Source organism: Protomyctophum bolini, assembly GCF_963924005.1.
Source record: "Protomyctophum bolini genome assembly, chromosome: 18".
Classification (NCBI taxonomy): Eukaryota; Metazoa; Chordata; class Actinopteri; order Myctophiformes; family Myctophidae; genus Protomyctophum; species Protomyctophum bolini.
In genome coordinates, this window is record NC_137879.1 from 29,257,654 (window position 1) to 29,373,666 (window position 116,013).

Here is a 116,013-nt window from a genome sequence, read left to right on the forward strand (position 1 = left end):
ACCTCATTAAGGTAGATTAAGCTGCATTTCCCGCAAAACTTCACACACACACACACACACACACACACACACACACACACACACACACACACACACACACACACACACACACACACACACACACACACACACACACACACACACGAACACGAACACGCACACGCACACGCACACGCACACTATACTTGTGAGGACCTCACTGCAGCATGACACGTTATGAGCTTGTAGATCGGATCTATTGGTTGCAAACAGAATTGCACAGTGTAAATCAAGCCTATAGCCGATCTAACATTTTTATAATCAGCATGGAATAACTTATTTTTTTCTTGTGATGACCAGTGTGGACAGACAGACACTGATTGATTGATTGATTGATTGATTGATTCTTGATTATTTGTGTTGCCATTTTACAACCCGGAAAGGTTGTTATCTAAAATACAGCACAGATAGGTAATCTCTTATTTCCTTTGTCAATCAGTCTGATCGTAAAGTCTGTGGCCTTACTGAGGTTAATTTTTGACCCTTTCAAAAATAATGGATTCCGTTTTAGCTTCAGATTTACCTATAGGTGTAATGATAGTTTCAGCGAGCCATGTGCAGATTTTACCATGCTTGCCTCAGTAATTTAAAGGGCAATTTCAACCTGCAATTAGTTATTGTCAGAGACTGTACACTACCTATTGTGGAGACACTTGGCCCTCACAAGTATAGTGACAAGCACGCACGCACGCACACACACAGCGTGAAGGATCACATTGGTTCCAGAATGGAGAAAAGGGGGGCTCTGCTGTGAGACAGACCACCAGCTGACTGTCTTGGCCAATCAGAATGCAGCATGGAGCCATGGACACTGAGCCCCCATCCATGTACCGCTGGTTTATAGGGCCCTGCTTCACAGAAGTCACATGACTTCCCAGAGAGAGAGAGAGAGAGAGAGAGAGAGAGAGAGAGAGAGAGAGAGAGAGAGAGAGAGAAAGAAGGGGGGCTGAGTGATTGAATAAGTGAGAGAGAGACAGAGAAAGGCAGACAGACAGACAGACAGACAGACAGACAGACAGAAACAGAGAGAGAGAGACAGCATGCACAGAGGGGAGAGAGAGCGAGGTGAAAGGGTGAAAGGAGGATGGCAGTGAGAGGTGAACTGGGGGTGTGGTTAAGTTGGTAAATGGATGGAGGTGTGCCTGCGTGCGTGCGTGCGTGCGTGGGTGCGTGCAAGCGGTAGAACAGAGAAAGGCAGAGACAGACAGAAAGTGATGTCGTGCTGCTGCAGGCTTCTTCTGGGAAAGTGACACAGCTGACTGAAGCCACAGTGGAGTGTGATGAATGGCTGGCATTCTGATGTCACGCACATCAATCCAAGGACCTGCATTTCATATCGTTGTGCGCACACACACACACACACACACACACACACACGCACGCATGGACGCACGCGTGTAGCAGAGTAGCACACTGTGTAGCAGAATAATTCCACTATAGGAACTACAAAGTGCATTTTAAAACTGTTTTTAATATTTAATATCATATTGTTTATGTCCCTCAATAATGTTTTCTAATGGTTTGAGCCTAAATCACCACTCTGATATAACCAGTCCTGTGCATTTATGTTTGGCTACTAAAGTAGTTTTAGCTGCAGTACCACAATGTCCTGAGGTGGTGGGAGCGCTGATATGCAAATTATTTCATATTTGAGTCATTATAATACTGATGCTAGATAAACCCAGGCTTGTTTCCATTCCATGGAAAATCAACAATGGCGGACATTGTAAACAAAGTGGAAATGCAAATTTGCAACTGAAGACTGAAGAGGGGGAGGAAATTATACAAAGTAGGGTGATACAGATGACATCACGCATATGACCAAATCAGTTGAGCTGTCGAATGTCGAAATCGATTGTTACGGTCTAAAGAATATGAAGCACAGGTGCATATTTGGCCACTTGAACTATCTATGAATCATAGATATTTTTTTTCAATTTGTTAGTTTGTGCCTGAGCAAACAGGAGACCATCTTAACCATCAGTAAAGGGTTCCTCTGTATAGGCCTACTGAGGTATACCCACAATGCAACGAAACAACTTCAAAAGAAAATGCATCACATACAAAACGAAATGAAATATAAATAAATATAACCACCATAGCTGTGTCCCAAGCTTACCATAATGGAACTGTAAAGAAAGCATGTGTTACACATAGCTTATATGGAAAATCTGGCAATCTGCCAATTATCACACTGAACAGAATTCTGCCAATGCCTTAGCTCTTGGCTTGGGCATTCCTGCAATCTACAGGCCTCGCACGACTTATTTATGGACATACAATGCTTCGAACTTCCTAAACACGCAGCCCGCCAGAACAGTAGAAAACGGTGTTAAATTAATCATCTAGCCTGCCAGAAACGTAGCTACGTTATCCATGGGTTTATGTTCTTTAATCCATGTTTTGATCCGATCGTAACAAATCTCTTATTCGGCCAAATAATATGGGGGTCCTTGACGTGAAAATGTTTGAGAAGCACTGGTGAAAACTCACAGCGCAGTGGGAGCACTGGTAGCTGCAGCTCTGCCGCGCGCTGCCAACCTAGTAGGCTACCTACGCATACTGTTACTCACAGAGGGTATAGCCCCTCTTCTCTGTGTGTGTGTGTGTGTGTGTGTGCGACTGTGCGTGCGTGTGTGTATGTGAGAGAGAGAGAGAGAGAGAGAGAGAGACATACACACACATTACATAGGGGGTGGGCTGCTGTGAAATCTGAAACAGATGTTGTTGAACCTTCTTCATTTTAGAGGTAGTGATGTCGACACCTTTCCATTGAAGGGGAACGTGTGTGTGTGTGTGTGTGTGTACGTGTGTGTGTGTGTGTGTGTGTGTGTGTGTGTGTGTAGTCTATGTAGTATGAAGCAATGAGAACCAATAAGCGTATAATTGTATGTGTGTGTGTCAGTGCGTGGGGGGGGGGGGGTTAGGGGTGCGCACGCAAGCGATACAGTAGTATGCGACAATGAGTCAGTAAAGCTTATAATTGTGTGAGTGAAAGAGTGAGAAATGGTGAAACAGCGATGTGTGTGTAATTATGTGTATTAGTGTGCAGCACCACCCAGAAAGGTGTGTGCGCGTGCGTGCACTAGAAGCCGAGAGAGGCAAGGCTTCCCATAAACACCTGTTTTATTCCAGTTAATATCTGTTGTCATGGTGAACAAATGATAGTCTCTGAGAGAGAGAGAGAGAGAGAGAGAGAGAGAGGGACAGAGCAGCACAGTGCTTGAGAGTGAGAGAGAGAGAAAAATCAGGCTTGAGAGAGAAATAAGGGGGGGGGGGGGGGGGAGATCACCTCTGTCTGTAAATGCTCATAATTTATGCCCCGTCGTGCAATGGTGTCGCGCTGTCCCAAATAGCAGATCTACAAGCTCACAGGGCATATACATCCGCAATGTGCGTCGATCTTGCAGATCTGCTGTTTTGGCTGTGCGACACCGTCGTATGACAAAGTCTAAAGGGAGCTTAAAGAGAGAGAGAGGAGAGGAGATGAACACATTGGCCCATTCATCGGGGCCATCTATTTTCAGCCCAGTGGGTTTATGGTTATTGGAAAGGCGTTGCCGGAGCGCTCCTTCCCAGAAGAAGTCAATATTTCTCCCTCTCTCTCTCTCTCTCCTTCATTTCTCCCTCTCTTCTCGCTCTTTTGCTCTAATTCAATATTTTCTCCAAATCACTCTCCCCTCCCTCCCTCCGTCCGTTCGTCCACGGAGAGGCATGTAATGCTGGAAGGCATTTGAGAAACAAAACACGCACGCACGCAATCGCGCGTGTACGCACACACACACACACACACACACACACACACACACACACACACACACACAAAGTGTGAGGTTACAGAACGTAATGCCAGCAGTGATTCCGGAAATTCTCCTGTTCCAGATATCTTTCTTTATCTTATGCCAGTTATCTCTGTCTCTCTCTCTCTCTCTCTCTCTCTCTGGTCACAGTTATCAATGCGTTCGGTTCGGTTCTTATCTCTCTAATAATCCCACAGCTTCCCTGCCTGGCCTCATGCCATTTTTTGACTTGATCGTAGCCAAACTCTGCACATACACTTCCAGGATGCCACAGCTGAACCTCTGGCACAAAGTTTTCACATTGGCCTGTTATAGCGCCACCAGGAGGCCACATTTTGCAAAACAATTTTTTTGACAGTACACCTACAGATTTTGTCCAAACATCACGCAAATTGGTACACAGTCTCTCTATACCCATTCAACGAAACGGGTCTTTCAGATTTTTCAAACTCCATCCTGATTGGCTAAGATTGGCTTCCAAAGTTCGCAGGAGTGCTCCGTTTCAAACAAAATGCCGCAAATCATGAACACATTGTGTGGTTTCCGTGAAATTTTGCACACACATTCTCACTAGGCAGAGGAACAAATACCACTTGAAAATGTTCAACTCAGCCTCATGGTGGCGCTATAACTGTCCAATCCGTGTTTTTATCTATAACTGCACCGATCTGTGTAAAACCTTGTATGCACACTCCCTAGAAGCCAAGGAAAAACCTTTGCCCTACAGTCCCTGCTGACAGGTATGAATATAATATGAATATTAATGTTCATTTGTACTGTTACACCACACAATGCATTTGTTTGTGGCAGCTCTTTTATCGTAGTTGGTTTATGATTAGCCCAGAAAGATTGTTTTAAAATGCAGGTAAGTTGACTAATGCACTAACGTCACACTCCCCGCCCGGCTACCCTCGCCCAAACAGGGGCCAATTGTGTTCGCATTAACGCTCGCTAAATCCCAACCCACAACCTCACGGCGGTGGTGCGGGCATAGTCTCTTTTTCTTTTGTTGTTGTGTTTATTTGTAATACTGTGTATGAGGCACTTCGTAACAGTTTTATAAAGTCCTTTAAAAAGAAGTATGCTCATAATTTCAAGGTTCAAGATTCAAGGTTGTGCTTTACCGTTACATCTTGTGTGCAGGTACATGAGACTACAATTTAATTTAGTTTGGCTTGCTTCCCTCCTGTTAATAAGTCATTATACACAATATTACACATGAAGCACACATGCACAAACATATTACACAAACATATTACACAAGCACATGCACAAACGCGCATGCACGCTCGCGCACACACACACACACACACACACACACACACACACACACACACACACACACACACACACACACACACACACACACACACACACACACACACACACACACACACACACACACACAGGTGCGTATGTGAGACTGTGCCTGTGACGTGTTCATTCATACTGTAAGCACAACAATAGTATTAGTGGGTCAGTGTAGTGTGTGTCTTTCCTGCCGTTCCCTTTCACTCTAATGTCAGACTACAGTGGCTTCCATTCCCACACTGTGAGAGTCATGTGTGGATTATATAATCATAATCATAATAATAGTCTTCATTGTCCCCTCAGGGATATTCATCTTCACAGTGCAAAAGCAAACAACTATAGCAGCAAACAAAAACATATGGTTGCTGTCGGGCAGAAATCAACGCCCTACTACTTGATCATACTACAGGGGCACACAAATACACAAAAGCATCAAAAGTCTCTTTTTACTGTGTTTGAAATGTATGTTTTTGTATGCTGTCCTCTCATGTCTTATGTCCGTTTTGTTTAGTGTTCAATGACCGGGGACTACGGATAGAAAATAGCATCTCTGCTAAATCCGGTGTATTTTACGTCCCGTCCAAACAACCAATAAAGTAAAGTAGCAGATCCGCAAGTGAGCTTGTTGATCTGCTAGTTTTGCCGTTTTTGAATCCTGGAAAGTAAGAGTTTCCACCCTTACATTGGGAGCTGTCATGGCTGAACAACCTGTCTGTATGATGACATAATGTAATGGCATGGTGTATGGGTGTTAGTTACACCACTGGTTCTCAGACATGTTCATGTCAAGGACCCCCAAATTGATATGTATTTGGTAGGAATACCCCCAGAGGAGAAGATGTGTGCTATTTAAAACAAAAAGAAAAAAAACATGTTCAATATCTTTCAAAAATAGCAGATCTACAAGCTCACAGCGCTTCACAAAGTGAAACGCTGTGAGCTTGTGGAAGGGTTCCAGGGGGTTCCAGGGATTCCCCAGCCAAATGAGCACCAGCATCAAAACCAGCTTAACCACTTTAGACCTATACCTTTCGAAAATAGCAGATCCACAAAGCTCACAGCGTGTTGTGTGCGTGTTGTGTACGTGCATGCGTGCGTGCGTGCGTCACTGTCACCTGTCGCCTCATTCCTCATGTCTCTGGTAGGTTGATGTCACATTTCGTGTAGCGGTCGGAGGGTTAGAGCGACCTGCTTCCACCGCCATGGAATCCAGCTGGGGGAAGTGGTGAGGATGATGAGGGCCGTTCGCCACAACAACTAAAGAGTAAACATACAGTCAGTGGTGGAAAAAGTACTCACCATTTTTACTTAAGTAAAAGGGTCAATACTGCAATATAGAAAAAATACTCTGTTACAAGTAAAAGTCCGGAATCAAAAATGTACGGTAGGCCTACTTAAAAATGCGCAAAATGTCCTGGTTCAAATGTATAAAACACTTTTGGAAAATAGCAGAATTTGGAAATACTACAGTAAAGTAAAAGTACCTCAAAATGTACAGTAACTAAGCAGGCCTACAGTACTGTACTTAGTTACTTTCCACCACTGTATACAGTATAGGCAGCCTACACACGTACTCACACTAAAATAGACAGCGTGCACTCACTCACTCACACACACACACACACACACACACACACACACACACACACACACACACACACTATTCTGGGGTGAGAAAGCTCAGAGTTTGGAGACGGGCTATTTTCGACAAAGAGTTTGGTGTAGAGGGAAAAAAGGAGTGGATCAAGCAGACTATTAGATCATATAGAGCCCTACTGGCATATGGTTCCAATAAGTACACAGGATTTACCACGCCTGTTATAGCAGTGCGGGTCCGGGGACCTCCAAGGGTCCTTGGTGGGGTTTCAGAGGGTCCTAAGCTAAAAATGATTGATAGACCAAATGGACCCTAACAGTTCTGTACCTCTGAGAGTGTACACATGGAAGCAAATGGACCCACATAAGGATCCATTGGGTTCCATTTGTACACTCTCAGAGAGTAATGGGGATCCGTGCATCTATTGTATACCAGGACTGACTGGTGCACAGTACCGGTAGGCTATCAACCTTTTCAGGCTGTGACCCCCAAATAATATTTGAACTAGGAACCCCCCACACCCTGAAAAGCCCACGTAATTGTAAGAGTTGAGTGAGGCATTACATTTAGTTTGACTCACTTGAGCCGCTTCCACAGAAAAATTGTGATAGTACAAGCTACAAGCTCACAATGCCTCGCATTGTAGATCAGCTATTTTCAAAATATTTGCCTCTTTCTGATAATATCTGACAATTTGGACAATGTTTGACAATTGTTATATAGTTTGTTGATTTTCTACTTTTGATGGAGTAAGTTTGCACTGTTTGTGTGAATATGAATATTCTATGCTGCAACTCGCACTACTGGCGACACCTTGCGGTCGCCACCGTCTTGTGCACCTTTCCGATTGTCAAATCGACCATGTATTACACTGGCCTTGCAGCCAGGCAGGGACGGTCAGACCGGGTCAATGATTGTCGATGGCTAAGATCCAAAGTCCACATACAACGAAAAACAATCTCTCTGAATAAATATATGATTGGGTTTCGGAAAGCATAATGTCCTTGAAAACACTCACGGTTCCTGCCAGGGCTGCGTTCCAGTGCGCCAGACACCACCGCGCCGTGTCAAAACAAAGCCGCCATGTGCGACCTGCTGCTGTGCGCTCCGTCGTCCGCTTCTACTATGACACCGGCAGAGCCACCGCCACCGCCGGCGACACCGACCCGTCCCGTGTCCGGACAGTGGACCTCCGCAGCGACACGGTGACCAAACCCGGAGAGGCCATGCGCCGCGCCATGGCCACGGCCGAGGTGGGAGACGACGTGTTCGGGGAGGACCCTACAGTGAACGGTGTGTCCGTTAGTATAATAGTTTGTCATGTTGTTTACAACCACTGTGTAAAAAGTAACTAAGTACATTTACTCAGTACAATTTATTACCAGGGGGCTCGCGCCTCGCGGGCAAGAAGTGGACTATCAGTTTGCAAAAATAAAAAAGCACTATGGCCCGTTTCCATTGTATCATAACATTTAGACTTGAATAATTAACAGTTTGAGAATTACAGTACAAGTCAAGCTTAACCCAATACAAGACTGTTAACGACACGTGACGACACCATAAAGCATTACACTAGTTTACAATGGGGTCCACCATGTTCATCATAACATTTAGAGACATACAAATATACACTTGTATTAGTTGTATAGCCAAAAACAGGAAATGTCATCTTTTCATGTGATAATATTGTCACCCACTAACCAAGAAGCCTTGCTGAGATTACCATTTGATCCAAATAGAATGGATTCAGTTTTTCCCAGGTGTAAAGATAGTTTGTTATCAGCAAGCCAGGTGCAGATTCTACAGAGTAACAGAGCCTTTTCAACCTGCAGTTTGTTCCTGTCCGGGACCAGTGACCAACAATAATGTGCAAAAACATGAATTGAATTTTTATTTCACAGTATGTAGAATCAATGGAATGGCTACATGTCAATTGAGGATGAAACCATGAAAAGCACTTGTTTACATCAGGTCCTCCATTTTCAATTTATCAGAATCACGAGTAGTAATCAAAAATAAATTGGATTTTCACAGGGGCCAATTAGGAATTTCGTCTTTGCGGGCCATTCTGGCCATAGAGATCTTCTTGTTCTCTCTCCAGGGCATAGTCGACATCCATGAAGGTTACGGTCTCTCTGTTGGCGTGCATAGCGGAGGTTTCGGCATCACAGATCACCCTTTCCATGAAAGCCTTGATGAGGCCGAGGGTCGTCGCCTCCTCTTTGGTCTCCTGGTCGTAGATCAGGCCGGCGATACGCTTCACGCCGCCACGGCGAGCCAGGTGGCGGATGGCATCCTTTGTGGTTCTCTGGATCAGGACGTTACTGTCACGAGGCAGTTTGCGGTGACGCTTAGCGCCTCCTTTCCCTTGTCCTGACATCTCGTATAAGCTTTAAGACAGAAAAAATAATTAGTTTTAGCCTTATCATGTACCTGTGCACAATATGTAACAATAAAGAACCACCTAAACCGGATATGGACACGGCTGCCATCTTGCCAGCAAGGTGCTACCTAGGTGCAACTTCCCATAGACAGCCCATTCATCCAAACAGAAAAGTCCTTTTTAATTGTATTAAATAACATCAAACTCGCCAACATTGCAGCTGTACAAAAAGCTTGAATTATTGTCTTACTATCTGCAAAGTGTTTTTCATAAAAATCCACCGTAGACATGTTATGAGCTACTAGTCAACGAGCACTTCCAAAATCCTGCACTGCAAGGAATCTCTTGACAGGAAGTAGCTCATAACATATCTACAGTGGATTTTTATTAAACAAACACATTGCAGATAGAAAGAGGATAATTCAAGCTTTCCGTACAGCTGCAATGTTGGCGAGTTTGACGTTATTTAATACAATTAGATAGGACTGTTCCATTTGGATGAATGGGCTGTCTATGGGAAGTTGCACCTAGGTAGCACCTTGCTGGCAAGATGGCAGCCGTGTGCATATCAATCTGCATCCTGACCTGAAAATGCATTTTCTGTTTGCTAAAGGGCCATAGAGACAATGACAGAGAGACTTGAAAAATGAACACCATATAACAATGATCAGAATATAGCTAGAGCTACAGCTTTTGTTGTAACAACAACAAACCACTCTGTGATAACCGTGTCACGAAAAGGGACCAATACCAACGGAGTGTGCTGTACATGCAGACAAGAGTGCATGGACACTTGCTGGGTGGTGTATCTATGGACACACGGAAAACAGCAAGTTACAAACTTTAGGTTCTTTATTCAAGAAAACACTAGGAAGCAAATCACAATAATCTCTCTCACCGTAGCTCTGTTCTGGGTCCTTAAACAATCAAAATGGCCCTCTAGTCTTAAAATAGGTTTGCCACAATGAAACTCACCTGGCTGCAACCTGCCCTGATTGGGGCCAAATTAGGCCAAACCATCTCCTTGTCTGTGGACAAGGTTTTTGAAAACTTAAAAGATCTACAAGTCTAAAATAAATGTATTGATTATATCATGTGATGATTATTGTGTGCCAGTTTGTTGTTGGTCAACAGAAGTGACGGTATTATAAATCACCCTAATTATTTGGTCTGTATGGTGGGAGGGGCCATGGGGTCTGTGAGCTGTCATTCTCCTAGGAGATTATATCTGGTCTCCTTTGTTTTACTACTTATGTAGTAAAGAGAGAGTACTAAGCATTGGTGGAAGAAGTAATCACATGTTTTACTTTGGTAAATGTATCAATACTGCAATGTAGAAATACAAATAAAAATGTATAAAAGTACAATATTTGGATCCTGTGTGTGTGTGTGTGTGTGTGTGTGTGTGTGTGTGTGTGTGTGTGTGTGCGTGTGCGTGCGGGTGCAGACTTACAGAGGATGGCAGCGGATATGTTTGGGATGGAAGCTGCGCTGTATGTCCCCACTGGAACGATGAGTAATCTCATTGCAGGTCAGCTACACACAAACACACATAAAGTATTTCCAATCAAAATCCCCAGTTGAGATCAAAATCTTAGCGGATAAATAGGAACACAGCATAATCCAGTGTTTAACAGACTGTGTGTGTGTGTGTGTGTGTGTGTGTGTGTGTGTGTGTGTGTGTGTGTGTGTGTGTGTGTGTGTGTGTGCGCAGTGATGGTGCACTGCAGGGAGAGAGGAGATGAGATGATAGTAGGTGATCTGTCACATCTGCACATCTATGAACAGGGAGGCAGTGCTCAGGTGAGGACAATCCACAGTACGGCTCCCTCCAGTGGGGAGAATTGGTACATTGTGACCAGGTTGCCATGAAATCACTTTAGTGAACCTTTTTCAACTTTGTAAAAACAAAAAAGTCAAATCTAAAAACAAAACAATCAAAGCTAGCACAAATAGTGTATTGTCAGGCTGGCCGCTGGATAGGCCTACCATAGAACCACTAAATATTTCTCAAAATATAGACAAATTGGAATACTTTTTGGAAAATATGTCTGATATTTATAATACAAGATCAAGAATGTACATTTTCAACTGAATATAAGTGATATAATCTTTCACAGGTATATTGTTCGTGTGAGATGCAGTGGTGTAAAGTAACTAAGTACATTTACTTTAAGTACAGTAAAAAAAAAAAATTAGTCAGTAATTCTGTATATTGTCCATTTGAAAATAGGCGATCTACAAGCTCACAATGCGATTGTTATTTTAAAAAGATTGCTATAAACTTGTGAAATTGGACATTCTGCATAATGATTTACTTTTGGTACTGATGGCAAAGGCAAACACCTGTGTACTTTTAGTTACTCGAATTCCGGACCTTTACTTAGTATTTCTACATTGCAGTATTGATGCTTTTACTTAACCCATTCTGGGCGGGAACCCCCTTAAAACACCCCTTTGGTTTAGCTAGTTTTGAAAAATTGTGAAAATGTAGTGCAAATCTTTGAATATATATTCTTTCAGAGCCAACGTTTTTAACTCAAATCTTTGCTCCCCCTGGAACAACATATTTTCAGATGGGGCTCGACGGGCAATTACATATATTTTTGGGGGTCCTTGACATAAAAATGTTTGAGAACGACTGACATAGAAACATGGGGTTTTTCAGAAAACTGTCAAGATTTAGAAGGCATTTGTAGAATCGTCCTCAGGTCGTAAAAAAGTGTGGGTCCTTTTTTCACCACAGCTGGCCGGGGTGCACGCCACCACGGTGACCAACCTCCCTGACGGGACCTTTGACCTGGCCCAGCTGGAGACCAAGATTCGCCACGGTTACCCGGACCCCCACTACCCCCGCTCGCGGCTCGTCTGTCTGGAGAACACACACAACATACAGGGGGGCCGCGTTCTCCCCCTGTCCTTCATGCAAGAGGTGCTGTATAAAGCACCTGTGTGTGTGTGTGTGTAATGCTTAATTTCTTATTTTAACCCAATCGAAACCGGGAAAACATCTGGTTCAGTTTAGATTTGAGCTATACATCGTCTCTGTCAAGAATAGCAAAAGTAGCAGATTGACATTATGCTACTTTTGATGCTTTTGTGTGACACTGTCGTATGACCATGTAGGCCGTTCATTTATGGAAAAACTAAAAAAGGTTTCGACACGACATTGACGATATAAAGCAAAATAGGTTTTTCAGAAAACGGTTAGGATTTAGAAGACATTTTTTGAATCGGCATAAACACTATTGTACGACGTAGTGCATTCCTCTCATTTATGAAGTTTTTACAAGGTCTCTGTGTGTGTGTGTGTGTGTGTGTGTGTGTGTGCCCCCTACAGGTGCGTGCCATTGCAGACACATATGGTCTGGCGGTTCACATGGACGGAGCCAGGGTGATGAACGCTGCTGTGGCGCTGGGAGTGTCCCCGTCCACCATCCTGCAGCACACACACACCGTTAGTGTGTGTCTGTCCAAGGTAAGACTGGTACATGACCGTGTGCAGTGTACAAATGTAACCAAATGGACCCCACTTTCAGAACCACTGCCAGCCAAACGGCACATTAACCACTCTTAACTTGGCATCCATGTTTTTGCCATGTCATCTTAAAAGCAAGGATAAAAATATCATCTCCACCAGCCATAACAATGAATGACCAGACCTTTCACCCAGCAGTAATGAGTAACACATAATGTGCGTGACGACAGGGTTTGGGAGCCCCTGTGGGAACCATGCTGGGCGGTCCACGAGACTTCATATCCCGGGCGGTGCGCTGTCGCAAGGCCCTAGGTGGGGGTATGCGCCAAGCCGGGATACTGGCAGCAGCTGGCAAGCTGGCCCTGGGAGAGATGGTGGAGCGGATGGTGGAAGACCACCGGAGCGCAAAGACCTTCGCTCAAGGTGAGTAGAGTCAGTATATCTGTCTCAATTACAGATTTTTTTTTTTTTACCCATTAAGACCTGAGGCCGATTGGATTCTACCAATGCAAACCTTTTCAAAAAGTAAACTTTAAAAAATAGCAGATGTACAAGCTCACAGCATGGCATGAAGTGACACTGTCAGCTTGTATACTGTATCTGCTATTTTAGTGAATAGCCATTGCAAAAGCCAAAAATGACACAGAGGCTTTCCCGGTTTTAATGGGCTAAATAAGTAAAAGTAGCAATACCACAATGTGGAAATACACAGGTGGAAAAGTCCTGTATTCAGAATGGACTTGAGTAAAATTACTAAAGTATGGGCATCAAAATATACAGTAGGTGAGGAGGCCAGTCTGTGACGTCAGTCATCTATGACCTCAGTACTGTGATGTCAGGCGTATCCCCATTTGGGCAAAGTTTCTCAAGCAACTATTGTCTTCCAGTGTAATATTTGTTTATGTCCTACCATTTTGACAGCAATTGTTTTATTTAGTTTTAGTCAGTCTTTTGAATAAAATGTAATTGTTGACTAGTAAATACGTAAGATTCGGCTAACCAAAAATAGCAGATCTACAAGCTCACAACGCGTCACACTATGGCGTGTTGTGAGTTTGTAGATCGGCTATTTTCGGACACACAACTACTGGACAACCAATAGTCCCTCCTTAACCTTTTAGTCTAGTTTTTATTTGATAAAATTGTCAGTATATTTAGTCGTAGTTTTAGTCACCATAGCTTAGTTTTTATTGCGTTTTTGACAGTAAAAAAAGGTAGTTGATGAAAAAAAAATTCATCATAGTTTTAGTCGACAAAATGAACACTGTGTCCTTCTATATACTTCCCCCTGTCCCAGCCCTGTTGGACTGTGAGAGCGGGCTGTACACGGTAGACATGGCTACTGTGGAAACCAACATCCTGCGCTTCCGCCTCCGCGACCCCGATTTCAGCCCCTCGGACTTCTGTGCCCGGATGGCCGCGGTCGGCGAAGGAGAGGAGGCCGCACTGGGGCAGGGTGTGCGGGTTCTCATGTTCCCCCACGTCGGAGGCTCTGTCCGGGCCGTGTGGCACGTTGGGATATCCACGGAGGACACCCAGCTGGCCATTCAGAAACTGTACTTTGTGTCCAGACAGTATTCCAAGGAAAACCCCAGGGCGCACTGAGGCCCGGGGCCCACTGAGAGGGCCTCTCCCAGTAGATCAGTGGTTCTAGAATGTTTTTATTTCAGAGAACCCAGTTTGGTATGCAATTATTAGGCTATGGACCACCATAACTTGTGTACAAATGCACCCTCTAACAGTCCAATAAGGATCGATTTTAAAAAGAGGAGAGATACGAGCACTCACAAAATAATGTAGGTCCTACATTACTTGCCCTCTCCTACATTGTAGGAGAGGGCAAGTATGACTTTCCCTGATGAACATTTCGTCTTTTAAGGTTTTGTAGACATGATTAAAGTACCTTGATTCTACACTGTCTCCTCCGTTATTGTTTGAGTGCTCGCCTGGGATCTCTCCTATTTTTCAAGTTTTGGTTCCCGTTGATCCTAGATGCATCAATCTATGCTTTTAACTCTAACATTTATCTCCATTGAGTACCTGGTTGATCTCTCGCTCGCTCTCTACAAGGATCAATTTGACTCCTAACTGTCACTGATTTAGGTGGGGACCTCATGGGGGTCCCTGCCCAGACCCCACTTATGGAACCAATACTGTAGATTAGATTATCATGTAGCTATAATTCAACCTCAGATCCATAGAGGCTGAGTTTGCAGGTTCCAAAAATCCCTACAGAGTTATGAAGATCTGTGATCTGCTGCTGTGCCAAACATGTTTGTACCACACTTCAAAAACACTTGAAGCTACCCACATTAATGTTACTGAGTCAGTTGCACTGTTTAATTGCAAATTTCATTGATTTGCCTGCCTTTCGCTTTTTTATTGTGCTATATTGCTTCTATATTTTAATTGTTTTAATTTGATATATACATTTATTTTTGTGCTCTATGTCTTAATTGTGTCTGCATGTATTGCATTTTCAGAGGTTTTAAATAAAATGATGAAGCTAACACAGTACTTTGATCTAGAATTATTTTCATAGCTAGAGACGTTTTAAAACGATTAAATTGTATGACTGAGCTTTTTAATTTCATGTGTGGCTGCGTTGTTTCATTCATAGCCACTAGATGGCAGTATTGCATTAGTATTTCCAAACGTTTTTGTCAAGGCACCACTATGAAAACAAGTATTTCCGATGCACTGTCATGCACACCTTTGGCATTGGCTTTACATAATTAATGATTACTCAACTACATTAAAAGTAGACTAATTCAGGAACTATTCCAAGACAACTTCTCACTCAACGGCACAGTTTGAGAATTTAAATGAGTGGAGAATGATGCACTTCAGGTGCAGGCTTGAAGGAATATAGCCGAAGGAATATCTATTTATCCGTAAACATCTTGAAATTAACTATTATTCGGTATTCCTGTAACTGTTGCAAATGTATGGCCATCCTCAAACAAACGTTTTTTAAAAATAATGTGGCAGCGGTGGGATTCGAACCCACGCCATCGAAATGACTGGAGCCTAAATCCAGCGCCTTAGACCACTCGGCCACGCTACCATACAGACTAAATAGAAGCACAATAAAATAGAAAAAGTAAAGACCTACATCACAAAAGCTAATTGACGATCGAGGCTTACAACTTTAGCGACTTAATTTGCCAGTTATAAACATTATAAATTAGTGTTTATTTCAGAACAGCTTCGTGTTTCATGCCCAACGATACATTGTGCGCGGCTTCTTTGAAAAATACATAAGATATTTTAATATAAATGTTTATTTAAGTATGTTTCTGACCTGACCGTTTGGGATGTCTATCAAATAAATCCACTAAAGAAATGTAGTTGTAATTATGTATCAAATAAATCCACTACAGAAATGTAGTCGTAATTATTAATTCCACCTCTTGTATGAAACACTGACTGACATAGCCTTATGACCGACATGTCAGTCATATTAATATTAATTAATTATTACAACTAAGCCTAGTCTGTGTCAGTCTGACACAGACTAGGTTTAGTTGTAATAATTAATTCCATCTGTTAAATCCACTAAAGATTTGTAATTTATTCATAATTCATTCATTCAGTGAGGAAATCACTTACATTTCCACAAAAAAACACCGGCTGCGTGAGAGCACGTCCATACGCCGTCGTGTAGGCTATAGGCTAGGCTACTACGGGGTCGTTCTTAAACTCTTTTTGCTATGATAGTAGCCTATAGTAGGCTAGTATAGGCCTATACATCATGGAGAGACTGAATGAAGGACTAGTTGCACTGGAATGGCTGGCTTCCAGTGCAATGGATGGCAGGTGCAAGGAGAAGTCACCACGCTAAATATCATAACTGAAGTTGTGGACATTGAAGTGATGCACATCAGCGTCGGAGAGGAACAGGCACTGTAAGAATCGAATCCCTTGGAATCCACATGAAAAATGCATTCTGAGAAGGAAGACATGGCAGTGCATCCCAAGCCGTGCATTCACGGCTTCACAATCCGTGCATATCCACGTTGCCTATTCCATATAGGCTGAGGAAGAAAAGCCACTTGACAGTTTTCAAATCAGCCTCATGGTGGCGCTACAACAGGCCAAGTTGCGTCTCTCTCTCTCACACACACACACACACACACACACACACATGTTTAAATTACTCCTAAACATTCTGCCAAACATCACACTCTCATATCCTCCTGGTGGAGACCTGTGCCCAGAAGGGCACTTTTTCTAGTTAATTTCTGCATCTCTTAGGGCCCATTTAACCATATAATGCATTTGGATGGCAAAAATGGCAGATCTGCAGATCGATTTGTGATTGATTGTTTTATTTTCGTGTCCTGCACGTAGGCAGTGCCCAACCCTCATGGTTGTATTTACAAGACACCATTTTACATTTAATTATATTCACAAATAATAATTGAATTACAGCAAAGTGACTCTGGTGAGTGACCGTCTGTCGTATTGGCGAATTTGGCGTGTTGTGTTTTGATTGATTGATTGATTTATTAACAGAATTACAGTACATTTCAAGTACAACTCAATACAACAACTGTTAACTGTGAGTGGATGACACCATAAAGCATGACACTATAGGCCTACATCAAAACAATTAGAGACACGTACACAACTATAGTCAAAACAGGAAATCATCATAGGGGAGGTAAAAAGGGAAAATAAACATATACAGTGAGGGGAAAAGTGGTGGGTGGGGGATTCAGATTTTACGGGGGGCAGTTTCGAGAATTATACGACACAGGTGTAAGGATAGTTTGTTATCAGCGAGGCAAGGGGCAGATTCTACCGAGTTCAGAGCTGAGCCGTTCACCTCCACCATCTGTTTTCTCCCCTCCAGGTAGGATTTCATCCAGCTCACTTCGATGTGCTATCAAAATTAGTGTCAATTTGGGGGTCCTTGACATGAAAAAGTGTCTGAACCACTGTTCTAGTGCTTTTGTGAGTTGTTATTTTGTACTTTTTGAAACTGCATTTAATGAAATCTCGGTGCAGAGTCTGTTCATTAGACCACTACACCACCAAAACGACAGGGGTGTTTAAAAAACACACATATGCTGCATGGGAACGTCGCCGACCGCTGTTTGCTTAACGATTTTGACAGCTACGGCGATTGTGTCACAGACAAGAAAACAAATGAAATAAAGCGCGGGAGAGATATAAGATGTGTAGTGTACATAAAAGTGTAAATGTTTTGGCATCAATATAATCCTTAGAGTACCAAAATAAAAGTAGACATTATGAATCTCCCAGTAATCGATCTCTCTGAGATGTAGGCTAGTGGTGTATAAAAATGGAAATACTTAACTTAAGTAAGAATACCTCATGAGGCACGGTGGCGCCTGCTGTCGGTAGCGTTGTCGCCTCACAACTTGAAGGTTCTGGATTCGATTCCCGCTTGGGACACTGTGAGCGTGTTCTCTCCTCTGCATCATCGGCAAAGGGTCTTTTTGTGTGGAGTTTGCATGTTCTCTCTGTGTCCCCGGCCTAGGGTAGGTAACCCTACCCTCTAAAAAAAAATGCAGTAATCCTGGTCCTCTAAACTGCCTCCCCCTGGCCAGTCGAGGCACCTGATGGAGGGGAAAGGAACTGGTTGGAATAATGTATTCCTCCCGCGCGATACGTCCAACCAAGGAAGCATGAGGTCAGTCCGTTGCAATCTCTCCAGGTTGACAGCGGGAGCGTAGCGCCCAGGATTACATTTAGACAATTGACACTGGGGGTTTTCAATAAATTGATTATCAAAAAATACAGTATCTAAGTAAAATGTACTTAGTTATGCCCATACTCTCAGTCACTGGTCTCATATTTGGGAGGGTATAAGGCCAGCCAGTGTCAGTTCCAGTGTCGCTCACCAAAACTAGATGTCAAGTGTCGTGAGCTTGTACTGTACGTATAGTAGGTGCTAGTTTCTGTTCACCAAATGTAAGTATAAATCCAAGTAAAGTAACTAGTTTTAAAGTTTTCAAATAAATGTAATGGAGTAAAAGTACAATATTTGGATCCGTCAGATGTAGTGGAGAAAAAGTACAAGTATTGGAGATTAGATGTAGTACAAGTACCTCAAGATTTTACTTAAGTATAGTACTTACGTAAATGTACTTACCGGTAGTTACATAACACTGATGAGGGCCTTTTACACAACTCACTGGTTAGGTTGGCAAAACACAACAATGGCAACAAACTTGATCTACAACATAGTTGATGAGTCATGTCATGGTCTGCATTAATTCATGTTGCCAGGTCCACTTATAAGTGACTTTGGGACGTTTTGTTTTTAGAGTGCTGTCGCTGTATTTGCGCTTTGGTGGTTTTCAAACATTTTCATGTCAAGGAAACCTCTAATTACCCTATTGTGCTCAATATAAGACTATGTTTTTTTCCAGTGGAAATATCCTAAAAAACAAAATATTTGACATTCAAATGTTCTTTTTCCACAAATGAGTCTTGAAAAATGGGGATCATCTTATAATCAGAGTAGTCTTATATTCGGCACAATATGGTAATATTGTATTTGATGACGGACCCACCCACCATTTAGTGCCAGGGACCCCAAAAGACTTGTGTCTGTGAAAAATGTAAAAAAATATTCAAAATATTATAATATAAAATGTTTTTACCATGCAGACTTTTTTCAGGCTTCTTTCGGGCTTGCTGTCGTAACTGCTTGTTTATCTCGCAACTGGCAACGGCGGTCATCATCCCTGCTGCACAGTAAAAAGCAGAGCAAGGTGACAGAAGGACGTGGTGAGAAGTGGAAGAAGACACAAGAAGGAGACAGTTTAAAATAAACTGACCAGAGGGCAACTCCATCAATCGGACGCAGTGCGAGAGTGCGAGCTTAATTGTTCTCTCACTCAGGTGAGTCGACGGTCAACTGTGTGTGTGTATAGGCAAATATTTGCACTCTGTGTTAAACAGCAGTCAGGGCTATTTTGTCCATTCCTAGACTTTTTAGAATACCTCAAAAGGTTGGTTGGTGACAGGTGTGTAGGACAGTGCATACATCCAAAAGGGGATCTCTGAATGACAAAGAAGAGCACCCGCACACTGTCAGGAAGTTGCAAAGAATCGTTGCTCTTTATAAAGTGCAAGTGTGCAACATTTATTTTGCAAGTCGTCTTTGTCATTAGATCCCCTTTGAGTCCCTGCTTAGACTGAAACAAAGTTCTACTGTTTCGGGGCATTCTATAATAAATAAACAAGTTAGTCTATCTCTGTTTTAAAAAGACTTGGCACCTTTATCTATAATTGCAAGGAGAACAGATAGCCTGTGTGTGTGTGTGTGTGTGTGTGTGTGTGTGTGTGTGTGTGTGTGTGTGTGTGTGTGTGTGTCTTATCGCCAATTTCAGTGGAGGGAAATGCCCAAAACACTTTCCAGGAAGTCACGTTGGTTTTATGTCATGTTGTAGATATGGAGAGCTGCAGCAGCCTGCTGTCCGAGGAGCAGTTCCAGTGCTCCATCTGCCTGGACGTGTTCACGGAGCCCGTGTCCATCGCCTGCGGACACAACTTCTGCAAGGCCTGCCTCGGTGGATACTGGGACAACTCTGACAGCTGCCAGTGCCCGCTCTGCAAGCAGGTGTTCGTTCACCCAGTGTTCATTTCGTCGACCGTCCAAAACTGTGACGAAAAGTGTTCGTCGACTACAGTATAACTTTTTTCACAGACGAAAACAAAATGATAACTAAATAAAAACTAGACTAAAATGTCAGGGAGGGACTATAGTGGAGAAGAGATCCAGTAGAACTAAAAGACAAGTCATTTTATGTTTGGTTGTGATCGGGTCTACAAGCTTGTAGATCGGCTATCTCCAGCATGCAAGGCCCGCCACAAAACTGTAGATTTATTTAGCCCAGCTAAAACTAAAACCTTTTCCGGATGACAAAAACATAACTGAAACTAAAATGAAAATGTATTCAAAAGACTGTGACTAAAACTAAATCAAATTTTTACTGTCATAAATAACGCAGGTGTTCACCATGAGGCCTGAGCTGAAGACCAACACCACCATCAGGGAGCTCTCCGACCAGTTCAAAGGGATGAGGGACCAGAGCGACGGAAGGCGCGGCGGGGACCAGCCTTCCTGCGACATCTGCACCTGGAGGAGGCTCAGCGCCGCCAAGTTCTGCCTGCAGTGCCTGACGTACTTCTGCGACGTCCACCTGGAGCCGCACCGCAGGTATAGGGATTGGACAATAATCAATGTCATCGTTATTTATTGTTCACCATGGTAAAAAAAAAATGCTCACAATAATCATATCGCAGAGATTTAATCTATCATAAAATAGTCCTCCGTCATGATCAATCAGGCTGCATATCCGGTGCCACTTAAAACCCTCTAGAATTGGTAAAACGGACCTGAAAAGAATGTACTTGGATGTCTGGATGTCTTTTTTTCCCTCTATACCAAATCTCTTTGCCAAAAATAGGAGATCTACAAGCTCACAACACATTGCAACACGACTCATTGTGAGCTTGTAGATCTGCTATTTTTGGCAGTTCTTCCCCAGAATAGTTGCAGAATCCTGGGGTTCAAGTGGCTAACAAAAGTGACTGTTTTAATCATATTTTCATTATCGCAATCATTTGATTACAATAATCATGACATGAAAGGTTCATATGGTCCCATATCCCTCACCGCAGGGTGGCCGGCCTGAAGAGGCATGCGCTGATCGACCCCGCCGAGAAGCTGGAGGACCGGATGTGCCCGGAGCACCGCATCCTCCTGGACTGGTTCTGCAGGACCGACCAGAAGTGTGCCACCTGTGCCTCGAGAAGGACCACGACACGCACAACGCCATCCTGCTGGAGATGGAGTGCGGGGAGAGGCAGGCCCAGCTCCGAAGGATTCACTCCAAGGTGCAGCAGATGATGCAGGAGCACAAGCAGAAGATCCAGGACATCAAGTACTCGGTGGAGCTGTGCAGGAAGGACACGGAGAGAGACATCACGGACACCATACAGGTCTTCAACGCCCTCGTCGCCGCCGTGGAGAGGAGCCGCTCGGAGCTCCTGTGGGTGATCAAGAAGAAGCAGAAAGCGGTGGAGCGGAGAGCGGAGGGCTTCATCAAGGGGCTGCAGCTGGAGATCAAAGCGCTGCGGCAGAGAGGCGACGAACTGGCGGAGCTCTCGCAGAACGATGACCCTTTCCGCGTCCTGCGGAACTCGCGGTCCCTCTACGACCTCCCGCAGGTCGACGACTGGCCCGATGTCGGCGCCCGGAGCAACCTGTGCGAGGACGATGAGAACATCCGGAAGTCCCTGAGGAGCGCCGTGGGCGAGCTGGAGCTGACTGCGAGGAGGGAACTCTCCGATCTGGAAGACAGGCTCAACAAGGAGATGGAGAAATTCCCCGACCAGAAACTGAGGTCGGTGCAGCAGTTCGCCGTGGATGTGACCCTCGACCCCGACACGGCGCACCGCTCGCTCACCCTCTCCGACAACCGCAAGGAGGCGAGAGAGGGGAAGTGGCTGAAGAAGCCTTTCAACCAGAAACGGTTCACTGGCTTTCTGGGCGCGTCCGTCGTCGCGGCGGAGGGCTGCTCCTCTGGGAAGTTTTACTACGAGGTGCAGGTGGAGAAGAAGAAGAAATGGGCTCTAGGGGTGGTCAGGGAGTCCATAGACAGGAGAAAGTCGTTCCCCATATCGCCCGACAACGGCTACTGGACAATAGAGCTGGGTGACAGCTATAAGGCCAGCACGGACCCTCCCGTGCTGCTCTTCCCGCGTAAGCTCCGGAAGGTGGGCGTGTTTGTGGACTACGAGGGAGGACAGGTGTCATTCTATGACGTCGACTCCAAGTCCCACATCTACTCCTTCACTGGCTACAGCTTCACTGGAACCCTCTACCCATACTTCTACTGTGGGGTGGACGACAGTGCTCCGCTGGTCATAACCCCGGTCAGATACGGGGACTAAAGGCAGTGACCATAGGCGGCATGATTGTCTAGAGTGGACCAGTGGCTTTTAGCTCAAGACCCAAAAGAGAAATTAGACGTTTGCAATAGTATACAGTCTCTATGCTTGCACACTGACACACCCATGGTTTTGGGCACACCCATATCTCTACTACACCCATTATGAATATTATTAGCTGCCGCTGCAATGCAAGGCAAGTTTATTTGAACAGCTCATTTCAACACGGTAATTCAAAGTTAAACACGTCCTACAAAACACTATATGGACACCATCGGGCAGAAACATCATCTCCATGTTTTAAATTTTTGTGTTGTTTTGTATAAATGAATGCCCTACTACAGTACTTGATCATACCATCAATATCATACTACAGCGTCACACAGTACAGTAGTAGTAATCGAAAAAAGATTGTCGAGTAGGCCCACTTTTACTACGACTGCATATGTTTTTACTTGCAAGCTCATGAGGTTTCTTATAAAATTTCTTATCATTTTGTAAAGTTTTTAATATTAAAGAATTTGACAAGTTACTGTTGTGACTAGGTGTCACCAGACTCGTACTTCTAAATTATTTTATTCTGTGTGTTTCCAAGTAGAAAATGGTTTATAGTGTGCATGTCTTTCTCCACCAGAGGGCGCTGAAAACTCCAGAACAAACTGAAATACTACCAGATGCTGCAACATAAAGAGGATATTTCACTTTCAAACACTCATTCAGTGCTACCTGGTGAACACCAGTTTTGGCCGAAGATCGGAAAAGTCATTAAAATGCAGCCAGTGAGGAGCTCTTTTCTGTTATCCCGTGTTTATCAAAGTGGGGTCCAGTGACCCCGCAGGGGTCCTTGGGGGGGAGAGTTACCAGCTAAATTATTGATGGGAACCAAATGGACCTACAGTATGACGGTCATTTGGTTCCTATCAATAATTTAGCTGGGGATTTGTAGTGTGTACCAAAATGTTGGTACAGAAAGTACATCAGGGGGTACGTAAGGTATTTTGTTTGCACATTATTTGTGAATATTGACATCATATAACTGGAGTCACTGAAATATGAATAGCCACGGTTTAAAAATAAATCTGCCCTGGAGTCACTGATATAACCGAAACTCTTTCACTCAATTTCTTATTGCAACTGAAGGTCGCAGATAACTATGAAACCTTGCGTTTTTGCCTGATGTCATCAATATTAAGGGCAGTTCATACCGTCTCCGACCATCAAACTTTTCGTCGGAAAGCTCAGGTACAACTACAACATGACGTCACTCGCAACTTCTGAAACGCATTCCTCCGAATTTTTGTTCTGAAAGCTGCACTCCCATATGTTGTGACTCGCCGAACTCTACTTCGGAGAAAAAATTAAAGTCTGATCTTTCCGACGAAAAGTTTGGTGGTCGGAGACAGTATGGACTGCCCTTTAGTATATGGATATATGTCAGAACCTGTTCTGACAAATTATGTTGATACTTTCCCATGTCTCCCTTTTGATTGATACCTGTCCATTTAAACTCTAGGAGACAGGCCTGCCCCAAAGTTATTTGTGCAGCCGCGCCTGGCAGCTGGCGAAAACTAGAGTTCTCAACAGGCCCGAAAATTAAGGCCCAGCCCTACCTGGGCCCTCATCAAACCCTGTACACTCAAGACACTGCCTCCGCTGCCACCCTTAAATCTCCATATATGGAGCTGACCTGTTCTGACATTCCAGCACCCTGTACACTAGACACGCTCCATATATGACCTCGCCCTTTAGACCTCGCATCGTGGTCCGGGCGTTCCAGGTGGTTCTCAGCTAAATGAGTATTGGTAACCAAATGGACCCTAATAGATCTTTAACTCTTGAGTGTAAAATGGGTTTAGTGTTTTATTTTACGGTTTCAAGAGTTAAATTATTGTTAAATATCTGCATTACTTAATTTACAAGAAGTCTAAGAATTATTTTGATCAACGTTTGCCTGTTATCTCTCCTATGGTACCAAACATCAGTACAGCATGGAATTGTGGCTAAATCTCATCAAATGGTGGTCCGTACCGTAGCTCAAATCCTCCTTATAAATGATGATGAAATCAAAAAAAGATTGATATGAAAAGGGTTGAAAACCACTGCTAGCTCATGGTGTTCTTCTTGCAGTTTTCTAGGCAAATTGTTGCACTTGGAATCAGAAATCAGGGAAAAGGGGATACTGGCATCTAGGGTTGCGGTGTTGTAAAATAGCCAAGTACGTTTACTTACGAGTACTGTACAATTTTGAGGTACTTTTACTTTACTGAGTATTTCCATTTTTCAATACTTCTACTCCACAATACGTCTCGGTCATTATCACAGAACAGATTAACCACTTCAACCATATAATGCTTAGGCTATTTGATCTACAAACTCACAACGCCTTGCGAGGAATCGTGAGTTGGTAGATCAGCTACTTATTTATTTTACCTCAATATTATTTGACAATTTAGCCAATGTTTGACCAGTTTAATAGTATAGTTTGTTGATTACTTGAGGCAGTAGTGTTCTAGGGTCATCGTTCTCTCCGGGTGGCAGCCAGTGACAGAGGGACGTCCAGGGATTAGAGGAGGATAACGAGAGACCGTGACAGTTTCCAAGTCCTCGTGTCTTTGAGGGAAAAGAAGTGTGAGTTGGACGTTAACCTGCCGTTGGAAGTCTGCCTCATTAATCACACAGAGCAAAAAGGAACCTGAGGGACCTGTCCTACATCTCAGGGATGGACGTGCACGCACAGTGCACACAGTACACACACACACACACACACACACACCTTAAAATAAACCTATAAATCATGAATAAGCCCACGATACCTTTGTTAAATAAGGTTGGAGCATTATTCACCACTCCACTGTGCTTTAATGGGTCTTAACATGAGCGCTGACTGAGAGCAGCCGTGGGTGAAGTACTAAAAATGTTTGACTGGTCAGTAGGAGACCCTATACGCACACAGAATGATGCTGCATTCACATAACTCTTCCTAATTACGGGCCCCTTCCCTACTTCCTTCACAGGTGCTATACCGATGATACTAATTAAGGCTCCATTTAGTGTAGTGGTTCTCAAACCTTTTAATTCCAAGGACCCCTATAACTCTGACAGTGTACAAATGTTAATGTACATGCTATTTGTACATGCTCACTGGTGTAGCAGTGTTTCTATTGACCCAGCATGCACAATATCAGCACCCTGACTCTGTTTGACCAGAATGGAACAGGGCCTTCATTAGTGTCATCGGTAACACCTGTGAAGGAAGTAGGAAAGGGAGAGTTATTCTGTGTGCATAGAGCCCTATAGTGTCTCCTACCGGAGACTTGGAGGGTCATCAAATTATTGGCTAAGGAATGTGACAAAAAACAAAAACATCTCCATGAATTCAAGGGTACATGGGTTGTGTGATGGATAGAAAATAAGTAATTCTATAGGTGAACTACTCCTTTAAGTAAAAATAGCAATAGTACATAGACATGACTTGAGTAAAAGTACAAAGTATTGGCATGAAAATGTACTTAAAGTACCAAAAGTAAAAGTACCCCCTCCCCCAAAAGGTTTCAAAATGTGTCTGAATCTTTTGAAAATAGCCAACCTACAAGCTCACATAGAGACGTGTTAGGAGCTTGTAGAATGGCTAATATTTGAATTCGAATATCTTAAGTATGAAATAGGATTAAATTGGTTAATGTATGTTTTGTCATATAATAATCCACATAATGAAAAATAACTAGTAACAGTTTTCAATTATTTGTAGTGGAATAAAAAGCACAAATCTAGCCTCTGAGATGTAGTGGAGTAGAAAGTATTGAAAATGGACATAGGCCTACTCAAGCAAAGTAAAAGTACCCCAACATTGTACTCAAGTACAGTCCTTGAGTAAATTGGCAAGGCAAAAACAAGCTCAAAACATGTCGCTTGGCACCACATTTCGAACTAAGCTTGTAGATCTGCTACTTTTGATGCTCTTGTGTGACACAGTAGTATGCCGTTATAATTTAAACACACGCAGACAGAAAAAGCTAAAATACGAGGTTTACTGCCCGAAAGAAAACGAAAAGTACTCTGTTCCTTTCCAGCACTGTTTGAGAGAACAGGAGCCGTTGACTCCCATATGTATGTTTGCAGCCATGTAACTATGTAACCTAGGCTGTGTACATAATCAAGACTGAATCATGTGAATTATGTGATGGTGGGCAGCTCTGTTTAGGACCAACCAGCCTGTCGGAGCGTACAGTAGCGATGTGTGGCATTCAGCGTGCTAGCTTGGCAGCCGGGATATAAACAAGGTATAAGCTTTGTGTTAAACAGTCTTAATGGAGCGGGACGAACGATCCGCTCATCTTATTTACGACTTAAACCCTTTATACTTCGTTGATAGGGTCCCCCCGCCCCTAGGAGGTCACTAATGTCTCCATTCAGGGTCCCCCCGCCCCTAGGAGATCACTAATGTCTCCATTCTGATAGGGTCCCCCCGCCCCTAGGAGATCACTAATGTCTCCATTCAGGGTCCCCCCGCCCCTAGGAGATCACTAATGTCTCCATTCTGATAGGGTCCCCCCGCCCCTAGGAGATCACTAATGTCTCCATTCTACACCAGCTAAAAATTGTGAAGAATATTGTGAAAAAAGCAGATCTACAAGCACACAAGTTGCTGTGAGCCGTGTAGATCAGCTATTTTCAAAATATTTGTATATATATTTATATATTCTTGTATATTCTTTCGTATATCATTTGAAAGTCTGGACAATGTTTGACCAGTTTTTATAGTAGTTTGTTGATTACTTTTGATGCAGTAATGGTCATTTCTCTAATTCTTATTAAAAAAGGACTTAAAAGTTGTGAAATTGTCACTTTACCGACATCATGGTGACCCACAGGCCACAGGTGGAGAACCACTGCTGTACAGAGTCTCTTTGCTGAAAATAGCCGATCTACAAGTACGAGCTTTGCCGAACGTTCGCTTAATGTGACCTGCACAGAATAGGTTTGATGCAGTCGAGGTCAAAGCTTGGGTCGTATGACTGCCCAGCTGACGAGATGAAACAAGGCGTATCGTCGTATTAAACAAGTTGACAATCTGCTCAGATTTTGGGTCCGGTAGACGCTTCCTTCTCCAGAAAGAATTCAGGGAAAGTGAAATAAATGAAATTTGGCTTTGAAACAGATACTGGTGGCTTATCACATCAGTATAAGATTTGAGTGAACGAGGGACGTTGTGGCGGATGAATAGTCCTGCTAAGCCATAAATGGGGGAAAAAACTAGCTTGATTTATTAGTAAAGTTCTGGCAAACTGGTAGGTCCGCCGGGGGAGAGGACGCGGTACGGTAGGCCTTCCAAAATACTTAAGCTACCTTTCAAACAAGATCATTATCAGACAAAGAAACAAAACGGTTGCCTGACAACTGTTTTGTTTGAAACATGACTGGAATGATGACTATGAAGTAGGCCTCGTTTCACACAGAGAGGCACAGCGGACTGAGGCGGTGGAAAAAAGAAGTGTGTGATGTATAAAGGAAAAACACAATCAGCCTTGAGAGACAAAACAGTGCTGAAATAGTATTTTTATTAAATACTTTCAAGATCCAAGTTCGAAGAATAACAAAGCTATGATGAAGACCAACTAACACTCAGACAAACACTTGATAGTCGTCAATTCATGGTTTGTATTTCATTGTACATCATGATCATGCAAAAAACTCCAGCATCCTTGTGAAGGCTGGGGGAGAAAGCGCAGCCCAAATAGTATATCATTACTAGGGATGGGACGATGATCGTTATAGTTCATCGTGATAAGAAACCGCTCACAATAATTCTATCGCAGAGATTTAAATTCATAGTGAAATTGTCATACGTCATATAGGATGAATTAGCTTTTGTTGAGCTGCAAATTCAGCATACCACTTAAACCCTCTATGCTAGATAAAACGTCGCCATAAACAGCAGATCTACAAGCTCACAACGCGTTGCAATGCAACTTGTAGATCGGATATTTTTGGCAAATGCTTATTGCAGAACAGGGATGCTGGGTATTCAAGTGGTTAACAAACGTGTCATTTTAAGTTTTAAGCACATTTTGATCATTCGCGATAATATCGTGAAATCGCGCATTTTTTCCCCCAATAATCTTGACACGTAACTCTCACATCGTCCCATCCCTAATCATTACAACGCAGGGAAAATGCTAACATCGACGGCCTCAATGCCAAGCTACGGCTCCTGTATCCTTTTTTTTTTAAATTAAGGTTTTTTCTTTTCTTTTTTTTTGCGAGTTTCTTTTTTTTGTCTTTGCTTTTTAAATTGTTCATGTCACCTATTCAACATTCTGGATGGAGGAAGGTCTCATTTCAAAGATGCAAATATGGTTATATATTATATAAACACTATCCCCATCCTTATTTAGGTAGGTACATGGTAGAAATGCTTAACTGAAACATGCATATAACTAGGGTCTCCCGCTCTGGCTTCTGCGGTGTAAGGTCTCACAACGTGCCAACTGTCTCTCTCTCTCCCTCTCTCTCCGTCTTTTTTTTTTCTTTTTCTTTTGGAACTACTCTTTTTAACTGAGCAGGCCACGCATTTTAAAGAAACACTGAGGGTTTGATTATGTCAATAAATAATTATAGCCCTAATCAATCATCCGGATCATTCAGTCAGAATTATGCATTGTTCGTCTTTTATCTCCATCTTGTTTCCCCCCCGTTTTGAGTGTGCGTGCGTACGTGTGTGTGTGTGTGTTCGAGGGGGCAGGGGGGGGGAGGGGGGGGGAGAAGAGTGCAGAACTCTAGCTTGGCTGAGCAGTAAAAAATTACCAAACGGCAAACGACAGTTATAACAGCAAGAGCGACAACAAAACTCGAAAACCAAGTTAACACCGGAAGGAATAGAGCGCAAAACGAGAGAGTTACAAACAAACAAAGCCTTTTTTTTTTTGCTTAGCTTTTTTTTTCCAAGGATAAGGGCGGGGGAAGGCGATCATCATGGAACGTACGTACGTTAGGGAGATATACTGCAGGGCCAGGTAACATCTGGACGTACGTACGTTAGGGAGATATACTGCAGGGCCAGGTAACATCTGGACGTACGTACGTTAGGGAGATATACTGCAGGGCCAGGTAACATCTGGACGTACTGAACGTACGTACGTTAGGGAGATATACTGCAGGGCCAGGTAACATCTGGACGTACTGAACGTACGTACGTTAGGGAGATATACTGCAGGGCCAGGTAACATCTGGACGTACTGAACGTACGTACGTTAGGGAGATATACTGCAGGGCCAGGTAACATCTGGACGTACGTACGTTAGGGAGATATACTGCAGGGCCAGGTAACATCTGGACGTATGTACGTTAGGGAGATATACTGCAGGGCCAGGTAACATCTGGACGCACGTACGTTAGGGAGATATACTGCAGGGCCAGGTAACATCTGGACGTACTGAACGTACGTACGTTAGGGAGATATACTGCAGGGCCAGGTAACATCTGGACGGACGCACGAATGGAGACGGTCAAGTATCACAGTGGGAGGGGGGGGGGTAACGCCATGGTCACACAAAGGCAATGGTTGCAGATATGTCACAAAGCCCAACACAAACAACAGGCGTGATATGTTGTATCTACCGCAATGGAGGGAGGTGAGGTGACGACTCGCATGCGTTTTTGCGAGGTCAGGAGTGACTGAGGGATGTTTGTGTTCGGGGTGTGGTGGCGGACGACACAGGCGGCGATGATGAAAATCTCTCTCTCTTTTTTTCCCTTTCTTTTAATTCAAACCTGTCTTATTTTATTGTTTTTCTCCATTCACTTCTCAGGCTGAAAACAGTCATGTGTCTGTGACACTGGTACTGTGTGATGTGTGTGTGTGTGTGTGTGTGTGTGTGTGTAACAGGAAGAGCAGTAACAGTTTCTTAAATTATGCAGTGTTCAAAAATGTCCAAGATCTATAAAATATTATTTTTTTCTCTTTTCTTTTTTAACGCTCTTGGGCCCAAACCGAAATTTTAAGGTCATCATAAACAACAACAGGCTATCGTGGATGTGTGTGTGTGTGTGGTGGGAGGAGGGGGGGGGGGGTAAGGTCATAAGGTCATGGGGGTTTATGAGGTGGGGTTCCCACGACGGGTGCACAGGATGAGTCTCTTGATGCATGTACATATATTACACCTTTCTACATTACCCTGTACATACACTGTATGTACACAGGCATTATAAACAAACCGCCAGGCCTTTAAGAGCAGAAAGCGAGGGGAAGAGGTAAGGGTGGGGGGGGGGGGGGGGGGAGGGGGAGGGTTAAGAAGAAGGTGGGAGTAAAGAGAGAAAGAGCGGGGGAAAAGAAAGAAAGAGAGAGAGAGAGAAGGGCCAAAAAAGCAAAAGGAGAGATGGCGGGAAAACATGCAAAACGCAGACACCTTTCCCGGAAACTGTCTCTCTCTCTCCATACACTGCATACAGACATACCTAAAAACATTGTACGGCGCAGCAGCATCGCAGCTTTGTACTTATGCACAATAAAACTCAGTTCGCGATAAAAAGTAGCCTCAGACACAAGGTTTTTTTTTTTAGTCAAGACAGCAACGTCTCAGCTTATTCACAGGAACGCAATATGGGACAGGACCCTAAAAAAACAAACAAACAAAATTAATCGATCTGGAACGCGAAACCCTGCGACCTCCTTCGCTTCTCTCGGGAAAAACGAAAACGTTAACGAAAACGCGACACACACATGACCACATAAAAAGCCTAAAGTTCTACACTTTGGTGCTCCATGTTTTTTTCTTTTTTTTTTTTTCTCTCTTTATATCAAGTTTTTGCTCACGTGGTCAAGTTCTCTCATTCCCATTGAACTGACGTGATTTTTCCCTTTCCACCCTCCCCCTCCGATTCTAGACGTTCGCTTTTTTGCGGGGGAGGAGAGAGGTTTCCCTATTATCATTTATACATCAACTTTCCGGGATTATCCAGCGTCATGCTTTCTGCCCGGAGGACCCCCAGGATGCCAAAAACAAAAAACAAAAAACAGTCCAATACCTCAGCCGCTACTCCCTCCTCTGTTCATACTCCAACATACGTAGTAAATATAAATGCTTAGTTGGGTTCTGGTGGTGTTTTTTTCTTGTACATCTAGTCATAATTTACACAGGATATTCAGAAACTCATAAACCGTCACAAGTTCAACTGTTAAAGCCTCTCCCCACCCCCGGGGTCGTCTCACCTTGCGCGGGGCAGAAAAAAAAGATGGCTGCCAGGGGGGGAGGGTCAGAGGGCAAAGACGCAGCCCTCCTTTATTTTGGGGCGCCAGATGCATGCATCATCCCATTGGGGGCGGGTTGCCTTTGTGTCGGGGCCGTGTGGCGGCCCCCAGCAGGTCAAAGGAGGGACGGGATTGGTTGGTGTCGTGGAGAGGGATGCGATTCTCGCCCGGCCGGGCTCCTTATGGCATTTAGCCAATCCACGCAGAGGACGTGCCGTCGTGCCCCTTTAAACACGCTCGCCGAAAAAACTGCCCCCCAAAACACACGCTCCAGTGGACTGGAGGCTCAAGACCACTGTGGGATGGGGTGGAAGTGGGATGGGGCGGGTGAGGTGAAGAGGGGGAGATATTTGGTCATTATTAGCATCGATAGCAGCCGAGAAAACGTTTGTTCTGAAAAGCGGTGTAAGTGCTATTACTTGTTGTATAGTTAAATCTCTACAGGTTATTCCAAATAGTAATGATTGCTAGGGAGTGTTTGTTCGGTACAAGGGTCTCTCCAGCTCTTTAGGAAATGTTTCAAGGTCAGGATAGCGGTTTTATCCAGCGATGTTGAACCGTTTTTCAATGTAGTGGATCCTTGGACCTACATGTGGTCATTCAAATGGGATATGGGCTATATAGCCTATGGAGCATTGTGTTGATCTAATCAGTCCAATCAGGGAAAGAGACCACCACAAAGATAATACATCAGCTTCTATTTTATTGTGGTCCAGTTCCAGTTCTTTTTGTTTTGTTTCATCACTTCCAATTTCACTTGTTTCAAGTTGTTTAAGAATCCTGAATTTTATAAGTAACTCCCAATGATCACTATCAAAATGTAGAGCCATTTAAGACTTATTTCTTAAAGAAATATCCCTTACACCACCTTTATTACACGTATATATTGTCTAAAATAAAATGGATGCTCTGAAGTTCGTTTGGTTAGTGATAACTGGCAGACAAACTCAGCCACAGTGAAAAGGTACAAGCATTTTGAGTGGGTTTGTAAATCACATCCTCATTATTATTATTATCCCCATTAATTTGTATATAATACATATATAGTCCTTGTATGTCCAAAACCGTTCTTTTTTTATTATTGTACATAAAAAAAGAACATTAAATTGTGAAAATACGGTAGCTTTCAAAATCGCAGTGCGAGACGCTGTGAGCTTGTAGATCTGCTATTTTCACTATTTTTGTGCGACACTCTTGTATGATGAAGTAGGGCAGGGGTCTTCAACAGGAGGTCCGTGACCTAAAGGGGGTCCGTCAAATCTTTGTGCGATAGCCGATCTACAAGCTCACAACGCCTCGAAGGTTGTAGATACGAGGTGTCTGCCCCAACAGCAACGATGACGCGTGTAACCGCTATAGAAAGGTTCTCAGTGCGCGCGTGTGTACTGTGTACCTGGATCACTGTAGTGGTGCGGCGGGCGCCCCCGAGCAGTGGAAGTGAACGTTGAGCCACTTTCCGTCGCGGCGATGCCACACCCTGGTCTCCTCCGATTGGCTGGAGCGAGGGCGTCCCACGGAGTCCACAAATTGCGTCAGGCGGATGTAGGCGATGCAGGCGGCGTCCTCTCCGATCAGGTGCACGTGCGGGTTGAGCAGGGTGGTGTGTACCGGCTTGCTGTTCTTGCTGAGCACTGGATGACATAAAGCGAGGGAGGGGACAATTATTGATTTACACCTTGGATGACAATTGGATGACTTGGGGCATTTTGTTCCAGCAGTGTTGGTTTTTATAGTCAGACTTTTAAATACATTTCTATTTAGATTGACTAAATGTACACTTGATTTTGTCGTCAAAAGATTATTTTGGCGGGCCGTGACGGAGTCATAATGTCTGATTTTACACTTGGTTGAATGCTGAAAATAAGCCGGTCTATAAGCTTGTAGGTCTGCTATTTTAAGAGCTCAACACCCGATCGCGACCAAACATAAAATGACAAAAATGATGTCGCTCCCTAACATTTTAATCTAGTTTTTATTTGTTGACAAAATTGTTAATATATTTAGTCTTTAGTCATCATAGCTTAGCTTTTATTTGGTTTTCGTCAGTGCATTTTTTGTCATTGTTATAGTTGATGAAATCAACTGCAAATTGAGGGAGAAATTGTGGCAGAATTATTGGCTGTTCAGCGTTGCCTTATATGTTCTCTCATGGATTAAAGCGAAATAGGATAGTCAATTTGTATTTTAAAACAAAATGCCAGACGCCAGAGTGTTAACCTTTGCTTAATTAGGATTCATTCATTAGGGAAGCATGAGGTCAGTCCGTTGCTCTCCCCAGGTTGGCAGAGGGAGTGTAGCGCCCCCGGGTTATATTAGAGCAGGGGTTTTCAACTGATTATGAACCAGGGGGACCAACACCCTGACTAAGACTCAACCTAAGGAACACCGATGTGTTGGGTGGGAGGATATGGGCGTGGTGTGGGGGGGAAAGCTTGGAATGAAACATCGAGGGCTTCATTTAATTGGTTCATTTGACGTGAATTAAATCAAGCCCTCAACTCTTTTATTGCCCGCTAGGTGGTAGCATAAGCACGGCTAAGCTGTGCCAGCCATTGCGTCCCATTGTACGAGCCTCCGTTTTTATTTACGGGTTATCAGGGAAGAGGGGTCTGTTGTTGTGAGGCGTGGTCATTAGCATTAACTAACCTCTCGCCAGAAACGGTTACATGTCTGGAGCGATGCGAGACAAAGTCACAAATGAAATACGAACGGATGCGCGACGGATTACCATGGACATCGCTCAAAGCTTTAGAGATACGGGGCTTTGAAAATCCTGTTTTAATGCAGGCTCAATGGAAGAACCCATAGCAACCGGAGCAATTATAACAACAGCTAGCAACTCGATGCTAACGTGAGTAGCATTATGACTCGATCAATCGAAAGCGCTATAAAAGAGCAATTGCTACGGCAATGGCGTTGAGGGTAGCATTGATTAATTTGCTTTAATTGACGTACATTCATCTTTTTGTGATTATCCTTTTGATTATGATGGGCCAAGTTATGTAATGTTGAATACAGGTACATGTTTTTCATGATCAATAAAGATGTCAATCAATAGGCAGTTTGTTTTGGTGCCATGACAAGGTTATCATATTATGGTACCCAGTCCTACACAAACGTTAAGGATCTCCTGATCAGCTCTAAACTTGAAGAGTTATACTGTACTTGTTACCATATTCTAATGATATAACTGGACAGAGCATGGTTTGACTGCACGATCACTGTATTGTGTGTGTGTCTGTATGAGAACTGGCTGTACCAGCCACGGTTCTATTGTGTGTGGCCTGTAGGCACTAAGCATACGTGTGTGTGTGTGTGTGTGTGTGTGTGTGTGTGTGTGTGTGTGTGTGTGTGCAGCTGGCCAATAGGTGCATTGACTGTACCTGTCATTCCTGTGTGTTTGTTGTGGCTGGACTGAAACGTGCAGGCCAGACCGCAGGCCAGCCCCGTGCACAGTGCACACACAGTGTCACGTCATTTGTCACTCATATCAAAGGAAACTAAAGTGACTTTCATCGACCTCCTTTGATGGACTGAACAAAAGGCCCACGTTTTATTGTCCATGGAAATCCCCACCCTTCTCGTTCTTTAAGGTTAGCCATTTAAACCCTACAAATGCTGCTGCGTATTACATTTTATTCTGCGTTTACAGATGGCCAGAGACACCAAAGTGGGAAAGTGTGTGTGTGTGTGTATTTTGATTGAATATTGATTGATTGAATACTTGACACACTTATAAACATCACTAGGTACAGTAGTACAGTCAACGGTTATGCTTATGCTAAGAGCATTAAAAGCCCCAGGGGTTTGTTTCCATTGTGGTCCTTTGTACTCAATTCATCAGTAATACTACCGACAATACAACTGCATGGCGACAGCATTTGAAAAGTGTGCGTGAGCCAACAGCGTGTCTCCAGAGAGCGGCCATACTGTATGTACTGCTGAGTGGGTAGAGAGGCCATCTGCTAATCAGAAGGTCATCGCTGCCTTCCACCCTCGGCTTTGCCCGGCTACGTGTCCGAGTGTCCCTGAGCAGGACACTCAAACTCCTAACAGCCCTGCAGCATCCATGGGCCCCGGCCGGGCAGGCCGTGCGCAGAAACGTTAATTAACCCCGGCTTGGCACATTTTGGCAGGACAGTCGTTCTCAGTCGTCCCCCCCCCCCCCCCTCCCGGCAAAAATTGTTTATCACAACAGTTAAAAAACTTTAGCAATATAAGCCCACAGCATCCCATAGCTGGTGGGGACTCTGGAGGCTCTCCATACTAACCCGAGCAATGCTAAAAGGTAAATAGACGGTCGCTGCTTTCATATATGGAGTATACGGTTGTCTACGAACATACGCGTAGATAGCACCAGTAGGTACCGATAGCCTAGCTACGTTTATAAACGTAGATAGCAGCGAAAAAGTTAAATAAAAAAATAGCAGAAGACAAATCTTCTTGTATGGCGATCTCTTGCATTATCTTCTTTTTTTTCAGAACCACAGCGTTGTAGCATAACTCACGGTTCTCAAAGTAGAACTTGTGGAAGTCCATTCCTTCCACCAGGTTGCCCAGTGCCTCTGGCTCAAAGGACGTCAGGCCGGGATCGCAAATCCTCCTGGAAATAAAAACGACAGTAGGGCAATAGAGAGAGCAGAGAGGAAGTGAGAGGTCAGTAAGTAGCCTATTCAACATAAATCCAAGTGTTCAACCAAAGAATCTCAACCACTTAAAGGAGAATTCCATGCTAGAAGGCTTTCTTACCTTTATTTGTAGTTGTTACGTCCCCACTAAAGAGGTCCAGGTGTTATTTTGTGCAAAAGTGCATTATTGGCTATTTCCCCTAATATAAGCCCTCAATGGGGGTTGGGTTTTTGTGCTAATTCGCTTATTTCCATCGAAATAAGTAGTAAAGTGTGCCACTTGGGATACTATTTACATTATGAAGAGAGGATATATTAAAAAAAAAGATTTTTGAGCAATGGAAATAAGCAAATTAGCACCCCAATGCCCCATTCAATTCAATGCAATTCATTGAGGGCTTATGGCAGGGGAAATAGCCAATAATGTGCTTTTGCACAAAATAACAGCTGGACCTCTTTGGTGATGTAACAACTACAAATAAAAGGTAAGAAAGCCTTCTAGTATGGAATTCTCCTTTAAAATGTGTGTATCCATTTGTGGGGAAACCTTTTGCAAAAAATAGCAGACCGACGGTCGGCTATTTTCAACAAAGATCTTTAATGTAACATGACCCTAACCCTGTAAAACAGAAAAGATTTTTAATGTAACATGACCCTAACCCTGTAAAACAGAAAAGATTTTTAATGTAACATGACCCTAACCCTGTAAAACAGAAAAGATCTTTAATGTAACATGACCCTAACCCTGTAAAACAGAAAAGATCTTTAATGTAACATGACCCTAACCCTGTAAAACAGAAAAGATCTTTAATGTAACATGACCCTAACCCTGTGAAACAGAAAAGATCTTTAATGTAACATGACCCTAACCCTGTGAAACAGAAAAGATTTTTAATGTAACATGACCCTAACCCTGTAAAACAGAAAAGATCTTTAATGTAACATGACCCTAACCCTGTAAAACAGAAAAGATCTTTAATGTAACATGACCCTAACCCTGTAAAACAGAAAAGATCTTTAATGTAACATGACCCTAACCCTGTAAAACAGAAAAGATCTTTAATGTAACATGACCCTAACCCTGTAAAACAGAAAAGATCTTTAATGTAACATGACCCTAACCCTGTAAAACAGAAAAGATCTTTAATGTAACATGACCCTAACCCTGTAAAACAGAAAAGATCTTTAATGTAACATGACCCTAACCCTGTAAAACAGAAAAGATCTTTAATGTAACATGACCCTAACCCTGTAAAACAGAAAAGATCTTTAATGTAACATGACCCTAACCCTGTAAAACAGAAAAGATCTTTAATGTAACATGACCCTAACCCTGTAAAACAGAAAAGATCTTTAATGTAACATGACCCTAACCCTGTAAAACAGAAAAGATCTTTAATGTAACATGACCCTAACCCTGTAAAACAGAAAAGATCTTTAATGTAACATGACCCTAACCCTGTAAAACAGAAAAGATCTTTAATGTAACATGACCCTAACCCTGTAAAACAGAAAAGATCTTTAATGTAACATGACCCTAACCCTGTAAAACAGAAAAGTCACTAGTATAGAGCCCTGATGGACTTTGAGCCGATATTGTTTTGGTAAGTCGTTTTTAAGAAGGAGAACCGTGTGCAACGTTAGGGCAGATTTCCTCCGCAGTCATTTACATCTAGTCGACGTCTATCTGATTTGTTGATTGATAGTAGACAACTCGCACAACGCCATCGATAAGATAAGGTATCATCAATCAATCAATGTCATCTGTCTTCCGGTGATTTCTCTCTTTCTATGTGGCTAGAGTGTGTGTTGTTGCATGTTGTTTTTTGAGACAGGTCTCGAAAAACGAAGAGAATCTCCTCCTGATTTGTCTGTCTGAAGACGAATAATCAACAGCTGCAGGGCTGTTCAATTACATTGAATAATCAATGTGAGATCTGTTCAGAACGTTATGCGGTTTGTGGAGAATGGACCGTCCAATATTTACGATACATTTGTCCCTATTTGACTTTCTTTTGGTCAACATCAGTATCAGTAGTTAAGTTTGCAATCATTTCAAACTTTCTTTCCCCATACTTTGTTCATGTCATACAATTCTCTTTTATTAGGGCTTAAGTGTTTAAATTAAGTAAATGATACTTTTTCTAATTTATTAGAAAATGTTGCACTTTTTGACAAAATATTGGGTCTAGGACTATTCAATATCCGGATCAGACTCAAAATGCTGCCATCGGTCAGGCGCTCACATTTACAGTGAATGTCGGTCATAATCTGTGCTCATGGTCACTTTCTCCATTGTAATTAAAGAGCCTCACATCCTGCCTCAGGTCTTCCAGACCCCATGGGACACAGATAACGGTTCATCAAATCAAAGTTTCATCCTAGCCAGTGTTGCTAGCCCAAAAGAAGTGACTATAGGCCAGCATGAGTACATTAAACGTATATACACAGGCCATTTTGAAAATACCCGATGTACAAGTTTCTAATGATCTAATAATTTAACTAGGCTATTGCATCAGACAGACCGCTGACAATGTAGTCAGATGGGGGAGGGACGATGTCGGGAAAACTGTGTTGTTAGGCCCATTCAGCAACCAAATAAAACATGTTTCGATTATTGACACAACGGATTAGGGATTAGCGATAACGGATACCCGATAAAATCCGATAACAAGCTTATTGAGTACCCGTTATCAATAAGCTTTAGGCTTATCAAGCCTGTTATCGAGCATATAGCTGCCCATGACGTCATGTTCAAACAATCAAGACAAGAGGCGATCAAGAAATAAATGTAATCATCCATGCTGGCACAAACATGTCAGTCTAAAAGTGTATTTATACCTGCCAACCAGTGCTGCCAGGGTAAACAAAATAACACTTAAGTTTATCAGTTTCTTTAATATTATTTTATTGATAAAAAGGTCAATTGCCTGTTAGAAATCTACTGTACTTGAAGGCCCTAGTAAAAGATACTGGTTCTGTTCAGAATGTATTGTCTCCTGGCTTACCACAAAATAATAGAAAAAGCTCGATAGTGGGCTCGATAAGCCTGATCGATAAGGTGATCGTTATCAATGAAAATGAACGAGCTCCGTCCCTACAACTGAGGCACATTTCCCTCTTTATATAGCGGCAGTTGTGATGTGATGCCATAGCCTGAGAGGATGTTCGGGTGAACGTGTTGCACTGACTGCTTCATTCATCAGTCGGTGATGACGCTCTTGTGCCCGTTCAGAGTATGGGAAGACATTGCGGAGCCCCCATTGGCTTAAAGGACAGCAAATGAGGAAAAGGTCAGGACTAGCGCAGTGACTGAATATGGTCCAGCTGGTAAAAAACACACCCCGCAACCGCCAATATTTACAAGCGACTATACAGAAAAAGAAGCCCAACGTCGCAAAGGCAACACTGATCCTAAACATCTTTGGTTCAAACCACCAATAAAACACCCGAGTCCGGACGCGACGCGACTCCAGCGGCACGACAGGAAACGTATTGGAACTTGCTGTAAACTCACGTGTAAGCGTCAAAGTCTCCATTGTTGACAGCCTCGATAAGTTGCTCCGTTATCTTGATGATCTCTTGCTTACGACCTAGAGGGACGAGAGAGAGAAGGAGAGAGAGACACAGAGGTTGAGAGAGAGAGAGAGAGAGAGAGAGAGAGAGAGTGGGGGGGAAGGAGGGGACAGATACAGGGGCGGTAAACATGAGAGGATGATGAAGCAGGTGGCGTTTCTCTCAACAGACTCTTCTAGCCTTTCCTCCTGGCCATAAATAGCCGCGTTGCCTTCGCCTCATCCTCAGTGCTGACCTGCAGTGACTCAGCGTACCGTACAGTCACGTCCTGCCCTCTCTCACCTTCCATGCTTAAACGCCACTTACACACACTATTTATTGTGGCCGTCGGGGTGGGAACCTAAAAACAAACGTTCCTTTTTTTTATTATGATTTTATTATTTTACAAATGCCTTCAAAATCAGTGGTTCTCACACTTCCAAGATGTTTGTACAATGTTCAAAAATAGCAGATGTATTTTTGAATAGCCAACACAAAAACCTAAAATGACACAGATGCTGTGATACCGGTTTTAATGGGTTAAAATAGTGAAAATAGATGATTTACAAGCTCACAACGTGTCACAGAGCTCGTTAGCATGGCATGGCCGAACTAATATCACTGTGAACCAACCTGCATCTCCAAAGGGCGGATTTAAAAAAATGCCTCTGGTGATATATTGACATACAGTACATGGTTCCTGATTGCTCCCTCACTTCTTCAGAGGGAAATCTAATCAGAACTGAGCAGTGTCAGACCAAATCAGCAGAGGGCAGGTTTGTTTATTGCTATGGCAGATTCGTCTGATTTCCAGGCTAAGAGCTTGTAGATCTGCCATTTTCACTAGTTTTGTGCGACACTCTTGTACACCAAAAACATAAATTTGGGGGTCCTTGGCACAAAAAAACATAAGAACCACTGCATAAATGTGCAATAATGTCTCCTTCACGTTGAAGTGCATTGTTATAACACACGTAACACAGACGATTAGTATTGCAACAGAACATGCTGGTCCTACTAATGGCAAGGTGACCACTAGCCACTTCAACCTGCTGTCCCCAATGTGTGTAGATTATTTAGGGCTGAACCATATTGGAAGAAACTAACTGACATTGCGATGTTTCAGTGTTACAATATAAACAAGAATGCCACACGTATCATTAAACTGCCAGGTGAAACAAGCACTCTCTGTTGTGCATCTGTCCCAGTTTTATTCCTTTTTTCCCCCTATTATTATTATTTATTTACGTGTATGTTTCTCTGTGACAACCTCGCGGCCGTAGTTTGCTTTAGTTTCCGACGTGCATTTTTTGGTTCAATCACTGTTTTGTTCTGTAACACATCCACGTTGCGGCCTTTCAGGGCTTAGGAGGCACTCCCATTGGCTTAAGCGAGGTTTCAGAGTATGGGTTCAGAGTATTGGTTCGCAGCCAATCATAACTAGGTCCTCAAAGCCAACCCGAGCGAAAATAGGCCAGGCACAAGATAATTATTTCACGGTGCATTATATCTGAACTTTGGAAAAAGGAAATGAACATGGTGATTTTAGAGGGTTGTTGTTCAATACTCTCATAATGACAGCTCTGTCAATGCAGAAATGTGCAAGCAAAACCAGTTACCAAGAAATCATTAAATAATTATGTTGTTTCATAATTCAGATGAACTGTACTGTTTTTCTTCCAGATTAGTCATGAAAAAATGCTTCCAGTTTTAATATTCTATCAAGAAGTGAAAGCGTTTTTGTACAATAACGGACCCAGTTTGCCTTCGCTGCATTGCGTCCTTCGCGATGTGCAGTAGTGAAATTGCGACGTTGATGCTGAAAATGATACATTTTTCATTCTAGGAGAAAATATTCTAAAAATAAATAAATAATACTAAGACAAATCTACAAACTGGTCGATCATTATTTTAAAAAAATGCTCTTTTTTGCCACGCTAGGTGGCAGCAGAGTGTAGCTAAGCCTTGCCAGCCGATTCTCAGATTTTTCCTCATGTTCATTTCCTGTTCCTGTCATTGTTATATGTGTAGGCACATTATTATAGGTGAAATAAACCAAACATGCCATATCATTGCTGTCGGGCAACGATATGAAACATGGAAATGTTTGAAATGTTTAATCAACTGCGATGCGGTGCACGCGTCCACCACTAGGTGGCGCTCTTCAAACAGGTGTTGTTGTTGGGATCGGGTTTTTGCTTACTCTGCTGAGTGTTGCTTTTAGTGCGGACGCTGCTGCCCCCTAGTGGAGCGACGGGAGGAGGGACGTGCTCCGACTCCGGGGCGGAGCCATTGTCGCCCGTGCTGTTCCATGCCATGCGCTTTACGTCATGCGGCGGAACAGCTGGAACAGACATAGGCACGGTCAACACATGCACGCACACACACAGTGACACACAGTCACACACACACACAGTGACACACACACACACACACACACAGTGTCACACACACAGTGTCACACACAGTGTCACACACAGTGTCACACACAGTGTCACACACACACACACACACACACACACACACACACACACACGACAGATATACACACAACTAGGCCTGTCATGATTATTACATAATCACCAAATTATTTGAGATAATCGCGATTCTGTTTGCATAATCGTCACCATGACGTTGAATAATTTTCATATACAGTATTCTTTTTTAAACAATGAAATATCAGATCTACATGAGTTTTGTGCTTGTAGATCAGCCATTTTCTTTTGTTTAAAAAAGGCAAAAATAAACATTTTTTTCATTCAGAATGTTCCAATGTTCCAACAACAGAGGCGCAATTATATCATTAATTGCAAGTATTTGAGCGACAATTAATCGTCAACTGAAATGTCATAATGGTGACAGCCCCTGCACACGTCATGCCACAAACGTGCACACCACCAACACACTCTGCCTTGAGCTGGACCTAGTTGCGTGGCCGGTGTCATTCACCCAACATGGTCCATCTACAAGCTCATACAACGACGTGCCGCGTTGTATGAGCTTGTACTAGATCGCCTACGTTCGGTGCGCGACACAGACGACACACAACTTAGTACGGCAGGTCCCTGAGACACGCGAGTAACGCGTAACTAACTAACCGCATGTACGTGTATGTAACAAAATACACTCTCACAAGCGCGTACACTGGGGATGGCACGACGGGAAATATACACGGCGCGATTATTGTGGAAAAAATTATTGGGATAACGATAATCAAAATATGCTAAAAAAAAATAATTAAAATGCCACTTTAAGCCCCAGCATATTCTAGTCTACAAGCCCTCAGTGAAATAAGAACCAAATGTACCAAATGCGCTCTTTACAGGTCTGTTTTAACACCAAGCTAATTCATCCGAGAGTAATATGACGAGGACAATTAATTTCACGATAAATACCGATAACGATTGTCGTCCCATCCATACAGCGCAAAGCCTGCACAAACACAAAAGTCAGTCAGACTATCGCACGTGCACAGATGCGGACATACTGTAGTGCAAATACAGACACGTGCACGTGTACTGTACACAACCACTTCCACAAGTGTGGACAGACGTAAATACACGCTGTGCAGGCACTCTCTGTCGCAAACACACACATGCAAAAAGAACACACAGACGGATCGGCGACTCCACGGAACATGCTTACACCAAGACAAACAGCAGAAGTTAGAACACTGAACAAGAACAGACATGGCGGCCGCAGGGTTAGTACACAGAAATCTCAGTGAACAAGACAAGAGACACAAGCACGCACACACGCACGCACGCACGCGCGCGCACACACACACACACACACACACACACACGCACACAGACACACAGGCTGCAACCATTAATTGAACGTACCGATTTAAATAGATTATTTAAATAAAAAAAAAACTAAAAAAATAATGAATGGATTAATCACTAAGAGCTTAATTGATAGTTGCAGTCCCAAATCAAACAAAGGTTTTGGACTAGGGTTGGGATCCGGGAACCGGATGAACTGGATCCAACATCGAGGAACCAATCCCACTGACCATCAGAGCCGTTCTGGGGACTTCACGTCTGCTCTAGCAGTTGTTCTCAACCTTTTCAGGCCAAAAGGATTTTTTTGCTGGTTTAAATATTATTTAAACTGGGAAACCTTATGATATTTCGTTGACAAAAACTAGACAAAAACTAAAACATTCCAGGTGACTAAAATGTGACTAAAACTAAATAAAAAGAGACAGACTAAAACTAGAATCAAATTCCGCTGTCAAAACACTGCTGTAACGCCAGGGCTCCACCGGGCGCGTCCGCGTCGCGTCAGCGTCACAGAATGTTCCCTTTTTAATCAATGAAGGGTGGCTCCACTGCCCGCGTCTTCGTCACCATTAAAATTGAACCGGTTCGTTTTTTGACGCACGTGACGGAGACGCAACGTGCCCAAACGCGCCGGTGGAGCCCTGGCGTAAGGGGCCTTTTGGAACCCTCTCAGCTAACCCAGATGGTCCCATGACCCCAGTTTGAGAACCACTGTATGTATGATTGCATGTGTTTATAAAAAAATGATATTGATATAATTATGTTAAAAATAATTGAAGGAATCGGACCGTTAAAGAGGGAATGGTAAAAGGCAGCTGAATCGTTAACATCCTACAAGGATCCCAAGACTTGTGTTTTGACAGACATGCATGTGGACAACATGGGAGACAGCAGCACGTCCACACTATGAGGCTAGGGGCAAGGTGAGCATGATGTTTGATGGCGTCACGGCATGTGATGCATCCCTTGTGATGCATCTGTCATTTTTAATACACTCATCCGTGTCCCAGCGCTTTAGTTCCGCTCAGTTTTCCTCTGGTTCTAATGTTCTAATTAGAACTGAATAGCCCATTGTCAAAGATTTGTTTTGGTTGTGTTTTCTTTAGCTGAAGAAAATCCAAAGGATGCGTGCAAAAGAGGCTGGAGCCAAAGCTGTAGTGTTGTTATTTTTTGTTATTGGCTCACAGCAGGCCTGTGGGAAAGCAGTGTTGGGAAGGAGAGAGGGATTGAGAGAGAGAGAGCAAGAGAGAGAGAAAGAGATGGAGAGAGGACATACTGTAAGATGCGGGAGGGCATGAAAGAAGAGAAGACGAAGAGAGGATGAGAAGAAGACGAACAGCTGAAACCAGCTGTGAAGGGAGAAGAGGCAGGTGAGGTGAAACCATCCTTCTGTGCAGGTGTGTTAAGCACCATTTGTACTTGGTTGCGCGGCGGTGTTGCCCCCCCCCCCCCCGGCAAATCTACAAAGCTTGCGATGCATTTGTTTGCAGATCGGCTGTTTTCATCGCGTGACACCGGGCGTGCAGCAGAGTATAAAAAAGAGAGGGTTAGCCCAGTAAAGAGAGAGGAGAGGAGAAAACAAGGACAAGGAGAGAGAGAGAGAGAGAGAGAGAGAGACAAGATAGCGTGTGGAGAATAGATGAGCGACGAGAAAGGAAAACAGAACAGAGGAAGGACAAGAATAGAAGGAGGAGACGAAGAGTAGAGGAATGAACGAGAGAGGAGAATAATGAGGAGGCTAAGAATGAACAGAGGGGGAGAGGAGAGAAGAGAAGAGCTGACAGAGGAGCAGAGGAGAGGAGAACGCACAGGGGAGTAGCAGAGGAGGAGGAGGAGAGAGAGAGAAAGCACTAGAAAGTCCCGCAGCAGTCAGTGGGGCAGGCAGACAAGACGGTCAAAGGTTGATTTACACTTCGATGTGTGCCCGGATCAGCACCCGACCAACAAGCTCACAACCAACCCACTGCGGCTGCAGAGCTTGTAGATTGGCAGTTTTTTTTTGGGGGGGGGGGCTCGCGGCGCAGGCACGCAGCCGAGTATAAATCAGGCATCGGAGCAGAGATAGATAGAGGCCAGCGGAGGACAACGTCAGCAGTGGCATCTTCCAGCTCGGGTTGTCCTACTAGCAGGACAAATAGGGCGGTGGCAGGGGAACGGGGGTGGTGGGTGGGGCATAGTCCTACTGGTAGTGATCGCCATGGAGCACACACGCACACGCACACACATACACACACACAGACAGGTCAGAGCAACACAAAAGCTGGGCGGACCAAAGAAGTGAAGGAAGGGACACCGAAAGGTGGTGGTGTGTGTGGCGGGGGGGTGGGGGTGTTGCCCAGTGACTGCAACAACACAGTGAGGGTGGGGGGTGGGGGGATAGGGTGGGTGGGGGGGTTCCCTCGCGGGCCCACTGGAGGAGGACGGACGGGGAAGGGGGGACGGACGGGGAAGGGGGGACGGGGGGGGCGACTGTATAGCCCTTGGCTGCCGTGAGTAAACTTACTGGCAGGCGCGCTTTGAGGTGAGGGCAGAAGGGGGGGCATCTCCTCTGTGGCGCTGCTCTGACTCAGCGCCGAGCTGTCCGCTAGAACGCACGCACACACACACACACCAAACGCAACCAGACACAAAATACAAGCACGCAGTCACACACACACACACACACACACACGCACCCCGCAGGCACACAGTCAAGAGTATGTAAAAGAGACACACGCACACAGCATCTCGGCCACCCCCTTAGCAACGCGCGGGTCGCTACTAGCAAACCCACACACACCTCTCTAGAGGGAGGGAGGGATCGGGGGAGGGAGAAGGAGATGGGGAGGAAGAGGAGATCAAAAAGGACAGAGTACCTTTCTTACCTTTCATCTCCTCCTCGTCGTTGGTGGCGTTGCTCTCCGTTGATCCCTGCGGCGGACGGGCAAGCGGGCGCAAGGCGGGAAGCGACAGGTGAGGGAGAAAAAGAGAGAGAGAGAGAAGAGTGAGACACAGAAACTGAAGTTTCATTTCGGAGTCATGATAAAATGTTATAATTCCCCCCCCCCCCCCCCCATCTATTTATGCCTGTAGCTGCCTCAAGTTATTTTGCTGTACTGAGATGACAAGACCAAATGCCTGTCGGGTAGATGGCGAACCACTTCAAACTGCATCTTAACTGCAACTTTTAACCTCAAATGACGTCACATTGTAGGCTCTACAGAGCCGAACCGACTTTTATTCGGCTCTAAAAATAGGAGTATGAATCCACTCTTAGAAGATTATTCTTTCACAGTGAACGCTTCTTACTCAAATCTTTGCTTCTGGGGGGACCCTGGAACAACATATTTTCAGATGGGGGTCGGCGGCCAATTACATATAATTTTTGGGGTCCTTGACATAAAATATTGAGCACCACTGACATAGAAACAGGTTTTTCAGAAAACTGTCATGATTTAGAAGACTTTTCTTTTTAATTTCGACGTCAGGCCTACAGTGAATGGGTTAAAGGGTTTTACGTGGGTAACAACAGTCTCACCTTGATGCCATCAGGAGGGTTGTGGACCACAGTACTCTGGGATTCCTGTAAGGTAGAAACGGTGAACACCACGGGTTATTCCACACGACGTCCCCAAAAACATCAGCACGTCTGGTAACGTTTCCTTTACGAGGCATGGTTCATATTAAACCCTTTTAGACCGTGTCATTTGAGTTGTTATTACAGTCACTCACTGCTGTTGGGCAATAAACCTTGCATCTCCGTGTTTCAAATGTGTATGTTTTTTTTTCCGTTTGTAAATTAAAGCCCTACTTCATTATGCAAGTGTGTCGCACAGATTATAGCAGATCTACAAGCTACATTGAGCCTGAAGATCGGCTATTTTCACAATTTTAAGTCGTTTTTTAAATAAATAAATAACTATGTGTAAATTACAATACAAATTATAATAATTTAATATTTAAATAATAATAATAATTATATAATAATTTGAATAATTTGAATAAAAATAAAAATGTAAAATTTGCCTCAGGTTTAAACGGGTTAAACAAATACAAGGTTTTCATACAAACTAGACAATAACAAATATTTTGTTCCCAGCTGCTCAAAACAAGGCCAGATTTTGAGACCCCACTATAAAACAACACACACACACACACACACACACACACACACACACTCTAAACGAAAGCATGCCCGTGAAGTATTATCTGAGAGAGAGTAATGGCTTGTTTAGGAGATGAGGAAGATTTCATAGTACGGCGGAGGACTTCAGTGGCTGCGTGGGAAGACAGGTTAGCGCAGGCTAGCAGGCGGTTGGGTTTCTGAAGGAGGTTAGAAGGACCGAGGTGGGCTGTGATTGTGAAGAGCGCCGCTTTCCAACCTACTAGCAGACTGGAGGTTGGCGAGTCAGTAGGAAGTTCTAGTGAAGACGAGTCAAAAATAGCAGCAAAGGATGATGAACTGTGTAGGGGGCCTCAAGATGAGTGAGTAAGACAGGACTGACGATGAGGTTCTACAGAATTACAACTCGACAGTAAATGTATGTACATACTCTAACGCTTTCTAGAGTTGGCAAACTAAACGAGAAGCACGTGTAGCAGCTTGAGTTTCAAAGATGTAGCCAAGAGCGTTTGTAATGGACCATGGAACATAGAGTACCGCTTTCCCTACAGCAGCCAAGAAATGTTCTATTAGGAGCACAGGAAAAGAACAAAACCCACGCCTGCTGCCTGCTGGGTGGGAAAGTTACAACATCAACACCTCCTGAACGGTGGACAACCGGGGAGAGATAATGTTTCCACTATACGACACTGATGATTCTGTGTACCACATCGTCGACGAGTCCACAGCCCCATCGTTTTCATTGGTTACGCTGCCCATTTGGCTTGGTGGAAGGGACGTGCACTCGCAGTCGGTCTGTTTACATCATGTAGCTGGTGCTACCGTTAGCAGGCTACCGTACAGTTCATTCATCGTCAAGTATGAACTCAGAAGTGATTCCCCCCCCCCCCCCCGTGAATCTGTTATTAGTTGTCATTACATACACATTATGGTTTTGGGTCAATGAAATATAATTATTATTAATTCATATCAGACAAACCGCGGGTGAAATAAATTAATTACATCTATCTAAAATATCCGATCCATAAAATAAAATATCCGTGTGCTTGTGTTCGTGACTCGGTGTGTGTTTTATAAATTGTTTTTTTTAACGTAAAGTGATAAACAGTGAATGAGTTAAAAATAAAAAATAGGCCTGTTTACCTGTTAGGCCACTATCAGGCACCAGTTTGGGCAGCTATGCTGCTCTATAAGCTGCAAGGCAGCAGCGGGCAGTGCTGAGCACTTTATATGCCCATATGTTATTTTGTTAATGTTGGCTAGTGGCCACTGGACTTTATTTCTGTGCGGGAAGTTGCAGTCACAGGCAGGCAGGCACCAGTTTGCAGTTTTGGTTAGGCTGGTTGCTTTATAAGCTACAATGCTGAGTGCAGTTAGCACTTTATATGCCCAATTTTGTCCAGATTATTTTGTTAATGTTGGCCATAATGGCCACTAGATTTTGTTTATGCGCGCCGGGAAGTTGCAGTGACATTGCACATTTTAGGTTTAGTTTAATTACTTTGGTGAATAGAACTGCTCAGTACCGTAATTTTAATAAAACAAAAATAATAATCTGAAAGATGCCGATTGCGGTGGGTGCGGATTGGATAATGTAGTTAATGCGGTTGGATAACGGGTGGATAATTGATTTGCACACACGTGCATTAGGGCAAAGTGAGAGGCCATCTGCGCATCTCTAATACACAACCATGCCTAAAGTTGTCCCACACAAGCCACCAGTCTTGAATGTAAATCATGTTTTGGGGTGAACGCTTTTGGCACAACTGCCAATAAAAGTGAATGTACTGTACTGTACTGTACTGTACTGTACTGTACTGTACTGTACTGTACTGTACTGTACTGTACAGCGTGTCTTCTCCAGGACTTGCAGGGATAACAGCACTGTTTAGCAGACTGCACTCACTTGTGTGGCACAGCCAAGGCATGGATGTGTGTGAAATGACAACTGATAGGAGTTTCATGAAAATAATAATAATAATTGTACAGCAACAAATCGTTTCAGTAGCAATATGCTTATGAGTTCCACTGTACGCTATGAGGGCCACTGAGGTCTGCTGGGGAAACTGGACGACAGGGGCAATTCTGCAAAATAGACCCCTTGGCAAATCATCAGTAAGAAAATTAGCCCATCATGTAACTGTATTTAGTCCGGAGTTGTCAGTCTGTAACAAGGGAGGGGGACATTGGAATTGGGCCACAGACCTGATGGATGAGACAAGGAGTTACCATGACACTACTGGGTGTGTAGGGTGGTGTTGATGGGGGGGATGCGATGGGAAGGGAGGGGGTGGTTGATGATGATGATGATGATGGGGTGGCGAGAACTACTGTACCATCTGGGAGTTGGTCGCCATGCTGGAGTCTTTCAGGGCATTGATGGCGCTCACTATGCTGTTCTTACTGTTGTTGGTCGAAGGCTGGGGCGGAGACGCAAAGAGAAGGCATAGGGTCAATGACGAACGTGGGCACGCACACCACGCACACATCCACAAACTGTAAAAAGGACACAGTCGCACAAAGATGCTTGTATACATCGACATGTAAACAAGCATATAATGTACACACAGATGATCACACACACACACGCGCGCACACAAACACACACACACACACACACGCACAAACATCTGTGTACACAATGCAAGCACGCTGTACGATCACCCATCGTTCGGGGATGAGGGTGGGAGGGGAGGAGAGGTGGGTAATCTCGGTGGAGGCTCGCAGGCTGTTGAGCTAACAGGCTAAATGAGAGGGTTGAGTGCAGAAGAATAGCCCTTTAGATCATCCTTTTACTGCTTCACTAACTCTCTATGCCTCCGCCACTTAACTGCATGGAGTGACCCCTGGGGCAGGGGAGACGGGGATGGACACACAGAGAGAGAGAGAGAGAGAAAGGGGAGGAAGAGGAGAAGGCAGCCGCGCTTTTACACAGAGACAGAAAGACAGATTTCCCATAAAAGAGAGCAACGAAACCTTGTAGAGCTGAGACAGGGAGAGGATGTGAGGGAGAAAGAGGGTGTGAGAGAGAGAGAGAGATTGAGGGAAGGGATTGTCTCCGCGATACCATCAGGGATGTGATCGGCACCACCATTCTGAACCACTTGAAATAAAGTGGATAAATGGATTTCTGTAGTCGTCCAAATAACACAATCACATCCCGGACTACTTTGTAGCGAGGGGGTTATTAGCAGGTGTGGTAGATAAAGGAGAAAGAGAGAAAGGGGAGGATTTGGGGAGACAGACCAGAGACCATGGGGCTGAGCAGACATCCTTACCTTGGCTGAATCCGATTTCTTGTTGAGTAAACTTTTGCAAGCTGTAAGAGAGAGAGAGATAGAGAGAACGCGAGAGAGAGGAAGAGAAAGAAGAGGGTTTTAGTGTCCTCTCATCTCAGCATCAACTTTACTCCACTCAGTTCCATGCATCTCACCACCAGAGTATGGAGGAAGTTGCCATCGGACCATCGGAAGGGTAGGCTTCAGAATGGATTAGTTTAGCAGGACGATACCCAGAGTGCATTGTACGATGAGTGGAACCCGAGCGGAGCACAATCTCTGTAACTAACCTCTGTACGCAGATGACACTTAACCTAACCTCACCTAACCTAACTTCACCAAACCTCACGCATGTGTTGTAAACGTAGCCATAACCGTAACCAAGATTAATTATTTAAACCACAACAAAACCAGCGAATGTGGTCCAGGGGTAAAGCACCCGTCCACCACTGCAGAGTCTAGGGGTGCGAATACACCGCAACGTATCCGGCCTGGCCTTGCGTCTATGCAAACACCATTGGCCGTGTTTGGGAGAGGAAGTCTGGTGGGAACCGGGCAATTGTGTGTCGCCGCTACAGGCTGGGCCAGCGGGGGTGTTGAACAGATGAGTAGGTGAGCAGAATGGCACACGAGAGCAGTGGCAACACAGAAATGTGTGTGGGTAGGCTTCAGTGGCATAACGAATACAATTGGGAGAATAAATGGGCAAAACTAATTGACTACTAAATGAAACAAACACATGTTTCATGCCTCCATGCCTCAACATAATTGCCTGTCTCTAAACTCCACCGTCTCTTGCTGGTTATGCATCGTTGGTCATGGGTATTGTCCTGCAAACCAATCTATTTTAAGTGCTACCATTTCATTAGCGTAAAATATTAGGTTATGGGGAACTGCTGGAGATTTTTTCTTTGGCCCATGGCAAATTGAATATATTTGATTGAAAATGATTGTTGGACAACACAGGCGTGTTAGAATGGTGCATCTTCAGAAGTGCTCCAAAAATGAGAATTGAAGTGCTACGTGCTATGACCACATTACTCAAGTCCAAGAGTCTTGTAGGCAGAAAGTTGTCTCCTCCAAAATTTTAAAAACAAAGCAACAGAGGAAATAGCCGATCTACCAGCTCAGCGCGATATTCCTGCCATTTTCACAGATTCTCTTTTTAAGATATGGTTCATTCAAACGGCCCAGGTAACAGCCTACGTTTAATGCACCAATCCGGGGCGTTTTCCTGTTGGGCCGCGCAGGTTGCTACACTCTGCGGAATGCATCACCACGCCATCATAACGCATTCATGGCCATCTGGGGGATACAGAAAACCTGAGAGCAAAGTAAACTTTTGTTCTCTCTCCATCCATTTCCTGTCTGTCTGGCAGACCCCTGGCAGGTCTGAACCAGAGTGATGGTCAGTCCTAAACAGCCGCCAAGACTCTTTATGTGGACGAGTCAGGTTAATGTAAATCAATGCTTTCCTTTAAAGGTTCCAGTCATCACTGCCGTCTGGCTGTTGCTACCCCTTTCTCTCACACAGCAGACAGCACACACATTGTTTTTTTTATATAGATCATTTATATATATTATATAATTTCACTCTAAAAAATAATCGCATGTTTCTTACCTTACGATAACAAGTGGGAGAAGGAAATGGGGAAGAAAAAAAAGTGAATATAGAAATCGAGGCCTCAGAATTACAATACATGAGAAGGTCAAGAGGGGCATAGCGTATTTAAGATAGCACGCCTGTGGAATTATCATGCTCCGTGATCTTAGCGTACGTCTAGATGTTCTATTTTGGCTTGGCCATGCAGCATTCAAAAAGGAAAAACTACAAAAAAATAAAAAATAAACTACAAAAAAAAGAAAAGAAAAAAGAACTACAGACCCCAGGATGCATAGCTTTCATTCCACAATACAGGGGGAGAAGAGGGCCGATTGGCCTGTGCCCTTTTAAATAATCAGGACTAATCCCCCACGAGAGCAGCCGACAGGCAGGATGCTCTCGGACAGCATGGGGGGGTGCGTGTTCCAATAATAATCCCCCGTGCACTCCGCAGGGAGCATGATCACTGATCTGACAACGGCTGGATGGGTGTAAAACCAGCTGATCTACAAGTGGAGTGGGATGAGCTACTCCGTCCACGTGTCAGATAAGTGATTATTACCGGTGGAACGAACAAAGCATTGGGGCCTGATTTATACTTGGTTGCGTGCCACCTTTGTGCAACACATGAGGAGCTTGTAGATCGGCATTTTCTTCCGTGTGCGAGCCGGGCGCACGACCAAGCACAAATCAGGCTTCAGGAAAATAATCTAAAGGCACGCCTCAGAAGTATACACTATATATACTATATACTATAACGGGACATCCACATGCGAGAGGCAGCAAGGCAAAAACAAACATTATCCTCATTTAAGCCTAATAAAACAAATACTTCCACGTTTCCGTCATACTGTCTTAGGACATTGATTGGGTAAAGAGGGGGAGGTTCATAAGCAAACCGCAAAAGCCTCGTCTCAGCCATTCTAAGGAGGGAGTAAAGCTGGCAGTTGAGCGCAACGGAGAACAGCATTGGCGGTGGTCGAGTGTCACCCATCGGATGAATGAGCCAATCAATCAGAGCTGAGACCAACGAGGAAGTCGTGGGAAGGGTTTGGTCTGAGCTTCCGTCACGTTGGAGCGATGATGTCATATACGTCACTGGGTGGCACTTACGAGCAGGGCGATCAGTCCGGTGTCTGCCTGACTTTTACAATCACGCCACCACTTTCATTCCGGAATCGCAGGGCACTCCCATCATGCATTGCATTCATTAACATTGCTTCAAACCATTCTCTAACCAGTGGCATTTTTTCCTCTCGACATGTCTTCTTCTCACAATGTTTCAGTTTCATTCAGTGTCTCCAGATTGATCCTAGGATCAGCTGCAGAGCAGAAGGGCTTCTCTAGTCTTTAAGAAAGGAAACGGCGACAGAGAATCCGGTCTGCTCTACACCTTGTGCTTCCTGTGGAAGAAAAAGCCCAGGAGCCACCATTGGCATCGCCGACCTTCACCAACCCCCCCACCCCCCCCCCCCGCTCCTCTCGCCCCGCCACGCCAGACCCCTCCCGGCGAGACGAGAGCAGCAGAGTCCCCGTTTAGATACTTTGATAGAAGAATCCAGCCTTCACTCCTCAATGAAGTCATGTGAGGAGGCGCTTGATTTTGTTATTCTTTTCAAAGTGCTAAACCTATGAGGAGGAAAAGAGGGCAACAGGACGGGGAAAGGGGGGGGTGGGGCAGGGCTCGCTGGGGATTTGTCAGGAAAGGCCGCCGCACACTGATGGATTCAACAGTGTACATGTGTACTGCGTGGGCCGACCAAGACAAACCCCCCAAACAGCCCCTGCCCTCCCGCCCACCTCACAGTCCAACTCCCTCCTCCACAGCACGTCTCGACCTCTGAACAGTCGACGCGCCCCCACTCCCCTAAACCTCCCCTCCCGCCCCTCTGAAGGTCAGACGATGGCAGCACGCCAACCCAGCTCCTGCCGGCTCCCAGCAGTGTCAGTCGCCCCCCAGATACACGCCACTCCCCATCCCCCCCATCCCAACCCTGTGATAAGCCCTGGACATTGGGAGTAAAGGGGGGAGGGGAGGGGGGGGGGATAGTGGGATGAAAGTGGAGGAGAGGGGAGTGGTTGGGTCAGGAAGTTAGCTAATGTTCCCTTAATGGCAAAGATAAATATCTTGTCATTTGGGACTAGGGTGGAGGAAGAGGATATGAGTTGATGACTTGGTTGGTGTGAACTACAGAAATAACACGATCGATACGACGTTAAGGAGAGGCTTGTGTGTAAAATGGTAAATGGACTGCATTCATATAGCGCATTTATTTATATAGTGTTTTATTGATATAGTGCTTTTTGTGTTAAAAGTGTATGATGATGTCCGAGTTGTGCTCGTTGTGCCAAGTAGGGCAGTGTTGTCATATGCAAATCTACAAGGCCATCTTAAATCTACCACGCATATCTACAAGATATCATCATCGCGACAAATCGTGGTCATGTGGATCTGCTATTTTCTGTGCGTGACAACTACTGTAAATACGAGCTTAGCTGAGTGCACGGTGAGTAACATTTGGTGCAAAATGGGGATGACCTGTGTCTGTCTGGCTCTGTGTGTGTGTGTCTGTGCGCGCGAGTGTTTGTGTGTTAAGTAAGAGCGCATGTTATTAGAGGTGGAGGGCAGGCTTGCAGAGGCTGCGTGCAGGGTAAACTATGAGGTTGAAGGAAAGGGGAATGATCAGGGATGAATGAGCCCATTAAGATGAGATAACAGTTCGGTTGTTTTGTGCCGTTGTTCATTTCTTTTATCTCATCTTAATCTCGATGATTGTTGTGAGTGGACCCCCCCCCCAAAGAAATATATATATAGCCAGGAAGTAGGCGTGTGTGTAGAGAGGAAGTGGATGGGCGTGTCTCTGGGACGTACCTTCCTGAGCCAGCGAGGCAGTGGAGGAGGCAACAGCAGAGTTGGTATGCTGCCGGCCCACTATTGGGACAGAAACGCTACAAGTTGGGAGGAGCTATTATGCAAGGTATTATTAGGACGGCCTTCACAGTGCGTGTAAGTAAATATATTTTATATATATCTCACACCAACTAAAATTATACTGTTCAACCATGACTCTATAACAACCAGCTGTTTCCAACCCTGCTCCTCAAAGGGATAGTTCATCCCCAAAATGACCTTTTCTATCAATTACTAATACTCACCACATGATGCCTTGAATTCATGGGGCTTTTGTTGTCGCATAATCATTCCCGAATTTGCGGTAGTAGACTCAAAGAGTCTCTGGTAGTACTCAAAGAGTCTCAAGTGAGTCTCTGGTAGTGTACTCAAAGAGTCTCAAGTGAGTCTCTGGTAGACTCAAAGAGTCTCAAGTGAGTCTCTGGTAGTGTACTCAAAGAGTCTCAAGTGAGTCTCTGGTAGTAGACTCAAAGAGTCTCAAGTGAGTCTCTGGTAGTAGACTCAAAGAGTCTCAAGTGAGTCTCTGGTAGTAGACTCAAAGAGTCTCTGCTAGTAGACTCAGAGTCTCAAGTGAGTCTCCGACCGGTCATCAAATTATTGGCTTAGAGATGCGACAAAAACATAAATCTCCATGAATTCAAGGCTTCGTGGGGTGTGTAATTGATAGAAAATAAGTCAGTTATTGGGTGAACACCCTTTAACACCACCGGTTTATAAATGTTGCATTTTCTATCCAAACAGGTGGTTACAAAAGTGCGATGTCTTTTGTAAACAAATAAGTGCTAAATAGCTGTGATGTTCCCATAGCAACCATGGCTATAGACTATGGAATGTTTAGTCTCTCTATGTTTTTAATAAACAGGAAATACAATTTCCAGGCCAGGATACAAATTTAATCCAATCAGCAGAGAAAGCTCATACAGGATAAACAAGTGGGATTTTAAGTGACGAAACCAAACATTGGAAACTGGGACAATAATAAAACTCAAGCTGATAAAATCATCTTTCTCTCTCCTGATTGGATACAAATTGGTATCCCAATCAGAGAATTTCTTTTTCTGTTTGCCAAAGAGCTGGATACACCTTACAATGAATCCAACACAACTCTACACAATGACAGTGGTGTCAAACAAGTCCATGTCATGAAGCTATCCATCTATGCAATCTGGATGGAAAAGGTTTTAATCTGCAACACAATCTTATACAATATGTAGAGAGGTGTCCCTGCTTCATCACTGCCTCAACTAAGGGGTCCTTGACTTGAAAAACATTGAAAATGCCTGCTCTATAGAAATAATTACCATTAGAGCACAGAACTTTTAACTATTGCAACTGGTCTTGTTTAGAAAAAACATTGCCACCGACACAGACTTGAATTGCTTTCACCTGGTAGGACAGAAACAGAAAGGTTACTTTAGTAACCATGGTTATTTAAGTAAGTGAACGAAACATTTCGCTTATGGGAGGTTTTCCTTTGCTAAACCGAGCGGGCAGTTTGGTTTTGCAAAGGAAAACCTCCCATAAGCGAAATATTTCGCAAATGCTCACTTAAAATAACCCAGTAGCACCAGCGAATGTTCTTGGGGAGCAGTGTTGGGAGCCGCGGTCCCGGTCAGCTATAACTGTATTAAAACAGCACATGCAGGCTACAGCCCAGCTGTATTACAACAGATCCAACAGAGGCTGGGAGGAGGTGTGATAGAAATGGGCTAAAGCGAACAAAAAAACCCTAATATATATCAAGTCCGGCCCCTGACGGTTCACTATTATATAGGCCCTGCATGGCTGAAATCATTAGCAGTAGAATAATATGCCGGTGCCTTTCAGGCTGAAGACAGCTTGGGCTTCAAGCAAATACAACCTCTCAGTGGATATAAAACACAATCATAATGTTCACCTTTTTTGTCTCTCTTTTTTTTTAAGCACCACACTTGACCCCAAACATAAAGAGCTCAATAAAATGAAGCACTCCCTCTCTCTCTCTCTCACACACACACATACACTCCATGTTCGATAGCAGAGGAGCACATACACACACACACAAGCAACGACAGAACACACACACACACACACACACACACACACACACACACACACACACACACACACACACACACACACACACACACACACACACACACACAAAGGGGAGAGAAACATTAGCATGGGTAGGTTGTGTTATCAACAAGCCCACATCGAGTCTACATGGCAGACATACTGTAGATATGTTTGGGCTGCTTACAATTAAATCATGCTGCAAAAACATTGTATCACTATAAAACGTAACTCTTTAACACAATTCATAAATTAACACAATGAACCTTATTGTAAACCCCAACGATTCAGCAAAGACTGTACGTTCACAAACGCATATGGTTAATTATATACACTGGATGGTCGGGTTAGTGTGGTGTGTGTGTGTGTGTGTGTGTGTGTGTGTGTGTGTGTGTGTGTGTGTGTGTGAGAAGGGGGGGGGGGGGTCTACCCGTCTCCCTTCCTCCTCTCTTCCAGAAGAGTAAGAGGAGGGAGGGGGTGAAGGACGGCACCTACCCGAGAAGTTTCTGGACACCAGCATGGTGGTCAGAATGGCTCCCTGCAGGAGGAAACAGAGGAGCACAGATGTGACTGAGGGGCTCCATGACAGCGGTGGAAGAAGTACTCGCCTGTTTTACTTAAGTACAAAGTATAAAAACTGCAGTGCAGAGATACTCTGTTACCAGTAACGGTTCAAAAGCAGATACATAATTTACTTGAGTAAAAGTACAAAAGAATTGGCATCAAAATGTACGTCCCATTTCACAAGTTTTCAAATGTGTAAAATGTATTAAAATCTTTTGAAAATAGATTTGTGAGCTTTTTTTTTCAAATGGCCCAAATGCATACAGAGCTGAAGGTGTTATATTAAGTGTGCATATAACATTTTATCTTGGCATCCCCCCCCCCCCATGGGGAACAGAAATAGCAGAGCCCAGCGGTGGTGCTGGGGTGGCGGTGGGAGCAAACAGTGCATAACAACACCAGGAACGCATATGCAGAGGAAGGAACGCAGGGAGAATCCAGACTTCCAGCTTAAATACCCCGCCCAAATGTTCAGCTGATTGCCACGTCAGCGAATGACATGTGTGTCTTGCATAAACACTGAATGAGCCCCTCGAGTATATCTGACTGAACTGACACGGCAAGCTACGTATCATTAAATGTAGTGTAGTAACGGTACAATATTTGGACCTGAGCTGTAATAGCAGTGAGCTGTAATAGTAGTAGTAAGTAAAAGTACTGCAAATACTCCAGTGTGTTTTGAGAGAGAGAGAGAGAGAGAGAGAGAGAGAGAGAGAAGGCACAGATAGATTGGATGAAAAAAAGAAAAGTACACTATAGTGGGTTCTAAGATGGTGACCTTGAGTTTTCGGCGAGCGTTGAACTTGCGGAGACACTCGACGGTCTCCTGCCTGTGCATCATGGAGGCCACTGTTGAACGTTGCTGTAGGAAGACAACAAATACAAGTAATTTTAGACTGTCAGGTGTATTGAGTAGCCACTCTAGTCTAGACAGAGTATTGTCGTTACTTAAATAGTGACTCGAGTAGAAACAACTGTGTAAGAACTGTGTGTGTGTGTGTGTGTGTGTGTGTGTGTGTGTGTGTGGGGTGTCTTGTCTGTACTTACGCAGACCCAAGGGTGCTTGAGTGCCTGGTCGGCAGTGATTCTCTTGGCCGGGTTGATGGTCAACATCTGGTTGATCAGGTTCTTAGCCTCTGGGGTCACCGTGTCCCACTCGGGAGACGGGAACTGAGGGAGAGAGAGAGGGACGGAGGGAGACAGACAGAGAGGGAGAGAGACAGAGGGAGGCAGGCAGGGAGGGAGGGAGGTAGGGAGAGGTGTGTCAGGGGTAAAATATTTGTTTCACAATTTATCAGTGGTGTATATACTCAAGTATATATTCAAGCATTAAAAAGTACATAGTATGTTTTCTTGCAGATAATTGTGCATGCATGGCACTTTAAAGTACAAAATTAAGCACTCTTGCGTACTGCCGCCAGTGCCAACATTTACTAGCTCTGGTGTTATGTACTGTACTACATAATGACTATCTAAGTCCTGTAAGTAGACTTAGAAATAAACTTTATTTCTAAGTCTACTTACAGGACTTAGATAGACATATAAACCTAATGTTGACTAATCATTACAAGTGGTTCTTATTTTGAAGAGGAAGTGGAAGTCTGTTTCGGTTGTAACCAAGCCGTTATGATGCCGTTAGGAGTGGACACAAGCCTAAAGTTCATATACCTGTATATTTACGAATCATGAAAACCATGTATTTGTGACATAAACAATGTACACACTTTGGAATGAGGAATGAGGCAGATTTTACTCTGAAAAGCCCCGCCATCCATTTCCCCCCAAAACCGGGAGGTATAATGTTCCATTACTACTGTACCTCGCACTAACTCGTCTGATTTCTCTCCAGAAGCGTTAATATTCAAAACGAGATGCTTGGTGAGGTCAGAAAGGAGGCGTTGCATAGCAACGGGAGCTGACAAAAAACAGCAATCTCATTTTATATAATTAAAAAGGACCTAAAGACGCGTATACACGTCCAAGCCAAGGCACCCCGCAGTTAGTTAATATCAATGCACTGCTGTATTTCCCCCCCAAAAAAATGCCTAATAAAAACAGTATTAAAAAAACCAAGAGAAATTGGAAGTGAAGTGACGAAACGGTAAATGAGCTACTGTGACAAAATTGGAACTGGGACAGTATAAAATTGAAGCTGATAAATGGGTTCTCTTGATTGGATGAAATTGGCAACCCACTTGAAAATGAATTTTCCGGTTCATTAAAAAGAGCTAGAGAGACAGGGCATAACAGTAGAGCTTTAACTTTTTTAACAAAAAAACAAAACAAAACAAAAACTTTGTTTCAACTAAACAATATCACTTACAGCCCATTTTGCCTCGCGATCTAATCAATGTGCGCTCATATATATTCAAATGCCTCAATTAAGTCGTATTGTTTTATTAAAACGCCAACACGTAAGGCTTTCCATTTGAACAATCCAGCACAGAAAACCAACAAACTCTGCAGTGCTGATGCAGTCTCTCAGTGGATCTGTGAGGTAATAACATTACGCAAGCTCGCCCGTCGCCTCGTGCCTTCTCCGTATGCTTGAATCCCCAAATGAAAAACCATGGCAATGGCATGCTTATGATTGTCAAGTTGGCTGATGTAAATATTCCCACTACTCGTCTTGCGCGAGTGTGACTGTGGCCAGAATCATATATTCAGTTATTCACATTTATTAGCATTGTAAACACGTCTTTATTAATATTTGTTCAACCTGACATCTCTATTTGGGGCATGGCATTATTATGCAAGTTTCGGCGAAAATGTTTCAAAACTTTATTCTATTTTCTACGAAAACAGGTCTACAAGTTCACAGCCTGATGTGACACGTTGTGAACTTGTTAGATCAGCTTTTTCTTTTTTTTGAGTATTCACAAGTTAACCATACCTACTCTTAAAACCGTTTACAGCACTTGATTTTGTTTTGGCACACCCCCCGTTTAGAAGACGCAGTTAACGCAGTTGTTACATGTAGCCTATAGGTGCCTGGGCATTCAATTCAATTCCTCAGATGTGTGTCCAAGGCAGAGACAGAGAGTGTGTTCAGGAAGGAGACCCGATAGAAGAACCGTCACTGATAATGTTCTTATCATGTCAATAAAAAATATAGTTCCCATAGGAATACAGGCAGGCAGTGTCTGTGGAAGACCACACACACACACACACACACAGGAAACTGCATTGTAACCTGATTACCACTGAGACCAAGACTGGAGGTTACCCTTACCCCTGCGCTCGCTCACTCTCTTTCTCTCTCTCACACACACACACACACACACACACACACACACACACACACACACACACACACAAGCCCCTCTGCAATGCGTCAGGGAGGCCCAGATAGGATCAATAGCTTTGGACTGGCTCTCAATTGGACACTATTAAACATTCACAAGCTACCTAGCCTGCACCCTGCACTGCACCCCCCCCCCCCCCAGACAGAGACACACACACACACACACACACACACACACACAGGCAGCACTATGTAACTTTTTAACAACTATATACTGTAGCACAACATTATAAAGTTACATGTTGAAGCAATAATGAATAATTTTTCCATAAATGTATAGACTCCACCCATCTGACCACTTAACACGATATCAGCCTATCAGATGGGTGGGCCGCATGCATTTTCAGAGCACATTATTATTATATCAATGATCAATCGGCTGAATGTGTGTCTCAAAGGAACCAACATAGTATGATTTAAAGACAAACTTTATATACTTGTTATACCATCATTAAAATCATAGTGTTTAGCCAATTATTCCGTGTCACTACTTGCAAGATCCTCACGGCCAACCGCTACATTAAGAAATATTAACAAACACAGGCATACAGTATACTGTAATGATGGAGCCACACACGCACACGCATGCGCACACACACGCACACTTACATCATAGGCTCCAGCTTTGATCTGCTGGTAGAGTTTGTGCTGATCTTCATCCCAGAATGGAGGGTACCCCACTAACAGGATGTAGAGGATCACACCTGGGACAACAAAGAGAAAGCAGTTTTTACAAAACAGGTCTACAAACTGTAATTCAGCCAGGCCTTGGCTTCCCTTTTTTTTTCACACCAGTTTTCAAACCACACACACCTTACTGCTTTGAGCAGTTGAAAGGCACTTGTCCACAGCAAAATCTTGTGTTGAAACACTTGAACTTGGCACGTCTTAAAGGAGAATTCCGGACTAGATACGCCCCACATTGTTTTGTCCCAAATGGGCAGCCGTAAAAAGGTGAACCACCGTTACATTAAAAAAATGTCAAAAAGTGGGTCTAAAAAGTGGGCATCCTGGGTCGCCATTTTGAAAGATTAAAAGAGCACATAATGTGTTAAGGTAAGAAAATTCTCCTTCCAGACGTCTCCACACGTCTTTATAATTACACCTGTAGAAGGCCCAGGACAAGTGGGGACATCTTAGGGTCTTTTTTTAATGATATAAAACCCCTGGGGGACCCCAATCAAGTAAGTATCTAGGGTTTAAGACAGTGGTTAATGCAGCAAATCATGGAAACCACACTCCCATCCTGTTTTCATTGGCCGTGCCGTGCGACGTCTGTTCACATGATGTAGCTAGCAATGTTAGCTAGATTAACACACAGATTATCATCAAGTACTATGTGCAATTTGGAAACGGGTAATTAACGCTTCCATCCACCACAGCTTGCCAACTCTGATTGTGTTTCTTCTACTGGCGATGCCATTGGCTGCTCTGGGTGGGCACTCGTCAGGAGTGTCGTGGAATTCTGGATTGATCGGTGAATTGTTGAGGCAATAGGAGTCGAGACAATATTTGAGGTCGTGGTGATGGTTATGCTTTAAAGGGATTGTGACATAAAAAAATATATTTTTGTAATTCTTTTAGCTTTTCTGAGCTCATTTGAAAAAAACAGAAATTTTAACATTCAGTAGATTTTCTGTCGTGCTCTGATTTTCCTGCTGTTTATGATGTCACAGCCTGCAAATCCCATATTTATCAATGGGATTTGCTAGCAGATTTCACTGTTTTGCCTGTTTTGATTGCAGCTCAAAAGGCTTCCAAACAGAGAAAACTCCAGACCACAGAAATGTTCCACTGAATGTTTAAAGTTTAGGTTTTTTCGGGTGTAATTGAGGTCATAAAACCTAAAGGAAAAACAAAAAATTAAAATGAAAGCCATGAAACCTTTCATGTAAATGATATGTGGAGGAGTACAATGACACACAACACAATAGTTATACTACTGTAGCTGCTTCAAGGACAGCCTGTACCAAAACAATAGCCGTCATAGTGGAGATCTACGATCTTACAAGCTACCAAATCAATCAATCAATCAATCAGACAGGTACAACTGAGGTGTGACAACCCAATAGCTTTAGCCTGCAAACAGCTTAATAAAGATTTGCTGTAAATGATATCTGGCTGTTTATTAAACCATAAAATAATAAGAATAACAAGTTTGTTACTGCTTGACTTTGTTTTGAGACTCACCACAAGCCCAGATGTCTACTGGTTTGCCGTAGGGGTCCTTTCTCAGGACCTCAGGGGAGAGGTAGCCAGGGGTGCCTGCAAAACCTGCCCGAAAGAAAAAACGCAATTCACAATAAATGCTTTGCGTTTTTTTTTGCTTTGGTGAGGTTCAAGCTAAATGATAGATAAATATTACACCCGTGTGAAGTGATGGGCACTCTTATCATCATACATCATCTCAGTCCGGCCAGTCACAATTTGTGTCCTCACTTTTGTCTTCAATGCTTGTGTTTAGGCAATGTTTTTGTGCCTGAAGAAGGCACAAAGGCACGTGCAGCATTCGTCACATGGGTGACCGCACTTGCCATGCATTTGGTTTGTATTTTATTTTTCAGTTAGCCAACCACTCCAACGTAAGTCAAATGAACTTCACACCAGAAAGCCAGCTCGGGTCATGCTCAGGTCATTGTACTTTAGCTTGGATCAGAGAGCTGGCAGTGCAATTTTACAGCTCTTTTTAAGTATACTGTAAGTCAGTAATTAATTGTCAACTTCAATGTTGTAATCGTCACAGCCCTAAATATGTGTTTGGATTATATGTTTGGGTTAATTGCCCAGCCCTACACTGTTGTACAGGGAGGGAGACAGCAGGCAGGCAGACGCCGTCAGCCTGATCCAAGCTAAAGTACAATGACCGCAACATGACCCGTCTCACCGCCTGGGTGAACGCCGCAGCACCCTAGAGGCCCTTACTGTTCATTGTTATTGGCTTTTGCCGTTCAAGTCCCTTCATCCAGCGGTTCCCAAAGTGGGGTCCAGGGACCCCCAGGGGCGTCCTTGAGGGAGTTTCAGGGGGTCCCCAGCTAAATGATAGTTTGGAACCAAATGGACGCTTATGGGTCTGTAACTCTGAGAGGATGGACCCTAACGGGTCCATTTGGCTCCATTTGTACACTACAATATAAATTGGGGGTCCCAGAGATAGAAATGCCATTAAATGGAGGTCTGTAGACTAATATGCATGTCAAACTGGGTTCCAGCCGTAAAGCGTGAAGTCATGCAAGTGGATGGAGCTCGCGAAGTCTCGCAAGGTCTCGCGATAGACGAGACTTCACGCTTTACGGCTGGAACACAGCAACGGGGTTACTATGCAGTAAAATGTCATGCTACACATACTGCTGATTTTCAAGCGACGGAAATAAGCGAATTAGCACTAAAACCCAGCACCCCATTCAGGGCTTATGGTGGGGTAGAGGAAATCGCCAATAATGCATTTTTGCACAAAATAATACCTGGACCACTTTGGTGCGGACCCAACAACTGCAACGAAAGGTAAGAAAGCCTTCTAGCATGACATTCTCCTTTAATGTTACATTTCTGAAAATCTGTTGCCATTTTATTTTACTTCTTCAGTTTAACGTAACGCTCTGTAACCTTTCTTTGATAAGTGCTTTACAAATGGAGTTATTATATCACATCCGTTCTGTGTGTGTGTGTGTGTGTGTTGTGTGTGTGTGTGTGTGTGTGTGTGTGTGTGTGTGTGTGTGTGTGGATGTGGGCCAACTATGTGGCGCTAAATGCCAGATACAATCGTAGATCAGATAATAGCCGCACTAATGTGTGTGTGTGTGTGTGTCCTTTTTACCAAACCAGGCCTGTTGGTCCCCCTGCACCTCGATGGCCAGGCCAAAGTCTGCCAGCTTCACTGCGGCTCCTTTCATCTTGCTGGCCAGTAACAGGTTCTCAGGCTGACACAAATATACAGTAGACACACACACACACACACACACACACACAGTCACAGAGAGTAGTGGTCACTGGAGTGACGGTCATCGAGTTTCCTGCAGTGACGGCTGCTGCTGAGCTTTGAAAACTGTCACATTTGATGCATTTAATTTGACACACCTCAGAAACTGAATGAAAGTGCACGTGTTTGCGTGTGCGGGCAGGGTATTGGTGTGTGGGAGAGAGAAAGCAATGCCTTATTTACTGTATACTCAGTTTCGTGCCAATGTCATACATAGAAAATAGCCGATCTACAAGCTCACAAAGCGCGGCGCCCGACGCTTTGTGAGCTTGTAGATCGGCTATCTTTGGCACGCCCGCGCAATCAAAGTATAACTCAGGCTTAAGAGAGGAACGGGGTGGTTGAGATTCTTGCTACAGCGCTATATATGGGCATGGGTTCGTAACCATGGATACCACTTGGGAGTCATTTAGGCAGCACTGCAGACTGCATGCTAAATGGAAAGTGTACTCTCTTCTGCTTTGAGCGTGCGTGTGTGCGTGCGTGCACTTATATTAACCCATTAAGACCCGAGGCCGATTCTACATCGCCATTTTCAGCTTTGAGGGTTAGGGGTTAAAAACGGCCCCCTGAAAAATATTTAAAATGCCATTCATAAAATTGCTGTCCAAAAAGGTGGAAGTCCTCTCAATGATAGTAACAGAAATGCGCATATGTGCATGCACGTGTGTGTGCGCACGTGTGTGTGTGTGTGTGTGTGTGTGTGTGTGTGTGTGCGCATGTATGCGTGTTCTAAATGGCTGTTGTTTGGGCAGTTAGAACATAAAGAGCTGCAGTAAAAGCCCCACTCAGGATAAAAGGCCAACAAATCAGACAGACAGGAGCAGAGGTAATGCGGTTATACTCTGACCCAGAGCGCGCGGGGGGGGGGGCGGGGGGGTGAGAGAGTGTGTGCGCGCGAGTGTGTGTCTGCATACACATCCACGCACGCAAACATGCGCGCCAGCCGGGGTCCAAAACGTCGGTCGCAACTCGCTCGCTCGCTTTCCATTTATTCTGTGGAAATACTGTAAAAAAACGATGGTGATCGTGTTTGCTGTGATTGATGTCCAAATCCAATCTAAGGGGTTAACCTCTTAAAAGCCTCCAGACCAGTGGTTCTCAACCAGTGGTCCGGGGACCACCAGTGGCCCTTGAGGGGGTTCCCTAGTGGTCCCCAGCTTAATGAGTTGGTAACCAAATGGACCCTTATAGATCTTTAACTGTTGAGAGTTAAATTATTGTTACACATCTGCATTACTTAAGTTAATTTACAAGAAGTCTACACAATTAAGAGAATGTAGAAGAGTTGTTATTTTGATCAACGTTTTCCTGTTATCTCTCCTATGGTATCAACGTCATTATTACAGCACTGATGTGTTCAATATTCTTTAGTTTTGGGTCTGCAAGGCGCCTAAATGTCATCAAATGTTGGTGCGTGGCAGAAATGCAGAATGAATAATGGACCTTGATGACGTGAAAAGGGTTGAAACCAGGGGGGGCAGTCAGACAGATATTTTGTGAAGCTACCATAGACTGTAAAGAATATGGACAAAGCGTTCCCCATAGGGTAGCCCCATAGAAGTCCATGTATTTGGGCCCAACTTCACCTAGACTGCATTACCTTAATAAACATGGTCATGAATACTTTCTGCTTCCAGTCACTAGTTTAAAGTCTCATTTCTAATGTCATAATATTCTTTTTGGAAAATTATGGTCCCATTTATAAAATAAATTACCATAAAGTTGTGTATGTTCTGAGGGGCGTGGCTACCGTTACAGTCTATGATCGGGATTCCCCACCCACCCGAGTCAAAATAAAAACCAACGGAGAAGAAGGGGGGGAAGTCCCGCCTCGTTGTCTGGGCCAGCCAATGGCCAGCTGGGCCCAAACGGATCTAGAAAGATGGCGATGTACAATTCAAGGACTGACAGGCTTCCTTTTACGTTCATGTTAGACCCGCGGAACGCTTTGTCCATATTTTTTACAGTCTATGGTTGAAACCCACTGCTCTAGACCAGTGGGTTCTCCAGCTGTTCTTGGTCAGGGCTTCAGACCGCAACCACCCCACCCGTCTGACCACTTAAAGCCTCGTTTGTACTTAACCCATTCTGACCTGAGATCAGATTCTAAAAATGTCTGTTTGAAAATGACAGTTTTCTGAAAAAGCTGTTTCTATGTCAGTCGTTCTTCGATTTTTCAAAAATAGCAGACCTACAAGCTCGTAGCGTGCCACTCGGTGGCGCGTTATGAGCTTGTCTATTTTTAAATAGCCAAAGCATAACGTAATGCTAACACCAAAAGGGGTTCCCGCCTAAAATGGGTTAAGTTATGTGCCGGTGTCGTGCTCAGTAAATGGCAGATCTACAAGCTCACGGCGTGTCACGAATGTGACGTGTGGTGAGCTTGTAGATCTGCCATTTACTGCACGCAACACCAGCATGCAACCCAAGTATAAATGAGGCTAAAGTGGTGCTCGGAGCATGTTTAATGATCAATCAATTGATCAATTGTGTTCTAGCTTGGACCAATGGAAGCAACACAGTATACTGTTTCCATACACTGTATGAGTATCTCAATTAAATCCTTTTTAAAGATTTTAAAGAAACAATAATACTAATATTCCCCTGCTGGGGTTCATAATAATAATCATCCAATTGGGGGGAAAAAAGAAAAATAGATAGATAGATAGATAGATAGATAGATAGATAGATAGATAGATAGATAGATAGATAGATAGATAGGAGGGCGGTTCTTTCCTTGCGTGTCGGCCAATCAGCGAGATAGAGGGGATAATCCCCGCGCCACTCAGGAGGCTGTTGTGATGTCATTTGAGTTGTCATGGCAACCCCTGAGGTTCATCTGCGCTTTTCGCCTCATCTCTTATAATGCACCCTTTCACAATAGTCACAACAGTGTGTGTGTGTGTGTGTGTGTGTGTGTGTGTGTGTGTGTCATCTTTTCCTTGCCATTGGTGAGAGTCAACCTTCACCAACATGTGTTGATGCCTCGCCTGTTCTAAACTTGCACGTGCCCCCATGAGTGCACAAGCACGCACACACACACACACATACATGCACACATGCACGGTGCGCACGGAGGCTTAAAGCAATGGTCAAGGGCAGCCATGACAGACAGCCAGAAAGAGAGAACACATAAGTCAAGGGTTCTCAAAGCCAGGTCCACCCAGGGGGTCCCCAGCTAAAGTAGTTAGAATAGCATCAAAGTCATTCTAACCACATATAATAGAGGGTATGCGCATGCATAAAGTGAATGGCAAATCGAGTGGCAAAGTGAGTGACAAAGTGAATTTAATGTTGTTTAAAGTCATTCTGGCGATTCAAAAATATCCACAAAACTCTTAAAGAGACTCGTTGTGAGCTTATACATCGAACGTTTAAAAGATATATTATCAATAGGCTACTTAATTTACACAAATCTTCTCGTATGGGGGTCCCTACTAGCACAAAACATTTCGGATGGGGGTCCGCAGATAACTCCATTTGTAAACACACGAGAGAGAGAGAGAGAGAGAGAGAGAGAGAGAGAAGAAGTGACAGAGAGAGGTCACCGTCAGGCAAAAACCTCTTCATCAAATTATCTCTTTATGTTTTTCTTTTCGAAGATTAATACCCTACTTTGTCACACTACAGTGTCACACAACAATAAATAGCAAAAGCAGCAATTGCGATGTATGTTTTGGGCTTGTAGATCTGTTTTTTTTTGTTTTTGTTTTTAATCCTGAAAAGTAAGCGTTTTGGACATACAAGGTTTCCACCCGACAGACACGGAAGCACAAGATGGAGCGACATAGAAGCTCCATGGATGCATGCGTTGCCATGGCCACGAGCGGAGGTGTGTGTATGCGTGTGTGTATGCGTGTGTGCGTGCGCGTGATGTTTCCACGGAAACGGGAAGGCACTCACCTTGAGGTCTCTGTGTACAATATCGTGCTGGTGGATGTGATTGACACTCTCCAAGATCTGACTAATGCACTGACTGCACAGAGAGACAGACAAGACAGAAAGAGAAGACAAGACAAGGATTTCAATCATTGGTCTCGTTACAAGAAGGAAAAAAAACACATCATTAGAAAAAGTGGTTCTCAAAGTGTGTGTGTGTGTGTGTGTGTGTGTGTGTGTGTGTGTGTGTGTGTGTGTGTGTGTGTGTGTGTGTGTGTGTGTGTGGGGTGGGGACGGACGAATTAGTTATTGAAATCTAAATTAGTTTTGGAAAATCATTTTTCTCTTATTGGGGTCTTTGGCAAACAAACTATTTTCAGGCAAGGGTCTGTGTGCAAAATATCAATTTGGGGTTCCTCGACATGAAAATGTTGTAAATGCCTTGATTTCTGATCACAAAACAATAATTATCGTTTACCTTTCTTTTGTAGTTTAACATTTTAACAAGTTTTTCAGAATAAAGTTGCTTTACATAAACTAATAAAAAAAATAACCTTGAGTAACTAGAAAGCATTATATAAATCCTATGCATTATTATTATAAAATCAACGAAAAGTGTTTCCTGAAAAGCATGTTAAACAAATATCTAACAAATGATTTTATGATTTGAGGTATTCACACATTGACACAGCTCCTAATGGCAGGTTCCATGAGGAATCCACTGCATAGACATAGACATACATAGACATACTAATTACTTACTAAAACTGATCATGCATGTGATTGTTTGATATGATTATGAATTAATGTCCTTGTGCAGTTGTACTACATCACTCCTCAAAATCACCACCACCATCGTTCAGCAAAACCAGCTAAATGTAGGTCAAGGTGAAATCCACAACACAATTCAAGGTCAACTTTTTCAAATGTTTTCAAAATATTTTCCACAACTAAAAACGTAAAAGGAGCTTTACAGTATGATCTGTTGAAATGCGAGGCATTGTGAGCTTGCAGATCTGCATCTTTTTTTTCCTCTCTTTTTTTGTTTTAAGTTTAAATTGTCAGGGAATATTATCAGAATAATCTGGGAATACATTTCTTCACCAATGTGTTTGTAAAGGTGTTTACTAACACATCCCACATTGGTTTCTATTCAACCACCCAACCAACAACCAATATACCGGTATGGCAAAATGTTAAAAATTTCATCTTGCATTAAGTAGCATGTGACACATCAAACTAGGGGGTTTTCATGATTCTGAATCCATTGCAAGCATTCGTTTTGCAGCTGTCAAAAATTCCCCTAGGGTGGTTGAATAGAAACCAATGTATGACACCTTTACAATTTAAAACACATTGGTGAAGAAGATTCTTAGTAAGAAATGTATTCCCAGATTTTATTAATATCGCCTGACTATAAAGGACAGTTTCAACCATTTTCAACCCATCTTCATAGAAGTGATCCTTCTCCTTCACACAGTTTGTACGCACTGTGTGTTTCAGAGGAGGAATGTAGACATCTCAGAAACCTGCCTTTTGTCTGGGTGGCACAGGTTTGACCGCAGGCATCCGTATTGTGGGGGAAAGCCCTCTCAGAAAATAGCAGATCGACAAGCTCACAAGTCACAATGCGCCGCTAGCTTGTTGATTGGCTATCGTCGGCGAAAGCTTCCCCCCACAACAACAGAAAATACCATATGGGGTTGAAGTGGGTTGAAGTGCCAGCCCACCACCGGTACTGGACAGGTACTGTAGTGTGCTTCCTTTTCCTATCGTTGCCTCAGGCTTGGCCGGGTGCTCCGACAACACAAGTGATTGGGGACGCTGGAAAGAGTGTTCTCTGTCGCTGTACTAGCAGTCTCCTACTGGTAGGCTAGGGCAGTGGTTCTCAACCTTCTCAGGCTAAAAAGGTCATGTCACGTGGGGACTGGGGACCCCCCTGGGGCTCCCGACCCACAGGTTGAGAACCACTAGCTGGAACAGCCACACACAGTGAGTGCCCTTACCTGTCAGGTAAAAATAGAGCTCAACACTGACCTACCGAGTCCACCCGTTTCCAGAAGCCCATTAATTTACTGATGACATGAACTGCAACCATAATCCTTTTGATTCGGGTCGAAAAAAGGGATTGGAAAAGTGCAAGAGTGTGTACATATTTTAAGAAACCCACTAGGAGCCTGCTTCTTCTTAACGTTAACCTTTGTCAGTGTTATGGTGTAAACAATGCACAAAACCATCCCTCCAGGCTATGGGATCTGAGTGGTTAACGGTTCTAAACTCACATGACATTCACGAGGGCAGCAATAATACCATAGTTAACACAACCAATCAGACAGTTTAGGATTGTGTGGAGTGTATTTCTAATAACATTGCTAATATATATTTAAAAAAAAGAGAAAATTAAAAATAAGGAATAAAAAAAATATGTTTTCTTTTACACTATTTAATACGGACTGGTGGCTTCTAACAGGAATATATACCCTTGTTTCACAACCATGAGGCTTGTCTACCTTGGATAAGTATGGCCGGATGGTGACGTTATGGCCAATGATAGAATTGAGGGTTTTCAATAGGGGGTCATCAGCGTTACTACAATGGGGCCGCCAAGTCTTTGTGTAATTGGAACTTTTTTTTAAACCCTTTTTTTCTTAAACCCTTGCATCCCAATTCTGAAGGGAACATTAGCTGAAAATAGCAGATCTACAAGCTTGTATATAGACAATTTTTTACACTAGGTTTGGTGTAGGGACTATGTACAGAGTGAAAGGTCAAGTTTACTAAGTATTGACGGATTAAATGGTTAAAAATGAATCCAACATACACTGATAACAGTGCTGTCAAAGTCTATGACACTATATAGACAAATCCGCAGAGGGGTTCCCTGGGCGCAGTCATAGCTGTGGTGTCGCATTAAGCACAGCTTGACACTGCAGCATTGGTTGCATACAGCTGGCCTACAGCGCACTGCTCCGCGGATCTGTATACATATGATGTTAAGTAGTGGGGGTCCCTGCTTAATCTCTCTCAGCTAAGGGGTCCTTGGTCTGAAAAACAGTGAAGACTCCTTCTCTATGGAGAATAAAATCATCACTCGTGTGAAGAAGTGAGGGACGCAAGATGTATTTAAATGCCACAAATCATGGCGTCTTACGTTGTCATTTAGTGCCCTAAACAAACATTAAAATGCATAGACTTCAGTGGCAAACGATTTACATCACTCAGCCATAAGTGCTCTAAACAAACGTTAAAAATCCCATAGACTTGGCTGTCATATGACGTAATCTTCAAAAGCCATGTATTGGGGGGGCTAGTGCCCCTCAAACATGGGATTTAATTTTCTTCTAGAGTCTCACTGTTGATCTCCATAAGCAGCTTGTGACTCCATGTGAATCAGAGGGTACATGTGGCTGTCCACAGTGACAGGGGACCATGCTGCACCCAGGGGACATGTGGCTGTGTCTACAGTGACAGAGGACAGCAGCTGCACCCAGGGGACATGCGACTGTCCACAGTGACAGGGGACCACTCTGCACCCAGGGGACATGTGGCTGTGTCCACAGTGACAGAGGACCACTCTGCACCCAGGGGACATGCGGCTGTGTCTACAGTGACAGAGGACAGCGACTGCACCCAGGGGACATGCGGCTGTGTCCACAGTGACAGAGGACCACTCTGCACCCAGGGGACATGTGGCTGTGTCTACAGTGACAGAGGACAGCGACTGCACCCAGGGGACATGTGGCTGTGTCTACAGTGACAGAGGACAGCGACTGCACCCAGGGGACATGTGGCTGTGTTCACAGTGACAGAGGACAGCGGCTGCACCCAGGGGACATGTGGCTGTGTTCACAGTGACAGGGGACAGCGGCTGCACCCAGGGGGCAACTGGACATTCATATACTGGGGAGCAACCAATGTGAAGACAGATGTGTGTGAGTGCATCACAGCCTGGCAAAATCTCTCCTATACCTACAGCCAATCACGTCCTGATCCCCGGGCTAACAGGGGGGATCTACGCTATACAGCCAATGAGGTTTAACCACTTAAACCCTACTACGCCGGATGAGAACTGCGACTGAAAAGTGTCCAAGCGGAAGTACAGGAACGTGTCGTGCACATCCGTTTACATTCCGCAGGTGATTGACAGCTACACTCTTTGCCGCTAGTAGCCATTTAATTTAATTTTCTCCTCGTGAGATGAGAAAAGGTTTGGGAATGATGTTACTTAAGTCCCATTTTAAGTCCCATTTTATAATTCAGTTGCGTCACTCTGGACAGGCTCCAGCCAGGGTGAAAGGTCAAGCTTGGCGACAAAACAAACACCCTGAGGGTGTTTGTTATGTATGCGTGTGCGTTAACTGTTATGTGTGTGCATTTGTAAATGTGCATCTAAAGCCCTCCCCCTTGTGCAGAACAACACAAAAGACCCCTTAATCCAATTAGACAGCAGACCCATAAGCCGGCACCACACAGCAACAGTAGGAAGACATGGGAACACATGGGCAGAGGAAAGCATAAATCAGTGTTGAGCTTGACACCAATTTTGTTTTTGTGTTTTTGTTTTTCGTTTTAGTCTAATCCTTTGAATACAATTTAATAGATTTTTTTATTTGTTCATATTTTATGGAATGTTTCAGTGTTAAAAATAATTTTAGTTGACTGAATCTACAGTTGATTTTGTTGACTAAAATGTATTTTACACTTTGTTGCATGTTGAAAACAGCCGATCTGCAAGCTCACAACGCGTCGCAGCATGATGCGTTGTGAGCTTGTATAGAGCTGCTATTTTCAGATACATAAAATTACTTTTCTTACCTCCCCGATATTAGCGTAGTTTTTATTTAGTTTTTATGTAGTTTGTCAGTGAAAAAAAGGTAGTCGACGAACAATTTTCGTCATAGTTTTAGTCGACGCAATCAACACTGGAGAGGACGACAGCGTAGGCAGTAGGAGACAAAGGAGACTATAGTGTTGGACTGGAGAGATGGGAGGAGAAGAGAGAGAGGGTAGCATACTGATGCACTCGTTGACACCAGGAATGCAGTCGCTGACAGGAATACAAGCAGACCAATAATCACCAGAGGGGTGTGTGTGTGTGTGTGTGTGTGTGTGTGCGTGTGTGTGTGTGTGTGTGTGCCTGCGCATGTGTGTGTGAGAGACGGAGAGATTGCAAGTTTGTCCGTGCCTATGAATCCTGTTCTTATTATTTCGTCTATGTTTCATACACAGTAAAATCCTCAGTGTTAATTCAACTCTCTTGACAGCAGGCAAATGGAACCGAACGAACCCGAGTTCTTGTGTCGAGTTGCGTTGGCGACAGCAGCACATACCTGGCATCTGCCAGTTCATTATTTCTCCATGTTCAATAGGCTACACAGTAAAATCCTCAGTGTTAATTCAACTCTCTTGACAGAGGGCAAATGGAACTGAACGAACCCGTTTGTACACTCTCAAAAAGAGGCCCGCGTTTTAGAGCGAGGTCTTGTGTCGAGTTGCGTTGGAGACAGCAGCACATACCTGGCATCTGCCCGTTCATTATTTCTCCATGTTTAATAGGCTACACAGTAAAATCCTCAGTTTTAATTCAACTCTTGACAGCGTGTAAATGGAAGCGTACCCGTTTGTACACTCTCAAAAAGAGGGCCGTGTTTTAGAGTGAGTTCTTGTGTGTGGAGTAGTTCACCATGGGAGACAGTAGCACATACCTGGCATCGGCCTCACTGTAATACTCCCGGGCTACAATGTCTTCAAACAACTCTCCCCCTGTCACCCTGAGAGGGAGAGACAGAGACAGAGCGAGAGAGAGTGGGGGCAGAGAGAGACACACAGGGAGAGAGAAAGAGAGAGGCAAGGCTGTTAGCATACACATACAAACAGACCATAGTCACGCGGATGGATACAATCTCAAATGTCACAGCGTGTGCACCCGTGCGTGCGTGCGTGCGTGCGTGTGTGTGTGTGTGTGTGTGTGTGTGTGTGCACGAAGAAGATACTCACAGGTCAAAGACAAGGTAATGAAAGCCTTCCTCTGAAATGCTGTCATGGAGTCTCACTGCAAGGAGAGAAAGAAACGGAATGAGGGGGAGGAGAGGTGATGGGGATGGGGAAGGGGGGAGGCAGAGAGGGAGAGAAAGATGGGAATGAATGCGGGAACAGTTAAAGCAAACAAAAGGAAATTCTCCACAGCTTTTCAACCTTATCGCTCTGCGTTTATCGGCAGGAGTGATGATCAATACAAGGTGTTAAGTCCGTCAAAGATCTCCTTGTGGCCGACGAGGCAGGAAATCGAAAGCGCCACAGTTCATAGTCGCTTGGACATAATCTTTTTTATTTGTTAAATAAAAGAAGTTAAAGAACCTAGTCATTCTCCTGTCTGCCACTAGGTGTAATAATGGGTTTAAGAACTGATCGAAACCATGCCTTCGCATTGAATTCTGGGTATTGCAGGATCATCCAGCACCATGTTCAGAGGGGGACAGAAAAGTTGCATTTTCTCAGCTGCATCGATGGACAGAATTAACGCCACAAACTGTGACATTCCCATGAATAAATCCTACCCCATCGCTCTGCAGGCCATGCTACGAGCTTGTAGATCTGCTATTTATTTTTGTTATCTTGAAAATTGGCACAAATCTTTGAAAATAGATATATTTTTTAAACAAACCTTTTTAACTCAAATCTTACTTCTGGCGGTCCCTGGAACATGATATTTTTAGATGGCGGTCGGGGGCCAAATTCATATCATTTTGGAGGGTCCTTGACCCCTCGACAAGAAAACTGAGTGGGAACCACTGTAGCCTGGAAACCAGACCAGGAAAAAGACATCCCTGGGGAGATTGTTTTGGCACGCTTACATTTAGCTCACCCCAGGGTTGTGGGTGACCAATCAGAGCCCACTATGCAAATGGGAATCCGTTTGTATCAGTTTCCCCTTGGAAATAAATCTTCCACATCGAAGTTCCAGACTAATATCTAGTATCTAGTTATATTAGTATACATTACAGCAACTTAAGCTTTTCAGAAAACCGTTCGGCAAGCACAAATGTCCTTCGTCAGCGCTGAGGAAGACCCGTTGGGTAACTTGAAACGCATCCATTGTATGTCCATGGAGAGGTAAACAAAACTACGTGAAAAGGACATTCATCGTTTCATGACATTGTCTCCTTGAGACTTGTTTATTAATCTGGAGTGTTGCGGGCCTTCTGCTCTGCAGTGCTTCCCCTTAGGGAATTTAAAATATATTTTCCAGGAACACTTGCTAGATGCATCCCGCATCTGAGATGTGTTATTGGCATAGTTAATATAGCAGTAAAATCAGCTTAACACTTCATTATAAGCCCTCAGAAATATGCATCAAGCTCTATTAATAATAATCACACATAATTAAAGCATTCTATAATGACTTATTAAAGTCATTATATAATTATAATCCTTGACTTTATAAGTCATGTCATGATTTAATTATGAGTTCTTATGACTTATGTTGTTAAGTTGTTATAATGCATTGCAAGTGTGTTTATAGTGCATTATAGGCATGGGATGCATAGCCAGTATTACCAAATTCTGTCTGTTTCGGTCATTCTGTCTTCCTACAAATCCTGTGATGCATTTGACGGGCAAGCACCCGCCCGGCACAGGTGTTTCAGTCCATGACCACAATTACATTAACCTTATTCATATTTTCTAAAGTCAAGTTCACCATTTTGCTACAAAAAAAAACAAGGACAATTTCACAGCCCACCAAGGGCAGCGGCCAAAAAGCTAGCATGCACAGGTTGTACTGTTCACATTGATAATAATTTACCCCACTAACATTATAGGGTAAACCTTTCAACACGACTTCAGAAAAGCGAAAATGCTAAAAAATAAAAAAAATAATAAGACTCTTCAGTGTTATGGGCTGCCCTACAGTGAATATATAGTAACACACAGATTATATTTAAAATGGGCACTCGGGCAGCGCAGTGGTAATGTAGCTGCCCACCAGACAGAGTCTGGTGGTTCGAATCCACCATCCATGTTCAAGCGTCTACTCAATATGAACACATTTAATAGTAATAATAATAATAATAGCTGCACGAAGCTATAAGACGGGGTCATGCCCAAAAAGAAAAGCGCTATAAGCAATATACTAGAGGTGCACGATTATGAAATTATGACCGATATGCGATCTCCGATTATTTGTAGGGTCATAACTGCCGATACCGATTCTGACCGATTCCGATATTATACAGAGGACCACAATGGAAACAAGCCTAGACCCTATAGGGGCTTGGCCCAACATCAATAGGACTAATTAGATCGTTCCTCACCCAGGAGTCAGCCCAACTCCTAATCCAGACAACAGTCTTGTCAAAACTTGACTATTGTAACTCCCTCCTTACTGGCCTACCGGAATATGCACTTAAGCCAAAATGCCGCAGCTCGCTTGGTCTTCAACCAGCCAAAATTCTCACATGTCTCCCCCTTCTCCGCTCCCACCACTGGCTCCTGGCCGCTGCCCGCACAGAATACAAAACTCTGATGCTGGCATTCAAAGCAACCAAAGGTATGGCTCCCCCATATCTTGCAAGTATGATTGAACCCTACAAACCCTCCCGCGCACTCAGATCAGCCAACGCAGGGAAGCTGGAAGTACCCTCACTAAAAACGCCTGGACAACGCTCCACTCGTTCCAAACTCTTCTCCCATCTGGTTCCAAAACTGTGGAATGCACTTCCCATTACAATCAGAACTGCAGCCTCACTCCCAATCTTCCACTGTAGTCTGAAAACCCACCTTTTCAGACTCCATCATGGCCCGTAGCACTTACCCTACCGCCTTAGATAGCACTTTTTGTAGACTTAGATAGCATTTGATACAGACTTATAGCATGTTACGTAGACAGCACTAGAATTGCATTGTATGTAGTCATAGCACTTGCATTATGTACGTATAGCATAGTATAGTATATGTATGGTTTCATTATATAGATATTCCACTGTTACATTCGTAGTAGCTTACGCATGTTTCATGATAACTACTTTTTATGTATGTGATGTATTGCCATGCTTTTTGTTCTTGCTTAATGTAAATTGTTCTGGATTAAGAAGAAAATGAACTTTTGCACAATATTCTAATTCAATGAGATGGACCTGTAATATAATGACAAATCTTTTTTATCTTGGGAAGTGTGAGAACTAGTGATTTAGAAGGATTTTGTAGAATTGACCTCGGGTCCTAATGGGTTAAAAGGCATGACAATATAACTGGCGGTGGCTGGCATGATGATGATGAAGCAGGTTGCAGGTTACGCAGCCCAGTCTGGCGACAGCAGCACAGCACAGGACAGGACGGCCATGCCGGGGTTATGTAAAATAAAAGTATCAGTTGTATAACAATAAGACGACGACGCAGGATGGCCCTGCAGCACGAAACGAGAGAGAGAGAACGCTCACTCCTCCTGCCATCCTCCAACCCTCTCTCTCTCTCTCTCTCTCTCTATCCATCTGTCTCCCACTGCCGCTCTCTCCTCTCTCTCTCTCTCTCTCTCTCTCCATCCCATCTGTCTCTTTCCGTGCCCTCTTTTTGTCCAAAGTTTCAACCAGGCCCGTGTTGGTATATGTCAAGAGAGGGGGGAGGGAGCGAGACGGAGAGAGAGAGAGAGAGAGAGAGGGAGAGAGAGAGAGAGAGAGAGGGAGAGAGAGAGAGAGAGAGAGAGGGAGAGAGAGAGAGAGAGGAGGCGAGGGGTGTGCTGTGTGCCTGGGGGGATGACAGAGAAACTAGGACAGCGAAGAAAAGAGGAAACTAAGGAGGAGGCCAGTTTAAAAAGGTGTCGCTGGTTTAGCAGTAGCACCCCCTGCCCATATCCCCTCCCCTGCACCCACCGACCCTCCATTCCTGCTCTACGCAGTGGTTCTCAAAGTGAGGTCTGATGGACCCCCCCCCCCCTAGGGGTCCTTGCGGGGGTTCCAGGGGGCCACCAGGACATTTTGTAAATTTGTATATTTTTTACGACAGGCTTCAGCTATTGCTCTGCAGGAGACAGCTGGAATATTTGGAATACAGTGGAATATTTTCCATTCTAAACACAGATCTTTACCCGCCCTGCCCGACAAAAAAAAAAAAATCATGTGTCCATGACAGAGATTGATAACTACCGCTCGACAACAACACTCCTCAGGGATGCCGAATAGTCTTTCAGGGACTGGTTAGTCCTGGGATAACAGTCAGCCAGGTGAATGCAATGTTACTGTAGCTACCTAAGCCTGCATTGCCAGGCATCCCTGAGGAGTGGTGTTGTAGAGAGGTAGTTATCGATCTCTGTCATATCAAGGACACATGAATCTTTTTTGAGTCGGGCAGGGCGGGTGGGTAGCGTGGCATTGTCCGACATCCCGTTAGTCCGACCATTACTAACACTATCCAAAACGCTAACCTCACAGGTGATTTGTAACCCGTGTAGTGAGTTTGTTACAGATCGGCAGGGGCTGTAAAAAAACTGAACCGTACCAGCGTACCAAACCGAATGGCCCCGTAGCGAAATGAATGGTATACCGAATTAACCGAAATACAGAATACAGAGTTTCCACACCATACCCATTCACCACCACCAGTGAACGTGGAGTGGAGCGTTGAATCCCCTCAAGGAACCCTGAGGGTCCACGGACCCTGCTTCGAGAACCACTGCCCTAGAAGTTGTTTATGTACTTGCACATCAAGCCGCCTAGCGCTACAGAAACAGAGATAGGCTGCTGCCACCTGGCTCGGCAAGCAAGGCTTGCTTATATCAAATATGGGGGTCCGTGGCCTAATGCATATCTAACTAGGGGTCTCTTCAAATAAAAAACTTTGAGAAACAACCAGGGGTTCTCAACCTGTCGGTAGGTACCCCCAGGGGGGTCCCCACATGATTTTGGGGGGGTTCCCAGATGACAGTAAAGTGAGCATTATTAGGACTTTTAAGACCTTTTCAATACCTGTATCTAAATGTAAGAAAGAAAAAGACCATTATTTTATCCTACTAAATGCACCACGTCCCTGTACGTGTGTGTGTGCGTGCGTGCGTAATCCACGTAACTGGAGAACCGTTCACCCCACCGACTTCAAATTTGAAACACACGTTCTACACCACCACAGAGAGTGCAGTGCCCAGCCTTGAGTCGACTCAGTAGTATACACCATTGTCCAGAAACACCACAAAAGGCTCTGGTCAAGCTCTGCCAGGGGACCTAATGAGCCCAAGTCCCCTCACCTGTACAATTCCCAGAATCTGCCTCAGTCAATTGATTGCCATTGCAACCCCACACCTATACCATTTGATCATAACCAGTCCACTTTTCACAGTCTTCAGACACAGGCAGACAGATACATAATTATGGAGATAGATCTCCATATATGGAGACAAAAGGGACACAGACAGACAGACAGTTAAAATGGGTGCTATGACAACAGGCATTGCATACTAGGTTCCCCTTCTCAACTTGCATCGTTAGGCTGGTGGCCGACGGTCACAGGTCTAGTCAAAAGTAATCAGTAAACTATGTTAAAAATAAATAAAAAGGTCAAACAAATTGTCAAATAATATAAGAAAGACGCAAACATTGTGAAACTGGAAAGTCTGGAAAATTGCCAATCTATAAGCTCACAGCGCCTTGAAACGAGAGGCACTGTGAGCTTGTAGATCTGCCATTTTCAAAAATATTTATCTGTGGAAGTGAGTCAGGACAAGTGCTTGTCGGGTGGGGGGTCCCCAGTTCAAATATGATTCCTTGTGGCTCATGGCCAACGAGCCGTCACATGACCGGTCTAGCCAATGAGGAGGGATCAAGTCATCAAGACCTCACACAGTTTCCACCAGCGAGCGAGAGATGGCGAGCGAGAAGGGACACTCTTCCTCTTTACTTGAGAAAACAGAAACAGTAACATAGCAGCAATACTGGCCGCTATGGCACAGCGTAAACAACGCTGCTGTTGACAGTTCTTATATACAAGCTTAGCTGCACAACGGTCAGGAGCGAACTAATGGCTAACGTAAATATATATATGGAAATAAGAATAAGTACATATATACCTGTATATTTAACGAACCATAATCAGAAAATAACACCAACAAATAACAATAAACAGCTCGCCGTTACAGGGTCACGGACTAAAAAGGTTGAGAACTGGCGTAGCCGTAGACAACCAGCAGCAGACCAGGGCTGAACCACTGGACTGCATCAACCTAGTATTTTGTCGTACTGTAAACAAATTAATGATGCACCTGCTGTTGCTTTTTCTACTGTTGACACCGTCCAGACTGAGAGACTTTTTAAACATAATCAAAATAGTGATCATAATCAATATTGACAACTTTATTTCCCCAAAATAGTTAGTACGAAGTCCAAAAATAATAAAATTAAATAATAATAAAATTTGCCAATCTGCAAGCTTACAGCAGCAAAACGTTGTACCGTTGTATAACAAAGCATAAAATGGGGGCTTAAGTGGTTAAGAAATAACACATCATGGATGGAATCCATAAAAGTGTGAGAGATAAACAGCTGTTGCAAGGTGCTTTATAAATTATATACACTGGTGCCATGAGTTAGCACGCCAAGGTTCAATCCCATTTGTTACTTTGTTTCAACCGAGGGAGTAATACAATACAATACAATACAGTATGTTCTACTGTATATTTTAGGAAGGCATAATACAGTTTTATGTATTTACATTAATGATGTTGAAGCCAGATGTTTGTAGGCTGGTGTCACATTTTTTTGAGTCTATTTCAAGTAAAACCAAGCCCTTAACAGTCAATATTTAATTTCAAGCTTTTCCCCCCCACTACACCCATTAGTTAAGAAAAAACTATTCTTAACTTTGATGGGATTATGAAATATAAAAAATACTTTTGATACAATTTAATATATACATTTTTAAACATTTTCCTTTGTACCACACGTAATTAATTATGCCATGGTCCGTCTATAGCCCACTGGTTGAGAAATAGCGGAACACTCACACTCACACTCCTACCAACATAAAGGTGCCAGATGTAAACCGCTGCACATGGTTCTTCACAAAGAAAGTGAAAGACCTTTCTAGGGGCCATATAGAACCGTTTTGTTAAAGTGGGTGAATTTCTCACACAGGCAGGCAGCTCCAAATAGCTTATCAGGCTTTGACAGATTCTCTCTGATACTGATAATACAACTCAGCCAGTTTCTCAGCCACTAATAACTGATTCTTGGTGCACTCTTCGCTTAAGAACCTTACCCTACATGGACTGAGAGGACACACACACACACACACACACACACCTTGTGTGAAGAGGCTTAACCTTAGACCTCACCACTGCATACCTAATACCTAATATACTATACCGCTACCCTAAAATGGCTTTGGAAAGCATGGAGATATCAGAATTACCTCACCGTCCAGGACTTTTCCTATTTTTCTATCCTTGGATAGGATACCTTGCATGTAACGCACACTGGACGTGTACAATTGCGCACGAGCGAGCGCACACACACACACACACACACACACACACACTCACCGATGTTGGAGTGCTTCAGCAAACGGCAGATCCGCGCTTCTCTCTCCAGCTTCTGATGGTCTGAGGGAGACAGGAAGCAAAATATTAAAGGCTGGTTATAACCATGTCGGGGCGGAAACCCCTCATCCCCAGATTTCAATTCCATGATGAGACCTGAGATATAGCCTGATTGTTACTAGTTGTATAATCAGAATAATCTGATCACATCAGTTTTACAAGTAGGTGAAATTTGTTTTTGTGCATAGTTCCCATCGTGTTATTTTTTCCAATAAAACAAAGAAAGGGAAGAAGAGAGGTGGAGTTCACCTGTATGGCTGTTTCCCATTCTCCCATAAGTGATGTGTGCATTTAGCTCTGTTAATCCCTGAGGAAGACTATTGTCGTAATGTTCCGAGCTCAGAGCTTGTAGATCAGCTACCCTTTGTCAAACTTTGGAAAGTAAAAAGTGGTTTATTCTGTCCGAGTTTTATAATATTGAACCAATGAAAATTATTAACAAGAGCTTGTGACTAAATAACTGCACTGGAACACAAGTTCTTTTTTGTTGCTTTTCTCCTGAACAGTTAACGCTTTTGGACAGTGACGCCATTTACGATGAGGGTACTGTGTCGATACTCGATAGCCGACAAATTATTATATAACTAACCCTTCATGTCTTTGAATGTTAGTTATTATTTAATACATTACTTAAGCCAACGTAATTTAATGAATACATGTTCAACAATTGGGCCCATATGTCAGTCATATAATCACAATCAGGAATCATAAAAGGCTGTTAAGAGTGGGAGCGGTTTTGTAATGCCCGTTCTGTGACTGGATGGCTCTGTAATGGCCATTCTGAACAGAACAGGCTGCTTTAGAATGCTTTTTCTGTTAGACTAACAGAGATTCTCAATCTGTGGACCAGGGACCACTTTCTGGCCGCGAGGGTATCACAAGTGGGGCCCGAAATAATTGGCAAAACACTTTTATTGATCACAGTTTTATTGATCACAATGTAAACTATTATGGCTATAATGTCCAAATACTAAATAGAGAATATATTCCAACCCGAGTTGAAAAACATCTCGTCTACACTACAGTTGATTATGCCACATATGCGCAGCTGGATTATTCTGATCCATTCTCTGCCTCTGTGTGTGTGGTGGTGGTGACCCAACTGTGCCAAACTGCCAACCAACAATAGCCGCCCCATGCCAGCCAATCACTATTCAGACACTATACAGCAAAGAGAGAGCACAAGGATGCCGACGATGCAGGGAGAGCAGATGGCATGGAGGTGAAAACAGTCTTTAGTTAAATGTTAATTTAAATTGAGATATTCCTCTAAATTGACGTTGCCGCAGTCCAGGCCCCCAAATAAAGTCCTGGGAAGAAATTGGCTCGAGGTCAGAATTAGTTCCCGACCTCTGATGTACAAGTAGCCTGACAGCAAGTCTCGGGTTCGATTTCCAAGCCTGGCAGAGCTTTGCTGCATGTCACTGCACAACCCTTTCCCTGTTTCCTGTCAATCTCCACTGCACACATCAAATAAGACAGAAAAGCTCCCAAAAATATCTTCAAAAAATTTACAAAACAAACAAACATGCTCTGAAAATGCATTCAGCCCAGTCAGCCACCCATTGAGTGGTTTCTTCAAGTGGGCCCTGATCCAGAAAAGGTTGAGAAGAGAACTACTCCACAGAATCAGCATTCTAAAAAGCCTGGTCAGAATGGTCATTGCAGCAGAGCCGTCTGGTCAAACTCAGTTACATATCCATCCAATTATCCATTAGGGTAGTCCTTCATATCGGGTCAGTGTGACAGCATTGGGTTCCAAAGCAGTGGGCGTAGGTTTGTTAGCGGCTGCTCTCATTCTAGCAGTCCACACACAGATAGGGCTGTCACGATTTTACTAGAAATAATTGCGACCAACGATTTAATTGTGTTTTTGGCATTTAAATTGCACATTGTAACAATATGAATAAAAACCTAATTTCTGTTTAGCTGATAGTAGAAATAGCTGATCTACATGTCAGGAAGTGACACGTTGTAAGTTTGTAGATCTGCCATGTTTTGGAAAATGTATATGAACATTTTTCAACATGTAAACCATTATTATGCAAACTAATGCAATTACCTAAAATAATTGATGGCGATTAGAAAAGTGAGACTAGGTTTACTTTTTGAGTGATGCAACCACTCCTATAGTGTGTGTCCCTGGGTCTGTCCCTGTGTCCCTGGCTGTGTCAGAGCACGAAAATATCGTTATAGCGTCTGTTCACCACCAAGTTTCACTGTTGCACAGCCAACACACAGACCGACTCACACAGGCCAGGGAGGAGGGCTTGTATAGCACAGCACAGCACAGCACCACTCACTTCAGACGGGTCTGATTTTTAATGTCACAGTCAATGCTACAGCAATGTGATAACCGTGTTTGCTTGTGAAATTACATTACCATACATTTGTTTGTTCAATTTAGTCACTTCCAAGTATCGATAAGTGGTACTGTATGATGGTATTATACAATCATGATTGATCAATTACACTTTTATATATATAAAAAAACAGGCTTCTACATAGCTCACTGAAACTAGTGGTGAATCTAACAATATACATCAGCAACATATTATTTTGGCAGCCATTGATTTATACCAAACCCATCCCTTTGCCCTGTGCATTTGTGATGCTGACAAACATAAGAATAAACATTAAGACAAAGAATTGAAGGGGCCGGGCCGTAGATTATTTTTAAAAACACAAGGATGCTGCCCGCCGTTGCTGTCTGGTGGAAACCAACCTTGCATGTCCAAAACTGGTCCTTTTTTAATAATATTATATATTGTTTTATAATAGTGAGAACAGCAGATCCACAAGCTCACAACGCCCATGTGAGCTTGTAGATCTTGCTTTTTTCACTACTTTTGCATGAGACTCTTATGACAAAGTAGGGCATTGAATTACGGTGAGAAAAAAAAAAAAATATGGAGATACAAGGTTTCTGCCCGACAGCAACTGGGTTGCTGTCGGGCACTGAAACATTACAGTTACGAGTGTGAATCTTGTCACTTTAAGCAAAGCACCAATGACCACAACAACAAGCGCCTGTTTTAGTCAGGGTCATGCAAAAATTCATCTGCAAATTACTGTGTGGCTCTGTTATGCAAGAGGCGTGTGTGTGTGTGTGTTGCATGTGTGTGTGTGTGTGTGTGTGTGTGTGTGTGTGTGTGTGTGTGTGTGTGTGTGTGTGTGTGTGTGTGTGTGTGTGTGTGTGTGTGCGCGTGCGTGCGTGCGGGCGTGTGTGAAAAAATGGGTTAGTCTGAGGCCCAGTGGTAGAACATTGCAGTGCTGGCATTTCTAGTGCGTAAGTAAGGAAACACACACAGAATGCCAGCGAGAACAGTCAACACACAAATGCACACAATGAAAAAAAGACATCCTATCCAAAGCCTTGTTTCAGGATATAACTATCGTATATCCAAACTATGGTCACTGTCGGGTGGAAACCTTGAATGTACAAAACAGTTACTTTTAAGGACATTTACAAAATGTCTTCCAGTGGATTCAATGTTGTAATTATTTGGTCACAAGCCGTTATAAAAATTCGGCATTGGTTCAATAATTATATAAAACTCAAAAACAGCACATCGACTGCTCACACCGCGACTCAACGTGACTGCGAGCTTGTAGATCGGCTATTGTTGCCACTTTTCTGTGAAACCGCAGCGTAGCGTGACGGAGGCGGACATTCATTGACGAGGAAAAGCGTCCGAAAGTTTAACCCATTCTGGGAAAGCGAGGGGAAAATGGTTATTGTATAAATTTAAGAAAGGACAGTTGTGAAGCAATAAGAAAGAAATAAGAAGAGGTTTGCTTTGAATTTTATTTTTGGATTGTGCTTGTGTGTAAACACACAATTGTAAATCTCCAATAATAACAATATAAAAAAATAAATGGGAAAGCATCCGTGTTGTTTTAGATTTTAGCGTTGGCTATTCAAAAATAGCAGATGTACACTTCGTGCCACACTGCGAGCTTGCTTGTTACATCTGCTATTTTATTTATTTTCATCTCGAGAATGTGTGATTTAGAAGGCCTTTGTAGAATCGGCCTCAGGTCTTATTGTGGAGATACAAGGTCTCTGCCCCGACAGCAACGAGCGTCTCGTGCAAGCCTGGGTGTGTGCTCGCTCACATGTGATGTGGCATGTCGTGGGCGTGTTGAGTCACGTGACTCATCATTCACCGACCGCCCCCCTGGCTGGTGACAGCCCCGTAGGTGGGGTCAGAGGTCACGTGGGGTGACGACACCGGCAGTCATGAGTCAGGAGGACGTTGTGTTTGCGCGCGTGTCTGCGCTTGTCGTTTGCTTATCGGACGAGCCGAGTCCCACGTCGCCGCTCTGATACAAGAGCAGCGGCACACCGGGACAAAGACTCTTGTCTTCATTTTAAGATTTGCAAATGCGTGTCCGGGCGGGACGGCCCAGGCGGACAGGCTATCTTTGAGATTAATTACACACAATGACTGTTGTTGAGCAATCAAAATGCAGCCCAAGAAGTAATTAATTGCAATCACATTTCTACAAATGCACCAAAGACATTGCAGGTGTGATTTTCCTCATCGTCGTCATGGTCATCAGAGCCGAACCGATGCCAGATATTTGGGTCCCGTTGCCGATCCCAATTTTGGAGAGTCCTAGACCAGCGGTTCTCAAACTATTTTGTGTCAAGGCCATATATAACAGGCCGCAGGCACTCATCTAAAAAATGGTTTGCGCCAGGGACCGCCAGAAGATCAGATTTGTATTACATTTTTCAGTTGTATGGCTCAATATGTGTCGATTGGAGACGCATTTCTAGCTTGCAGATCTGCTACTTTTGATGATTTCGCGTGACGCTGTAATACGATCAAGCAAGGCTTGATCGTACAAAACAAAACACAGGGGTTTCTACCCGACAGCAACGATATTCCTCATCATCATCGCACTCAAAACTCATCCTGCTCTGCGTCCTTGCAAGATTTTGTTTTCCCTCTTTTCTCTCTCTCTCTCTCTCTCTCTCTCCCTCACTTTGTTAACTGGCTAAAGGTGGTGACACCAAGACAACGCTGCCTGCTCTTCTCTAAGGGAACCCAGGTGTTCTTAGGCCCCGCCTCAGCTGTCAAGTCTGTCTCTCTCCCTGCCAGGTATAGATTTCCCTAATCTGAGAGAGAGAGAGAGAGAGAGAGAGAGAGAGAGAGACATCAACCTCCTTCTAATTACACTAGTGACGCAGGAGGAGAGAGTGAGTACAAGCAGCAACAGACAGAGCGAGAGAGAGAGAGACAGACAGAGCGAGAGAGGGAGGATTACATCGAATGTCCATTTGCTAGAAGAGGATCACAGCTCCCCTGTGTGTGCGCGGGTGTGTGTGTGTGTGTGTGTGTGTGTGTGTGCGTGTGTGTCCGTCTACCATGGTGCAGTGTCACTGCAGCACTCACTAATTCATTCAATCTCCTTATTTGTTGTGTGTGTGTGTGTGTGTGTGTGTGTAAAAATGTACACGCATGTGCGCGCTTGCGCGTGTGTGGAAGTAGAGGATGGGAAAGAGAGAGCTGGCGGGTAATTACTGGCACTTCCTGCTGTTCTCTAATTGGCCATCTGCTTTGCCAGGGGGCGGGCCTACAGCCTTCTCTTACATCAGTGTAGGGGGGAGGAATGCATGGAACACTTGCGTGCATGCACGCGTCATGCATCACACAGACACATAGAAGTGGCACCCAGACACTTTGAGGTGGTTTTCATATCAGCTTAAACGTAAAACACATCAAACTTTATGGCGTGAATAGTATAATTAAATGCCCCCATCAGCCACCTTTTTAACCACACTGGGTGAGAAGTGTCTGTGTGCATGCGTGTGTGTGTGTGCACGTAATCCGCGTATGTGTGCATAACTAGCCAAGCCTTCCTGGATGGATACTAACCACTAGTGTCCTTATTCTGTGGAGAACATTTGGAAAAAATAGCCAATCAACAAGCTCACACACAATGCGTGTAGGGGGGTGGGTGGGTGGGTAGGAGGGGGCCTAGTATAGAGCCCTGGGGGACCCCTGTCACCGAAGCATATATGGCTTAAGTGGCTAAGACAGGGCTAGCCCTTAGCTAACCACCTACATCCCTCTGTCTCTCTGTGCTCAGATTACTGTGGTGTTTACTGGAGCTTTGAGAGACTTACCCGCCAGGCTGTGAGCTGTGAGCTCACACTGCTGGCCCCCGACTGTCACGTTAAAAAACAAAACACACAAGGGAGAAAAAAAAACACCAAATCCTACCAGGCACGCTGCCCGCTTGCGCAGCGGGCCGCCTGCCTTGGTGACTGTGCAGTGTTGCACGGATGGTGCGGTTTGTGTAGTAGTAGTACACACACACACAGTGAAATCTTGAGCGTTCATTATGATTTATCTCAGAGTGCGTGTGCACAAATATAAACAAATAAAAAAGAATAACACAAGATTTCATAGTGCTATACGAAATAGCAGATCTACAAGCTGCGCGCTACGAGCTTGTAGGTCTGCTATTTCGTATCTGTAGAGTGAGTGGCCTCCCACAGTAGCTCCTCCTCCCTCGACTCAAAATGATCTTTAATTGTTCTCCATCATCACATCTCTCCCTCTCTCTCATTCTGTCTCTTCACCGCTAGTGTGAGGTGTCACTGGGCTCACTGCAAAGCTAACGCTGTTCAAACTCCCCCTCTCCTGGCCTGCTTTATTCTCCCGTGGCAAACGCGTGCACTGCACGCACACGCGCACACACACACACACACACACACACACGCTTGAACCAGGCCAGTTGGAGTAAGACACACACACGCTGAGCATGCAGGCCTATATTGTAGTCCCTGCCTCTGTGAAGAGCCAAAAAGATTTCTGCTGAGCCCTTACTTTTATCTGCCTCTCTCGCGCGCACCGAGATATTAATACCAGGGAGCTGCCCTGGGTGGACACTGGATGTCGGGGCTAGAACAATGACAGCATTACAACATGCGCGGATGCCGCACAATAGAGACATGCTGCATTACCGTCGTTAGTCCCTGACACACTGCGCGCCCAAAATGGCCTCACACACGATACAAACACACACGCACGCACGCACACACACACACACACACACACACACACGCCACACATACACAAAGTGCCAACAGGCACAGACAACAACAGGGAGGCGCCTATGGAATCCTTGGGGTTTTAGGCCCTGATGAGATACATTTAGTATAAGTGGATTACCCTCAATACTGGCCAATCCCCCTCAACAGAGAGACGGAGAGAGAAAGAGGGGAAGACGCTCGTACACAAACCTACGCTGTCTGAGAAACAGAGAGAGGGAGAGAGAGAGAGAGAGAGAGAGAGAGAGAGAAAGAGAAAGTGAGGGGGAAGACAGACGGGGCGGGCGAGCGAGCGAAGGAGAGAAGACAGTCTGCAGAAGAAAGGAACAGGAGGGGGCAGATGTGTGGTACTAGGGGGAGAGAGAGAGAGAGAGAGAGAGAGAGGAGGCGAGGGGTGTGCTGTGTGCCCAGGGGAAGGTACAAGAATAGAGGAAAAATGTTTTTTTTTCCCTAAAATGCACACTTATATTAAGGATGCAGGGGAGGGTTCCGGCACACTAACCCCCCAATGACCCTGCCCCCTGCAGAAGATGACATGTAATAAATATGTCACTTTTTGCGCACGCACACACGGGCTGGGAGGTGGAGGCTGTAGCGTAGGGGTGTAATGATACCTTTTAACAGCGATACGATAAGTATCACGATACAATGGTTGACAATACATAGACGATATTGGTTCATTATGGCGATACGATACGATTCAATGATTTGAAATCGATAACATTAAATACGTGTGAAACTTGTGGATAATCCAGGTTTTTAAAGGGAAAGGTGTATTATTATGGATTCTCTGGCAAATAGATGGACGGACATTGTATTTGAACAAACACGCACCTTGACATGAACACAGAGAATACACACATTTTTCAATGGACCAATTGTAGCTATACTTGAAGCTCGACCGGCCGTAGCTCTGCGCCACGCATCTGTGTCGCAGTGCAATCTGAATGAGACACACACACACTTTATCTGAAATAAATCATAAATAATACTAATAATAAACTAGGCTTCCCATCATGCACCTGTAACCCACAATGCATTGCACTGCATGGAGGGCGGCGTGTGATCTCTGTGCTGTACTCTGTACTACTGTAATGTGCTCTGTAATGTACTCTGTACTGTACTTTGTGTAACACACTGTACTGTACTCTACTTTGTGCTGTACTACTGTATACTGTACTCTGTTCTGTACAACTGTATTATGCTCAGTACTGTACTTTGTGTACTACTCTGTACTCTGCTGCACTGCACTATACTGTACTGCTGTAAGGAGTCTCTACATTGATCCATTTAACTTCTATAATTTGCACTGGAATAAGGAGTGTATACAATTTGATATTTTGTCCATAAAGTAATACAGAATACAAAGTATCTCTCTCTCTCTCTCTCCAAGCTAGCACCGCCCGACTCATTGGAGGAAATGTAGGGTTCAGTGTCTTGCCCAAGGACACTGACATGTGCTGCCGCCAACCCCATGGATCATTAGACGACCTCCTTTACCTCCTGAGCCACAGCCACGCAAAGTGGGGGACACTGATGAGGGTGGCATTGGAAATTTGGGGCACGAGCCCACTCACTTTCAAAATGTAAAATAGGATGGAATGGAAAAGTAATTAAATGCATCTTTTTTTCTTCTTAAAATTGCTAAATACAATGCAAGTACTTGGTATTGATTACATTGATTATTTACATTGCAAAACAATCCGATACAAAGTCAAACGATACAATACAATATTGCTGTTTACGATTTATTTTTTTATCGATATTTCAATACAGTTACTATATATCGTTACACCCCTACAGCGTAATGATACTCCAGAGGAAGAACGTTGGCCTGCTAAGTGCCATGTTTATGAGGGAAGTCATCAAATGGACAAGCGGCTCTCTGAGAAGAATATTCCCCAACTGACGTGATGGTCGGCATGCATTTTCCAGTTCAAATGCATGCACATTTGACACACAAACTAAACAAAACAAATGAGTGGGATGAGTGTGATTTTGAGTGTGCAGTGCATGTTACCTCTAGCGGACAGCTTCTTAGTGTTGATTATTTTTGCGGCATACTCCTGTCCAGAGGACTTCTTGACACATCGGCGCACCACCGAAAAAGCTCCCCTAAGGAGAAGAGACAATAGAACCAAGGAAATCAGTTGCAACTTGCACACATGACTGTATCATTATGCACATGGCAGCATCAGCACCTTGTGATCGCAGACTTAATACAACCTTTGACGGCAATGGTTATTACTATTAGCCGCAGCGTCCACACAGCTGTAGATTCTTCTCAAGTTGTCTCAAAATCAGTTTTTAGATTACTTAGCAGATGTTCACGTGCTTCTCTGTGGAAGCATAATCAGGCCCAATATGGGCTAATATTACCCAATATGACACATTCATTTTACCTCAAAAATACTTACGTTGAATATATTATCAATGGTGGCCATTTTGCCCTTATACCATACTTCACTCATTCAAAAAAGGAAAGCATCCGTGTCAGTTTGGCTAATAAAATAGCAGATATACAGTACAAGCTCACAGCGTGGCATTTCGTGCCACGTTGTGAGCTTGTACATCTGCTATTTTTTAAAGTACAAGATTGTTGTGAGAACAACTACTGATATACAAGGCATCCGTAGAATTGGCCTCAGGTCTTACCCCATTTAGACCGGGAACCGGACTAACTATACCTTCAATCCAGGAACCCGGGGTTGTTGTTGCAGTGTACAGTATACTATATAACCTACATTTTTTTGTACATTTTGTTTTTCAGAAAACGTAGGTCTAAATGGGTTAAATATCGACATTGTGCATTTATATAGCGCCTTTATCCAAGGTGCTTTACAGAGATTGTGCATTACATTCACCCATTCACACACACATTCATACACCGATGCGGAAACCATGCAAGGCACCAACCAGCACATCAGGAGCAATTAGGGGTTCAGTGTCTTGCTCAAGGACACTTCGACACTAACTCTGGGGGAGCCCGGGTTCGAACTGGCGACCTTGCGGTTACCATCCAGCCACTCTACCCCTGAGCCACCACCGCCCGATGTAAGAGAGTAGAATGGCCAGTGTATGATATGGTCAATGGCATCATATTTCTCGATCTTAAAGTCTTTCACCAAATCTTCACCAGGAAATGCAGGCACCAGAAGCTCTTGGCTGTGCCATACAGTCCATTATGTATTGCGAATTTTCGGTGATTGTTTATCTTAACGAGTGCATCGCACAGAGATGGAAACGTAACGGCATAATGATATTCAGTTATGTGTCTGGACAGTTTTATACATGCACATAGAAAGAAAGGTCAGCACAGACATTAGTCAGCAGCCGGGGCAGAAGATTATTCAACAATTCAGTCAGAGATACTTAGAAGTAGCAGAGTGTCCTGGACGGTGGTTAAAGGCACCGACTGGAAAGGTTCACAGGTTCAGTTCCTGCTGGAGCCTCTATGGTTTATAATGGTTTTCAACCTTTTTCATGTCAAGGTCCATTATAAATTAGGCATTTGATTTGAGCCCACAGACTACCATTTGATGACATTTAGCCTCTCAGACCCAAGACTTAGAATATGTTGTTGTCGTTAGATAAGATTTTGTCCACAATTCCATACTGTATTGATGTGACACTGGTACCATTAGAAGAGATAACAGGCAAACATTGATCAAAATAACAATTCTTCTAGACTCTCTAATTGTGTAAACTTCTTGTAAATTAAGTAATGCGGATGTTTAACAATAATTAAATCTTGCAAGCGTTAAATTAAACCAAATGGACCTGTAAGGTTTTATTTGGTTTCATCTTACTCTCTCAAAAATTACCAACTCTCCATCATTTAGCTCGGGACCATCTGCAACCCACTCAAGGACCACTGGTGGTCCCCTGACTTGCTTTTGCTTTAATCCATGGATTAAAGCAAAATAAATTATCACGACTGAAAAATGTTGTATGGACAAGTCCTAATGTGCGATTTGTGAAACACTGAAACAGTGTCGATAGGAGCCCCCCGTCGATAGGAGCCCCCCACACTAGTGAAACAGTGTGATAGGAGCCCCCCCACACTAGTGAAACAGTGTGATAGGAGCCTCCCACACTAGTGAAACAGTGTTGATAAGAGCCTCCCACACTAGTGAAACAGTGTTGATAGGAGCCTCCCACACTAGTGAAACAGTGTGATAGGAGCCTCCCACACTAGTGAAACAGTGTGATAGGAGCCTCCCACACTAGTGAAACTGTGATAGGAGCCGCTCCCACACTAGTGAAACAGTGTGATAGGAGCCCCCCCACACACACTAGTGAAACAGTGTGATAGGAGCCCCCCACACTAGTGAAACAGTGTGATAGGAGCCTCCCACACTAGTGAAACAGTGTGATAGGAGCCTCCCACACTAGTGAAACAGTGTGATAGGAGCCCCCCCACACACACTAGTGAAACAGTGTGATAGGAGCCCCCCCACACTAGTGAAACAGTGTGATAGGAGCCTCCCACACTAGTGAAACAGTGTGATAGGAGCCCCCCACAGTAGTGTCGTTTCCTAAACAATTAACACAATTTGATTTTGTTTGCTGTTCTACATACTGCGAAACAGGTGAAGAAATCACAGATTGAGGCTCGGTTATTTATAAAATAACAGAGACCATTGGGGTTTTATGGAACATGCTACTGAACATATTGCTAGTTTGACCACTTCAAATGCCATCATCTTAAAATAATAACCGAAAATAGCCTATTTTCACTGCACAACATGCTTGTTGTGCTGGTTTCTATTGCATAACATACTTTCATAGTAGAAATGCTGGCTTCCATTGTGCAACATGCTTCCATAGAAGAAATGCTGAGCTTCTATGGAATCCAATTGACTGAAATTAGTCATGGCGACTGAGAACTTTAATTCATGAGAATGACATCTCTAAAACACAAAATGCCTCGCGCTGCGAGGCGTTGTGAGCTTGTACATCGGCTATTTTCGGCAAAGAGGTTTGGTCTGGTGTAGAGGGGGAGAAAAGCAGACTAAGTTGACAGTGGTTAAATGTCTGAAAATTCACATCAACATGAATGCTGATGAATGATGATGACAGATTGACAGTGCTGTCAAACAAGTCTATGAAGCCATCTATGAAAACGTTCAATGTGCAAGTTGCAACACAATCTTATACAATAATGTAGAGGGGGTCCCTGCTTCATCTCTCTCTCATTGTAACGAACAATGGAAGGAATGTGAATGTAAAAATTGCATCATTATATAGGGGGATTATTCATTATGAGAGTTTAAAATATGTTAGAGAAAAAATGACATGTACAAAGGATATGCATCATTAAGCTTTGAGCTTCAGCCTATGCCTTTTCGATCAACTATAAGAGAATGTGAATATTTTAGGTAATGATTTATGTTACACTGTTGAATTTATCGAAATAAACTAAACTAAACTAAATTTAGGGGGTCGGTCGATGCTCCTTGGCCTAAAGACCCCTGCACTAGACCTACTAGTACGGTACAGTCGAAGCCTTTGCCATCGTGTGATATGTAAGGCTAGGGCTGCAACTTCAAAACTGCATCTCACTCCCCCAGCACTCTGCACTTACTGTCAATTATTTAAAAGAAAGTGACAGGTGACAGAAATAAGCTGCTCGCTTTCAAAGTCATATGAGGGGAACGCAATACACAATCAAGATGGAAATGGTTGCAGAAAACGTGCCGGTGGCCAGCGCAGTAGTGGTGGTGGTGGTCAGCTAGCTGCCAGTGGATGTGAAAAAGCAGCCCTGCCCATTATAGTAGCTCCACCGTGGTATACTGGGGGTGGAGGGAGAGGGAGGGGGTGGATGTGACAGTTGTTACACAGCTACAACCATGGAAACCAGGTGTGCTCACCGCGGAACAATCACTGGGCATTGATTACTGTCAATCACTGGGCACAGAGTGGAGAGGAAAGAGAAGTAAAGGGGAGGGGGGTTGGTTTCACGGGGTTGGGAGGCCAAAGCAAGCTGCCCCCCTGCCCTGCATGCTGTCGCTTTGGTCAAAACAGGAGAATACAAGAAAACCTCTCAAGGCCAAATAGAAGAGAGAGAGAGAAAATAAATCTGATGCTAATGATGGCACCATTTTTTTATCACGGTAATACAAATATATATATTATGTATGTATAACAATACCTTTATTCACACCACAAGACGTCGCCCCCTAATAATAATAATAATAATTAATAATAATTATAATAATGCTAATGCCTCGGTGCAGCGTGCATAACGCTACTATCACGATGATGACAACGTATTTATTGATAACTGGTGACGACAAGGCAGGCCAGCTGCGGTGTGCTACTGGGGGGGGGGGGGGGGTGCGGGGGGATGAGGGGGTTATTATACTGCAAGCTAAAATAAAAGCGATAATAAATGGCACGGCACGGCCTAAATATCCTTATCGATAGATCTTGTGGGTAACGTTACTCAACACGGTCACACCAAAATCATCTGCAGCTGCTTGGGAGAGCGAGAAACGGCCTAGCACAGACCAAAGCCTCTAGTAGTCTAAACCTACGCGCGCGTACGTACGTACGCACGCACGCGCACACACACACACACACACACGGTTGTGTCACACACGCATGAGGACAGTGTGTGGGAGCTACTGACAGGCTATACACGCGTCGCTTACACAATATTAGACAGGCTATTGCATCGTATTTACAACAACGTCATCTATACAATAAAGAGGTTGATTTAATCCTCTGTCTACAACTAAGATGGGAGCTCACTGTCTTAAAGGGGATTCGGGGAGGGGAGGAGGTGTTCGGTATTGCATACACACAGCATTTTTATAACAAATAAATAAATATTAATACAACTGGCATGAGCCAACGGTTTCCTTCGGGTTTTATTTATTTATTTATTATTAATGTTTTACTCTAAAGGGCCTGAAATACGTCCATAAAGTGTTCGAACGACAAAAGATTAAAGATAAAGATACGAAGTGTTCTTCTTGGGGGGTGGGAGTGTATGACAGCTTCGTCTAAGTGGTGGTACCACACCAGAGAGAGGCTAACATGAGGGGAGGAGGAGGAGGGCACGAAATGTCACAGAGGGGGCTTTTATATAGCTCCTCCAAAGAGGAGATAGAACCTATCCTGACAAATTACTAACATAAAAACAAAGCCATTCTTTATCAAACATAACAAACCAATTAGCCTGGTGAAGGTGGACATCATTCAATGCAGGGCGTTAACAGCCAGGCAAACATTCAACCCTCACCACCACACCACCGTTAGCTATACTACCCACACATAAGAAGGAGAGATAGCTTTTAGCCAGTTAGCTTTAGCTTACTTTATCAATGCATATCGACGGGGTTTTTTTAGCAGCCAGCTAGGCTAGTAAAGCTAGTAGCAAGCAACCCAAGCACAGCAGCGCTTTTCCTCCAAGCAACGTTTTTTACTGCGGGGAGAAGAGTCAAGAAGACAAGCCCACAAAAAACGACTAGGTGAAAGAAAATAACAGACCCTAGTGCAAGCTAACAGCGACGTGTTGTTAGCTTGTATTAAGGTCTTCTCTTTTTCGGATTCGGGGGGGCAAGTATAAGTGACACACACTCCCCCGTTTCGTTTTTTTTTACTGCTTACTTTCCGAGCTCCTCGTAGAGTTGGTATTCGTCGGTGAACCTGGTGGAAGTGACGATGGTCGTAGCCATGGTTGTTGGTGGTGGTGGTGCTGTCGGCGGTGACAGTAGGAGAAGCCGTGTCTGTCTCTCTGTGAGCCCCGGGGATAGAGGAGAAGAGAAGAGAAGGAGGGTGGTGGTATGGACAGCGGCTCTGGCTCTCTCCGTGCGGACGGGGGATCTATCCTATCCGGGGGAGGAGGAGGGTAAAGAGAGCCTACGCTGGTGGTGGAGAGAAGAACCAACACCACACCGACACTGACTGACTGGAGCACCTTTCTCTCTCTGACAGCAGAGGGTGGGAGGAGAGAGGGAGGGAGGGAGGGGAGAGAGGAGTGGGGGTGGGGGAGGAGGAGTCTACCACTAGATCCCATGGCCAAGAGGGATGGCCAAGTGCTGTGAATGGTTCAGTTGGTTGTCACGACAACTGTTGATTTGTGTGGGGGCGGTGTCAGGGTGCAACATTTAAAAATCACACCCGTGTGAAGGGAGGCCGGGGCGCTCTTATCATCGTACACCATGATGTAACATGTCGATTTGCTCAGATACATGGACGAAAATAGCCGTTTTTCTTTTCTGTTGTGCAAAAGTTAACAAAAAGCAGGTTCACTTTGCTGGCAAAACATTCTCTTGCCCATAGCAATAAGTTAACCACATTCATTATTCCACAATGTGTTGGCAATGGACTACAGTAGAAATGTTATTTTAGCATATAACCTTTGACTGCACTGCCTGTACTGTTAACAACCATGTTAACCTCTTAAACCCTAGGGGTTTAGGGGGAAAATCTGCAACATCGGAGTTGGAACCGGAGACCAATTGGGTCTCTATTGACCCGATGAGCGCTGTTCAGAGGTGGACAGCCGCTGCCCCCACCGGCGGGGGCAATGCAAGGGCTCAAGAGGTTTTTAATAAAGTATTCAATCAATCCATCCATCTATCGCCTGAATATTGGTACAGTATACATATTTATCCTATATTAAAATTGTCTTGAGGGAGGACCAGACCAGCCGGCAGGCTGCCCGGTGGCTGGACCTCTGCCCTCATGTCACCATGACTCAGCCATAAGGAGTTGCCATGCAGCTACGCCCAAATGGAGTATGTTGCTTCAGGGCACACAAATCAGTCAGCACCATATATGGGTACAAAAGGGGGAATGCCCATATATGGGAATATACTGATGACATCAGGGATCTCCATACACAATAGAGTAAGACACGACAGAGTTACGACAACTCCGTTCACTTCATGTGGCCAGTCCAATCGCGGCTCTTCGACATAGATATTGGCGAAGAGCATAGCGAAGAGTGACAATGTCCTGGACCGGAAGTTTACAGAATGCACTGGACTCAGGGCCAGGCAACAGCCCAGCTTTAATGATCTTAAATCCCTTTATTTTAGATCATTTTTTAGTAATAGTACAACATCAACATTACAGAGACTTTAGTTGTCACTGTACAATAATTTAAAACAGTTGTCATGGCACACATGCCTAAAATGTCTGATATTTGCACCGCCATTGTTGAAAACAATGTACAGTTTTCTGCCCCCTCAATGTCTTAACTCTGTCTTATACTCTATGGCTCTGGGGCATACAGGGATAGTCAAGGACTGACACAAAGAGAGATCTCCATGAGCATATCAGCATGTCCATTATATGGGCTAATGGGCATATACTGATGACATCAGTTCTCCATATATGGGCATAAAAGGGACAAGGACTGACACATACAGTAGACATCTCCATACATGGGCATAAAGTGCCATTGACTGACATACAGAGATCTCCTTATGGCATATCGATCAGATTGGCTGCGTGACGTATTATATGAGGGGCTGAGGGCCGTATTTTTGATTGATTGAATACAGTTTGCAAAGAAAGTATACTTTATAAAAGGATAACCCCAAAAAGCCTAAATGGCTTATTTCCATATGAGTCCTATATACTGTATATGCACAGTAGTAGGCCTAGTTTTTTGACACTCTCTCTCACACACACGCACACACACACACACACACACACACACACACAGTGCATCGTTGTTGCTCCATTGTTGTAAATAACATGCTGCTAGTGCTTATTGCTAGGGAGGCTTTTTCTTATGTCTGGAGCTCAGTATCGTCGTGTCCAGCTGTGCAGGCCACCGAAATAAGCTTCGGTGCTAGAGTGAAAGACGAAAAACGCTAAACAGCGTTGAATTTGTTAAATTGAAAAAAGGGTCTCGATATCACATGCATGCATACCTAAGTCTCTCCATTCAAGTGCAGGTTCTGCTCTCAGCAACCTGCACACTTCAACTGTAAACGCTGAGCGGCACTTTTGTTGTCTTTTCGATTTTCAAAGAATGTCTGTGAGATATATAGTTCCTTTACATAAGCAACAACGTAGATAAAGTTAGGCATATTACCTAGAATATGAATAAGAACAATATATTTAAAGACTAACGTTTGGCAAAATAGTAGGCTGCATGGAGTAAATGTATGACAGCTTTGTTGTCTTTCAAAAATGTTTCAGTAATTAATCAAATGTATATATTTCTGTAATTCTCAGCTGTTTCCCTGACTACCAGCAAACCAATCAGAGTGCAACCATTCCTTCTGCTTATGGGATCTAGACTAGTATACCACTGGAGACCATGGGCTGGAGGAGGCAGTGGTGTGTGCGACGTGCATGTGTGCGTGCACATGCATGCGCGTGTGTGGGTGCGTGAGAGAGAGAGAGAGAGAGAGAGAGAGAGAGAGAACAGAGGTTGAGGTGGTGGTGTTGATTCTTGTTATGGCTTAAAGACGAATAATTCCTTTGTTTGGAAAGTTATAGCACCCATGGGTCGTGGTCAGGGCAGACTGGAGCAGATGGTGATTCACTGGCCACCCATTTAAACTATATCTGCTATCTTCTTGTTCATTACTCACATGAGTGTTACAGAACAAATTTTAAGAAGTACAGGGCATGAACGTATCGTATAGCATTTACCTTCACTGGTTGTGATGCAGCCCGATGTGTCCAACCTCTCTGCCAGCACTCACTGCTACTGCAGTAGCAAGGCATAAACGCACTCACGCACACGCACACACACACACACACACACACACACACACACACACACACACACACACACACACAGCCCAAGGATCAATATTGATCAATGCAGGTCCGCTCTCAGACAGTAGGCAATTCTGACCCACTGATTTGCCCTGTTGTGTATGTGAAAGGGAGCAGGAGTGTGTGTGTGTGTGTGTGTGTGTGTGTGTGTGTGTGTGTGTGTGTGTGTGTGTGTGCGTGCGTGTGCGTGTGCAGGCACGTGCGTGTGAGAGACAGAGAGGGGGAGATGTAGAGCGAGGCAGTGGGAGAGGACGGGATGGGGGATAATGTAACTGCTGTATCAAATTTCCACCTATGTTTTCCACGGCGTGAAGGCCGGAGTTCAGTGGCGCTAAAAGATGATGTCACAGACATCCAGAGTGCTTTCGCTAAATCTTTAATGTGGCATTAGAGAGAGAGGCCATCAGAGTAGAGGGGCATGGGGGAAGGGAGCTGTGTGTGTGGTGCACGCATGCGTGCGTGCGTGCGTGCGTGTGTGCGTGCGTGCATGTGTGTGTGTGTGTGTGTGTGTGTGTCACTGCCAGCTCAGCATTCTTTGCCTCAGTCATGGAGAGGTAAAGAGGTAGACATAGAGAGAGGAAGGCGAGAGAGAAGAGAGAAGAGAGAAGACAGACAGACAGACAGACAGCAGGGGCATTTCTAGGATCAGATCGTTAGGGGGGCTCAGCCCCTAAGCCACTGGATAACAATTAATAGTACATTACATAATTAGTTTTAATAGTACAATACAATATGCATACAGTATACTTCCAGACCGGAGCTCCTGCTGCCCCATTAAGGAGAGTTTGAAAAGGAAAGTGTTTTAAAACAAAACTGCACTGATGGGAGATGTGTATGGATGGATAATATATTATGAACTGATCCATTCCAGACACAAGGAGAGAAAATGAAAGGGGCTTTTTTTATAATGAATATCAACAGGAAAGCAGTCAAAGTAATGATGGGAAATATATTTAAGGAGGACAGGACTGCTGACCATGCCTGAAATGATATAAGGTTACACAATCCAGACAGAAAGCAATATGGCTTTCTTCGGACAAGGCCAACTGTGGTCAGTCAGAATGAAAATGAAAGTATAACCTTTCCCAATGAGCTTCAAAGTTCAAACCCAAAACCTGCAGCCATACTGTCTCAATAAGGTGCTTGAGTGCCCCTAAAAATGATGTAATGCCCGAAATGAACTGAACCCGGGTCTCCCAGGTAGAAAGAGCCAACATCTAAGTGTGAGTGAGTAAAGGAAAGCACGCAGCTCAACATCTTAACCACTTAAGCCCTAATTTAAAAAATCTAATGACGTGGACCTCAGCATCCATGTGGGAACACTGTGGCTCTGACGTGGACCTCAGACTTTGTGTGTCCATGCCTGTGACGTCAAACGTCTGCTGTGTGTGATGGTCAGATTGATGAGCAATGTTCGGACACTTATGCAGCGTTCACACAGATGAACAGATGGCAGATGCAAAGATACAAAGATTCACAGCACATTTGTCACTTTGTATCTTTGTATCTGAAGTTGAAGCCTGCAGTTCAACATATTTGTGGCTTTGTATCTTTGTATCTTTTGTAGCAGCTACAAACGTCAGATTTGCTTGATAAATTGAGGTTACTGAAGTAACCCAGAGATTCCTTCCACAGGGCTGGGCAATAATACTGTATGATACCGTGACGTGAGATCGTCTGGTATATTACATATTAGGTACTTTACATATCGTACTATTGTGATATGGATAAAAGTGTTGTCTTTCCCAGTTATAATCACTTTGGTAGAAAGAGAACAAATAGAGAGCAGATATACAGTAGGCTACAAGCTTACAATGCCTTGTATTGCCTTTGAAGAACACAAGACATGAACACATGTCTTTTATTTGTCTTTAAATTTATATTGAGATATTCGATTTTAGTCATTTCAGAAGTGTTGGGTGCCTATTGCACAGATTAGCTAGGAACCATTTTAGGTGGTTTGTGCATCTAGTAAGGATGCAGGTGGTTCGGGCATCTAGTAAGGATGCTTCCCTAGGGAGGTCCTCGTTGCACGTCCCACTGGAAGGAGACCCCCGGGCAGACCATGGACCAGATGGGGGTATTATCCAAACTGGCCATGGAACACCTCGGGATCCCCCATGATGAAGTTAATAATGTTGCAGGGAATTATGGAGCTCTCTGCTGGAGCTGTTGCCCCTGCAACCCGACTCCGGATAAGTGGTTATGGATGGATGGATGGATGGTTGGTTGGTTGGATGGATGGATGGATGGCTACTTGGCTAGGCCCAGCCGACATGCTTTGCAACAGGGAAGCTGATGTGAAGGGCCTGGCATCTGATGTCCATGTTGAATGGCAGCTTCTGTGCCATTTGGCAGCCTATCTCTTCAAAACAAACCCTCCCTGTTTGCTTTGCACCATGTTCAACAAGTAGCTGTTTGCCCTGTGAACAGAGAGCACAGTGACACGGTAAAGCATCTCAATATGTCGCACACACGCACATGCACTCGCACACGCACACGAGAGAGAGAGTGCATAGGAATGTGATCTGATCCAATCTGATGTATAGCTAATTAATACATGGTAGCTTCGGGTGGAGATGCCATTAGGCCAGATGGTAATAATATTATGTTGTGCATGGACATACTGTATAGCCTAGAAACACACACACATCCATTTCACTCTTCTTCTGTGCACCCTGGCCTGAGCACACACAGCTGAAAGTGTTCCACGCCACGGTCTCTGGCGTCCTCCACCTCGCTCCCTAGCTCTCGCTTTCCATCCATGGTTTTCCTCCTCCTCCCGCGTACCGTCTTCAAGTGGGTATTAAGCATAGCCTCGCTGTCAGCCAGAAACCTCTTATCTCCATGATTTAACTTTTAGCTTTTTTTTTGGGGGGGGGGGGGAATTAATGCCCTATACTTGATCATACTACAGCGTCACACAAAAGTATATAAGACAATACTATATAGGCTACTTACTGTATACTATCCAGGAACATAATGGAAATAAGCCCTGAGGGTTATTTGTGTTATCTTTTTATAATCGTACCACCTACTATTTGCAAACCGTTAATAAAGCATTGAACCAAAAAATCTAAACTAAGTGGCAGATCTGCAAGGTCAAAGCGCTGCGCAAAGCGATGCATTCTGAGCTTGTAGATCTCATACTTTTTTGCTATTTTTTAATTTAAATCCTGGAAAGTAACAGTTTTTAGACATATGAGGTTTCCACACGGCAGTGTGTGTGGTAGGGGTGAGATAACAGAGGCTGAGGAGTTCACCGTTACATAAGCAGTGTGGAGGCTGAGGAAGAGGAGCAGAGGCAGCAGGGTGAAGCACGTAGGAAAGGCAGGCCAGGGGAGAGAATGGTGGAAGATGTACTCAGATTTATTTATTTAGATTTACTTATAAGGGCCCGTATTCAAATTTTGACTTGAGTAAAGGGACAAAAGCATTGGCACCGAAAGTAAATGTACACATATTATGTCCCATCTCGCAAGTTTGCAAATGCATAAAATGTATCTCTTTGAAATTAGCTGTTCTATACGAGCTTGTGAGCTTGCAGATCGGCAATTTCCCCAAATAGCCAAAGTATGATTCTCACACACACACACACACACACACACACACACACACACACACACACACACACACACACACACACACACACACACACACACACACACACACACACACACACACACACACACTAATTTACGCCCACATACGGACATAGACACAACTTCTCTCCAGCAGGCGGATATTGCAGAGCTGGGTGAATGATAATATTTAGAACCATATTTGCATGCCACCCCGATGCTGTAAAGTCCACACGTTATCCTATTTCAACGTGGCTTGAAAAATGATTCAAGATGATTTGAAATAATATTTAACTTGATTTCCAATCCTTTTCAAAGACACTTGAACACTTGGTTTGATAACGTTCAATCAGGATTTGGCACTCATACAAGGTAATAGAAATGACATTCGACTGAACTAATACCGGTGCTGCTTCTGACACTGAGGGCCATACAACTCTATTACAAAGATTAGCGGAAAGAAAGCGTCTGAGACTGTCTTGTAAGGGGTTTAAATCGTGACAGAAAGTACTTTGTCTCCATTGGAAACTGTGTGTGTCTGAGCAGATGGCCATGACCTGCAGTTTAGGGTTCCATTTGAGACTTCTCTCTTTCAATCTCTGAATGCTTCCTTTAGGCCAGATGATAGCGTTCTACCATACGTTTGCAGATGATGCACAAATCTACATATCACACCAGGTAACAATGCAAAGCATCAAACAAAACAACAACTGGATGCGACAATATTTTCTCCAACTAAATTGACAATAATAATAATTGTCTCTGGAGCACAGAAATAAATAATGTTGTCTCTCAACTTGACTCCCTCTCATAACTTAAGAGTCAACCTGGAAAATCTTAGCATTATCTGAATAATAACAAGTAATACTTACTTCAAAAAATATTGCAAGTGTCAGATGAATAATGTACCCACACCTTTATTTCCAGTAGAATGGATTACTGCAATGGACTGTTCTAAAATCCTGACACTTTCAAAATTTCGCTATCACTCTGGGCCCAAGTACATCTCTGACATACTTATGCCATATATACAGTATGCAGAATCTTTCAATACTTTGTACTTCAACTCCACTACATCTACTACAATTACTACAATTATTTGAAAATGTTAGTTTCAAGCTACTTTGATATTTAGATTATCACTACAAAACATGCATTAACATTAATTAAAATAAAACAATAAAAATCTAAGAAATTCCATAAATTAGAAAACAAATGTTTAAGAAGTAATGAACATGAGCCAATCTACAAGCACACAACGCGGTGCAAAGTGACGCACGCGTTGTGTGCTTGTATGTAGATCTCATATTTCACTAGTTTGGGAAAAAATTCTCTTTTGGGTCACAGGCAAAAAGGTTTGGGAACCAGTGTTCAAGGAGACCATTATATGATATCTGGGACTGGCCTATACTATTAATGTCCAAAGTATAGGCCGAGTTAGAATACATATTTTGACAGTGAGGCGTTTTGTTATCATGGTCCACACCCACAGACCTAATAACCTCCCAGACGATATTAGACAAGCCCTGAGCTCTGACCATAGTTTGGGTCAAAGCTAAAATCGTTCCTATTTTACACTGTGCGTCTCTTTTGCTTTTTAAGCCTTCTATTACATTTTTAGACATTTAAATGTAATTGTGCATCTAAAAGTGGGAGCATATGCTGTGTTCTTTTATTAGATCACACATGGATGTGTGTGTGTGTGTGTGTGTGTGTGTGTGTGTGTGTGTGTGTGTGTGTGTGTGTGTGTGCGTGCGTGTGTTAGTAATCTCACAATCTATTAACTAGGCTGATCAGGGTCACATTGCTTGTGCACACTGACAGCAGGACCTCAATTCCTGAATGTTTTAATAGATTTTTAACTCTTGAGAGTGTAAAATGAAACCAAATGTAGGCTACTGTACATCCCTTAAGGGATGTATAGTAGCCTACATTTGATTAAACTGAGGTTCATTTGGTTTCATTTTACACTCTCAAGAGTTAAATAATTGTTACAATTATTTAAAAAATCTTGTAAATGTTTCACAAGAAGTCTACACAATTAGAGAATGCAGAATATTCTTTATTTTGATCGTTTGCCTGTTTGCCTATCCCAGTTTTGGGCAGGTTTCTACCCAACAGATGTAATGTAAAGATGATTATCCTGTGTTGTCAGTAAGGACTGTCAGTTGGATAAATAGGGGGCTATGCCATCTGTATATATCTGTTACATCATCACAATTGACAGAGGGACCAACAGCTGGTTAAGGAGCTTGAATGACAACAAGGAACAGTCGTCTACGGCTACTGTTGAGATTTCTTTCATCTTGGCAATAAACTAAACTCATAATTGTGCGTGTGAGTGGTGTGAGTGAGAGTGAGAGAGTGTGTGTGTGTGTGTGTGTGTGTGTGTGTGTGTGTGTGTGTGTGTGTGTGTGAGTGTGTGTGAGTGTGAGTGAGAGTGAGAGTGTGTGTGTGAGTGTGAGCGTGTGTGAGTGTGAGTGAGAGTGAGAGTGTGAGCATGTGTGGTAATTTAATTTTGATCATGATAATTATTGTGCATTGGACATGCATTGGACATGCATTGGACATAATAACCAGTAGGACACATATCACACACACTGTGGGTGTGTGAGGCAAATAAACCAAACAAACATAAATCCCACAGTAAAAAATGAATCCACCCTGCTTGAAGTCCCTCAAATGTGAATAGATGTGGATTGCCAGTTGCCACTATACATGCACATACCACATACCGTACATACTAAATTGGAAGGCGGCATGCTTTTATTACCCTGTACCTACTGATGTTTCCCAGGCCTATACTGTACCAAAACATGGTACATTGCCTCCCCCATCTGTTCATCAGGCCAAACTGCATCACTTTTACAGGTTCTGTACAATAATGCTGCCATAATCTAATTTAAAATATATTTTCAAGAATTTTGTCTGTCGGTTATAAAAGCAGTATATTAGCATGTAATGTGAAAACTGGCCAAAGGATATTTACTATTTAATCTGTCATAATAATAGTTTTTTCCCGTGGAGTTAAAGACCTCAATTTGGATCATTGAGTAAAATCAACATACCTTAATCCATGTGTTGTTCATCAATGACGTTTCTCTGCATTTCGTTTGATCTCTCTGATGTCTGTGAATTTGAATTGAGAGTGAGAGAGAGTATTAAATAAAACCATTATATTCTATGCATGATATTACCAATCAATCAGTCAGCGAATCAATCAGCGAGAATACAATCAGAGAATTCACGAATAAGTCCGAGAATGTGAATGTGTGTAAGCATGATTCACTGTTGAGTTGTGTGATAACATTATTGTTATCAGAACAATCTCAGTATTCCCCAGAACACAGTCTAATTATGTTCCCATAGACGCCCGACAAAGCCGGTTGTTGGGCAGGGACTTTACCACTGCGCCACCCGAGCGCCAATAGAGAAATAGCTTCATGCTGTGTAACAGACCATGACTCCCAATGTAGCGTGACATCACATAATATGCACACATGAGGCGGTAACATACATACAGTTGTGGTCTGAGAAATACAAGTTTAAGCATTAAGACATCTATATACTTCACTCTGTTCCTTTGACCAGCATGTCAGCTCTATTGGGTTCCTCCTCTACATGTTTCTTCTTCCTGTTCTGCTTCACATATGAGCTTCCCTATGGGAATACATTTCCCATGGGGAGTTGACACTCCGCCAAACTGTGAAGACGATATGGTTTGGCCAATCATGGGAGGCAATGCATAACAATCATTTCTGCCTCTTTGTAGGACCTGCAGACTGACAGATACAGATATCCATTCCGGTTCTCTGAAACCGGTGGTCTGTCCGAACAGCAAGCGCTGGCTCTGTCTCTCACTGTCACATACTGCAGGGCCATCTCTACCGACCTAAGATAAACTAGTCTCCCTAGCCTTGCATTGAAATTTGGCTGGCTACGTGAGACTTGAGTCTTCTAGAGACCATGGGAGAGTTAAGGGATAAAAGGAGAGTTCATGCTCATCTAAGGGTCCGGATGCTGTTCAGTAAGTCTGGTTTGAGAAGAGCAGGGCTCTTCACACCGGCAGCGTCGGTGTCGGGCTGCACGGCCGGATCCCAAGAGAACGTCAGCAGAGCTGCAGGGACCAAGTTGCATTGAGCGAAGGCTACTTCTTCAGACTCTTGTAGCTTGTGGGCTCCAGAAGCAATGAGCTCAAAGGGCTGCCAGCCATCCACCAGGGACTCCTGTACAAAGCTAAAATTTGCCATTGACAAAGAAAGGAGAAATTAGGTCAAATGTCCGCCAAATATGACGTAATTTTTCATGATGACAAGAGTGCCCCTCACTTCACACAGGTGTGATATATACAGCTTTAACGTTTGTTTTTCAACGATGCTTGTTTAAGAAAACGCCACATAGACAATAAAGAGAAATTGAATGTTTGTGTTGAGGACTAAAACAAAAATTAGCACCCGTTGCTTAAACAAACATTATGTTGTAATTGATGTTGTAAGATGAGAAGAGCACCCCTCACTTCACATGGGTGTGATTTTTTAGGTTTGTCCAGCAACGCAATTTTTGTCCTAACACAAACATTAAATGCCGTTGACAATGAATGGACAATTTTCAGTGTTTGTGTAAACACAAACACTGATGAAGAAGGTGAGGAAGCAAATTATGATGGCCGGAATGAGATGATGTATGATGAGAAGAGCCCAAATGTGGAAAGTCCTTGTGCAGTGGTAAACATCTGTGGAGAATGTGTGGAGAATGACAAACTGTGAAAAGTGGACTGACTAAGTAATTAAATGGCAGGTGTGGGGAATTCAGCAGGAGGAGCCAGGCTGGGGTTGCCATGGCAATCAATTGGCTCAGGCAGAGCCTGGAAATTGGACATAGGTGTGGGCTCATTAGGGCCACTGGCAGCCTGACCAGAGACTTTCCTGGTGGTTCTGGACAACCGTGTATCTCACCAACTCAAGGCTGGTCACTGCACTCTCTGTGGTGGTGTGTGTCTAATATGAAGTCGGTGGGGCGAACAGTTCCACAAATTATGTGGATTACAGATTACAGAGTTTCTTTCCAATTGCCGTAAATGTGTGTCTTTTCTTCAGTCTCCCTTTCCTCCCCATTTCATTTAATGTTGGTAGTTGATAGTACGAACTCTTATGTAATCGGATCCTACGTTTCCTTAATACAGTATATATCTTGTCCACACACACACAACCCAAACCATGCCACTATACCGACGCCGATTTGCACAGGGGCCGTTGCAGTCGAAACTGCTGCAGCAAACAAAAACAACACTGTCAGTGCCTCGCTCTCTTTATTTCTCTTGCTGTCTCTGTAAGGGCAAATTGTAAATAAATAGTGCTTAATTGATGTGATGTCTGTTGGAGTGTACACAAGTTCCACACCAGGAATGTGGCACTATTCCTGGTGTCATCCGACATTATGTCGGATGATCTAAATGTTTCTTGAAGATGGGGATCCCGAAATGCGAGAGACAGCAAGCTTTAGGTCATAACCTAAATCATCATAACCTATATATGAATTGGAAAACAGAAAGTATTCAAAACTAAAATAACTGAATTAAAACAGTTACATTGTTGAACAAAAGTGCTAGAAACTATTTCCCTGAATTGACCTAGGGAAGGCAGTGATCTGATTTTTAGGGACTTTTGGAAATGTTTTTACAACTAAAAACTAAAACAAGCAATACAGTGGTATGATTTAGGGTTTTGCTAAGTTGAAATTGACAAGATGCTACACCAGAGACAACCATAGCAATCAGTATAGAAACGGAGCAATGTGTCTCCCCGCCTCCTCTCTCCCGCCCAACAATGGTCACTTCCGGCTGCCATGATGGCAGCATCCTACTGTACATGTATGTATGGAAAATAATATCGCTACGCAAATTTGCAGAATCAAGGCTTCAAAACAGATTACGTCATGGGTAAATCTGACGTCAGCATGACGGATATAAAAGCATCAGTCAGGCCAACACAAGTAGTTTCTCTACAAGCTGATCCCAATTGTCTGGTAGCGAGCAGCGACCGCTACATCAAAGGGGGAAATGGCCGCCACCATGATTGACACAGAAGGAGCCCCAGCTCCAAAGATGACCCCCCTCTTCCCAACATTTCAAAGTTATTTGGCCATGGGAGATCAGTTGTACCAAAAAGGGCACTATATCAAAGCTATAGAGAGCTATTCCATGGGATTAATTCTCAAGGCGGATTCTCACTGCCTCGCTGCACGATCTAAATGTTTCCTGAAGATGGGGGATCCCGAAAATGCTTTAAGAGACGCTGAGGCTTCTCTTAAAGAAGACAAGAAATTTTACAAGGGATTACACTGCAAGGCAGAGGCACTGTTCGCCATGGGTGATTTTGAACATGCACTGGCGTTATACCACAGGGGAGGGAAACTGCGTCCAAATGTGGCAGATTTCAAACTCGGCATCCAGAAAGCAGAGGAACCGTTGGAAAGGAGTGTACAGGCAAAACCTTCTAGGGTTATTCATCATCTGAAGAGTGACAAAGAATATCTTGAGAAGTTACTTAGGGATCAAACCATAGTAAACGATAAGACGGGCGGTGGTAAGAAATTAAAGGAGGACGTTGTGAAATGCAAATCATATCTTGACACGCGCACCGAGTTTTGGAAACACCAGAGATGGCATAAGACCCGTCAAAAGCCACCTACAGTAACTCACTTTGAGAAAGCCGCAGACCATCGCGACACGTGGCGGAAAGAGAAAGAGGATCTGATTAAGCAAAGGCAGGTGTTAACTGGAAAGTTCCACGCTGCACAGCAGAAGATTAAATCTCTGGAGGAACAGCTTAAAGTGGCCGCAAACAAGATCGATAACTCTAATAACACCCTCACCACCATCCTGAGGGGCACCAGAATGGATCTGAGAACCAAAGAAAATCATTGGGAAAAGGAACATCAAACCATGAAAGAGGCCTTCTTAAAGGAGCTGCATCAGACGGAAGCGAGCAGGGACAAAGAAAGAAGGGAAATACAGGGGAAAAAGCAGTCTTTGGTCAAGGAAAAGTATGATTATCATAGAAAACTCCACTTTGCACGGCTGTCGATTAAAGATCTGCTGGAACAGAAGGAACAAGCAGATCATGTGGTCCGGGAGACAAAAAGCACCCTCCTCTACAACCTAGGTGAGCTGGAGAGAAAGTTCATCAGAGAGCTCCACCGGGGTGAGATGGTTACAACAGGACCAAAGGTTCTTAAACAGTGTTTTGCCAAACTTGACTTAAAAAGAACAAGACTAGGTGAAACCTACAAGTCTGTTACAGTTTAAGGACACTGCGATCTGTTTGTTTTTTTGTTATTTTGTGTGTAGTCATGTAGTCATGTATTAGCCCTTTCTTGTGCACACCGACAATAGACAATGGAAGTGAATCTCTGGATATTTCTCAGATATTGTGAATATTTTTTAGAATTGAAAATGTTGAGATGACTGATGTCATAGGTGACTGAGAACCACACAGAATTCACCCTGTTTTTGATCCTGTTTAAGTTTTTTGTTAAACTGTGTCCCTTTTATGTCCATATATGGAGTTCTTTGTCAGGCATGCCCAAATATGGAGTCTATGCAGATGTCAGAACATGCAAGCTCCATATATGGAGATAGGGGTGATCAGGTGTGATCAATTGGCTAATTTTGGCCCTGTCCAGAGCCTGGGCAGAGAGGCCTTTTGTGGCGGTTCTTAACAACCTTGGGTCCGACCGACTCAGGGCACTTCACTCCCTGTGGTGGTGTGGAACGAGTGTGTTGAATTTGAAGTCGGCGGGGGTCCTTGAGTTATGTGGATTGGACACACATACAGACTTTTTAGATTAGCATTTATAGATATTGTTCTTCTGATAAACTTAACCCGGACTTGAGCGCTGGTGTCTCACTCTGCTTCTAATGAGCTTGACATCGGCGCAACTTGGTTGGTTGTAACGCATTTCACAGGCTCCGGATTTATTTCCATACGACATGGCTCTGTTTCGGATACGATTCGTAGGAACTATTTTGGCTGCTCAGGAGGTGGTACTAACCCTTCATTCTGGGAACCCAGATCTCAGAGGTTATACTTTCAAACGTTTTAAACACATTTTAAACTCTATCCCAGTTTGAGTATTGGAACCACTTGGTTCCATTTTGGTGGATTTTATAGTATAGATTGGGGTCCCAGAGATAGAATATTATCATATTATTATAATATCGTCTGTGGCCTAAAGAACCTCTTACAGTAGACCAATGATCAGCATGAACAAAAAACAAACGCATATCAAGCCGATACCAACCAAATAAGTGTGGCAGAGATGTACTTTGGGAAGTGTTCCGTAATCAAATGAAGAATAAATATAATGGTTGAACTAAAATCTAAAGTTGTTCATTTGAAGTCCATACATCATATCGAACAATAATATATTAATTGAATATATGATGTTATGTGTGCGTGAACAAGAGAAAGGACTAACGGTGAGGAATGAGCATACAGGTGGAAAAGGTGAAGGAATATAAATACCTGGGGTTAACTATCCAAAGTAATGGGGGAGTTGGTGAATACAGACAGGATGGAGGAAGTGTCAGGAGTGACTTGTGACAGAAGGGTCCCGTAATAACTAACTTTTAAAAAGTAACTCTTCTAAGTTTTTTTAGACTTTAATATATCAAAAACCTTACATGTCAAACAAAAAGAATCACACCCCTGTGAAGTGAGGGGTTCTCTTATCATCATACATCACATTCCGTGATCAGCAAATCAAATCATCACAAATGGCATTCCAGTCAATCACTTTTGGCATCTTGACTTTTCTTCCCTCACTTTTATCTTCAATATCAGAGCCTTAGATACAGACATAGTTGCACAAACTGCGTTCACTTCATGGGGCCAGTACAATGGCGGCTCTCCTACATAGACTTCTATTGAGAATGGGGATAACCAACTGGGCAGAAATGCACTGGACTCAGGCAACAGCCCGGCTTGCCCAGCTTTAATGATCTTAAATCCCTTTATTTTAGATTGTTTTGTAGTAATAGTACAACATAAACATTAAAGAGACTTTAGTTGTTACTGTACAATACTTTAAACAGTTGTCATGCTTAAAATATCTCTTATTTGTGCCGCCCTCGTTGAAAACAATGTATTCCAACTCCAGCTTGTCTCAGTTCAGGCTGCATGAACAGCGCTCAAGCGCTCGGTTTCTGCCCCCTCTATATCGTAACTCTTCTAATGGCTCTGTTCAATATGTACATTGCTCAGCCAATCAAATCATCGCTATGGGGTGATCAGCCAATCACAAGGCAATGTTGGTGTTCACACGGAATGGTTAACCTATTCTGTACCAACAGAATACATACTAATTTAGAAAAATGAAAAACAGGAACAAAGGGAATAGAGATTTAACTCACCACCTCACAAGTAACAAGTTCCTTTCATAGGATGCGGGTTGGGATTCATTCAGGTAATGTCAATGAAGCCACAATAGGTTATCTGTCCGGCTGATTACATTTTAGTAAGCACAGTAAAGCAGATGAGGATTTTAAAATGTGTAGGCAAATTGAATATTTAACCCCATTCAGTATTGACATAACTAGCACTATTTCATAGTATAAAAAGTTCTAACATGGCATCTGGCTGATCAAGCCTGTGTCCACCCATCATCACTCAACAGACTCTATGTCGACATAGGCAGTCCATTCTCCGTTAACTGTGAGATGAGATCTTATAAAAACAATAATTTAGCCAGTCTATTGGGCCCCATTTGTTGTTGTATCCTACCGTTGAGTGTGCATGGTAGGCTAGCTTCTTTGGGCTCAAAGAAGGCTCAAGATAATGTCAAACATCTTTGGTATCACTGGGTGCACCAGAAGAGAGCAGCTGCCTCGTGAGCTTGTAGATTTGGCTGCCCCGGCAGGGCCATTCCTTGGCACGGTTCGCCTCATACAGACCTATGCTGTGAAAAAAAGAATCTACAGAATATAATGGGAGACTAATGTAGCAGTCGGTACATACAGAATATACGGTTACACCTGGCACAAATAACAATATGTGCCATAAGAATCTTCTCAAGTCAAAGTTATCTTTTCAGTTAGTCCTTGCAGCCAGTACTGCCTCCTGGTCATCAGTTAGATCTTAATTTCCTACAAAAAAGTAATCTTCATCCTTTTGTCCCAGGCTACTGCAAAAAACCCCACTGTTGGCCTACATCACACAGAAATAAATTGTAAAGAAATAACAAAAAAATAAAATAAAAGTTGTCTTGAGGGTGTCTCTACTTCCGTTTCTTCTTCTTTTTTTCCAGTTCTTCAGTCACGTCCTGGAGCTTGATCTGGAGGTTTTTGATTCTAGTGTCTTTTGCGTCCATTTCTTTAATGTACTTTGTGTCAGTTGTCCTCTGCTTTTGAAGAAAGTCTTCCTTTAGTTTTCTATTCTCTTCTATACTTTCCTCCAAGGCCTCTTTTCTTGCCTCGAGGGCCTCGTTCAGTTGCTTCAATTCATTCATTGTAGTTTCAAGCAATCTATTTTTTTTGCTTAGCTTTTGCGTTATAGAGTTACACCTTTCAGCCAACGCATTATTTTCCCGGACCAGTTTTTGTCCATGCTTCTTCCAGGTCTTGTCTTTCTCAGCCAACTCATCCCTGTAGCCATCATGCAATCTTTCCTTCTCCTCTTCCCAATTGGCTTCTTTGGACATCAATTTATTTGTGGTAATGTCCAGATTTGAAAGGATTCTGGCATTCTCTTCTCTAGTCTCCTTCAGGGCCTGTTGGCTTGAGGTAAGGGCTTTTTTCACATCCTGGAACTCAGTCCTTAATGTGTCCAGTTTTTCCTCTGTGTCCTTAGCCTTCTGCACAGCTTTGTTAAACTTTTCCTGCAAAGCCTTGTTTTCTTTAGTTAGTTCCTTTCTCTCCTCTTCCTGTTCCTTGTCTCTCGCAGCCATCTCATTCCTGAAATACTGGAGTTCTGACATCACCTCCTTGAAGTGCTCTTCGAAATCTTCCCTGGTTCGCTTCTGATCATCCGTCATCGAGTTAAATATTTTCTCAAAGACACCTACAAGGTTCTCTTTCACTTCCTTGGTGGTCGGCTCCTTTGTTGCAGCTTCCAATTTTGACAAGACCTTTTCGTTCGGGAAGGAATCTTTCACTTCCTGGAACATGGCCATTGCGTTGTTCATCATATCCTTCATGTATAGAATCAGCTCCTGTTTCTCCTCTTCCAATTTGCTATTCTCTGCGATGACCTGGTTAATATGCTGTGCTGATCCCCTGTAAGCTGTGCTGAGCTCCTGTGCCAAAGCCTGATTTTCTGCCATCAGCTGGCTCTCCTCATCCATTCCAGAGGTGCTGCTGGACAGCCCATCCGAAGACGACCTGGAGAAAGGATTGAAGGGTGTGATCTGGTTCGACTCTGCTCCTCTGTCCTCCTGCGTCTCTGTCATCTGTGTCATCTCTGCTGCTGTTCCCTTGTAATCTTCTGGTTCATAGTTTCTCCAGTCAGCCATCTCTCCTAACTTGCGACCTGGTTCATAACTGGGCAGCATTCTAGAGAAGGACGGGTTCATTCCTCCATTGTAATCCGATCCACT

The 116,013-nt window shown here is 43.7% G+C and overlaps 3 protein-coding genes across 16 annotated transcripts; 2 read left to right on the plus strand and 1 right to left on the minus strand.

Annotated features, from left to right (window-relative positions):
* Positions 1–7,684: 7,684 nt before the first annotated feature.
* tha1 (threonine aldolase 1) lies at positions 7,685–14,480 on the plus strand. The gene is made up of 8 exons (XM_080789138.1): positions 7,685–8,040; positions 10,578–10,661; positions 10,845–10,933; positions 11,877–12,062; positions 12,471–12,608; positions 12,839–13,031; positions 13,906–14,408; positions 14,442–14,480. The coding sequence occupies exons 1-7, from the start codon at positions 7,746–7,748 to the stop codon at positions 14,211–14,213; spliced, it is 1,293 nt and encodes a 430-aa protein (XP_080645264.1). The 5' UTR covers positions 7,685–7,745; the 3' UTR covers positions 14,214–14,408; positions 14,442–14,480.
* A 5,560-nt stretch (positions 14,481–20,040) lies between these two features.
* On the plus strand, positions 20,041–22,866 carry LOC308333632 (E3 ubiquitin-protein ligase TRIM39-like; the record flags this gene model as incomplete). The annotated part of the gene is made up of 3 exons (XM_080790088.1): positions 20,041–20,208; positions 20,600–20,833; positions 21,273–22,866. 3 exons carry the CDS (start codon positions 20,041–20,043, stop codon positions 22,545–22,547), a joined length of 1,677 nt encoding a protein of 558 aa, XP_080646214.1. The 3' UTR covers positions 22,548–22,866.
* Positions 22,867–28,082: 5,216 nt separating this feature from the next.
* Positions 28,083–98,017, minus strand: LOC308333327 (calcium/calmodulin-dependent protein kinase type II subunit gamma). 14 transcript variants are annotated; one of them, XM_080789665.1, is made up of 23 exons: positions 97,703–98,017; positions 92,106–92,200; positions 82,960–83,019; positions 75,435–75,489; positions 75,143–75,208; positions 69,462–69,534; positions 65,394–65,496; positions 63,770–63,853; positions 62,189–62,283; positions 59,323–59,445; positions 59,054–59,137; positions 58,207–58,249; positions 55,618–55,677; positions 51,143–51,183; positions 50,201–50,284; positions 47,280–47,324; positions 46,627–46,672; positions 46,266–46,346; positions 42,178–42,318; positions 39,937–40,012; positions 36,300–36,394; positions 33,185–33,422; positions 28,083–32,086 (listed from the first exon to the last, which is right to left on the minus strand). In XM_080789665.1, the coding sequence occupies exons 1-22, from the start codon at positions 97,768–97,770 to the stop codon at positions 33,190–33,192; spliced, it is 1,851 nt and encodes a 616-aa protein (XP_080645791.1). In that variant the 5' UTR covers positions 97,771–98,017; the 3' UTR covers positions 28,083–32,086; positions 33,185–33,189. The 14 variants fall into 14 exon arrangements, with proteins under 14 accessions (XP_080645791.1, XP_080645785.1, XP_080645792.1 ...); XM_080789659.1 differs by having other exon boundaries at positions 46,618–46,672; XM_080789666.1 differs by lacking the exon at positions 55,618–55,677 and having other exon boundaries at positions 46,618–46,672.
* Between the last annotated feature and the right edge of the window lie 17,996 nt (positions 98,018–116,013).

Coding starts and splice junctions, on each gene's coding strand:
- LOC308333327 (XM_080789659.1), bottom strand. CDS start 97,770: ATGGCTACGACCATCGTCACTTCCACCAGGTTCACCGACGAATACCAA. Junction 55,678..58,206: donor GGTGTCCAGAAACTTCTCGG/GTAGGTGCCGTC, acceptor CTGTCCCAATAG/TGGGCCGGCAGCATACCAAC. Junction 36,395..39,936: donor GGAGACTTTGACGCTTACAC/GTGAGTTTACAG, acceptor TTTTATTTCCAG/GAGGATTTGCGATCCCGGCC.
- tha1 (XM_080789138.1), top strand. CDS start 7,746: ATGTCCTTGAAAACACTCACGGTTCCTGCCAGGGCTGCGTTCCAGTGC. Junction 12,063..12,470: donor CCCTGTCCTTCATGCAAGAG/GTGCTGTATAAA, acceptor TGCCCCCTACAG/GTGCGTGCCATTGCAGACAC. Junction 13,032..13,905: donor CGCAAAGACCTTCGCTCAAG/GTGAGTAGAGTC, acceptor CCCCTGTCCCAG/CCCTGTTGGACTGTGAGAGC.